General features: G+C 47.0%; 2 protein-coding genes and 2 non-coding genes across 7 annotated transcripts; 3 read left to right on the plus strand and 1 right to left on the minus strand.

Annotated features, from left to right (window-relative positions):
- Window positions 1-1,353: 1,353 nt before the first annotated feature.
- LOC122556475 (F-BAR and double SH3 domains protein 2-like) lies at window positions 1,354-76,484 on the minus strand. Of its 2 annotated transcripts, XM_043703139.2 has the most exons (20): window positions 75,786-76,482; window positions 75,598-75,695; window positions 60,648-60,693; window positions 52,581-52,654; window positions 48,732-48,876; window positions 45,025-45,161; window positions 42,756-42,819; window positions 41,855-41,983; window positions 34,213-34,335; window positions 31,928-32,023; window positions 30,424-30,543; window positions 29,712-29,816; window positions 26,578-26,736; window positions 22,958-23,092; window positions 19,282-19,365; window positions 16,615-16,801; window positions 14,498-14,715; window positions 12,958-13,072; window positions 11,105-11,178; window positions 1,354-8,751 (listed from the first exon to the last, which is right to left on the minus strand). In XM_043703139.2, exons 1-20 carry the CDS (start codon window positions 75,804-75,806, stop codon window positions 8,683-8,685), a joined length of 2,199 nt encoding a protein of 732 aa, XP_043559074.2. In that variant the 5' UTR covers window positions 75,807-76,482; the 3' UTR covers window positions 1,354-8,682. The 2 variants fall into 2 exon arrangements, with proteins under 2 accessions (XP_043559074.2, XP_043559075.2); XM_043703140.2 differs by lacking the exons at window positions 1,354-8,751; window positions 11,105-11,178; window positions 12,958-13,072 and adding an exon at window positions 13,081-14,408 and having other exon boundaries at window positions 75,786-76,484.
- An 18,330-nt stretch (window positions 76,485-94,814) lies between these two features.
- On the plus strand, window positions 94,815-94,896 carry trnas-uga (transfer RNA serine (anticodon UGA)). The gene has a single exon. It is a non-coding gene; the product is annotated as a tRNA-Ser (tRNA).
- A 3,770-nt stretch (window positions 94,897-98,666) lies between these two features.
- On the plus strand, window positions 98,667-98,748 carry trnas-uga (transfer RNA serine (anticodon UGA)). The gene has a single exon. It is a non-coding gene; the product is annotated as a tRNA-Ser (tRNA).
- A 3,341-nt stretch (window positions 98,749-102,089) lies between these two features.
- med7 (mediator complex subunit 7) lies at window positions 102,090-107,580 on the plus strand. Of its 3 annotated transcripts, none has more exons than XM_043703141.2 (2): window positions 102,090-102,181; window positions 105,717-107,580. In XM_043703141.2, the coding sequence occupies exon 2, from the start codon at window positions 105,737-105,739 to the stop codon at window positions 106,424-106,426; it is 690 nt and encodes a 229-aa protein (XP_043559076.1). In that variant the 5' UTR covers window positions 102,090-102,181; window positions 105,717-105,736; the 3' UTR covers window positions 106,427-107,580. The 3 variants fall into 3 exon arrangements, with proteins under 3 accessions (XP_043559076.1, XP_043559077.1, XP_087851268.1); XM_043703142.2 differs by lacking the exon at window positions 102,090-102,181 and adding an exon at window positions 102,281-102,299; XM_087995142.1 differs by lacking the exon at window positions 102,090-102,181 and adding an exon at window positions 105,360-105,378.
- The last annotated feature ends 11,799 nt before the right edge of the window (window positions 107,581-119,379 follow it).

Genomic DNA, 119,379 nt, shown 5'->3' on the forward strand with positions numbered 1-119,379 from the left:
GTACCCCCACACCTTCTCCCCCCCACACCTTCTCCCCTCCACCTTCCCGTACCCCCCACCAGTCTCCCCTCCACCTTCCTGTACCCCCACACCTTCTCCCCTCCACCTTCCCGTACCCCCACACCGTCTCCCCTCCACCTTCCCGTACCCCCACACCGTCTCCCCTCCACCTTCCCGTACCCCCACACCGTCTCCCCTCCACCTTCCCGTACCCCCACACCGTCTCCCCTCCACCTTCCCGTACCCCCACACCTTCTCCCCTCCACCTTCCTGTACCCCCCACCACAGTCTGCCCTCCACCTTCCCGTACCCCCACACCTTCTCCCGTCACCTTCTCCCCTCCACCTTCCCGTACCCCCCACCACAGTCTCCCCTCCACTTTCCCGTACCGCCACACCGTCTCCCCTCCCCTCCACCTTCCCGTACCCCCACACCTTCTCCCTTCCACCTTCCCGTACCCCCCACCACAGTCTCCCCGCCACCTTCCCGTACCCCCACACCTTCTCTCCTCCACCTTCATGTACCCCCCCACACCGTCTCTCCTACACCTTCATGTACCCCCCACACCGTCTCCCCTCCACCTTTCTGTATCCCCCACGCCGTCTCCCTTTCACCTTCCCGTACCCCCACACCTTCTCCCCTCCACCTTTCTGTACCCCCCCACGCCGTCTCCCTTTCACCTTCCCGTACCCCCACACCTTCTCCCCTCCACCTTTCTGTACTCCCCCACGCCTTCTCCCTTTCACCTTCCCGTACCCCCCACGCCGTCTCCCTTTCATCTTCTCTCCTCCACCTTCATGTATCCCCCACACCGTCTCTCCTACACCTTCATATACCCCCCCACGCCGTCTCCCTTTCACCTTCCCGTACCCCCACACCGTCTCTCCTCCAGCTTCATGTATTGCCCACACCTCTTGCGTTGTTTTCTGGGCAAGATGACTGTTGGCTGCAGGGCCTTAGCTCACACTTGGGATCTGTTCCATACCCGTCACACTTGGGATAGCTTGAAGAATTTCCAGCACAGAAACAAACCATTGGCCCAACCATTCCAGTGTTCTTTATGTTCCACACGGCCTCTGTATAGCACTCTCCACCATTGCTTCCCAGACACTGCAGCACCTCCTCAGTACTGTAACTCTGACAGCTGTACTTTAGCACTATCTTTCCTCAGTACTGCCCCTCCAACACTGCAGTGCACCCTCGGTACTGAAATGATTGTGCTGGCTTAGATTTTATTTTGCAAAACCTGGGAATGACCTCTGACTTGATCCCGAAGCAACTTTGTTGTCCCAACCCTCAATCCCTGCCTTTTTCCCAAATTTGGTCTTTGTCCCAAGTCATAGACTCAAAAGATTAGTTTAAAGTAGTGTTGTTGGTTTAATATTCCTGTACAATGTGCTTCCAGATTCAGACTTGATAAAAACAAACTCTCTGTCCACATTCTGAAGCTGAGAAAGAAAGACTTGCTTGTTCACAAGCATTGAACGTATTGTTCACAATGGCAGGATGATGCACAGTGCTTCATAGCCCAATGAGGAACTTTCTTCAGCCTGGTCACTGTTATAATACAGGAAACATGAAAGCCAATTCATATACAGCAGGATTCCACACAAAACTGTAAATAAATTATATCACCTTATGAATTGTTTAAGAGAGATACATATTGTCTAGGACAGTGGGAATGACTCCCCTTTCCAGCATGTTGTCGATAGCTCTGTCATAAACTCAGTGTTTTTTTTTCATACGTATGAATTCAGCTCAGCTGGCTATTCAGCCCCTCAAACCTTCTCCACTACTCAGTGAGATAGTAACTAATCCGATTATGGTCTTCACTGCCTAGTCCTATTAGCCTTTGTCTCCCTGTTTCCTGAGCCAGGAGTAAACCACCTGGAAAGACATGCTTCCCACACAGCCTCACTCTGAACCACCTTCAGTCAACCTTATTCCCTCCTGTTCCTGTCAGAAAGCCAACTTTTTCACGCAGAAGGTGGTTAGTGTATGGAATGGGCTGCCAGAGGAAGTGGTGGAGGCTGGTACAATTGCAACATTTAAGAGGCATCTGGATGGGTATATGAATAGGAAGGGTTTGGAGGGATATGGGCTGGGTGCTGGCAGGTGGGACTAGATTGGTTTGGGATATCTGGTCAGCATGGACAGGTTGGACCGAAGGGTCTGTTTCCATGTTGTACATCTCTATGACTCTTCTGATCCCCAATTCTTTCCCTATCCCCTTCTCTATTTTTCTTTTTCCAAATACTTATCTAATTACCTTTTGAAAGATACTATTTAATCTGCTTCTAGGCAGTTCAATTCAGTGGACTCTACAACTTGATGGCCTAATATATCCCTCACTTTATTTCTATCACATGGATCAATCCCAGTTCAATGGAAAGTGCAGGAGGACAGGCCAGGAGCAGCATCAGGCATACCTTAAAATGAGCTGTCAACCTAGTGAAGCGACCAAACAGGACTACTTGCATACCAAACAGCATAAACAGCAAACGACAGAGCTAAATTATTCTACACCAAAAGATCAGATATATACTCTGCCAAATTACAGTCATGAATGGTGGTGGACAATTAAACAGCTGACTGGAAGACGACACTCCACAAAAATCCCACATCAGTGCCAAAGGCTGAAGCATTTACAATAACCTATGATCTATCGCAGCTCCCATTGGAATTCCCCATCACCACAGATGCCAGTCTCCAGTCAATTCAAAGCACTGCATGTGATATCAGGAAAATAGGAACCGGAATAGACCATTCAGCCCTTTACCCTATTCTACCACTTAATGAGATCGTGGCTGATATGTAGCCTAATTCCATAGCCGATATCTTTTGATATATTTGCTTAACAAACCTTTATCTCAGATTTAAAATTAACAACTAATCCAGCATCCACTGCCTTTTGTAGAACAGAGTTCCAAACATCTCCCATCCTAGCGTACAGAAGTGCTTCCTAACATCTCACCTGGACAGTTTGGCCCTACATTTTAGATCATGACCTTCTAATTCTAGAATTCTCAATGCATGAATATAATTTATCTACAATTACCCTGTCTTTTCCCATTAATACCTTGAAGGCTTTGATCAGATCACCCTTTACCCTTCAAAATTCTAGAGAAAATGGGTCTAATTTGTATAATCTCTCCTGATAATGTAACCCTGAAGTCCATACTTGTAAAATCTATGTTGTTCTCCATCCTAGGCCAATATATCCTTCCTAAGGTGTGGTGCCCAGATGGGCTCACAGTACTCCAAGTGGGGTCCAACCAGGATTTCATATAACTGCAGCATAATATAGAATCATTGAGATGTACAGCACGGAAATAGACCCTTCGGTCCAACTCATCCATGCCAACCAGACATCCCAATCTAATCTAGTCCCACTAGCCAGCACCTGGCCAATTTCCCTCCAAACCCTGCTTATTCATATACCTATTCAGATGCCTTTTAAATGTTGTAATTGAACTAGCCTCCACCACTTCCTCTGACAGCTCATTCCATACACGTAACACCCTCTGCACGAAAATGTTGCCCCTTAGGTCCTTTTTTTATCTTTCCCCTCTCACCCTAAACCTATGCCCTCTAGTTCTGAACTCCCCCACCCCAGGAAAAAGACTTTGTCTATTTATCCTATCCATGATTTTATAAACCTCTATAAGGTCACCCCTCAGCCTCCGATGCTCCAAGGAAAACAACTCCAGCCTATTCAAACTCTCCCTGTAGCTCAAATCCTCCAACCCTGGCAAAGTTTTTCTGAACCCTTTCGAGTTTCACAACATTCTTCTGATAGGAAGGAGACTAGAATTGCATGCAATATTCCAACAGCAGCCTAACCAATGTCCTGTACAGCTGCAACATGACCTCCCAACTCCTGTACTCAATACTCTGACCAATAAAGGAAAGCACACCAAACGCCTTCTTCACTATCCTATCTACCTGTGACTCCACTTTCAAGGAGCTATGAACCTGCACTCCAAGGTCTCTTTGTTCAGCAACACTCCCTCGGACCTTACAATTAAATGTATAAGTCCTGCTAAGGTTTGCTTTCCAAAATGCAGGACTTTGCATTTATCTCCATCTGCCACTTCTCAGCCCATTGGCCCATCTGGTCCAAATCCTGTTGTAATCTGAGGTAACCCTCTTCGCTGTCCACTACACCTCCAATTTTGGTGTCATCTGCAAACTTACTAACTGTACCTCTTATGCTCGCATCCAAATCATTTATGTAAATGACAAAAGTAAAGGGCCCAGCACCGATCCTTGTGGCACTCCACTGGTCACAGGCCTCCAGTCTGAAAAACAACCTTCCACCACCACCCTCTGTCTTCTACCTTTGAGCCAGTTCTGTATCCAAATGGCTAGTTCTCCCTGTATTCCATGAGATCTAACCTTGCTAACCAGTCTCCCATGGGCAACCATGTCGAACGCCTTACTGAAGTCCATATAGATCACATCTACTGCTCTACCCTCATCAATCTTCTTTGTTACTTCTTCAAAAAACTCAATCAAGTTTGTGAGGCATGATTTCCCACGCACAAAGCCATGTTGACTATCCCTGATCATGCCTTTCCAAATACATGTACATCCTGTCCCTCAGGATTCTCTCCAACAACTTGTCCACTACCAACGTCAGGCTCACCGGTCTATAGTTCCCTCGCTTGTCCTTACAACCTTTCTTAAATAATGGTGCCACGTTAGCCAACCTCCAGTCTTCTGGACCCTCACCTATCTGAATCCTTGTACTCTAGTTCCTCTAGATATAAAAGCTTGCATTTCCATTAGCCTTCATAATTATTTTCTGCATCTGTTCATGGCATTTTAAAGATCTACGCAACTGAACCCCTGAGAAATGGCTGAAAGCATTGGATACTGCAAAAGCTATGGGCCCTGACATTTTGAATAATAATTCTGAAGACTTATTACCCTAATCAAGCCGTTCCAAAACAGCTCAAGACTGACCCCTCCTCTGCAATGCGGGAATTGTCCAGGTACATCCTGTATACAAAACGCAGGACAAATCTAAGCCAACCAATTACTGCCCCTCAGTCTAGACTTAATTGTCAGTAAAATGATGGATGGGGTTATCAACAAGTGCTATCAAGCATCACTTATGTAGCAATAACTTGGGTTCCATTAGGGCTGTTCAGTTCCTGATCTCATCACAGGCTTAGTTCAAACTTGACAGAAGCTCAACTCCAGAGGTGAGGTGAGAGAGTGACAGCCCTTGGCATCAATTCAGCATTTGACTAAACATGGCATTTAGGAGCCCTAATAAAACTGGAGTCAATGGGAGTCCACAGGTTCTAGTTATACCAGGCATATAGGAAGATGGTTGTGGTTGTTGGACATCAGTCATCTCAGCTCCAGGACATCTCTGCAGGAGTTCCTCAGGGTAGTGTCCTCGGACCAACTGTGTTCAGCTGCTTCTTCAATGACCTTGCCTCCACCATAAGGTCAGAAGACGTTTGCTGATGATGGTACAATGTTCAGCATCAATCACGACTCTTCAGAAACTGAAACAATCCATGTCAAAATGCAGCAGGATTTGGACAATATCCAGGTTTGGGCTGACAAATGACGAATAGCATGTTCATCATGCAAGTGTCAGACATGACCATCATATCTTAACTTCGAATGGCATTACAAGAGTGGTTCTAAAGATGAGAAACTTTAGTTACAAGTATTGATGGAGAAATTGGGACAATTTTGTATGGAGAGACGAAGCCTGAAAGAAGTATTGATATAAATTTTGAAAATTATGGAAGGACTGGACAGAGTAAATAAGGAAAATTGCCCCTGATCATAACAGGATTGTGAGCCAGATTACACAGTTTTTGTAATGAAAGAAGTGAGACAAACTTGTTCTATACAGTGAGCAGTCCAGGTTTGGAAAGCACTGCTTCGAATTGTGGGGGAGGCAGGTTCAATTGAGCCATTCAAGAGGAAATTGGATGATGACTATTCACATACAAACAATATACAGTGTTGAGGAAAAGGCAGGAGTTTGTCACTAGATAAAATGCTCAGAGAGCTGGTACAGACACAATGGCCTCCTGCACCATAACAATTCTATGGTGACCAGGGCTGGAAGCACTACTATCAACATCCTGAGGGTTATCACTGACCAGAAACTGAACTGGACCAGCCATGTAAATAATGTGGCTACAAGAGCAGGTCAGAGGCTAGGAATGTTGCAGTGAGAAACCCATTTGCCTGACTCGCCAAAACCCATCCACTATCTCTGTTAGGAACAAGTCCAGAGTGTGATGGAATACTCCTCACTTCCCTGAATGAATGCAGGGCTATCAACACTCAAGAAGCCTGACACCATTCAGGACAAAGCAACCTGCTTGATTGTTTAGATAGATATTGTACCATTCACTTCCTCCAACACTGTTGTAGCTGTGCAATTCATCAAAGCTCCTTAGGAATCCCCTTCCAAACCCACAACCAGTACTTTTTAATACAGTCAGTTGGCTCAGCTGGCTGGATGGCAGATTTGTGATGCAGAGTGAGTTCAATTCCCACAACAGCTGATGTTACCACAAATGGGGGACTCTTCTTCTCAATCTACCCCCTTACCTGAGATGTGGTGACCTTCATAAACTATGGCAACTTTACGTTTTTTTATTTACATTCTAGAAGGAACAAGGGGCTTGATGAATAGGAACACCACCACAGGCAAGTTCCCCACCAAGTTGTTTTCCATTTTGCAATGGAAAATATATCAGCTTCATTCGCTGTCACTGAATGATAATCCCAGAACCCGCTGGAACAGGATTGTGGATGTACTTGTACCAGATGTGGGCAGTGGTACAAGGAGGCAGCTCATCTCAAGGGGAACTAGGGATAGACAATAAATACCAGCCCAGTTAATGAAACCCGTATCCCTTGAGTGAATATTAGAAAAATACTGACTGCACAAAAATAATCCTCAACTCCTGTTTGGTTCTTTTGTCAAATAACTTAAAATCAGTGGCCCATGGTTGATGATCTTCCCAACACTGGAAATAAATCTCTTCAATTCACTCTGGTCAAAACTCTTCATCTCTATCAAAACCCCCATAATTTTCTCTGCTCTACAGGGACTGATCAGAGTATTTCCAGTCTTTTCACAATGCTGGCGTTCCCCACTCTTGGTAGGATTGTGACAAACCTGCTCTGCAAACGCTTCGAGATTTTGACATCCTTTCTAAAGGTGGTAGACAGTGAATGCGGAGCTCTTTAGAAACGATGGGCTCAAGGTTCTGCCAAACACACAGACTCATTCCATTGTCAGGTCCAATTCTAACACACTATACTCCAGCATCTCCACTGATTGGTTGAGTCTACATCTCCATCCTAGCCCCAATGTTTTCTTAGTCCAGAACCTGAGTCCACTCTGAGCAAGCATGTCCCTGTATATTAATTTTGTTAATTCCAGAATCATGGCCACTGGCAAGACCAGTATTGTGTTGTCTATTGCAATTTGTTCCCTCTAAGGGTGGGCATGGGCCATTGTCTTGAACCATTGGTGGACGTCTCACTCGATTAGTGCAATAAAGCTGCAGTCCTCATGCTCCTGGTGGGAGCTTTCAGAATTTGACGTGAGTCAGAAAGCAGTTGGAAATAAAATGTTGGCCTCAGTGAAAGTAACCATGAGGCTATCAGAAAAACACATTTGGCTCACCAATGTCCTTTAGGGAAGGGTATCTGTAATCCTTACGTGATTTGAATCGCTACATGACTCCTATTACACATCAATGTGATTTACCATAACTACCTTCCAAAGTAGTTTGAGAAGACACTCCATTTGTATTAATCCCATTGACTTCAGAAGGTACCCACTACCATCTTTCCAGAACAACTAAGGATGGTCAATAACTATTAGTATTTCCAGTACGTTCACACCCCCAGTAGGAAATGAAATCAATGAAACCTATGCCTTTGACGTGCGCCTCTAATTCACCTGAAATGCTCTCGAGATGTGCCATTTCATTACTGAGGACTCAGAGGTAATTTCCAATGATTGACACCTCAACGGGTTGACAATGCACAGGCTGCCAATAAAATCAAAGTAGTAATAAAGTTACCATCACTCATCCCATTCAGTCACAGATGCGCACTAACTGGGATATAGCTCGCCGAATGAGTCTGTCGCAGACAGATCAAAATGACAGAGACTCCAGGACACTGCCACAAAACAGTGCCCCTTTGTGAAACCCCATTTGTGCTCCTGACAGCAAACAGAGGACGAGGCTATCAGCTTGGCTTCAGAAAGGGTGAAAGGTCATTGGTTGGACCCAATTACAAGGGAATTCCAAATCCCATTGCACAATGTTCACTCCTTGAATGTGTCTTATATGCTCACGATTCCATGTTCAGGTCCCAGGAATGTCTCATCACGAGAGAGGCTTTGCACAAGTTTAAATTGTTGAGAATTAAAGGTTGGCGTTCTCAGAGAAAGCCCTCAATGAACACACCAAAGACCCATTCTCTATCTGGAAGCTGATGGTTCCTGGTTCTCCATCTGCGGAAATTCAAAGCCATGGTGAATTCTGACAAGGATTGCAGTCCAATCCCCCTCATATCTCCCATGTGAAGCACCAATCCTGGAACCAAAGACCCATCACCCATTCCTCCAGTTGGCTTTGGCTCCACGTGTAGGGTTGGTTGGAATTCAGGTGGGAATATTCAGACAAGGAGTTCCTCATCCTGTTGTGAAATCGGATTGGACGATGGTGGAGGAGGGGCAGCTCGAATCTGAAAAGTTGAACAGCAACAAAGGATCATGTGAGCCATTTGCTAAACACAAATTCAGGGCATTTAGGTTGAAATAATGTTCCCCTCACTCTATGATTGTGGCTCCTCCCCTACTCCCCCGGGTTCAACACAAACCAAAGGAATTCATAACCAAAAGGTAGCACTGGGCCATCACCTCAAACACTGAACAAAGATTGCAAACCACCACAGCAGAGGGCAGCAGATGCATGGGAAATCCAGCATCTCTATGTAACCTACAGCATCCTAATGTGCATGTACATTCGCTATTCAGACATTTGAAGGATCAAAATCCTGGAGCAGCAACACAGCATGGTGTAAGTACATTCACTTTATGGTCCACACCACCTTCTCAAGGACAATCAGGGATGGGCAAGGATTGCTGATCTTACAAGTGCAAACTTGAAGGATTCAGAAAAGGTTTACAAGGATGTTGCCAGGGTTGGAGCTATAGGGAGGGGCTGAACAGGCTGGGGTTGTTTTCCCAGGAGCATCAGAGGCTGAGGGGTGACCTTATAGAGGTTTATAAAATCACGAGGGGCATAGATATGATAAGTCGACAAGGTATTTTCCCTGGGGTGGGGAGTCCAAAACGAGAGGACATAGGTTTAGGGTGAGAGGGGAAAACTTTCAAGGGGACCTAAGGGGCAACTTTTTCACACAGAGGGTGGTGCATTCATGGAATGAGCTGCCAGAGGAAGTGGTGGAGGCTGGTACAATTACAACATTTAGATTAGATTAGATTACTTACAGTGTGGAAACAGGCCCTTCGGCCCAACAAGTCCACACCGACCCGCCGAAACGCAACCCACCCATACATTTACCCCTTTTACCTAACACTACAGGCAATTTAGCATGGCCAATTCACCTGACCTGCACATCTTTGGACTGTGGGAGGAAACCGGAGCACCCGGAGAAAACCCACGCAGACACAGGGAGAATGTGCAAACTCCACACAGTCAGTCGCCTGAGTCGGGAATTGAACCCGGGTCTCTGGTGCTGTGAGGCAGCAGTGCTAACCACTGTGCCACCGTGCCGCCCACAAAGGCATCTGGATGGGTACGTAAATAGGAAGGGTTTAAAGGGATATGGGCCAAGTGCTGGCAAATGGGACTAGATTGGGTTGGGATATCTGTTTGGCATGGACGAGTTGGACTGAAGGGTCTGTTTCCGTGCTGTACATCTCTATGCCTCTAAAGCCCCCATCTTCATAACAATAAAATATTTCATTCCATTCCTAAGGCACCAGTCAATTCCATCTCCAAGTTATTTCTACATTTATGCGCCAAAGACAGCAAGTGTCACCAGAGATCTGACATGCCCCACACTTTACGCACATACACCAGCCCACCCTGGGTCAACTGAGTAATAATACTGACCACCTTTCCATTCTGCACTCCCAGCTCAGGCTTACCGAAATAAACAAACTGCGGGCCCCTCTAATGTTCTCAACAAGAATAACTTATATTTATTTTGCACCTTTAATAGGTTTTCTGGTCCCACAAAGTTTATCAGGAGCGATTAACTAAGAGGATGTGACACTGAGTTACAGAGGGAGAGATTGTGTCGGTGAGCCAGCAACTTGGTTAAAGGTAGGTTTGAAGGAGCCTTTATCTACAGGAGAGAATTTCCAAACACGCGGCCAAGTGACCGAAGCCACGACCACCAATCGTGGGAGGAATTAAAGTTGGGGATGAGCACCAGCTCTGAAGTGGAGTAATGTACGGATCCTAGATCTTTGAGGAGCTGGAGGGAATGATGGAGATAAGAAGGTATGAGGCATTGGTGAGAGCTTTGAGAATACAGATGAGAATGTTAAACATGGAGCTGGTGTGGGTCTGGGAGCCCATGTAGATCAGTGAGCACAGGGGTAATCACAGAATCTCTACAGTGTGGAAGCAGGCCATTCAGCCCGTCAAACCCACACAAACCCTCTGAAAAGCATCCCACCCAGACCCACTCCTGCACTTCCCCTGGCCAATCCACCCTAACCTGTACATCTTTGGACTGTGGGAGGAAACCGTAGCACCCTGAGGTAGCCCACACAGACCCAGGGAGAATGTGCAAACTCCACGCAGACAGTCACCCGAGGCTGGGATTGAACTGGATCCCTGGCGCTGTGAGGAAGCAGTGCTAACCACTGAGCCACAGGTGATGGCTGAATGGGGGCTGGTGAAAGATAAGTTGTGGCCATCAGAGGTTTCAGAGGGAACAGATGAAGAGGCAAAAGCAGAGCTTTGTGGAATGTATTGCTCCCAGGATGATGCATTTCCCCAGAGGGAGCTCAATGATGGCAAGTTACACATTACTGTTTCTCAGATAAATCCTCTCTTACTGGTCTCAGTCGTCCCGCAGGCATTTCGGTAATCGGCTCCAGGATATGGGATTCCTCCTTGAGGACAGCAGAAACTGTAAGGGGAATAAAGTGGAATGAGTTCTGCATGTTCCAGAATCCCCGAGATGTATATACTCACAGTTAATGTTGTTAACTCTGGTTGGACATTAACCCTGAAGGTTGTGTAACAAAGTCTCCAACTACCCCACGTGAGCAAACAGCCTCTTCTCAACACAGCCAATGGTAAGTTATAATTATTGGGCTGGTTCCTTTTGCAGAATGACAAACGATTGAGAGAAGAACATTGAGGATGAGCAACAGATAAAATGCGCCCTTGAGCCTCCTCCCCCTCTATTCAATACAGATCTTCAGCTTCAAATCCACTTTCCTGCTCATTCCTCACATTGTGCGACTGTGTATTATTCTGTCCCAGTCCCTCAGAATGGGAACGCCAATGCTCAGAGCAAGAACCTGTACACGGAGTCTGTTACTGTGGGGAGCCTTTTGTGGCTAAATAGTTCTGCCCGACAAGGAATCTCTCGCTTAGTACCTACCATGGGGCTATCAGAAGGAGGTTTACATTTTGATGATCAACAAAAACCATTTAGCTGCATTATTATGCACGGCCATCAAGTACCGATGGGGTTTGATCCCAGAGCTCCTAGTTCAGAGATAGGTACACTACCACTACATCACCCAGACCTCCTACCCCTCCTTAATCCTCCCAAGAGACCAAAAAGCTGTCTGTTTCAGCCTTAAGTATGATGGAACATCTACAACCTTTCAAGATAAAGAATTCTAGACGATATTAGGAGGGACCCCTTTGGTTAAGGATATTGGCTTTGAGAAATGAATGGTGTTTCAAGAGATCAGTGTATACCTAAGGCCTGAGCAGCTAAAGCATGGTCACATGGTCGGATAAAGACACAGGAGGAGACTATTCAGCTCCTGGAACTTGTTCTGCTATTTTTCAAGATCATAGCAGTTCCACAGCTTCACTGCCGTCACCTGAACTAGCTGCATTCCCTTGAATACCTTTGGCTAGCAAAAATCTATCAATCTCAGATTATAATTGTGAAGTGAGTTAGCTCCTACTGTCCGTTCTGCGTTCTCATGAAGATGTGTTTCCGAACTTGCCTCTTGAATGGCCTGACACTGATTTGAAGATGATGTCATCTCATCTAAGATTCTCTCCATCAATTAGGAGGAAGTGAGGACTGCAGATGCTGGAGAAGGGCTTCCTGATGAAGGAGAAACGTCGATTCTCCTGCTCCTCAGATATTGCCTATCCTCCTGTGCTTTTCCACACTTTTCAACTCTCTCCATCAATGGAAAATAATTTATATCTACCCTGTCAATTCATTTTAGGATCTTAGAACCTCATGTTCTCTCCTTAACGTTCCAGAGTTCAGGGAACCCAAGACAATCTTCCCTCATACTATGACCCTTTCAGTACTGGACCTACACTTTATTGTTCCCAAGGCTAATGTATAGTGCTCCAGATGGACTCCAGTGTTGCTGAGCAAGGATGGATTGATGGAATTAAGATACAGGTTAACCAGGATCTCATCGAATGATGGAACAGGATCAAAAGGGAGAATGGCTTCCTCCAATTCCTCTGTAACTGAATGGATTCCTCCATGTTTTTTTTTCAGTAACGATGTGGAGTTGCCAGTTTTGGACTTGGTGAACAAAGTGAAAAATCACACAACACCAGGTTACAGTCCAACAATCCAACAGCTTGTACTTTCAAATAAACCTGGTGTTGTGTGATTTTTCACTTTTTCAGTAATTGGCTTGAGGGGCTGACTAGTGAGACCCAATGGGTGTAAGAACACATTCAATATAGTTACCACTGTTTCGAGGTGACACTTGGAGTCTCTCTTGCTGTGCGGATGCTACACTGTGAAATGCCACCGCACCGCAATCAGGAGCAGGAGGAGAGAACGGAGGTGGGGATGTCGGATCCTGGGAAATAAAACAAGGTGGTCAACAACAGTTCAGCAGCAGAGAGTCTGAGCATCAGAATGGCCTATATCCAGTCCTGTATATTTTCTACCTATTGAACCAACAGTGCAAAGTAAGTCCATGTGGTAAAAATGAGGGAACTGTAGACTCTCTACACTTATCAGATCTCAGTGGGTGAACATCCAACTTTTTCCTAAAGGCAGGAAGGAGCCTCACATTCTGGTGAAGCCTGGTTGAAAGGGTTACGGCAAACTACAAAGAGAAACACAGGTTAACTGAGCAACGGGGGTGGAGGAAGGAGAGAGCCAATGTGTCAGGAAGATATAGGGATATATTCAGCCGTGAAAGAGAAAGAGTGTGTGAAAAAGTGTACACGCACAGTAACGGAGGGGTACGTGCATCCTTGGACAAGATTACAGATGCTAAGAAGTCTGAATGAATGATGGGTTGCCCTGACGCTCTGACAGTCAGGTATTTAGCAAGGAGGCTAGTTGTTTGCCATTGTAGTTGATGTCATCCCATCCCTAATGTGAGACAAAACCTTGATTTGCCAATTTGATTACACATGAAATCATTGTAGGAGGGTTGGGGAAACACCTTGTTCTGCAGTCTGCTCACTTGGGCCTGTGGGCATTTGACTCTTGACCTCCTCTAATGTTGACACTGTTTGACCGTGTCGCCTCCATACGGATCTGCCCAAGGTTGGTGTCATCCTGCGTTGTGCTGTCCAACATACAGACTCATGAAAGGCCAAACTGGATTCTAATTTTTATATTAGAGGAACACTGAGCAGAGAATCTAAGGAGATGAGGATGAATCAGGGATATTGTTTGGATCATAGCTGGAGGGCTTTTCTGGGATATCCCCCTACAGGAAGATTATCGGAAACAAGGGCAGAGAGCAGTAATGATTGAAGAGCAGCAGGAACGGGAGGCAAGACGTTATGAAAATTTCACAAAATGGAGAAAGTTAAAAAATCACATAACACCAGGTTATAGTCCAACAGGTTTATTTGGAAGCCCTAGCTTTCGCAGCGACGCTCCTTCATCTGGTGGTTGTGAGAAAGCTAGTGCTCCCAATTAAACCTGAAGAAGGGCTAATGCCCGAAACGTCGATTCTCCTGTTCCCTAGATGCTGCCTGACTTGCTGCGCTTCTCCAGCAACACATTTCCATCTCTGATCTCCAGCATCTGCAGACCTCATTTTCTCTTCAAAGATATAACCTGGTGTTGTGTGATTTTTAACTTTGTCCACCCCAGTCCAACACTGCCTCCCCCACATCGAAAATGGAGAGTCCACAGTGGGAGGAAGGGGAAGTGAAGTCATTGTGCGGTGCCTGAACAGAGAGAAGATGATGAGAGGTTTAAATAAGCTCACAAAGCTGCACAGACTGATTAAAATCCACAAATTTCCTGTGTAGAGTACCAGCATCAGCTCCAGCTCCAGGTCTGTGCCTTCCCCAGACAGCAGCTCAACGAGCAAGGATGGAAACACACCAATACGGCCATTGAATTCTCCTTCCCAGAATCCATCGTCCACTCCGCGCTGATCAGTGTGAAGGACCTTGATCAGGCCACCTTCAGGGAAACACAGCTCCTCTGCGCTCTGTCCCTCATAATCGTACAACGCTCGGGCCAAGCAGACTGGGGAAACAATATCCACAACATCAGCATCTTCAACATCGCTCCCACCAGAGATGTGAGGATAAGCTGCAGACTGTGATCCAAGCTGTTACAGTGAGGTCAAGGTTCAGTCTACAGTATCTCCCAGACCAGCAACCTCACAAAAATATCAGAACCTCAAAACCCCCTTCCAGGTCACACCCAGAATCATAAGTTGGCCATATATTCATTTGTTACTCAATAATGCCTTCTTGGCAATGTAGCACACCCTCAGTACTCTCTTTGAAAAAACACTACTCAGAGAATGGAACAGTGTCAGAAGGGGATTGCTGAGGGAGTACTGCTCCAATAGTGGGTCAGTACTGAGGGAGTGCTGCACTGTCAAAGGGTCAGTACTGAGGGAGTGCTGCACTTACAGTCAGAGTCATAGAGATGTACAGCATGGAAATAGACCCTTCGGTCCAAACCGTCCATGCCGACCAGATATCCCAACCCAATCTAGTCCCACCTGCCAACACCCGGCCCATATCCCTCCAAACCCTTCCTATTCATATACCCATCCAAATGCCTTTCATATGTTGTAATTGTATCAGCCTCCACCACTTCCTCTGGCAGCCTATTCCATACACGTAGCACCCTCTGCGTGAGAAAGTTGTCCCTTAGGTCTCTTTTATATCTTTCCCCTCTCACCCTAAACCTATGCCCTGTAGTTCTGGACTCACCCGCTGCAGGGAAAATACTTTGTCTGTTTATCCTATCCATGCCCCTCATGATTTTATAAACCTCCGACACTCCAGGGAAAACAGTCCCAGCCTATTCGGCCTCTCCCTATAGCTCAAATCCTCCAACATTGGCAATATCCTTGTAAATCTTCTGTGAACCCTTTCAAGTTTCACAACATCTTTCCGATAGGAAGGAGACCAGAACTGCACAGAATATTCCAACAGTGGCCTAACCAATGTCCTGTACAGCCACAACATGACCTTCCAACTCCTGTACTCAATACTCTGACCAATAAAAGAAAGCATACCAAATGCCTTCTTCACTATCAGAGGGTCAATACTGAGGGAGCGCTGCATGTCAAATGCCCAGTACTGACGGAGTGCTGCACTGTCAGAGGGTCAGTACTGAGGGAGTGCTGCACTGTCAGAGGGTCAGTACTGAGGGAGTGCTGCACTGTCAGAGGGTCAGTACTGAGGGAGTGCTGCACTGTCAGAGGGTCAGTACTGAGGGAGTGCAGCACTGTCAGAGGGTCAGTACTGAGGGAGTGCAGCACTGTCAGAGGGTCAGTACTGAGAGAATGGTGCAGTGTCAGAGGGTCAGTACTGAGGGAATGGTGTAGTGTCAGAGGGTCAGTACTGAGGGAGCGCCGCACTGTCAGAGGGTCAGTACTGAGGAAGTGCTGCACTGTCAGAGGGTCAGTACTGAGGAAGTGCTGCACTGTCAGAGAGTCAGTGCTGAGGAAGTGCTGCACTGTCAGAGAGTCTGTGCTGAGGCGGTGCTGCACTGTCAGAGGGTCAGTGCTGAGGGGGTGCTGCACTGTCAGAGGGTCAGTACTGAGGGAATGCTGCACTGTCAGAGGGTCAGTGCTGAGAGAGCGCCGTACTGTCAGAGGGTCAGTACTCGGGCTGGATTTTGTGCTCACGTCCTTGGAATAAGAAATCTGGAACTTCTTGCTTCAGAGACAGGATGAAGGTTATTATGGCCCAAGCTCCAAATCAGGTCTCCCCTATATTTCCACAGTGTACAGATGTTTTCGCTGAAACTTTGTGCCTATTAAAGGACTCTTCCTGATTCACCTTCTCTCTCAGTATTTCACAGCGGGCAGTGGGATATGGTTCAGGGGTGGGTGGTAATAATCCCTGCACTGTGGCCCCAAAAGCACCTTCACAATGGGTTATAGATCAAGGTTTGACCTACCTCCATCTGCTGGCTGCTCTACGACACTGCAAGTCATCAGTTCCTGCTCAGCAGAGCTGTTTGATGAGGAATAAGACATAATGTCAGAGGATGTTACCATGGAGATCTTGCTGGATAGGCTGTTCCCACCTGGAAACTGGAGATACTTTTCAGGCACGTAACCTATTTGACCAGCTTTATTCCGGGCCTGAAGAAGGGATAGACAAAAGTAATTAAAAAACAAGACTGAGGATCATAAGCAAATTTCTCCAACAAGAGCTACAGGGCGAGGCTGACCAGGCTGGGGCTGTTTTCCCTGGAGCGTCAGAGGCTGAGGGGTGACCTTATAGAGGTTTATCAAATCATGAGGGGCATGGATAGGGTGAATAGGCAAGGTCTTTTCCCTGGGGTGCGGGAGTCCAGAACTACAGGCCATAGGTTTAGGGTGAGAGGGGTAAGATAATAAAAGAGGCCTAAGGGGCAACATTTTCACACAGAGGGTGGTACGTGTATGGAATGGGCTGCCAGAGGAAGTGGTGGAGGCTGGTACAATTACAACATTTAAAAGGCATATGAATAGGAAGGGTTTGGAGGGTGCTGGCAGGTGGGACTAGATTGGGTTGGGATATCTGGTCGGCATGGACAGGTTGGACTGAAGGGGCTGTTTCCATGCTGTATAACTCTATGACTCTATGACTCCAAGAGAAAATCTAACTATCTCCCCTTGACACTCAGCAGCACTACCATCACTGAGTTCCACCACTGCCAACATTCGTTGACCAGAAGCTGAATGCGACCAACCCCCACAAAACAAATACTGTGGCTGCAAAAACAAGACAAGGGCTGTGACAAGTAACCCACTCCCTGACCCCCGAAAACCTGTGGAATATCTACAAGGCACAAGTCTGGAGTTTGAAGGAATACTCCCCACTTGCCTGGGTGCAGCTCCAAAAATACCCAAGGAACTCGACACTGTCCAGGACAGAAAAGAGCACCTTAAACATTCACTCTGTCCACCGCAACGCACAGTAGTAGTAGTGTGCAGCACCTACAAGATGAATCACAGAAATTCACCAAGACTCCTTCTACTGCACCTTCCAAACTCACGACTCCACCTCCTAGATTGACAGGGAAGCAGGCACGGGGGTATACCAGCATCTAAAAGTTCCCCTCCAAGCCACTCACCATCCTGACATGGAAATATATACCAGCATTCCTTCAGTCAAAATTCTGGAACTGCCTCCCTCAGAGCATTGTGGGTCTACTTACACCAAGGGAGCTGCAGTGGTTCAAGAAGGCAGCTCACCATCACCCTCTCAGGGGCACCTAGGGTTGGACAATAAATGCTGGCCTAGCCACTGGTGACCACATCCCACAAACAAATTTAAAAATTGACCAAGATCTCAGCAAAGAGTTTTGTTGGGTTTGGTGATGAGACGAGTAGCACCTGGTGCATTTAGCAAAGGTGTGTCCATCCTTGGAAAGAACAGAGAGCATGGTCATACCGAATCAAGATTAGAGTGGTGCTGGAAAAGCACAGCAGGTCAGGCAGCATCCTAGGAGCTGGAGAATCAACATTTCGGACAGGAGCCCTTCATCAGGATCTCCCAGTCCTCACTTGGTCATACCGAATGTCAGGGCAGGAATGAATGGGCTGAATTATCTTCTCCTGCTCCTAGTTCTTATGTTCCAGATCTTCGAAACACAGAATCCCTCCAATGTGGAAGCAGGCCATTGGGTTCACACTGAACCCTACAAAGGATATCCCACCAGACCCACCTCCCTATCCCTGTAACCCTGCAGTTTCACATAGTTAATCCACCGAGCCTACACATCTCTGTGACATTTTGGGGCAATTTAACATGGCCAATCCACCCAACATACACAGCTCTGGACCATGGGAAGAAACCAGAGCATCCGGAGGAAGCCCACACAGACACTGGGAGAATGTGCAAACTCCACCCAGACAGTCACCCAAGGCTGGAATCGAACCTGGGTCCCTGATGCCATGAGGCAGCAGTGCTAACCACTGAACCACCGTCACAGATAGTGAGCCCTCCAGGGCTGTATCCAAACATGAACATCCAAAATCTTCACATGGGGCATAACTGACTCACAGCGGCCTCCCCATGGCCAATACTGTCTATGTCACTCATTTGGGATATTTTGTACACGGTGTATGGCTCTCCCAGTGCTCCCTTGTCCCTTGGAAGACTGCAGATCAGAAGCTTACATTTGGCTTAAACATCACATTAAATATAACTAACTTTGGATTTTTTTGGAGAGACAAATGTGCAGTTGGAATCGGAGGTTGTGTGTATTCAATGAACAGTCATTTGACATTTGTTGATTACTAAAAGAACCTTTCCAGAATTAAATCGGATTTATAAATTACTGTTCACAGCTTGTGGACAACACAAGATCCCAAATCCCAGCTCAGTCAGTGGGAGACCAGCCCTGAATCCCAGCTCAGTCAGTGGGAGACCAGCCCTGAATCCCAGCTCAGTCAGTGGGAGACCAGCCCTGAATCCCAGCTCAGTCAGTGGGAGACCAGCCCTGAATCCCAGCTCAGTCAGTGGGAGATTAGTCCTGAATTCAGCTCAGTCAATGAGTTGGGAATGGAGCCCTGGATTATTAGTCTGTTGGAAAATGAAGAGGTTCATGTTAGATCACCCTCATTGAACTCACCTTCACCCAATGCTCCATGTCACCATCTTCAATCACTTCCAGCTGCTCTTCTAGAGTGATGGTCAGTTCATCAGACTGTGTGGCCTGTACATAGGAAGATAGACACTGAGGAAATCACTCATTGACATTATAAACTGTGGTATAAAGTTAAAGAAATTATGTGCTAAACTACTAAAAAAAACACTGATGAGTCCCCACCTAGACTGTTGCATCCCATTCTTGACACGACAGTTTTATCTTTCTTTGTGTAAAAAAACTTCTGTTCTTTTGTTAGAAGTACACTGTCAGCCTCACATGAACATGTTCAGTGACTGACCACGATGGTAATCATATTGCAAACCAAAACCTATGATCCATCAAGCCTGGATTTATCAGGGATTTGACTTAATATTACCATCAGCTGGGATCATAAGAATAGAAGTTCCCTAAAGGGAAGTGGATTAATATGTGAAAAGGATATGTGCTGCAGTGTTAAGGGGAATGAGCAAGGCAGTGGGACTGACTGGATCATTCTTTCAAAACGCCAGCATTGTCATAATGGGCTGAATGGTCTCCTGAGTTTCAAGATTCAAAATCCTGCTCACTCAGCACATCCAACCACTTCCGGTGAAATCACACAGGCAGGGAGTAGATTTGGACTTTGTGGAGAGGTTCCTCATTATCAAAGTGCAAGTGTGAGCGATAGGTATGACATGATCAGGTTGGCAAAAAGCAATAAATACCTGCCGTAAAACAAATCAAAGTAGACAGGTACAGCAAATGTCATCGGTTGGGAAATCCTATCCCCTGCGACACTCTCACTTGGGTGACAGGGTGAATTTGCTTGCTGAAGATCAAGTGGGCATCACAATAGAGATCAATGTCATTCCTGTCCGTGAGAGCTGCTCACTAGAGATTCACTGAATTGGGGTCAGGCAGGAACTCCAGCTGATTGGCCAGCCTGTTCCTAACTCAGTGAAAGATCTTCCTTTAGTACAAACACTGACACAGACCCCAAACTGCAGCCCAGAGTGTTTCTGTCCAGGGGGCTCAGCTCTGCATTCACCTGGTTCATTAGGCACCATTTCTTTTCTTTTTTCAACCATGGGGTGTGGGCATCATTGGTTGGCCAGCATTTATTACCCGTCCCTAATTGCCCCCTTGAGAAGGTGGTGGTGAGCTGCATTTTGAAACCGCTGCAGTCCTATGTGCTGTAGGTTGACCCATAATGCCCTCAGGGAGGGAGTTCCAGGATTTTGACCTGGTGACACTGAAGGAATGGCAATATATTTCCAAGTCAGATGGTAAGAGGCTTGGAGGGGAATTTGCAGGGGGTGGTGTGCCCATGTAACTGCGACCCTTATACTTTGACATTGAATCATCAGTGGATTTCGAAGGTGGAGAGGAAGGAGCCTTGGTGAATTTCTGTGGTGCATCTCGAAGGTGGTACACACTGCTGTGACTGAGCATTAATGGTAAAGAGAGTGGATGTGGTGCCAATCAAGTGGCTGCTTTGTCCTGGATGGTATCAGCATTTTGAGTGTTGTTGGGGCTGCACCCATCCAGGCAAGTGGGAGAGTATCCCATCACACTCCTGACTTGTGCCATGTAGATGGTGGAAAGTGGTTGGAAGTCAGGAGTTGTGTTACTTGCTACAGAATCCCTACTCTCTGACCTGCTCTTGCAATCGTATTTATATGGCGAATCCAGTTCAGTTTCTAGTCAAAAGCAACCCCAAGATGTTGATAGCGGGAGATTCAGTGACATTAACACTATTTAGTGTCAAGGAACAATGGTTAGTTTCTCACTTATCCAAGATAATATTTTACTGGTACTTGCATGCCACAAATGTTACTTTTCAGCTCAAATCTGGATATTGTTGTATTTGGATGTGGGCTCCTTCTCTAATTGAGGAGGCACAAATGGTGCTGAACATTGTGCAATCATTGGCTAACTACCCGACTTCTGATCTTATGATAGGGGAATGTCATAGATGAAGCAGTTGAAGATGGTTGGGCCAAGGACACTACCCTGAGGAACCCCTGCAGAGATGTCCTGGAGCTGAGATCAGTGAAGCTCCAACAATCACAAGCATTTCTCTCTATGCCTTTGAGTTAGCAGTCTCCTGGCTCTCAGTCTGACACCTGTTGGTTCAAATTTGACTCCAGAGATAAAATCCATAATCCAGGCTGAAACTCAATTCGGTACTAAGTGAGTGTCACACCGTCCGAGGGTCAGCACTGGGGCAGAGTTGCACTGTCTGTGGGTCAGTATTGGGGCAGAGTTGCACTGTCTGTGGGTCAGTATTGGGGCAGAGTTGCACTGTCTGTGGGTCAGTATTGGGGCAGAGTTGCACTGTCTGTGGGTCAGTATTGGGGCAGAGTTGCACTGTCTGTGGGTCAGTATTGGGGCAGAGTTGCACTGTCTGTGGGTCAGTATTGGGGCAGAGTTGCACTGTCTGTGGGTCAGTATTGGGGCAGAGTTGCACTGTCTGTGGGTCAGTATTGGGGCAGAGTTGCACTGTCTGTGGGTCAGTATTGGGGCAGAGTTGCACTGTCTGTGGGTCAGTATTGGGGCAGAGTTGCACTGTCTGTGGGTCAGTATTGGGGCAGAGTTGCACTGTCTGTGGGTCAGTATTGGGGCAGAGTTGCACTGTCTGTGGGTCAGTATTGGGGCAGAGTTGCACTGTCTGTGGGTCAGTATTGGGGCAGAGTTGCACTGTCTGTGGGTCAGTATTGGGGCAGAGTTGCACTGTCTGTGGGTCAGTATTGGGGCAGAGTTGCACTGTCTGTGGGTCAGTATTGGGGCAGAGTTGCACTGTCTGTGGGTCAGTATTGGGGCAGAGTTGCACTGTCTGTGGGTCAGTATTGGGGCAGAGTTGCACTGTCTGTGGGTCAGTATTGGGGCAGAGTTGCACTGTCTGTGGGTCAGTATTGGGGCAGAGTTGCACTGTCTGTGGGTCAGTATTGGGGCAGAGTTGCACTGTCTGTGGGTCAGTATTGGGGCAGAGTTGCACTGTCTGTGGGTCAGTATTGGGGCAGAGTTGCACTGTCTGTGGGTCAGTATTGGGGCAGAGTTGCACTGTCTGTGGGTCAGTATTGGGGCAGAGTTGCACTGTCTGTGGGTCAGTATTGGGGCAGAGTTGCACTGTCTGTGGGTCAGTATTGGGGCAGAGTTGCACTGTCTGTGGGTCAGTATTGGGGCAGAGTTGCACTGTCTGTGGGTCAGTATTGGGGCAGAGTTGCACTGTCTGTGGGTCAGTATTGGGGCAGAGTTGCACTGTCTGTGGGTCAGTATTGGGGCAGAGTTGCACTGTCTGTGGGTCAGTATTGGGGCAGAGTTGCACTGTCTGTGGGTCAGTATTGGGGCAGAGTTGCATTGTCTGTGCGTCAGTTTTAGTGGAGCACTGCACTGTTAGAGAGGCTGTCATTTGAATGGTGTGTTAATTTGTGATCCCATCCACCCTCACAAGTATAAGTGAATATATAATAGATTCCCACATCGATAATTGAAAGAGCAGTGGGTAAAGTTCTTTCTAGTCCCTTGATCATCAGTGAGAGGATTATCTCAATTACTATCCCATTGCCTGAGGTATGAGCTGTCGTCTTTAACACAAGATTAAACTGACAATCTCTTAACTCAAAAGTAGTGGGTGACGCACAATGCAGTGGGGTTAGCTGGCCCCTGAACTCCTCACCTGGTAACTGTAGAGAACTTTACAGAGCACCGGGTACATTCGGGGGGAACTGCCAAGGGTTGCTTCACTGCTCTCATCAAAGATCTCATTGGTGTCATCAAATTCCTCAAAATCCGTGAAATCTAACTCGTCAAACTACGAGAAAAACAAATAAATTGAAAATTTAGGCAAACAACTGTAATGGGAAAATAGACAGAGAGAGGGGGAGAGGGGGAGAGAGAGAGAGAGAGGAGAGAGAGAGAGAGAGAGAGAGAGAGAGAGAGAGACAGAGAGAGAGAGGGGGGGAGAGACAGAGAGAGAGAGGGGGGGAGAGACAGAGAGAGAGGGGGGAGACAGAGAGAGAGAGGGGGGGAGACAGAGAGAGAGGGGGGAGACAGAGAGAGAGAGGGGGGAGACAGAGAGAGAGAGGGGGGGAGACAGAGAGAGAGAGGGGGGGGAGAGACAGAGAGAGAGGGGGGGAGAGAAGAGAGAGAGGGGGGGGAGACAGAGAGGGGGAGAGCGAGACAGAGAGGGAGGGAGAGCGAGACAGAGAGGGGAGAGCGAGAGAGAGGGGAGAGAGAGAGAGAGGGGGGAGCGAGAGAGAGGGGGAGAGCGAGAGAAGGGGAGAGCGAGAGAGAGGGGGAGAGCGAGAGAGAGGGGGAGAGCGAGAGAGAGGGGGAGAGCGAGAGAGAGGGGGAGAGCGAGAGGAGAGGGGAGAGCGAGAGAGAGGGGGAGAGCGAGAGAGAGGGGAGAGCGAGAGAGAGGGGGAGAGCGAGAGAGAGGGGAGAGCGAGAGAGAGGAGGGGAGAGAGCGAGAGAGAGGGGAGAGCGAGAGAGAGGGGGAGAGCGAGAGAGAGGGGGAGAGCGAGAGAGAGGGGAGAGCGAGAGAGAGGGGAGAGCGAGAGAGAGGGGGAGAGCGAGAGAGAGGGGGAGAGCGAGAGAGAGGGGGAGAGCGAGAGAGAGGGGGAGAGCGAGAGAGAGGGGGAGAGCGAGAGAGAGGGGGAGAGCGAGAGAGAGGGGGAGAGCGGAGAGAGGGGAGAGAGAGAGAGGGGGAGAGCGAGAGAGAGGGCGAGAGCGAGAGAGAGGCGGAGAGCGAGAGCGAGGGGGAGAGCGAGAGAGAGGGGGAGAGCGAGAGAGAGGGGGAGAGCGAGAGAGAGGGGGAGAGCGAGAGAGGGGGAGAGCGAGAGAGGGGGGAGAGCGAGAGAGAGGGCGAGAGCGAGAGAGAGGGCGAGAGCGAGAGCGAGGGGGAGAGCGAGAGAGAGGGGGAGAGCGAGAGAGAGGGGGAGAGCGAGAGAGAGGGGGAGGGGGGAGCGAGAGAGAGAGGGGGGAGCGAGAGAGAGGGGGGAGCGAGAGAGAGAGGGGGGGAGCGAGAGAGAGAGGGGGGAGCGAGAGAGAGAGGGGGGAGCGAGAGAGAGAGGGGGGGAGCGAGAGAGAGAGGGGGGAGCGAGAGAGAGAGGGGGAGCGAGAGAGAGAGGGGGGAGCGAGAGAGAGAGGGGGGAGCGAGAGAGAGAGGGGGGAGCGGAGAGAGTGAGAGGGGGGGAGCGAGAGAGTGAGAGGGGGGGAGCGAGAGAGTGAGAGGGGGGGGAGCGAGAAGAGAGAGGGGGAGCGAGAGAGAGAGGGGGGAGCGAGAGAGAGAGGGGGGGAGCGAGAGAGGGGGGGAGCGAGAGAGAGAGGGGGGAGCGGAGAGAGGAGAGGGGGGAGCAGAGAGAGAAGAGGGGGGGAGCGAGAGAGAAGGGGGAGCGAGAGAGAGAGGGGGGGAGCGAGAGAGAGAGGGGGGGAGCGAGAGAGAGAGGGGGGAGCGAGAGAGAGAGGGGGGAGCGAGAGAGAGAGGGGGGAGCGAGAGAGAGAGGGGGGGAGCGAGAGAGAGAGGGGGGGAGCGAGAGAGAGAGGGGGGGAGCGAGAGAGAGAGGGGGGAGCGAGAGAGAGGGGGGAGCGAGAGAGAGAGGGGGGAGCGAGAGAGAGAGGGGGGGAGCGAGAGAGAGAGGGGGGGAGCGAGAGAGAGAGGGGGGGAGGGGAGAGAGAGAGGGGGGAGCGAGAGAGAGAGGGGGGGAGCGAGAGAGAGAGGGGGGGAGAAGAGAGAGAGAGGGGGGAGCGAGAGAGAGAGGGGGGAGCGAGAGGAGAGAGGGGGGGAGCGAGAGAGAGAGGGGGGGAGCGAGAGAGAGAGGGGGGGAGCGAGAGAGAGAGGGGGGGAGCCGAGAGAGAGAAGGGGGGGAGCGAGAGAGAGAGGGGGGAGCGAGAGAGAGAGGGGGGGAGCGAGAGAGAGGGGGGGAGAGAGAGAGGGCGGACGGGAAGAGAGGGGGGGACGGGGAAGAGGGGGGGGGACGGGGAGAGAGGGGGGGACGGGGAGAGAGGGGGGGACGGGGAGAGAGGGGGGGACAGGGAGAGAGAGGGGGGACGGGGAGAGAGGGGGGACGGGGAGAGGCGGGGGGACGGGGAGAGAGGGGGGGACGGGAGAGAGGGGGGGGACGGGGAGAGAGGGGGGGGCGGGGAGAGGGGGGGGAGGGGGGGACGGGGAGAGAGGGGGGGACGGGGGAGAGAGGGGGGGACGGGGAGAGAGGGGGGGACGGGGAGAGAGGGGGGGACGGGGAGAGAGGGGGGGACGGGGAGAGAGGGGGGGAGGGACGGGGAGAGAGGGGGGGACGGGGAGAGAGGGGGGACGGGGAGAGGGGGGGGACGGGGAGAGGGGGGGGGAGCGGGAGAGAGGGGGGGGACGGGAGAGAGGGGGGGGACGGGGAGAGAGGGGGGGGACGGGGAGAGAGGGGGGGACGGGGAGAGAGGGGGGGACGGGGAGAGAGGGGGGGGACGGGGAGAGAGGGGGGGGACGGGGAGAGAGGGGGGGACGGGGAGAGAGGGGGGGACAGGGAGAGAGGGGGGGGACGGGGGAGAGAGCGACGGGGAGGGAGAGACAGAGAGGGAGAGAGAAACGGGGGCGAGAGAGACATGAAAAGAGAAGAGGGAGAGATGGAGAGACGGGCCAGAGACAGAGCGAGAGATGGAGAGAGAGAGAGAGACAGCAAAGAGAGAGAGAGAGAGAGAGAGAGAGAGAGAGATGGACAGAGAGAGGAAGAGAGGAAAGGACAGAGAGAGGGAGGGACAGAGAGAGGGAGGGATGCAGTAAATTGGAGAGGACAAGAAGGAAAAACAAATGAGATGGTGAGGGGAGTCAGAAAGGGACAGACAGAGGGAAGTGAAAGAGAAAGGTGAAAGTGAGAGATAGAATAGATAACAATCCATTTTCATTTGTATTTATGAAATACAATGAGATCTGTAGAAGTCACCACAATTGGGTGCCATTTTAATGATAGAAATTATAAAAAGAAATAATTGAGTGACTTAGGAGAAAGTTGGTCTTTTCCCTCCTTGGCTCCTGGCTTTCTGGGGTGGCTATGGGATGCCACGCCTCCAGAACATGGATTTCCGGATCAGACCCAGCATGTTGCTGCTGCTGAAGACATCTCAAGCCACTGTCCCACCGCCATAGCACGGACAGACAGAGCAGGACCAGCCCCTCGCTGATGCGGAGGCTGCTGCCGCGTCAGTTTGATGAGAGTGGATGTTGCTGTTGTTGTTGGAGACAGTGGTCCATTTCTGACACATTATAATAACAGGGCTTGACAGCACTACGGCCTGGAGCTCACTCACCTCTGGGAGGCCTCCATTCGACACTCGGGCCTCACTCAGCTTTCTCTCTCTCTCCAGCTCCTCACTAGCTTGGTTCATGGTGCTGACCAACCAGGTGTCCACCTCTAGGCCAGCCTCGCGTAGCAGGTTCAGGCGGGAATCCGCCTTCAACTTGCTTGTCTGAGGAAAAAACAGTAAGATGTCATTGTTCAGGACTGATCCAGGGAAAGGAGGCACTGCTAGACCTGGCCCTTGGATCTGAAGTGGGCCAAATGGATCTGGTATCAGGGGCAGCGCGGTGGCTCAGTGGTTAGCACTGCTGTCTCCCAGCACCAGGGTCCCATGTTCGATCCCAACCTCGGGCAACTGTCTGCGTGGAGTTTACACATTCTCCCCGTGTCTGCGTGGGTTTCCTCCGGGTGCTCCAGTTTCCTCCCACAGTCCAAAGATGTGCAGGTCAGGTGGATTGGCTGTGCTAAACTGCCCGTAATGTTCAGCTAAAGTGGTTTAGCCATAGGAAAAGAAAGGTGATAGGGTGGGTTTGGGTGGGATGCTCTTCGGAGGGTCATATGGACTCCATGGGCTGAATGGCCTGCTTCCACACAGTAGGGAATCGATCAGTCGGAGAGCATTGAGGAGACACTGATCCATCTACCATGGGTTTGCTCTGGGGAAGCACAGCTACGTATCCAGAGGAGGAATAATTAATTCTAACTTGACAGATTGGATCTGGCCCAGATAAACTAAATTGACAATTGTCAAGAAATCCAGTAGCAGAAGACTTGGATGATAATTCAGGTGCAGTCAAAGATTTATTCCCCTAAAATTCAAAAGGTAAGCTTGAAATTCCAGAGCTGTGAGGGGGTGTGGTGGTGGAGAGGGGGTGCAGAGGAAGAGGGGTTAAGGGGAGATGGGGGCAAAAGGAGAGGGGGCAGGGGAGCAACAAACAAAATTCATAATGTGGTGCCATGCAGTGGGTTGTAAAGGGAAGCTAGCCTGAAATCAGTACCCAGATTCCCATAGCTAATGAGCTGCAGGGGTTAAACAGCCAGCCTTTAACAGCTGCTGGAGCCTGGAGACCGGTTCCCCATCGCCATCCCATCCCCTGCTTGCTGTACACAGGGAGGACCACCACTTTATATGTCGGGCAATACCGCCCATTGTGGATCCCATCCCAGTGCAAAGGTGAGCACTGCCAAGAGCAAAGGTCATTCTATCCCATCACGAATGACAGCAGTGTACAGAGAGTAACAGTCACTTCCTGGGTCACAGGAATAAGTAGTGCACAGAGAGTAACATTCACTCCCTGGATCACAGAAATGAGTAGTGTACAGTGAGTAACAGTCACACCCTAGGTCACAGGAATGAGTAGTGTACACAGAGTAACGGTAACTCCCTGGGTCACAGGTGTGAGCAAGGTTCAGAGAGTAACAATCCCTCCCTGGATCACAGGAATGAGTAGTGCACAGCGAGTAACAGTCACGCCCTGGGTCACAGGAATGAGTAGTGCACAGAGGGTAACAGTCACTCCCTGGGTCACAGGAATGAGTAGTGTACAGAGAATAACAGTCCCTCCCTGGGTCACAGGAATGAGTAGTGTACAGAGAATAACAGTCCCTCCCTGGGTCACAGGAAGGAGTAGTGCAAAGTGAGTAACAGTAACACCCTGGGTCACAGGAAGGAGTAGTGTACAGTGAGTAACAGTCAGTCTCTGGGTCACAGGAATGAGTAGTGCACAGAGGGTAACAGTCACGCCCTGGGTCACAGGAATGAGTAGTGTACAGAGAGTAACAGTCCTTCCCTGGGTCACAGGAATGAGTAGTGTACAGTGAGTAACAGTAACACCCTGGGTCACAGGAATGAGTAGTGTACAGAGAATAACAGTCCCTCCCTGGGTCACAGGAATTAGCAGTGTACAGAGAGTAATAGTCACTCCCTGGGTCACAGGAATGAGTAGTGTACAGAGTAACAATTCCACCCTGGGTCACAGGAATTAGCAGTGTACAGAGAGTAATAGTCACTCCCTTGGTCACAGGGATGAGCAGTGTACAGAGAGTAACAGTCCCTCCCTGGACAGGGATGAGCAGTGTACAGAGAGTAACAGTCCCTCCCTGGGTCACAGGAATGAGCAATGTATAGAGAGTAACAGTCCCTCCCTGGGTCACAGGAGTGAGCAGTGTACAGAGAGTAATAGTCACTCCCTTGGTCACAAGAATGAGCAGTGTACAGAGTAAAAGTACCTCCCTGGGTCACAGGAATGAGCAGTGTACAGAGAGTAACAGTCCCTCCCTGGGTCACAGGAATGAGCAGTGTACAGAGAATAACAGTCTCTCCCTGGGTCACAGGAATGAGTAATGTTCAGAGAGTAACAGTCACTCCCTGGGTCACAGGAATGACAGCAGTGTACAGCGAGCAACAGTCCCTCTCTGGGTCACAGGAATGAGCAGTGTTCAGAGAGTAATAGTCACTCCCTTGGTCACAGGGATGAGCAGTGTACAGAGAATAACAGTCTCTCCCTGGGTCACAGGAATGAGTAATGTACAGAGAGTAACAGTCCCTCCCTGGGTCACAGGAATGAGCAGTGTACAGAGAGTAACAGTCCCTCCCTGGGTCACAGGAATGAGCAGTGTACAGAGAGTAACAGTCCCTCCCTGGGTCACAGGAATGAGTAGTGTACAGAGAGTAACAGTCACTCCCTGGGTCACAGGAATGAGTAGTGTACAGAGAGTAACAGTCCCTCCCTGGGTCACAGGAATGAGTAGTGTACAGAGAGTAACAGTCCCTCCCTGGGTCACAGGAATGAGTAGTGTACAGAGAGTAACAGTCCCTCCCTGGGTCACAGGAATGAGCAGTGTACAGAGAGTAACAGTCCCTCCCTGGGTCACAGGAATGAGTAGTGTACAGAGAGTAACAGTCACTCCCTGGGTCACAGGAATGAGTAGTGTACAGAGAGTAACAGTCCCTCCCTGGGTCACAGGAATGAGTAGTGTACAGAGAGTAACAGTCCCTCCCTGGGTCACAGGAATGAGTAGTGTACAGAGGGTAACAGTATCTCCACGAAGTCAGCTCTCTGCTGCCACATTATTTGGGCCAGTTCCATATTCACAAAACCTTCAGAGAAAGACCTTCTGGATTCATGACCTTCCTGGTATCACCTCTGCTTTCCTGATGCTCTCCTTAACCTCCTCCATCTTGGCCTCAACACCTGAAATCTCTTCCTCAGATGCGAGCTTCCTTCGCTGATCTAAATTGCGTAAAACCTGAAAGGAAGAGTAAAGTGCATCAGATAGTGTAAGGCCATTCCACAGCAGATCATACAGCCTGTGTAAGGCCATTCCACAGCAGATCATACAGCCTGTGTAAGGCCATTCCACAGCAGATCATACAGCCTGTGTAAGGTCATTCCACAGCAGATCATACAGCCTGTTGAGGACACAGTGCAAACTGTACTGGACAGAGGAATCATGTAATACATACAGCGGATCTTATAGCATGTGAAGATTATAGAGCGATCATATAACATATGGACATTGTAGAAAGGTCATATAGCATGTGGAGTGAACACCTCAGAGCAATGGTATAGCATGTGGAAGACATACAATAATCATATCGCATGTGTAGATGATTGAGTGGAGGTAATGGAGCGATAGTGTAACTTTTACAGACAGCAGAGTACATTGGAAATGGGTCGAGCTCACAAACTGTATTCCACACCTTGTGAAGATCATAAATCTTATCATATATCATGTGGAAATTGTAGATGAGATCAGATGGTGTGTGGAGATTGTAAAGAGAAGACATTTTCTTCCAGACAATGAACTTAGCAGCATCAGCAAACAGGAATGTTGTGTAGTCACTCTCACTGACCCGCTCGCCATGGGCGATGACTTTGTGGTTATTTGCCAGTTTAGTTGCCCACTTGCGTGCCTCCTTGTCAAGACTGGACTCTCTGTCTCTGTCACCGGGCTGTATTTCCAATCGGCAAACCTATGAAATACACAGGGAGTCAATTAGTAACTGGCTGTTGAGAACACGGCTGACCACAGGAAATCAGCTCCAGATCATCTTTGCTCCAGTGGATTTAATAATCTGTATATTGAGGATCAGCGATCATGTCTAACAGAATACAAAAAGAGGAAGGGGGGGGGGGGTTCAAAACAGCCTAGAGTTGGGAGTTCAAACCCCACCATTGGAACACATGACATTGGTCAGTCAACACACTGTTTCATAGTGTTGACCCTTCCTCCACTGCGAGGGTTGGACAGTCCAGCAGTGAGGGAGTTCTCACTTATCAACAGAGTGACCACCAGCACCATCTGAAGGATAACCAGATGAGGCAGAGGCCTGTACCAGACAGACAGAGCCTTGTTCAGAGCCCACCTGGAAGAACTGTTTTTCGTTGTGGACATCTCTCATTGCAAAGGACACAATAGCCTTGGACTGGATGCAGAGTAGAGTCATGGGGATCGAACAGTCAAACTCGGAGGAATAATTTCATGGGCTCGACTTGTGAAGAATACAGGGTGACCTGTCAGAGTATTTAGGATGTGTGAAGGAGGCGATAATGGGGTAGATAGAGAGAAACTGTTTCCTCTGGGCAAGTAGGGGGTGGCTGAACAAGAGGCAAGGTGTTGGGGGGGGGGGGGGAGGAGTTGTGGAGGGCATTACGCTAAAATTCAAGCAAATCCACTCGGGGGTAATATCAGCGAACACTTCCTCAGAGTGAGACTTACAACAGTTTGGCACAGTACAGGCCCTTCAGCCCTCAATATTGTGCTGATTTGTTATCCTATTCTAAGATCAAACTGGACGGAAGGAATCTGGAAATCCCCCCTCCCGAATTTACTCACGATGGGAGTCAACTGAAAACTGAATGGTAAGCTTTTGATGTGTAAGGATATGTAGAGCTATGGAACAAATGGTGGTTAAATGGAGCTAGAGTACAGGCCCCTGCCTACGTTCTAACCGATTGACGGAACAGGCTTGAGGATTCGAATGGCCTCCTCCTAATCCTGTGACCCCTGGAGGTTTGACAAGTGGCTCAGCTCATCAGGGGACCCCTCACAGCCTCACAATCCTCCTCCTGGATGCGGCTGGTGGAATATTCACTCACTCAGCTCCACAGTGCCATCCCGAAAGAGCAGGCCAGTGGGTTCAAGGTAGCAGCTCACCACACTGTCACAGGGAAACAAGGGACGGGCAAAGTACCCACCTTGCCAGTGAGGCGCCTACCCTGAGAACTTACTCCGGCCGATGAGCTACATGGAACTCAGTCACTCAAAGGGCTCACAGACTGCGGTTAGGATGCTGTGGGAGGTAAAGCAGCCTAAACTAGTGGGAACAAACTCTATCCCTTCATTGACTGGCTTACCTTGTCAGAACCAGCTGGCTGGAAGACAAACGCAGAGGGCTCCGTAAACACTGGGTTCTCTTGGAGGAATAACTGAAGGTCGTAGTCCCGGGAAATCTGCAGGGGGAGCACAGGAGGACCCTCATTTTGTGTACTCGTGATGTCAGCTGAAGGAACTGGACCTGCTCCCACACGGGGATTTGGATTTACACTGAGGCCTGATACATCTTGCAGACATCGTGGGGATGCATCACCCGCTGGCCTCCTGCCTTCCACCTACATATCCTTCGGCTGTCCCGAAGCCAACAACCATACTGCCCCGTCACTACATGAGGCAAGTCTCATTCATGCATCGCCCCTGTGCTCACTTTCACGCCTTCGCAATCTCGTGTTAGAATCCTCACAGAACCTCACCATTCTCCATCTTTGTCATCTCCTTTAGCCCTGCTCTCCTCTGAAACAATGGTGACCACCCACCCTCCCCAATTCTGGTCTCTCATAGACATTTCAGGCTTTAGTCAGTCCAACAATCCAAGGTCAGTGTCTCCAGTTGGCTACATCCTAAGCTCTGGAATTCTCTCCTTCAATCTCTCCTCCTCTCTGCCTCTCTTTCCTCCTTCAAGGCAATCCTTAAAACTGACCGTCTTTGACAATGTTTGATGACCTGATCTATGGCTCAGTGAGAAACCTTGTTTCAGATTGGCTCCAGTAAAACCTGAAAATAGTTTGCTGCTTTAAGGAGTTACACAAATGCAAGTTGTTGTTGCCAGAGCGCATTGCAATGTAACAACCATTGTTCCACTAACACAAATAAGGCGGCCATTTTCTACACAGCAAGATGCCACAGACAATGAGTGAGGACGTCAGCAGAACATCTGTTGAGGTACTGAGGGAGTGCTGCGCTGTCAGTCCTGGGCAGAGGGTGCTGCACTGTCCCTGGGCAGGGGGTGCTGCACGGTCTGTCCCCGGGCAGAGGGTGCTGCACTGAGTGTCCCTGGGCAGGGGGTGCTGCACTGTCCCTGGACAGGGGGAGCTGCACCATCTGCCCCTGGGCACGGGGTGCTGCACTGCCCCTGGGCACGGGGTGCTGCACCGTCAGTCCCTGGGCACGGGGTGCTGCACCGTCAGTCCCTGGGCACGGGGTGCTGCACTGTCAGTTGGATAGTACTGAAACATTGTTGATATAGCCCTTTCAGTATTCAGAGGTGGAGGTCACAGATCTTGTGACTGGTGTATGAATCTGAGCAGGAAAGTTCTCCCAGGTATCCGGAGCCAATGTATATTCCTTAACTAACATCTCCAACTGATTACCCGGTTATTATTATCACTTTTCATTGTGAACAATTTGGCTGTCTTTCCTACATGTACTTTTGAAAATTGTTTAGTACTTTGAGATATTTGGAAGTTGTGACAGGCGCAATGTAAATGCAATAAGCTCTGGAGTGCTGGAAATGGGGTTGAAACAGAGTGAGTGGTCTTAAAAATCGACCCCATTGCTTGGAGTCATGAGTAGACCAGACCAAATCAAGACTTCCTGAAATAATAGTTGTGAACCAATTTAATTTTTTAAAACAATCCAACAGCTTCATATTCCCATCTACCGACACAATTTTGTTTGTATTTCCACATTTAACGAGTTTTGAGAAGATTTATAGCTCAGGTTGATGTTTTGGATGTAGGATCGACTGGGACAACACATCCATCCTCGGATACAAACAACGATACGCACGTGAATTCCTAGAAGCGTGGCATTCTAACTGGAACTCTATCAACAAACACATCGAGTTAGACCCCATCCACCACCCCCTGAACAGGAAATGGAATCACCACCGGAAACGACATCACCAACCCAAAGAAACCCAAACATATAAATAGAAAGCAGGAATTTTCAGCATTGCTTCGCCTGAGGCCCACTGAAGACGTTACCTAGTAGGGTAACTAAATGTCTGGAAATGAACCTTCAGCCTCAGCGAGCAAACCTACATCAAATTCCACATTTAATTTTTCTTAATTTACACAATGAATTAAAATTCTCAAACTGCTGAGATGGGTTCTGAACTTAGAATCTGCAGATAATAGAAACATTGTGGTTCTGTCATTGCAATGGGTTGGCTATTAGACATGTATTTGTACAACACTGACGTGTGATTCAAAATTGGATCACACTTTGACAAGATCCAGAACAGGCCTGACAGGCCAAATGTTCTGTATGACTCTGCAAATAAGCATTGACCACAATGTGAGAGATTCACTTAAAGAAACTGCACACTTTTCAAAGACAGATGGAAAGTTTAAAAGCTTACTACCTTACTGGAGGATTCCAGAACACTCCGGAAACACTCCTGCCCCGACTGACAAGCGTCAATCTCAGTCTTGCTGACGAGGGTGAAGTATTCTTGTAGCCTCTCGTACACATCCCCATCCAGGTTCTGAAACATTGGACAACAAGGTGACAGAACTTTAACACTGGAGTTGGGACCATTCAGTGAGTGATTTTTCAGAAGCATTTCCTCACACAAAGGGTCATGGAAATCTGGACTTCTCTCCCGGATGAGCAGTGGATGTTGGAATTCCAGTCTGGGCCCAGGGTGTGGGGGAGGGGAGCGATGCAGTTCTGGGACCCAGAGGGTATTTGGAGGCGGGGTGTATTTTGGTAGAATGGATGTTAATTACATTTTCTGGGCCGAGCGGTGGCAGACTTGGAGATGGGAAGGGAACTATTTTTTGAGAAACGGTGGTGCACCAGAGCCTCATCACTAACTATCTGCCTTGGCACAAATTTAGTTCTGGGTGAGAAGGCCTAAGCTCCACATTCCTGGCCTGGAGCCTGGTGAGGCCTTCCAGTTGTTGATGAACGATTGCTTGAGCACACATCCCTGCCTGGACCACAATTACTTCAGGTTCTGGTAAGGTGGGAGAACGTTGTGCTACTTGGCTGCAAGAAGTTGCCATTTTGGATGGGGGGGGATGGTCTTGGGGGTTGGACGGAGGACAGTGTTGGGTTATCATTTTAGACAACCCTCACCCACTGCTTCCCCCTCACACCCCAACACTTGATTTGATTTATTACCGTCATGTGTACTGAGGTACAGGGAAAAGGGTTGTCTTACAGGCTTTATGGGCAGATCCTATCATACAAATACATCGCGGTAACAGAATAGAGTGAGAAAGAGATAAACATTGACATTAAACAGGTCCATTAAAAGTCTGCCAACAGCGGGGAAGAAGCTGTTCTTGAATCTGTTTGTATGTGTATACAAACGTTTTATATCTTCGGCCCGATGGACGAGGGTGGAAGAGAGAACAACTGGGTGGGCGGGAGGGGTCTTTAATTATGTTGACTGCTTTCCCAGTGGGAGGTGTAGGTGAAGTCAATGGATAGGAGATTGGTTTGTGTGATGGACTGGGCTGCGTTCACAGCTCTGGAGTTCCTTTCAGTCTTGGGAAGGGCACTTGCCATACCAAGGTGTAATGCATCCAGATAGAATACTTTCGATGAGGCATCCACATAAGTTTGTAAGACCTTAATGGACATTCCTAATTTACGTCACAAGTACTTACATTCCCTGTGTGATCATCCATTTTAGGAGTCCCCCATTTGTCTTTAGAAAACGAGAAGAGGCTGCTCCAGATGCGGCCATGAGGGAGAAGGGAGTGATGGGATACTGGAGGAATAGATCATCCACATGGGAAGAAGATCATGTGGAAGGTCATGGATCTACTTGGTCATTGACCACCCTGTTCCTGTCAAATCACATTTAACCCAAAGAGGTTTTTTGATGTTGCGAATCACGCATAAAGTCACATGGGGTTCTGGTCGAATTCATTTGGGCGAGGGCAGAGCTCCTGCGAGCTACTAATTTATGGCTTTGGCAATTCACCTCATACAGAATGCCAGCTGGCAAAGTCACATCTAACATCAAACCAAAGCTCAGAGCCTGCTTTGCGAACTCAGAATAATCGCACACAGGTCACAGTAACCAAACTAAACACCAGGACGACAGTCTGCAAATTCCCACAACAACCTGCAGCAGAATTCTTTGTTCATCCAAACAGGGCTTTGAACCTCAGACTCCACCCTCTGCATTCTTTTTCCCACACTGGGGGCAATAGACTGGCAGGGCAATGCGTTCCTCTGAAAAGTGGTTTGGATAAAAGTGTGAAACAAGACCAGAAAATGCCGGAAAAGCTCAGCAGGTCTGACGGCATCTGTGAAAGGAAATCGAAGTTAACGTTTCAGGTCCGTTGACCTGGAACCCGCATCCAGGACTCAGTTCTGAGGAAGGTCACTCAACTCTGATTTCTCTTTGCAGATGTTGCCAGACATGCTGAACTTTTCCAGCATTTTCTGCTTATATGCATTTCTGATCTACAGCATCCGCAGGTCTATCTGTTTTTATTTAGATAAATATAAATAAGGAATACCTGTTTCTCGTGGTCAAAGAGGAGAGAGATTTAAGGTGATTTACAAAAGAGCCAGAGACAAAATGAGAAAAAAAAGTTTCTACACAGCAAGTTGTTAGGATTTCCAGCCGAGGGCAGTGGAAATAGATTGAACAGAAGCATTTGAAAGGGGAACTGGATAAATACATGGCCAAGAAAAAAAGTTGCAGGACTACAGAATAGGCTGGGGCTGTTTTCCCTGGAACATCAGAGGCTGAGGAGTGACCTTAAAGAGGTTGATAAAATCACGAGGAGGCATGGATACAATAAATAGACAAGGCATTTTCCCTGGGGTAGAAAAATCCAGAACTAGAGAGAATAGGTTTAGGATGAGAGGGGAAAGATATAAAAGGGACCTAAGGGGCAGCTTTTTCACACAGAGGGTGGTGTGTGTATGGAATGAGCTGCCAGGGGATGTGGTGGTAGCTGGTACAATTGCAACATTTACAAGGCATTTGGATGGGTATATGAATAGGAAGGGTTTGGAGGGATATGGGCCAGGTGCTGGCAGGTGGGACTAGATTGGGTTGGGATATCTGGTCGGCATGGATGAGTTGGATCGAAGGGTCTGTTTCCATGCTGTACATCTCTATAACTATGGGAGAAAGTGGGCGAGTGGAGCCAACTGAATTGCTCTGTGGCCTCATGATGCGTTGCACTGTTCTGAAATTCTAATAGGATGAAGAGGTCTTTCAGCGAGGGTACAGGCAATATGCTGAATGCCCTCATTCTTTATTGTAAATCCTGCAGTTTTATATTGCTGAAGCACAGATACATTTTTATAAAGCATTTTATTGTTTGGAACTGAGCTCATCCTCATTCAGAAATGATACAAAGTGGAAGTACTAATCTGTTTCACACCTACTTCTGTAATGACCTGAGTTGCCTCATTGCCAAGTCCAACTTTTACCCTGTTCCTTCCTTAGGATTTCTCTCCCTTTGACAGTCAGGACCTAAACCAGGCCTTTCTCTCCCCAGCATCCTTAGAACTTAGAACAGCACAGGAACAGGCCCCTTGGCTCACAATACTGTGTCAAACATGGCACCAAGCTAAGCTAATCCCTTCTGCCTGGCCTTGGTCCATATCCATCCACTGATTGCTTCATGAGCTTACCTAAAAGCCTCCTAAATGCCCCTATTGTATCTGCCTTGCCCCCACATCTCTTTTGAACTTTCCCCCCTCACCTTAAATGCATGCCCACATAGTATTAGATATTTCAATTCTAGGAGAAAGATTTTAACTGTCAGCCCTATCTATACCTCTGGTAATTTTATGAACCTGTTTCCATGGCCTGTGTGTTTCTCTTATACCTTTATATCCACGACCAAGCAGAGATTCCCAAGATCCAGACAGCAAACCTAGTCCATGTCCTTCTGATCAAAGTCATACTGAGCAGGAACTACCCACACAAAGCAGCATGGTGGCTCAGCGGTTAGCACTGCTGCCTCACAGCACCAGGGTCCCGGGTTCGATTCCAACCTCGGGTGACTGTCTGTGTGGTGTTTGCACATTCGCCCCGTGTCTGCGTGGGTTTCCTCTGGGTGCTCCGGTTTCCTCACACAGTCCAAAGATGTGCAGGCCAGGTGAATTGGCCATGCTAAATTGCTCATAGTGTTAGCTGAAAATGTGCTGCTGGAACAGCGCAGCAGGTCAGGCAGCATCCAGGGAACAGGAGAATCGACGTTTCGGGCATAAGCCCTTCTTCAGGAATGAGGAAAGTGTGTCCAGCAGGCTAAGATAAAAGGTAGGGAGGAGGGACTTGGGGGGGGGGGGGTGCGTTGGAAATGCGATAGGTGGAAAGAGGTCAAGGTGAGGGTGATAGGTCAGAGTGGGGTGGGGGCGGAGAGGTCAGGAAGAAGATTGCAGGTCAGGAAGGCGGTGCTGAGTTCGAGGGATTTGACTGACACAAGGTGGGGTCTCATTCAAATCCCTCGAACTCAGCACCACCTTCCTGACCTGCAATCTTCTTCCTGACCTCTCCACCCCCACCCCACTCTGACCTATCACCCTCACCTTGACCTCTTTCCACCTATTGCATTTCCAACGCCCCTCCCCCAAGTCCCTCCTCCCTACCTTTTATCTTAGCCTGCTGGACACACTTTCCTCATTCCCGAAGAAGGGCTTATGCCCGCAACGTCGATTCTCCTGTTCCCTGGATGCTGCCTGACCTGCTGCGCTGTTCCAGCAACACATTTTCAGCTCTGATCTCCAGCATCTGCAGACCTCACTTTCTCCTGCTCATAGTGTCAGGTGCATTAGTCAGAGTGAAATGGGTCTGATTGGGTTACTCTTCGGAGGGTCGGTGTGGACTTGTTGGGCCAAAGGGTCTGTTTTCACACTGTAGGGAATCTAATCTAAAGCTGGAAAGGACATAGAAAAGTTTCCAGCAGGAGGTAAATCCCAAACTAAACAATATAGCTACCCTTTTGACAGTCATGGGTTTCTCATGAAATTTCAAATTGGAGCAAATGTGACAGTACCATCAAATAGAGAAACTTAAAAATTGCTTGCAGCCTATCAAGTGTACAGCTACATAATCCAGGAGGGATCACATTTAACATCATAAGGTGTGTGATAAGCATCACTGTAATTCAGGATCCACAATGTATTAGGAAACATAGAACGTTACAACGTTCTCGATGTTGCACTGACCTGTGAAACCAATCTGAAGCCTATCTAACCAACACTATTCCATTATCATCCATATGTTTATCCAATGACCACTTCAATGCCCTTAAAGTCGGAGAGTCTACTACTGTTGCAGGCAGTGCGTTCCATGCCCCCACTACTCTCTGAGCAAAGAACCTACCTCTGACATCTGTCCTATATCTATCACCCCTCAATTTAAAGCTATGTCCCCTCATGCTAGCCATCACCAACCGAGGAAAAAGACTCTCACTGTCCACTCTATCTAAATCTTAACAACCGAGAATTCTCAGAAAGAACCCGTACTGACCACAACCCCATTCAAAAAATGGAAGAGGTCGAGCAACAAAAGCTATGAAGTGTATTTGAAAATAAAAGCCCGTTTTGTTCAAATGGTTAGGAGGCTAAAATAATCAGAGAACAGAATCCTTATAGTGTGGAAACAGGCCCTTCGGCCCATCAGGTCCATACCAATTCGTCCAAAGAGTAAGCCACCGAAACCCATTCCCCTACACTTACCCCTTCTAATGCACCTAACCTACACTTCCTGAACACCGTGGGAATTTAGCATGGCCAATTCACCTAACCTGCACATTTTTGGACTGAGAGAGGAAACCGGAGCACCCGGAGAAAACCCACGCAGACACGGGGAGAATATGCAAACTCCACACAGACAGTCTCCCGAAACTGGAATCGAGCCCGGGTCCCTGGCGCTGTGAGGCAGCAGTGCTAACCACTGAGCCACCGTGTTCAAAATTCTAACACCACATCACTGAAGAAACACAATAAGCCCATATGCCTTTAAACACCCAGGTCCTTGGTCATGAGTCACTGACAGCTAACATGCAGGTGCAGCAAGTCGTTGGAACAATGGCCTTGATCACAAGAGGGCTCCAGTATAGAACTAAATAAAGACGTTTTGCTTCAATTGTGCTGAACCGTTGGTTAGGTTGCACCTGGCGAATTAAGAGCTGGTTTGGTTCCCCTTGCCTGATAAAGAGCGTAATAGTCATAGAGATAATGCATCAGAGGTTCACCATACTAACTTTCAAGAGAGCAGGATTCTCCTTTGTGGAGTGATTGAGGAGATTGGGCCTGTATTCTCTAGAATTCAGTAAAAAGATCAGAGGTGAATCTCATTGAAGTTTACAAGATTCTTAAGCCACTAGAATGGTGGATATAGGAGGGATGCTGCTGTTGGGTGGGTGTGTTGAAGGAATGTCTAAAACCAGGGGACACAGTCTCAGAATAAAAGACAAGGAATTTTGGACTGAAGTAAGGAGTTTCTTCACTCAAAGAGTGGTGAACCTTTGGAATTTTCTATTCCAGAGGGCTATGGGAACTCAGTCAATGTTGAAGATAGAGATTGTTGAATTTCTAGATACAAATGACATCAAAGGACAGGGAAATGGCATAGGAAGTCGTCTTTGAGGTATGTGATCAGCAATGTAGAATCACAAAACAGGCTCAAGGACCTGAATGGCCTACTCCTGCTTCTATTTTCCTATGTTCACCTGCTGCTACGACCTCACCCAGGTCTTTGTAAGCTCTGGACCCAATTATTTCAATGTCTTTCTTGTAAACCCCTTGACCTCCAAAATCCTTGAATTCAAATTCATCCAAGCCTCCACAAATCCAAATCATGCTGAGTCCTGTTCACCCCTGCACTGCTATGCTCACACTGACTCCCATCTGGCAACATCTCCATTTTGAAATTCTCATCCTAGTTTCCAAGTCTCTCCATGGTCTCACATCTCCCTATCTCTTGAACCTCCTCCCATCCCACAATCCTCCATGCTCTCTGCTCTCCTCCAACTCTTCCCTCCTCTGCATCACCAATTTTAATCATCCCACCATTGACAGCTGTTAGCAAGCTCTGGGATCTCTCCCTGAACTCACTCACTCCTTTTTTGACAATCCGTAATACTTAGTTAACCAAATTTATGACCGACTGTCCAAATATCTCCTGATGCTTTTGGTATTATACTTTGGTCTGTTAATCCTGCTATGAAAGGATGGTTACTATGGTTGTTTTAAGTTTTTTTTAAACTTGCAAGAGGTGTGGGCGCTGTCAAGGCCAACTTTGGTAATTATTTATAGGTATTTATTGCCCACCAGCTTTGAAAAGACCCCTGGATTTGTATCTGAAGCATTGTAACCTGCAAGGCCATGGACCAGGTGGGATTAGAAAATGGGATTAGAATAGGTGGATAGTCTTTACTCACAGAGTAATAAGGGCCTGGAATGCACTGCCTGCAACAGTAGTAGACTCGCCAACTTTAATAGCACTTAAAAGGCCATTGGATAGGCATATGGATGAGAATGGACTAATGTAGATTAAATGGGCTCCAGATTGATTCCACAGGTTGGTGCAACAGAGGGTTGAAGGGCCTGTACTGCGCTGTAATGTTCTATGTTTTATAGTGTATTCAACAGACCCAGAATGGCCTCCTTCTGTGCTAAAACATTCTATGATTCGAACGGTGAATCAAATTATTGTGGATCTGGAGTCACATGTAGGCCACGCAGATTTCCTTCCTCAAAGGAAGTTTGCAAATAACTGATGGTCCTTTCATGGTCACTATAACTGAGGCGAGCTTTCATTCCCAGATTTACGAAGTGAATTTGAATGTCACGTGTTACCATGGTAGGGTTTGAACCCATATCTCCAGAGAATTAAGCTGGCCATCTGGATTAACATCGCCTCCTCCAATTGAGATGACTTACAAGTTGCTTTGTGAGGGCGAAGGGAGGCTAGTGAGGAGAATAAGCAGCCATTAAGTCCTCTGTTAAGTGGCCTGTTTTATATCCACATAATCTTGTGATTATAAAGCATGTTCGACTGGTCAACCCCATACCTTCATGACAATGGGCAGGTCAGTCTGGAGGTAATGGTCCTGGTGTGCCGTGACAGCAGCAAGCGAGAGAAGGTATTCATTCCGAGCTTCTGTGACCCGATGGCTGCACTCGGACAATCTGGCAGCGAGCTTTAATGCAAAACATATATGGTCAGGCAGCAAGTGGACTCCTGTGATCTCATACCATAGCAAGGACGGCATGGGAGAGAGAGTGCAGAGCAGATTCACTGGGACGGATACAAGGCTGAGGGACTCCAGATACGTGGAATCTGTTAAAGCTGAGTTTGAACTCAGAGAGGGTAAACATAAGGTTTCATAGAGATGTTCGTAATTAGGAAGGGTTTTGATAGACCAAATGAGAAGCTAATGGCATGAGAATCATTAACTGGGATCCTGTTAAGAAACTGATTGGCCAAAGAAACAGAGGCAACTGAAGGGAGCTATTTATTATATAAATACAGCGAATTGTGATCTAGTAGGTTAAGGTGAGAGGGGAAAGATTTAAAAGGGGGAATTTTTTAATGTTGAGGGTGGTGCGTGTGTGAAATGAGTTGCCAGAGGAAGTGGTGGAGGTTGGTACAATTACAACATTGAAAAGGCAATATAATGGGTATATGAATAGGAAGGGTTTAGACGGATATGGGCCAAATGTTGGTGAATGCAACTCGATGAATTTGGAATATCTTGCTGAACATGGACAAGTTGGACCGAAGAGTCTGTTTCTGTGCTGCACATCTCTACGGCTCTGTGAAACGTGTTGGAGAAAAGGGACAGATTCAGTAGGAAATTTCCAAAAACAAATTGAATAAACATACAACGGGGAGAAAACTTTCATGGGAAAAGCGGTCAGAAGCAGTATTATAGCTGTGACCTCCTGTGATTTTATGCCTGGCAATCCTACCTTTGCAGTCAGCTTCTGTAGACTGGTTTTTGAATGAAATATTCCAAACTCACTCTTTTTCGACCTAAAAAGGGCAAGGTAAAAATACCCTGTCAATTTATTACTAGCCCAGTGAAACAGGCTTGCGATTCTGTTGCACAAACATGAGTCATTTTGTCTGTTGCACAACTCTAAAATTTCCTCTAGTAGTCAACTTGAAACCAGGCAAACTCAGATAGGAATCAATGCTGCTTACCCCCAAACCCCCAGAGCTGATGTAACTTGGTTCAGAACACAAAGTGAGATGTTCGTATCTTACATACAATCAGACTCCAAACATTGCTCAGAAAAATCCTTCAGGCCAAAGCCATTGTTTGAGAGACTGGAGCTGATCGCTTCCTGATGTGGCATTGCAAGATGAGTTTGCAGCAGTTCTCGGTCAAATTCCACCAAGTCACGATGTCATGCTGCACCACACTGATATCCCTGACAGCAGGGTAAATATGGAGACTGAGACAAGTGTTCGCAGGATGATTACAACATTAATTTTGTGTCTTTGCTGTGCTGTACTCAATACAGTGAGAGTCAGTGTCTGTGAAACACATATCTCAGTGAGGGTCAGTGTGAGTGTGTGAACCTTATGGGTCAGTGTGTGTGGGGGGGACCCTAAACCCCAGAGAGAGTCAGTGTGTGTGGGGGACCCCATTCCCCAGTGAGAGTCAGTGTGTGTGTGGGGGGGGGGACCCCATTGCCCAGTGAGAGTCAGTGTGTGTGTGGACGGGACCCTGAATCCCAGTGAGAGTCAGTGTGAGAGTGAGAGACCCTCTACCCCAGTGAGGGTCAGTGTGTGGGGGGGGACCCCGTACCCCAGAAAGAGTCAGTGTGTGTGTGTTGTACCCAGTTCCCCAGTGAGAGTCAGTGTGAGAGTGTGGGACCCTGTACCCCATTGAGAGTCAGTGGGTGTTTGGGGGACCCTGTTCCCCAGTGAGAGTCAGTGTGTGTGTGGGACCCCGTACCCCAGTCAGAGTCAGTGTGTGTGGGGGACCCCATACCCCAGTGAGAGTCAGTGTGTGTGTGAGACATCGTACCCCAGTGAGAGTCAGTGTGTGGGGGGGACCCCGTACCACAGTGAGAGTCAGTGTGTGTGTGTGGGGAAACCTCGTACCCCAGGGAGAGTCAGTTTGTGTGTGTGGGACCCTGTTCTCCAGTGAGAATCAGTGTGTTTGTGAGACCTCATACCCCAGCGAGAGTCAGTGTGCATGGGGGACCCCGTACCCCATTGAAGGTCAGTGTGTGAGAGAGACCCGGTACCCTAGTGAGAGTCAGTGTTTGTGTGTGGGGGACCCCATACCCCAGTGAGAGTCAGTGTGTGTGTGGGGGACCCCATACCCCAGTTAGAGTGTGTGTGTGTGTGTGTGTGTGTGGGACCCTGTTTCCCAGTGAGAGTCAGTATGTGTGTGTAGGACCCCGTACCCCAGTGAGAATCAGTGTGTATGTGGGGGACCCTGTTCCCCAGTGAGAATCAGTGTGTATGTGGGGGACCCTGTTCCCCAGTGAGAATCAGTGTGTATGTGGGGGACCCTGTTCCCCAGTGAGAATCAGTGTGTATGTGGGGGACCCTGTTCCCCAGTGAGAATCAGTGTGTATGTGGGGGACCCTGTTCCCCAGTGAGAATCAGTGTGTATGTGGGGGACCCTGTTCCCCAGTGAGAATCAGTGTGTATGTGGGGGACCCTGTTCCCCAGTGAGAGTCAGTGTCTGTGGGGGGGACCCTGTTCCCCAGTGGGAGTCAGTGTCTGTGTGGGGGACCCTGTTCCCCAGTGAGAGTCAGTGTCTGTGTGGGGGACCCTGTTCCCCAGTGGGAGTCAGTGTCTGTGTGGGGGACCCTGTTCCCCAGTGAGAGTCAGTGTCTGTGGGGGGGACCCTGTTCCCCAGTGGGGGTCAGTGTGTGTGGGGGGGACCCTGTTCCCCAGTGGGAGTCAGTGTCTGTGTGGGGGACCCCGTTCCCCAGTGAGAGTCAGTGTCTGTGTGTAGGACCCCGTACCTCAGTGAGAGTCAGTGTGTGTGGGGGGGGACCCCGTACCCCAGTGACAGCCAGTGTGTTTCGGACCTATATATAAGTGAGAAACAGTGATATTTGGAGGTTTGGATGTGGTGAACGAAATCTGGAGAAAATAAAATATGAGTGAAAGTGGAAATATTCTTCAGAACGCCCCGTCGCCCACCTCCCCCAGCCATGGGCATTTCCAACCTGCTCCAGTTCCTGTTTTACACCCCGCTGACTTCCTTACTTGGCTTCAGCCTCCGCTGCTTTCTCCCGGGCGATCTCAGCAATCCTCTGCATCTGCCAATACTTCTTCTTCGCTTTATTCACCTCTTTCACTGCCTCAAACAGCTCCGACTGGATTCTAACCAGCTGCTCCGAGCACTGCCAAACAAACACAGAAACAGCATGGGTCTCACCTACTCCACCCTGATGAGGATTACCGATTCGATATGATTGGGAGAAGTCATGGGTTTGTATCCTGTCAAGGTCTATGATTAGAAAAACAATCCACACACAGAGGGGAGAGGTGTGAGTGGGATTTCTAGATAGGAGGACAGTTGACTCATGATAGCATCCATAGCCTGAGTCTAATCTATGGAAATGAACATTAAACTGAAAAGAGAGATGGAAACAAATTATGTGGGGGTTCATTTAAAGCTCATGTAAGGAGAAACAAGCAAAGCCCTTCCTGAGGAGGTCACTTTCTGTTGGCAGTACAGAGAAAAAGGAAATCCCGTGGATCAATACACAATTGAAAAAAGGGACTGAAATCTAAAAGTGAATAGATGTGAGTAGCTCAGAGAAGCTGAGGAGATGAGTATTTGTTTCAGAAGGGTGTTGTTGGTTGGTCAGTTGAAAAGGAACCCTGTTGAGTTACACCATCGGGATTGGCTTGAGCCAAGTGAGCAAGGTGTTGGTGGATGTACACTTTGTCAGTGTTACCTCCACCCAGAGATCCTCAGGTACTAAACAAGTGCCAGTGAAAAGCAGCTTGAGGGATAAGCACATTCCTTTGGAAAAATAACAATCTTATGTACTAGTGACAGAGTTGTTAAGACACAATGCCATATCTGTGTGCCGACTGATGCAAATGCTTGTAATTTAATGCTGTGTGTGTGTGTGATCTTGACTATTTTAAGAAAAAAAATCACCTTGGAGTGAAGTAGAGGGCATAAGTTCAAGGTGAGATGGGAAAGATTTAAAAATGAGTAACTTTCAAAGGGATTTGAAAGGAGTGAGGATTTTAAGAATTTAGAGGGGCAACTTTTTCACACAGAGGGTGGTACGTGTTTGGAATAAGGAAGTGGTGGAGGCTGGTACAATTACAGCATTTAACAGGCATCTGGGTGGGTATATGAATAGAAAGGGTTTAGAGGGATATGGACCAAATGCTGGCAAATAGGACTAGATTAGGTTGGGATATCTGGTTGGTGAGGACAAATTGAATCAAAGGGTCTGTTTCTGTGCTGTATGACTCTATGGAAGTGTACAGTTACAATGTTTAAAAGACATTTGGATAAGTACATGAATAGGAAAGGCTTGAAGGGATATGGACCAGGAGCAGGCAGGTGGGACTAGTTTAGTTTGGGATTATGTTCGGCATGGACTGGTTGGACTGAACAGTCTGTTCCGTGCTGTATGATTCTATGACTCTATAAATACCATACGGATGGTAATACATGCTTCATTGTCCGTTGAGTTTGGGTCTTGCAGTTAGAATGAATCAGATTTAGTCTATTGCTTCCTTTCATCAGAATTTGGAGATTCCTTTCTCTTCAGGTTACTGGTCTCATGAGGATTACAATGTGCTCATCCTCCTTGTGTTTGAGTCAATGATAACCTGTTTGTTGGTAATCACACTCACTGTAGTTTGATGGCATAACGTGTGTATGTAAACAGAAATATGAAAATCACTCAACAGTAGAGAAGTACACTCCTAGCACAAGGTGATACAGTGTGATGAGTTTATGATTGATACACCTCTGTGGAGAGAGAGTGGGCAGTAAGATTAGTTTGACATTCATACAGGTCCGAAGGCAAAGACTGGGACAGTGGAATTGATGCAGAGAGTGTGGGGCAGTGGGATTAGTTTGATTAGATTAGATTAGATTAGATAGATTAGATTAGATTACTTACAGTGTGGAAACAGGCCCTTCGGCCCAACAAGTCCACACCGACCCGCCGAAGCGCAAACCACCCATACCCCTACATTTACCCCTTTTAACCTAACACTACGGGCAATTTAGCATGGCCAATTCACCTAACCCGCACATCTTTGTGACTGTGGGAGGAAACCGGAGCACCCGGAGGAAACCCACGCAGACACGGGGAGAATGTGCAAACTCCACACAGTCAGTCGCCTGAGTCGGGAATTGAACCCGGGTCTCTGGCGCTGTGAGGCAGCAGTGCTAACCACTGTGCCACCGTGCCGCCCACTAATTGGAATTGGTATTGGAATTGGAATTGGAATTGGTACAGGACTATGCAGAGAGTGTGGGGTGGTAGAATTAGTTTGAGATTGACATAGGGCTAAGAAGGGCTAGACTCGCTACCACAGCCACATCTCCTTCCTCAGCACCTGTCTACGGAACCGACTGACCCCGGACTACGTTCAGACCAACAAAATTTGGACCAAACCAGGACAACCAGTACCTACAACAAATCCGAAGCCTCCAGCAACAGAGCTCCCTCCGGATCCTCCGCTCCATGCTTGCAGCCATGCGCCACTGCCTACATTCCCTGCAGTCAGCCTTTCCTCAGCTCAGGACAACACTCTCAGACCTGCAAAGGACCTCTACTATTCTATCCAAACAGACCCCACCACCAAGGATACATTTCCTCCCCTCCCCTATCAGCGTTCCGGAAAGACCACTCCCTCCGCGACTCCCTCGTCAGGTCCACACCCCCCCACCAACTCAACCTCCACTCCCGGCACCTTCCCCTGCAACCGCAAGAAATGCAAAACCTGCGCCCACACCTTCCCCCTTACTTCCCTCCAAGGCCCCAAGGGATCCTTCCATATCTGCCACAAATTCACCTGCACCTGCACACACATCATTTACTGCATCCGCTGCACCCGATGTGGTCTCCTATACATTGGGGAGACAGGCCGCCTACTTGCGGAACGTTTCAGGAAACACCTCTGGGACACCCGCACCAACCAACCCAACCGCCCCGTGGCTGAACACTTTAACTCCCCCTCCTACTCCGCCAAGGACATGCAGGTCCTCGGCCTCCTCCATCGCCAGACCATGGCAACACGACGCCTGGAGGAAGAGCGCCTCATCTTCCGCCTAGGAATCCTCCAACCACAAGGGATGAATGCAGATTTCTCCAGCTTTCTCATTTCCCCTCCCCCCACCTTATCTCAGTCCCAACCCTCGGACTCAGCACCGCCTTCTTGACCTGCAATCTTCTTCCCGACCTCTCTGCCCCCACCCCCTCTCCGGCCTATCACCCTCATCTTAACCTTCTTCCACCTATCACATTCCCAACGCCCATCCCCCAAGTCCCTCCTCCCTACCTTTTATCTTAGCCTGCTTGGCACACCTTCCTCATTCCTGAAGAAGGGCTTATGCCCGAAACATCGATTCTCCTGCTCCTTGGATGCTGCCTGACCTGCTGCGCTTTTCCAGCAACACATTTTTCAGCATAGGGCTAAGACGACAGAGTGGGGCGTTAGGATTTGTTTGGGATTGATACATGGATATGGAGAGAGTGGGTCACTTCACGGGTTGCTCTTGCCAAGGATTGGCTCAGGTATGAGGGTCAATTGTGCTATAAATGGAAGTAGGTCAATGGTAATCACCAACCTCTGCCAGCTCTAGATTGGCATCAATAACACCTTGTCCTACTCACCCAAAAATACCTTCCCTGTGTCAGTAATGGCCATACACAGCTCAGAGCAAAATGAGACAGAAACCTCGGCAAAGCCGGGGAGCAGTGTCTCACCTTCTTCAATCTCAGCTCCTTGGCCGAGCGCACAGTCTTCGCTGCCTCCACATTGACCATCCGGTAATTCTCCGCTGCCGCAACACGTGCCAGGCCGAGCTGGACCGTCGCTTCGATGGTGGAACGCCAGACCACTGAGGCCATCCTAGAACACAGCAACAGGCCGTTCAGCCCCTCGAGTACAGCAGCAGGTGGAGCCCATTCAGCCCCTACCATTCTTGAATCAGATCACAGGCATTTCCTCCTATATTTCACTCGTTTCCCTCTGCAGCGCCCACTTCCCCCAGCAGGGTGTGGTACAAGTGACTAGGAATCTGCTGCCCTGTACAATTTCCAGTCAGATTGCTAAACTGGCCCACTGTCCAGCAAGCAGGGACCCCGACACCGAGATACTGAAGGCAGCAGCAAATCTCAGCCTGACCATTCCCCCTTTGAAGAGACAACCAAAGCAGGTCATTACAGATATTAGATCGCCATTCATAAATCCACGAGAAAATTCATGAGGAACATCTTTTCACAGACGGATAACTGAACTTGTTCCAACAGGGTGTGTTTGAGGAGAGTAGGTGCAGTTACAGATAACTTAGATGAGTAAAGAAGGATTGGGAGAACACAATGATGAGGGAGTCACATGTGAAGGCTACCCAACAGCATGGACCAAATGCCCTGTTTCTGGGGCTGCAGGCATTACAGAAAAAGACGTACACATGCTGGAAGCAATGTTGAACACTAAGCCTGGGGTCGGAGATCGGGCAGGGTCATGTGTGGTTGAAGAGAGTGTGTGTGTGTGTGTGTGTGTGTGTGTGTGTGTGTGTGTGTGTGGACAGAGAGAGAAACACAGAGATAGAGATAGAGAGAGATAGAGAGAGAGAGAGAGAGAGACATCAGCATGATAACAGCTTCAGGGGAACAGGGGGATGGAACGGTTAGTGTAACAGAGCAACTGCTCTAGTTAATCCAATAGCCCAGGACCCTCAGATTCATCTCAGAAAGGAAACAAACAAAAGGTAGGGGTTTAGAGAAAGCCACTCCTGGATCACTCTCTCATACTCTCCACTGGAGAGTTTGGAATTAGTCATCAGGAACATTTTGACCCTCACACCTGGTCACTGAACCAGCCCACCTCAGCGGGTCCCTGTATGTGATTGGTGTAAGACAGCTAATGGTTTATCATTGAGGGTTAGAAAATGTTATGGTGACACCATTTCATGAACACAAATGTGGCACTGAATACACACTCAAGGAATTCTTTCTCTCCCTGGTAACGGATTCAGGCTGTAACCAATCTGGCCACAAAAAGGCAGCGAGCACAATAACCTCATCCCACTGTGGGTCACCCCCTATCGCCCTGACCCAAACCACCACATATAGGTCCGTGGGAGTCGGGACATGGGGAGGACGTGGGATTGAGGGACCTGGGGAGGGGTTGAGAGGGAGTGGGATTGGGGGACATGGGAGGGAGTGGAATTGAGGGGCATAGGAGAGTAGGATTGAGGGACATGGAAGGGTGGGATTGAGGGACATGGAAGGGTGAGATTAAGGGACCTGGGGAGGGATTGGGAGGGAGTGAGATTGGGGGACATGGGAGGGAGTGGGATTGAGGGGCATGTGGAGAGTAGAATTGAGGGACATGGAAGGGTGGGATTGAGGGACGTGGGGAGGGGTTGGGAGGGAGTGGGATTGAGAGACATGGGAGGGTGGGATTGAGGGGCATGGGGAGAGAGTGGATGAGAGGGATATCAGGGTGAGTCTGGGTGTCAGGGAGATGGTAGGTAAAAGTAGATGATTGTGAAACAAGTTCTTTGCTAATTTTGTTGGTGTCCAAGAAATGGCGTACTCTCCAGTACAAGACAGAACATGTAATAGTCATGAGGCCAGAATTGCAAAAATATTGAAGGGAAATCGATTAAATACAGAAGTATTGTTCAAAAACAGAATACACATTTAGGAAGGAAACATTTGATCATGAAGAGAGTTGATATATTTCAGGAAGTACTGGTAAGTACAAACACACTGGGGTTCGAGAGTCGTGCGGAGTTAATTCAGGGCAGCATTGAGATGTTAGATCTTTAGTGACCATTGCCTTTTATCCAAATTCACTGTGTGCTACTGTTAAAAAAAACATGCTTCCTAGTCTCAGCTGCAGTGTAGCATAACTGTGTCACCCACTCTCTATCGGTGCAAGAACTGTAGAGTCTGGTTAGCCACAGAGACTGGAGACAGGATTTGAGAGTATGTCACAGTTGATGTCTTATATTATGTTTTGTACCTTCACACATAGAGACACACACAGTCTTTCCTCTTTCAGCAGGTGTAAGGAGGCTTTGCAGGCAGTGTGTCAATCTGTTGAACCACATCAAGAAGACTCAGTCCATAACCAGCAGACCCAGATTGGGATTTCTTATTATTCATTCCTGGGATGGCAGTGTCAAAGGTCAGATGATTTCAGCACCAGTCCCTCACTGGTTTGAGAATGCACGGCTTCTGATTCAGAGACAGGAATGCTCCCCACTGAGTCACGAGATCACCTCACAGTCTGAGCTTACTAACCCAGTCCATCACAAAGACTGTGGTCAGAAAATATCCTACACTGCAGCCAAACATCTGCCGAATCTGATTCACAAAAAATAACAGCCGATTCAAACTGCTCCATGGGATATTGAGCAGCACACCCAGGTGGACACTCCAAATGCAGGACCAAGGGAGTGCCACACTGTCAGAGAGTCAGTACTGAGGGAGTGCCGCACTGTCAGCGGGTCAGTACTGAGGGAGTGCCGCACCGTCAGCGGGTCAGTACTGAGGGAGTGCCGCACCGTCAGCGGGTCAGTACTGAGGGAGTGCCGCACCGTCAGCGGGTCAGTACTGAGGGAGTGCCGCACCGTCAGCGGGTCAGTACTGAGGGAGTGCCGCACCGTCAGCGGGTCAGTACTGAGGGAGTGCCGCACCGTCAGCGGGTCAGTACTGAGGGAGTGCCGCACCGTCAGCGGGTCAGTACTGAGGGAGTGCCGCACCGTCAGCGGGTCAGTACTGAGGGAGTGCCGCACCGTCAGCGGGTCAGTACTGAGGGAGTGCCGCACCGTCAGCGGGTCAGTACTGAGGGAGTGCCGCACCGTCAGCGGGTCAGTACTGAGGGAGTGCCGCACCGTCAGCGGGTCAGTACTGAGGGAGTGCCGCACCGTCAGCGGGTCAGTACTGAGGGAGTGCCGCACCGTCAGCGGGTCAGTACTGAGGGAGTGCCGCACCGTCAGCGGGTCAGTACTGAGGGAGTGCCGTACCGTCAGCGGGTCAGTACTGAGGGAGTGCCGCACCGTCAGCGGGTCAGTACTGAGGGAGTGCCGCACCGTCAGCGGGTCAGTACTGAGGGAGTGCCGCACCGTCAGCGGGTCAGTACTGAGGGAGTGCCGCACCGTCAGCGGGTCAGTACTGAGGGAGTGCCGCACCGTCAGCAGGTCAGTACTGAGGGAGTGCCGCACCGTCAGCGGGTCAGTACTGAGGGAGTGCCGCACCGTCAGCGGGTCAGTACTGAGGGAGTGCCGCACCGTCAGAGGGTCAGCACTGAGGGAGTGCCGCACCGTCAGAGGGTCAGTACTGAGGGAGTGCCGCACCGTCAGAGGGTCAGTACTGAGGGAGTGCCGCACCGTCAGAGGGTCAGTACTGAGGGAGTGCCGCACCGTCAGAGGGTCAGTACTGAGGGAGTGCCGCACTGTCAGAGGGTCAGTACTGAGGGAGTGCCGCACTGTCAGAGGGTCAGTACAGAGGGAGTGCCGCACTGTCAGAGGGTCAGTACAGAGGGAGTGCTGCACTGTCAGAGAAGTATTAGATTGAAGGAGAACTGACTGAAGCCATTACCTATTGTCACTTGTATCCGGTTTTCCACGATTCCAGTCTTTCTTCAAGAACTGTCCGGCCAACCTCTGCAATGCCTGAAAGAAAAAGCTTTGCATCAAAAGCAGGGTCAGAGAGGTCTGACCAGTGATTGAGCTCTGTCCTGGGTTTTACACATGTCCCAGGGTGAAGTTAGAGAACAATCAAGAAAACTTAACTCTCAAGTATGAGAATTTGAAGACACCATTTCCCAGACTAACTGCTCCTGGAATCCACTGATAACTGAACCAGAGGTTCATCTCCCCACTGCACCACCTCACAGACTCCATCCTTACTTCATCACCTCGGGCAAGTTTAATCAAAACACAATGTCAGCTTGCATCTACACTGTCCAAACCTCTCTGCTCTGTGACGTAACTTACATCGAGTCCAACTCAATCATCACCCCTGTGTTCATGGACTTACGCTGGCTTCTGGTTTGGTAACCCCTCAATGTCAAAATTTGACCCGTTATCCAATTCCTCCAAACCCACCCCTCGCTATCACAGTACTTCCTTCCAGTCCTCCAACTCTCTGCAAGAACTACACTCCTCGAATTCTGGAGCCTTAAGCCTCCTCATTTTAACACCCGCTCCACTATTGGTGATGAAAGGTTATGCCCGAAACGTCGACTCTGTTGCTCCTCAGATGCTGCCTGATCTGCTGTGCCTTTTCCAGTGCCACACTTTATCACCCCCCCCCCCCCCCCCTCCACGACTGCTGGCTGTGCTTACAGCTCCTTCCAGATGCTGGGTTACCGACCACTAGCAGCTTGTGGGTCAGGTGGAGTGGAGCCTCCAATCCACCTTTTTATGTTGGGTCTGAGGACCTGTTTGCTTACCAATGAATCACTTGGCAATCTTGACCAACTTGTCTTAACGACAAGTTTTCCTTTATAAAAACTTTAATCGACCCATTCTGATATGTTATGACATCGCTCTGTAGCGCATGGGAATTCTAGCTCAGAGATAGGAACACTGCTACCGTGCTGAGAGCCCAAGATGTAGTTTGTAGCATGATTACATTGGTAAAAATTACATCGACTACTTTGACGCGATTACAAAGACGGTCAGCAGCCAGGGATGGCACCTCAGTCTCTACCAGGATCTTGGTTTCTCTTGCCAAAGACTGTGTGACATTGTCAGATTGGAGGGAAGTTGGTACAACTTCAATATTAACTCTTTCAGAGCCACTACTTTGTACATTGCTGTCCAGGGACCTCAGCCCTGGAATTCCCTTCCTCAACATTTTCCCCTCCTTTGCTACTTTAAGAAACACCTAGATTTTTATCCAAAGTCCATTATTGAACCTAAAACTTCTTTAAGTGGCTCGATGTCATTTTTTTCTGGCTTGGTTATGCTCCTGTGTAGCACTTCATCGTGTCATGCAAATCCTGCTGATGGGCAGTGTTTCCACAGTCAGAGAGACTGTTGAACAACTTTCTTGAATTTCAGCGTCAAAGCAAGATGAGGTCAGCGCAGACAGTAGTGAAGCCACTTCCTCCTGTCGAGTTGACAGACAACCTGTAGGAAGTGGTATGCTTAGTCACTCAGTAACAGCTGGTTGTGATATTGAGCTGCTTCATGGAGGTTGATGCAGGAGCAGGTGTGTATTTCAGCTGGCTGACAAAACCCAGATGTGGACAACTCTGGGGAAATGAGAAGAGCTCATTTTGAACTGAAATGAAAGGGGGTGACAGTGACAGAGTGTTAATGTCACAGGGCTACTGTCCCGAGGCAAATACAAGTGCTCTGGGAGTTTAAATCCCACACACCTCATCTGGTGGAATTTAAGTTCAATTGATAAAATCTGAAATTGAACACGGCCTTGGTATTGGTGACCATGAAATGATCACTGTTGGTTGCAAAAGTCCACGTGACTGCATATCCTCAGTAGCGTGGTTGATGCCAAACAATTTGTTCACTCCAAGGGCAATTAGTGATGAATAACAAATACTAGCATTGCACGCAATGTCTACATCCCCTGAAAGAACAAATAAAACATTCAAAAAGGAAAATAAATACAGAAAGGTGAAAAGTATGCAAAGAGCTGACGGGCTGATTTGTCGCCTATAGTGCTGTGAAAGTCAACTTGATCGCACAGGGGGATGAAATAAGTCTTGCATTTGAATTCAGTTCCCTCAAAAACCAGGGAAATAGTTGGAGAGAGTGTGAGATCCTGCACAGTGTTGCTAACCCTGCAAAAACCTTTAGAAATGAATCTCCAGCATGCTGCAGTAATCAAAGATTCAGAAGGAAAATCATAGAGGCTTTTAAACAAGTTTATTATTTCCATTGATCTGTTTTGCTTATTAATTTTTAAGAAGGTTGGAGATCTGGGGAAAAACATTTTGACTGAGAGGGGCATTTAGAGGTAAAATAATGGGACCCCCAGCAATGTGTCTGACTGAGGTTGGTGGCCTAGCTCTATGTTTCTGTCCAGTCAGAGACCCACCTAAACAAACCTCAAACTTCTCTAAGACACAATTAGAGTCAGTGCCGAAGACAGCAAGGCAACAATGGCAGATGACCCTCAAAAGGTTTGTATTATTATAGGACAATAACACATACCATCTTGCCCCACTGCTGGTTTTTATTTTTGCCTCGACGCAACCCCACTAACAGTTCCTGGACAGCCCCGCATCTTGTAAACTGTTGTGGTGCAAGAAAGTACCTTAAGCCAGGATCAATAGTGAAAGATTTGTGAGCACAGCTGGTTGAATAGTCCCACTCTCCATTACAGCAAAGAGGGGAGTGGCCACTCAGCCATCATCACCATGCCAGCTTTCTCCACACGGCTAGTCTCACTTCCCCACTTGATCTTCCTGTTGGCATGGAAACAATTTCTCTTCAAATAACTATCAAACATTCTTTTGAAGACCTTCATTGTATATTTCCACATACTAATCTTAAGCAGTGTATTCCAACATTTTCGCTATTCCTTTCACCCTCATATTTATTTCATTTCCCCTTCCATGCATCGATACTATTTGCCTCAAGCGCTCCTTGTGGTAGTGACTATCACATTCTCACCACACTCTGGTCAAAGAGGTCACTTCCGAGTTCCCTATTTGATTTATTAGTGACTGATTTTTTATTTATATATGGCGCAGCAGTGTTGTCACTGAAAGAGTAATCTAAAGGTCCGGCCTAACACTCCGGGTGTCCCTGGGTTCAAAAAACACCACAGCAACTGGTGGAATTTAAATTCAATTAATAAGTACAGAAGATAAAACTAGTAATGGTGACCATGAAGCTATTGTTTGATTGGCATAAAAACCCATCTGGCTCAGTGATACCCTTCAGGGAAGGAAATCTGCCATCCTTACCCAGTCTGGTCTACATGTGTCTTCATACCCACAGCAACATGGCTGACTCTGAGCTTCTCCCTAAAATGGCCTAGCAAGCCACCTCAGTCCAAGGGCAATAAGAGCTCGATAATAAATTCTGCCCTTGACAGTGACACCCATAAACTACAAAAGAGTCAATAAATATTAATAATTTATGCCCCTCAGTTTTGATCTCTCCCACAAATTGAAAAGTCTTCCCTGCTTATTACCCTCTCCCCCTCCACATACACACACACACTTCAGAATTTTAAAGCAGCTCATTATTATTATTATTAACTACTGACTCAGAAAGCCAAACCGTGGAGACTGGTCAAGGAGCCATTGCCTGATTACTCAGTTTCTGGCCTTTTGCCACAGGACAAAAGTCTGATTACTCAACAACTTCCTTAAAACTGGGCAGCATGACTGAATAACAAGGTGACATCACCCCTACTCAACATCAGCAGAGCTTATTGAATTTTTTTTTCTTGCAAACATGCTGGAGAGACTCTTAATGAAATGTAGCTCATGTAGTGACGATGTCCCAAGTTTAAAAATACATTAGGCAGACACGCAAATTTTCCAGGGAAGTCACTGGGCAATGATCAGGAGCTGACCTTTCCCCTCATCAACTATTAGGAGGTTCCATTTAGATTCAGACGGCGCCCGTAATTTACATGGTGACTGTGGCTTATGTCCAGCTCCCCATCAGTGTCCATTACCGAATCCAGGCCTTAAAACTGAAGTAAAGCCAAGACCCTTTTATAGATCTCTCCAGCCAAGAATTCTCGGGAATGAAATTCCTGTTCGGACCAAAAGTAAACAGGAACAAATGGTGCAAGAGTTGCAAGAGGCAGGAAAGCAGAGGCCTAGTTCTGGCCTGAGAAGACCTTCCAATGTCCTCCCCACCCCCGAATCTGAGTCCAAGTGACCATCCTCCATCTCCCTATCCCAACCACACTTCCCATTCCCTCCCTCACTCCAAACCACTTCTCTGTCCCCACCCTATTCCAAAGCTTATGACCTTCCAATTGTGCTCTGCCACTCGAAAAGTTTTGTGCCCACCCTAAATATCCTTTGCTTTCATTGTCAGTCAAGAATCTGGCACTCATGTCCTTAAATAGATTCAAATCAACCTGCCTCCGCTGCTCTCTAGGGAAAGAAACACTGAGAAGGAAAAGAAAACTTTCCATTTGTTCCTCCATTCACAGCTTCACTCCCATGCCCTGCCTGACTCGGAACCCTTTTCCAATGCAGTTGTCAGTGTCTGAGTGACCTACTGCTGTTGCTGTGTTCCATAGCCAGTTGTAGACAATGCAGCCAAATGGCATCAGCGATTAGGGCATTTCAGTCACACAGGTCGTGACACGCCTTCTTTGCTGTAAGGGGAAATCAGGAGGACTTTATTAATGCAGAGAGGTATAATGATAAAACCATAAGGAATAGGAACAGTAGGCGGCCGTTTGGCCCCTCAAGCCTGCTCCACCATTCAATAGGCTCATGCCTGATACAACCTTCCTCACGTCCACTTTCCGGCCCTATCCCCATAACCATTGATTTCTCTACTGAACAAGGATTTATCTCAACCTTAAATATACACAAGGAGCTCTAACCCTCAGAGAGAATAAAATTCCTTCTCGTCTCTGTCTTAAATTGGCATTCCTTTATTCTGAGACTATACCGTGTGGGCGGCACGGTGGCACAGTGGTTAGCACTGCTGCCTCACAGCGCCAGAGACCCGGGTTCAATTCCCGCCTCAGGCGACTGACTGTGTGGAGTTTGCACGTTCTCCCCGTGTCTGCGTGGGTTTCCTCCGGGTGCTCCGGTTTCCTCCCACAGTCCAAAGATGTGCAGGTCAGGTGAATTGGCCATGCTAAATTGCCCGTAGTGTTAGGTGAAGGGGTAAATGTAGGGGTATGGGTGGATTGCGCTTCGGCGGGTCGGTGTGGACTTGTTGGGCCGAAGGGCCTGTTTCCACACTAAGTAATCTAATCTAATCATACCTTCTGGTCCCAGACTGTCCCATGAGGGGAAACATCCTCTCACCATTGACCCTGTCAAGCACCTTCAAAATCCGATCTGTTTCAATGAGGATCACCTCTCATTCCTCTCAACTCCAGGGAACAGAGTGCCAACCTGTTTAACCTTTGCTCATATGACAAGCCCTCCAAACCACGGACCATTCTAATGAACACTCTCGGAACTGCCTCTGGTGAGGTCCTTAAACAAAAAGGACCTAAACTGCTTGCAGTTCTCTGGATGTGGTCTCACCAACATCTTGTACAGGTGACTGGTCCCGTGCTATATATTCTGCGATATAAAACCTGGGACCACATGAAGCAGCACAACATTATCACCTGAGCCGATAACCTCTCACATCCTTCAGCAAAATTCTTGTCGCAGACAGGAGAGATGTGATGAAACTTTTATAGAGGGGAAGGAGCACTTGCTCCTTCTGTTAGCTTCCATTTAAATTCATCTAGAACCTCACTGAGTGCATCGTAAACTTGAGATTCTGGTTCAGAGTTGGGTTTAAGGAAGGGGGTGAAAACTTGTTTCAACCGAAGTGACAAACAAAAGGCCCAAGGAAGACATTGAGCACAAATGAGGGAGCAAGCACGAAAGGCCGAGGGGCTGGTGGATGAAATGGAAGGCAGACTATTATAGAGGATTGAGTGAGTGCAATGCGAAGGCTAATGCAGTATGTGAGGATACGGGTTACTGAGTATCTCGCTGGGAGACAGTGGATCTCAATATTCTCCAATTTCCCTCGAGTGCTGTTCCCAGGCTGGGGAGTACCAGGTAATGCCAGAAGTGGAGCAGTGTGGTGATGGCAGCCAGGAGTGGGGGTGTGGTTTAGTGTTGGACGTGGAATCAGAGAGCACATCATCAGCCAGAGGTTCTATCCAGGACATTCTGCCGGAGAGATTAGGACAACAAGAGGATGTAAATGGATTTGGCAGACACCTAGATCTGTGGAGGATACTCTTGCAAATGGGCTTGGAGGCTAAGACTAAACACCAGGGTTGTCAACGCACCGTGTAAACAGTTTCCTCAAGTGAAGGGAACAGGAGGTGGCCATTCAGTGTCAAGCATTCGATGAGATCCTAGCTGATCTCTGTTCATCCATTGTCTCGGATTCCATATCCCTGAATAACCTGAGTCAACAGACGTCTATTGATCCTTGGATTTACGTTTATTACTCAAGATGGCAGTTTTGCGGAGGGAGATCCACACATCATCACTTCATTTGACGTAATGTTTCCACAACGCACTTAGACATAAATTAACAATGAGGGAGTTATAATCAAGAATAGAATACGCTAAGGGAAGCACATTGAAGTGGACCGTGTAAGTGGAGTAAAGGGGCAATTGCAAAGGCAATTAGTTGCTTGGTCGTACATAATCAAAATCTTGCTAAAAAGAGAGATGAGGGGCTGAACTTTACCAGAAGATGGCAAAGTGTCAATTTTGGCAAGCTTCATGGAGCCTTAAAGAGTTTTCACTTCCCACATTCAACTCATTACCCATGGACCATGCCCCTGTGGTATCCCATTCCTGCTCACCATGGTGGAAGTACTCACCAGGATTCCTGGCACTGGTACATCTTCAAAGCCCAGCCCCGCACCTGGTCAAGTGCTTGCATACTGCTCCTGTCAGCTAACACATGACATACATGTCTGACAGATTGGCACCCCAGCTATGTCGACAGGGAAGTGGAGGTCCTGGTGTGTAGTGGGATGGGAGGGGTTGGCGTTGCACATACTCATTGTCTGTGGAATGTGCCCCACAATATTGGTGTCCAACATGGAGGTCCGGATGAGCTACAGGTGAGCTTGAGTCACCATTTGGACCTGCCCATGAGGAACTGTCACCATGTTGTTTCTATCCAGCAAGGAGGAGATTGGGAGGGTGCATGTTAATGAGGTGAGATGGCATGATAATGTTGGCCTACACTGGTGAATGCAAATAGGCTTCTTTCACCAGCATGAACCTTGACTCACCATTCAGTGCTGGTTGGAAAAGGAGACTTTATGCTCTGGCCATTGAGAAGCCCCTTGTTAGCCACCTCATGTGATTTTGCCAACTTTCTTGCCACAACCCATGTTGTTCAGGGACTGGGGAGATTCCACTGACATTATCCGAACTTTCAGTCCTGGCACTCACCGGGATAAACACGAGAGCGTCAAATTCCAAACAATCACAACAGTTTGCACTGAAGGTGAAAAAGGTGCCAACTGATTGTCAAGTTAACCCGCGAGGTCAATCAAAGTCAATCTGGGATGGATAACTGAGAGATGGGGATTTCTAAACAAAAAGGGGTCAAGAATTATCAGGGTGGTATGGTGGCTCATGGTTAGTGCTGCTGCCTCACGGCACCAGGAACTCAGGTTTGATTCCAGCCTTGGGTGACTGTGTGGAGTTTGCACATTCTCCACATGTCTGCTCTGGTTCCCTCCGACTGTCCAAAGATATGTGGGTTAAGTGGATTTGCCATTCTGAATTGCCCATAGTGTCCAGGGATGTGCAGGTTAGGTGGGTTGGCCATGGGAAATGCAGTGATAGGGTGTGTCTGGGTGAGATGCTCTTTGGAGGATTGGTATAGACTGTTTCCACACTGTAGGGGTCCTAAAAATATCTTTCCCATTTTAAAATCCAAATTGCCTCATAATTCATATGGCTCTTGTGAACTTTACTGGTTTAGCACTGGTACAGCTCCTTACCTGACCATATTCCTTCTCAATTGCAGCTCTCTGTTTGCTAAACGACCTGAAACAAAATATAAAAACATAATGATGTCAGAGAGGTGAAGCCTAACATCCTGGAGATTACAATCTGGTTACAGTTTAAACAAAAAGAGTTGCAGAGAGGTTCAACAGAATTTTCTTCACAAGAATTTAGCCCTGCCTATAATCAGAAGGCAGGAGCAAGGGAGTGCTGGGGGTAACACTGAGAAAGCATTGCATTGTTGGAGAGGCAGTACTGAGAGAGAGGGGCTGCATTATTGGAGGAATGATACTGAGGGAGTACTCCACTGTTGGAAGGACGGTAGAAAGAAAGCATTGTACTATGAGAGAGGCATTAATGAGACAGCATAGCATTGTTCACGGGACAGTACTGAGGAGTGCTGCTTAAACTGATTGCATGTCGGAATCACACTCCATCCTGCCTCCAACCACTTGAAGCATGACATGTCACTTGAAGCATATTGTTCAAATGTAAACCTATCACAGCCCAGCCACTTGTGTACCTTTGAATGTAGCGTTTGTACATCATAGTTAGCTGCAATAAATTCTTCAATACAATAATATCCACACAAGATTCTTATGTTTTGAGGGATAGCAGAAGCATTTTCACATCAGTTATTACTGGAAAACATACCCTCAGGGATCAGGATTTATTCCTTTATAATACAGGCCCAACCAACTCTCACTAAGTCTTGTTCATCAACAGCAACAAGTTTGTCATTCTGTGTCACGTATCCACTGATCACCAATGCCGCTGCATTTTCTTGAAACTTCCTCCTACCTTGTAACCCTCCAATATCTGTACAGCTTCTCTCTCAACTACTTCTCTGATAGACCTGCTGTGAGCTCTATTGTCTGTCAGCTTCTCCCTACCAGGCATCTTGCAAGATGTTCTTTAAAATGCCCTTGGATCAAGCTTTGGATCACCTGTGTTTATTTCTTCTGTCGCTTCATGCTGTGTTGTGTTTGATAACACTTTTGGGAAATGGTTAGTGATGTTTCAGTATCCCAAATATGGTGCAGAAATTCAAAATATTGGCAAATCTGTCCAAAAACATGGAACTGTAATGGAAGTTGATCTGTGATTGGTTGCTATTCTGCCCACAATGGAAGCACTTCCTCAGCATTTGAAAACTCAAAATTTGTGCACAGTTTAAAGCAATAATTTTGTATAAAGTTGCAAAAAATAGTGGGCATGAGTTCTCCATTTTCTTTTACGGGATGTGAACATTGCTAGAAAAGCTAACATTTGTCATCCATCACTAAATTTCTTCTGAACTAAATGCCTTACTCAGCCAGCTCAAAGAGTGGCTACGTGTTGACCACATTGCTGTGTCCCTGGATTCACCGGCTAGATCAGTGCAGAAACAAACTCTGAAAATGCTGGAGAAACTCAGTAGGTCTGGCAGCAGCTGTGGAGAGAGATTAAGTTAGTATTTCAAGTCTGACATGACTCTTGTTTCAAACTGAAAGTGATTGGAAAATGTTTTTTTTATCCTTTTGACAAAGGTGGAGAAGGAGAAGGGGACGAACAGATGGTGTGGAGGCTCAGTGAAGTAGCCAAAGTAGATTTCCTTCCCTAAGGGGCTTTTGTGAACATAGTGGGCTTTTATAATAAATCGATAATATGTGCTATGATCACCATTACTGAAATTAGCTTGCTATTAATTGAATTTAAATCCAACCAGTTGCCAATGTTGGGATTTGAATCTAAATTTCCAGAATATTAACCTGGGCCTCTGGATCAGTAATCCAGTGACATTGCCACTATAATCAGTCTCGCCCTTAAATTAATTATTAATGTCCAACTTTGCTCACATTTATCAGCACAAATATCAATAGTAAAACACCTACAATTCAATTAACTTGTGCGTATAATCAAATGGCCTCCAAAGGTAATTATACGTGAACATAAAACACCCGCAGAAGTGCATCACTTTCATTTTGTTTGCACCAGCGCACAGCAGCTTAACACCATCCAGGACAAAGCAACCCTGTTGGCTGGTGAAGTGATTGTAATGAGGTCAGCGAGATAGACCCCATAGAATGTGAGTTCCCTGATTTGGGCTGTTAACCTGGTCCAATCAGGGAGCCCTGGCTGACAGATATAAACAGGAGTGTAGATTCGTGCACTTTGTGTCTTTCACTGTGTCTCACACCTGCACGCACACACACCATGGGTGCTGGGGAAAAAAAATAAAAGAAAAAATAAATAAATAAACAGGAGTGTCAGAGGTTCTGTTCACTCTGAGAGCTGGCTCTGAGCAAGCCGAACTCAGCGTTGAGTACTGTACATGTGTAAATAAATGGTGTCGAGATACCGGCCTCTGTGCAGTTACCCCATTCACTCCCTCCACCCTTAATGCTCAGACTGTACCATGTACAAGATACACAGCAACGACTCTTAGACAGAACCTCCCAAACCCACAATCTCAACCAACTAAAAAGGACAAGGGTGGTAAGTGCATGGGAACACCACCACTCTTGCAAGCTCCCCCTCCAAGCCACTCTCAGTTTCTGACTTGGAAATATATCCCTATTCCTCACTGTCACTAGAGTCAAAACTCTGGAACTTCTTTCCTAACAGTTCTATGGGGTGCACCTACACCAGATGGACCGCTATTTTTCAAATGGATGGTTCACTTAGAACAAAGAAAGTTTACAGCCCAGGAACAGGCCATTCGGCCCTCCAAGCCTGAGCCGATCCAAATCCACTGTCTAAATCTGTCGGTCAATTCTGAAGCATTTGTATCCCTCTGCTCCCCACCTACTCATGCATCTGTCCAGACGCATCTTAAATGAATCTGCTGTGCCTGCCTCTACCATCTCTGCTGGCAACACGTTCCAAACGCCCACCACCCTCTGTGTGAAGTATTTACCACGTGTATCCCCCTCAAACTTTCCACCTCTCACCTTGAAAGCATGACCTCTGGTTATTGAATCCTTCACCCTGGGAAAAAGCTGGTCTCTATCCACCCTGTCCATACCCTTCATGATTTTGTAAATCTCAATCAGGTCCCCCCTCAATCTCCTTTTTTCTCGTGAAAATAAACCTAACCTACTCAACCTCTCTTCATAGCTAGCACCTTCCATACCAGGCAACATCCTCATAAACCTTCTCTGCACCCTTTCCAAAGCGTCCACATCCTTTTGGTAATGTGGCGACCAGAACTGTACACAGTATTCGAAATGCGGCCGAACTTGATCCCGACAACATGGGTTCAATTCCCACATTGGCTGGGGACAGCATGATGGACTCTCCTCTGCAACCTCTCCCTTTGCCTGACATACAGTGACCCTCATGTTAAATCATCACCACTCACCTCTCTCTAATGAGAAAGCAGTCCTATGGTCTGGTAAGACTATGACAGCACAACAACTCAAGGGTAACTAAGGATGGGCAATAAATGTTGATCTTGACAACTAAACTTACACCCTAACAGAAAAAGTAGGAAACGTCCCTGTGAAGATAGATTTTTAAAAATGCCTAATGCATTTCCACACTTGCAGAGACCCAACCTGATTTAATTGCCTCTGAATATCTTACCCTTTCAGGAGGTTTATTTAAACCTTGAGAAGATTCATATCAAGGGTGTAATTGGAACAAATCCTATGCTTTTGAATGAAACTGACTGCCAAAGTTTAACTCAAGTAACCTCCCCTAATTACAGGTTCAGTTCCAGCTTACATTCAAACTGAAGACACAGAGGAAAGCTTGGTCTTTATTTTAACAAATCCAGAGGCCAACAGATTGAATACACTTGGTTCACAAAATCTTGTTTTATTTGCAGTCTCGGCTTTCTGGTAAAGATTGAAAATAAATCAACTGTTAAAGTTTACCTTGGAGCCACCCAAGAATCACAGGCTCAATGTGTTCAGCTCCCTTCACACAAGAATTATTCCTCACTGTTCAAACTTTACACCGGACATGCAATCTCCTCTGTGAGTCTGCTCCAACTTTGGACTCTGCCAGCAAGCTGTAGTCTGCCCAATGTTTTCCCTGATTGAGCTTTACTTAGGTCGGGTGTAGACTTCCCAGTGCATACTTTAGCAATGTGAAGACAGCACTGGGACTCCAATTGAAAACACCAGCAAGGGCATATTGCACCATTGGAACTGAATGGGGACAATGGACTGAAATGGAAATTCCAAAGAATCACTCCAACACTGGGTTCTTGTATATTTAAAGCTTGACCTTCAATGTATGTGTCTCCTAATTGGTAGGAGGACAATATTGGGGGAACCAGGTCGTGTATGGGATGGGGAGCAGAGTTGGGGGAGCATGCTGTAAACGCCATAACCAAAACAATTTGCATCACTCCTCAGGATGTGTCAAAGTAGCTACAGCCATTAAATACTTTCTCTTAGGAAGAAAGATTGAGCCATTGGAGTTCAGAAGATGATCTCTTTGAAACATGGAAGTTTCTGAGGGGCTTAACAGAGTAGACAATCAGGGGATGTTTCCCTTTATAAGAAGAATCTGGAACTGCAATTCTGAAGTAAATGGTGAACCATTAAGATGGAGGTGAGGAGCAGTTTCTTCTCTTGGAGGGACATTAATGTTTGGACTTCTCTTCCCCAAAGAGCAACAAGCATTGAATATGGGTGGCATGGTAGCTCACTGGTTAGCACTGCTGCCTCACGGTGCCAGGGACCTAGGTTCAATTCCTGCCTTGGGCAACTGTCTGTGTGGAGTTTGCACGTTCTCACCGTGCCTGTATGGGTTTCCTCCCACAATCCAAAGATGTACAGGTTAGGTGAATTGGCCACACTAAGCTGCCCATAGTATTATGTGCATTAGTCAGGGGTGGATATAGGATAGGAGAATGGGTCTGGGTGGGTTACTCTTCGGAAGGCCGATGTGGACTTGTTGGGCCGAAGGGCCTGATTCCACACTGTAGGAAATCTAATCAATATTTCAAAGTTGAGTGAGATGGATTTTTTATTGACAAGAGAGAAAAGGATTATCGGGGACAGACAGGAAAACTGGCCCCAGTCAGATCAACCATGATCTTATAGAATGAGAGAGCCAGATAAGACGGTCCGAACTGCCTTCTCCTCCCTATTGTAATATAGGAAACACAACAGCTAATAACACGCAGCCAGGTCCTGACACTGTATAACTATAAGGAACTGTTACTCCTCCATGGCTGGAGTATATTTGGGTAAGGGACTGAGTCTCAAAGTGATGCAACTGCATTACCTAAGTGTGGTGAGCCAATGGAATTCTCTACCAGAACAAACAATTCAAAACATCGATGTCTTCAAAAAGGGGTTCTTATGGCCAAAAGGATCAAAGGGGTAGAGGAAGAAAGTGGGAACAGAGGACTGAGCTGGATGATTAGCTGTGATCATACTGAATGGTGGAACAGGTTCGAAGGGCTGAATGGCCTAATCCTTCTGTTTTTTCTATGTAAGAGAGTCACATTTGCTGATCATCCTCTGATCCACAATTCACTGCTCACCCTAGACTAAACCGTGGGCTCCATGAGTTGTTGGTCTGCCTCTGGTTCAGGAGATTGAGCCTCAGCCCTGTGGCTTGACTACCTGAACCAGGCTGACTTGCAAAAGCAGGGCGAGATGAAAACACAAGCATGCATCTATAGAGTGTCTTTCACAACCAAAGCGTCTCCATAAGTACATTTATAGTCATTGAGTCAGAAACTAAACGAGTCCAACCTGCCTGTGGTTGGCTCATGTCCCTCCAAACACGTCTTTTTTCATGTACTTATCCAAATGCCTTTTAAACACAGTAACTGTACCCGCACCCACCACTTCCTTTGGCAGTTCATTCCACACATGAACCACTCTGCGTAAAAACAAAAAGTCCCTCATCTCCTTTTTAAATCTTTTTCCTCTCACCTTAAAAATATGCCCCCTAGTCTTGAAATCTCCAACCCTAGGGAAAATATACCTGCCATTCACCTTATGTATACCCCTCATGATTTTGTAAACCTCTGTACGGTCACCCCTCAACCTCCTACACTCCAGTGAAAAATGTCCCAGCCTATCTAGCATCTCCTTATAAAATCAAACCCTCCATTCCTAGAAACATCCTGGTAAATCTTTTCCGAACCCTCTCCAGCTTAATAATATCCTTCCTATAACAGGGTGATCAGAACTGGGCACAGTACTGCAGTAGAGGCCTCACCAACGTCCTGTGCAAGCTCAGCATGACGTGCCAACTCCTATACTCAAAGGCCTGAGCAATGAAGGCAAGTGTGCTAAATACCTTTTTTAACTACCCTGTGGTGCAAACTTTAAAGAATTTTGGGCTTGAACCTCTAGGTCTCTCTGTTTTATAGCACTACACAAGGCCCTATTTTTAATTGTACGAGTCCTGCTCATTTGTTTTACCAAAATCCAAACCTCACATTTATTCAAATTAACTCCACTGGGAGGGTTAACTGATTATCTCAACATTGGGATCAATAGGCTTCTATTGGGCCCGGGAATTAAAAGACTTTGGAATGAAGGAAAGCAAACAGGTTTTTGTGTTGCTTGTGTCAACCGTTGTCCATCTGAATAGCAGCAGAATAGGCTCAAGAGACTAAATTAACCTCCCTGTATTCCTACAAATCCAGACCTTGTCATGTTAATGATTATGATCAACTAATCATTCCCTGTCAGCTCTGCTGCCTCACAGCACTAGGGACCCGGATTCAATTCCCACCTCAGGCAACCGTCTGTGTGGAGTTTGCACGTTCTCCCCGTGTCTGCGTGGGTTTCCTCTGAGTGCTCCGGTTTCCTCCCACAGTCCAAAGATGTGCAGGTTAGGTGAATTGGCCACGCTAAATTGCCCATAGTGTTAGGTGCATTAGCCAGAGGTGAATGTAGGGGAATGGGGCTGGTTGGGTTGCTCTGAGGGTTGGAGTGGACATGTTGGGTCAAAAGGCCTGTTTCCACACTGTAGGGAATCTAACCCAATCTAACTGATTGTTAGACCATTAGCATTATCACTACTTGGTGAGCAGCAAGTGGAAACAGCATGCTGATGAAGTTTATTGAGCTGGAACCGTCAACTAACAAGCTAATCTACAGATGAAACACGTGGTTGACATTATTAAAGCACACTGGAGTGAAGGGCTTTATGCTCAGTGGTAATGACCCTATCTCTGGTCCTGATGGCGTGGGTTCAAGCCCAACCTGCTCCAGAGCCGTGCACATCTCAACAAGTTGGTTCAAAATATCAATCAATGCATGAGACAAGCCTCAATATTTTTGATCATTATAGTATCAAAGAGTGTTGAAACCAGAGTTTATTGGTGGGCAGGCAAACTTGGGTGAGGTGCCAGTTTAACTCACTTGAGAAAGGCAAAAGATCAGGATGCATGTTGGATCAATTGAAAGCAAGGAAACTCAAAGACATATTGTCAGGATGTCCACAAAATTCCTACGTTAAAATAGGGACACAGTAGACCTCCTAACAGATCCCAAATGTTTAAGCAGCATGCAAAACTATGATTTCTCAATGTAGATGAGTCCAATTCAGTAACACAGGCCATTACGATTTCCTTAGCAATTGGGAATCAAATCCTACACAGATGTACCGTGTCAGGATTAACAGGTGAAAAGCTTAATCATTCTCAAATGATACGGGCTATATTAGACCATTCAGAGTCAGATTAAACCTGCATTGACCAATTAGAATCCATGTTATAGTAGGCAGAAGCCTGCAGAATCCATAAACCACTCATGAACAGATGGAGAGACAAGGACTCAAGTGTAAGTGTGGAGCTAGCAAAGAAAAGTGTGGAGTTGGTAATCACGTCTAACACGTGAAAGCTTTTCAGAAACTGAAACCAGCTACAGAAACTGAAAACTGATGAATCCTCTTAAATGAAAGAGGTACAACAGGCTTTGGGTTTAAAAGTATGGCACTGGAAAAGCATAGCAGGTCAGGCAGCATCCAAGGAGCAGGAGGGCAATTAGGGCTGGGTAACAAACGCCCTTGTCCAGTGAAAGCATAAAATAAATACAATCCATCACTGGTGGCACAGTGGTTAGCACTGCTGCTTCATAGTCCTAAGGACCTAGGTTTAATTCCAGCCTCAGGTGACTTGCCTGTTCCTTGGACGGTGCCTGACCTGGCTGTACTTTTCCAGCACCACATTTTTCAACCCTGATCTCCAGCAACTGCAGTCCTCATTTTCTCTCAGTACAACAGCCTTCAGCAATTCAATCGAGCATCTCAGCTTTCAAAGTCAAAGTAGGAATCATAGAAGGCACAGCATGGAGCGTGGCCATTCGGGGGTAGGGGAGGCGAACAGGGAAATGAAGAGACGCAGTTACATAATGCATTGTCATTGGGCTTCATAATCCAAAGACCTAGGTTAATACTTTGGAGGCACAGGTTCAAATCCCGGCATGTCGGATGGTTGAATCAAAATTAAATTAATGGCAAATATGAAATTAAAAACTAATCTCAGTAATGGTAACCATGGAACAATCAAGTATTGTTGTCACAACTCTTTCTGATTCATTAATACTCTTTGGGGAAGGAATTCTGCTGCCCCTACTGGGTCTGGCCTACATTTTACTCTGGACCCATAGTAATGTAATTGACTCTTGAGTACATTGTGAAGTTTCCAAGCAATCCACTCAGTGCAAAGGGAGTTAGGGCTGGGCAACAAATATCCATGTCTCATGAAAGAATAAACTAAATTCAGTTCATCACAGATGGCACGGTAGCTCTCAGTCCCAAGGACCCAGGTTCAATTCCAGCCTCAGGTGACTGTCTGTGTGGAGTTTGCACATTCTCCCCGTGTCTGTGCAGTTTCCCTCCATTTACCTCCCATGTCCAAACATGTGTGGGTTAGATAGATCAGCCATGGAAGATACAAGGGAGTTGGGTCTGGGTGGGTTGTTTTTCGGTGGGCTGGTATGCTCCCAAGCTGTGGGGATTCTATGATCAGGCCTGTACCAATTCTTTCAAAGAGCTATCTAATTCACAGATATGGTACAATTTGTTTTTTTTTAATTATTCATTCACAGGACAAGGATGTTGCTGGCTAGGCCAGCATTTATACCCATCCCTAATTGCCCAGAGGACAGTTATGTGTCAACCATACTGCTGTGGGTCTGGAGTCACGTGTAGGCCAGTCCAGGTAAGGATGGCAAATTTCCTTTCCGAAAAGAGCATTAGTGAACCAGATGGATTTTTCTCAACAATGGTTTCACGGTCATCATTAGACTCTTAATTTCAGATTTTTATTGAATTTAAAATCCACCATCTGCCTTGGCGAGATTTGAACCCAGGTCCCCAGAATGTTCTGGCTCTCTGGATGAGCATTTCATTTCATATGATTTTCTTTCAGTTTCATTTCCCAGCTCTTTCTCAAAAATCTTTATATTAATTCCTTTCAAGTATTTGTCAGATGTTAAGAATTGTCTACTGCAATTCATAATTTCTTCCATTTTTACACTTGCGGCTGTGTTTAATTGTCCTGACCCTGACTCAGAGAGTGATCCTCCCTGGTTTTGTTTTCATTCCCCTGCACCCACCCCCCCCCCACCACCTCTTTCTAACAGCTTGATTGCAGAGATTAATAGCTTCCAGGCTCTAACAATTATCACACTTCATTGCCACAATTCTCACAGCTAAGATGAGGAGCATGACCTTTCCTTTTGGCCTGCAAACCCTAGAGAGAGTCCCGACCCACAAGGAAAGACAGTCATTTCAAATGTTGACACCTTTCACCAACTTGGGGCTATGAAGTGGAACTTTCCTGCAGCATTGACACCCTAGCTTGTAATGACCCACTGTTATTTCCAACCACATGATTTTTAAGAGACATCTAAGGGAGAGGCAGGAGGTGGAAACTAATAAATAACTTCCAGAAAACAGACTGGAGCAGACTCAAAAGAAGAACATTTTCAGGGCTAAGGTGAAACAGCAGTGAAGTGAAACAAGTTGGATGCTGTATCAAAGAGATGCCACTGGAATGACTGGCTGAATGGCCTTTTTGTATGCCAGTATTATTCTGTATCCTAATTTTCCACATCGTTTTTTGATAAAAAGCCCTGTTTTCCCTTCCTTCACCACACCGTACCCCCCCAAACACCCCCACCCACTGTTTTCCCTGAAAGTGCTGATTCTCATTCAGTCCCAAAGACCCAGACGGCCTCTTTCCCTGGAGTAACTCTGGCTGCCATTACATCTACATGTTTTGAGAAGATTTGTAGCTCAGGTTGAGGTTCAGGATGTAGGTTTGCTCGCTGTGCTGGAAGGTTCATTTCCAGACTTTTTGTCACACTACTAGGTAACATCTTCAATGGGCCTCAGGTGAAGCACTGCTGATAATTCCTGCTTTCTATTTATATGCTTGGGTTTCTTTGGGTTGGTGATGTCATTTCCTGTTCTATTTCTCAGGGGGTGGTAGATGGGGTCTAACTTGATGTGTTTTGTTGATATCAAGTTAGACCCCATCTACCACCCCCTGAGAAATAGAACAGGAAATGACATCACAGGAAATTACATCACCAACCCAAAGAAAGCCAAGCATATAAATAGAAAGCATGAATTATCAGCATTGTTTCGCCCGGAGGCCCATTGAAGATGTTACCCTGTAGGGTGTCAAATAATCTGGAAATGAACCTTCCAGCTCAGCGAGCAAACCTACATCCATTACATCTACATACTACATAACCTCCAGCCTTTTTCTGATGGCTCAGCATTAATTGGCAGGGGGGCTCTCCAGAGTCTGGTCCAACATATGCTGCCTGTGGAAAGTGAGATTGCATTTCCACCCCTATTAGCTTTCACCGTGGCTACAACAAGACCACACAAAATTTGAAGTGAGTTATGCAGGGATAAAGCGAGGACTGCAGATGCTGGAGATCAGAGTCAAAAAGTGTGGTGCTGGAAAAGCACAGCCGGTCAGGCAGCATCAGGAATGTGATGAAGAGCTTATGCTCGAAACGTCGACTCTCCTGCTCCTCGGATGCTGCCTGACCGGCTGTGCTATTCCAGCGCCACACTTTTTGACAGTAAGCTATGCAATTCTGTACAGTTGAGACACGCAGAGGTATACTTAGCATTTTCTCCCAGCTGCTAATAGTGAAAAACATCACCAAGCACAAGTACTTCTCATTCAGAAGAAATTAGAACAGGGTCCAGTCCATTCAGCCTGTAACTATATTAAATAAGGTTTCCCTCATTATTCACCTCATCCTCTCAGCAGTATTCTGTGTGTACTTGCCCCATACAGACTGCAATGGCACTAAAAAAACCAGCTGACCACCATCTTCTCAAGGGCAATGAGGGATTGGCAATTAATACTGCCCCGCGACAATGATGCTCACATCCTTTGAAAGAATAAATAAAGCTTCACTTTTCCATCCGATTCCCTTGATTTCCAGAGTGTCCAACAAAACTATCAATCAGTGTTTAATACACTCAAGAAATTATCATCCCCAAGCCTTTTTCCATGTATGCATCCCTGAGGAAAGAAATCTCTCCTTATCTCAGTCCTAAACAGCTGAACCTTAATGTGAGAGTATTAGCCCCTAGTTCTAGAACCTGTGTCAAAGTGGGATGAGGGGGGGGGGGCTGAACAACTCCTCTAGAGCTACCATGTCTCAGAATTTAAAATGCTTCATTGAGACCAGCTCTCATTCTGCTCAACTCTAACAAGCATAAACAACTATACAAATTAGGAATTGGAATGGACCATTCAGCTCCTTGTACTGGGTCTCCAACTCACTAAGAACATGGATGATCTTCTACCTCAATCCTTCCCAGCAACACTAAGTCTACCTACATCACATGGACTGCAGAGGCAGAAGATCAGGCCTCCCCACTGATTGTGGTCCCAACTCCACCTTGCTGTCAATATCTTATATCTCCACCTTCCTTGATGATCTATTAATTATAGTCTCCACTGTGCTCTGGGAAGAAAATTTCACCCCTCAATGATCCTCAGAGAGAGAAAAAAACTCTTTATCTAGGCCTTAAATAGGTCACCCTTTGTCTTTAAATTCTGTCTCCTAGTTTGAGTCTCTCCCACAAGAAGAAACATCATCTCAGTACCCACCCTAACAAGACCATTTGGGATTTCATTGAAAGATACCAGATCCCCTCTCATTCGAAACTGCAATGGATACAGGTCCAAACTTTCTTTGCAAGAGAACTCTTTTCATTCCAGGAATCAGTTGAGTGAACCTCCTCTGAATGGTTACTCATGTAATTATGTCCTTCCTCAATTATAGAGACCAAAACTATACACACAGTGTCTTCCTTATTTATTTAACACATACTCTCAAAACGTCACCTACATGTTACCTTTCATTCATTTCCTGTCCAGAAGGATTTCATAAAACTTCACTATGGACAATCGAAGCTTGGAGCAGGTTGTTAGATCTGTAGCAGATTCAAATTACCATGTCTCTCGGACTGGAAGATTCACCTCTGGGTCACTCAGACCATTAAACCATAGCAGTTTCCTATTTCTTAATATTTTCTCCTTAACAGGTATAGAAGCTACTGGACAAGATACACATTTTGTTGAATTTTTTATCTTGCACTGACTAGGACAATTAGCAAGAAATTTAAGGGGATAAACCAATATCCATCTCAATTTCTCCTTAAAGTGGTATTTCTTGTGAATTGAATACAAGATGAAAAGCTTTAATTAAATGCATACTTTTTCCAATGATTCATTACAAAAACAAATTCAGACACTGGACGGAAAATGGGCTATTTGAGGGTAGGAATTTATTTGATCTTATCCTTAATTCAAGTCATCGTTAATTTTCACCAAATTAGTCTATGCCTTTTGCAGCCTTGTGCTCTTTCTGTTATAAAACTCCAATATCAAATCCCACTTAATCCTCCTTCACCACCCATACCCCGGATCTCTGGCTTCTTCAACATCTCAAATTCTATCTTCAAATCTCCCCATCTCTTCCTCTCTGATCTCTGTCATATCCAAAACCACAGCCAACACTCTAATCCAACCCTGACCTCTTGTTGGGGCCCCTCCAATCCAGCTCTGCCTTCCATTTTGTCCCTTCACTCTAGGTCCGCAGCACGGTGGCTCAGTGGTTAGCACTGCTGCTTCACAGTGCCAGGGACCAGGTTCGATTCCAGCCTTGGACGACTGTCTGTGCAGAGTTTTCACATTCTCCCTGTGTCTGTGTGGGTTTCCTCCCACAGTCCAAAGATGTGTAGGTTCGGTGAATTGGCCATGCTAAATTGCCCATAGTGTTCAGGGATGTGTAGGTTAGGCGCATTAGTCAGGAGTAAGTAGAGAGATTGGGTCTGGGCAGGTTACATTTTGGAGAGTTGGTGTGGACTTGTTGGGCTGAAGGGCCTGTTTCCACACTGTAGGGATTCTATGATAACATAATTCATTAGTTCATAAGATATATGGGCACAATTAGGCCATTTGGCCCATCGAATCTGGTCCGCCATTTGATCATGGCTGATATGCTCCTCATCCCCATTTTCTTGCCTTCTCTCCATAACCCTTCAACCCATTAGCAATTAAAAATCTGTCCAACTCCTCCTTAAATTGACTCACTGTCCCAGCATCCACCGCACTTTGGGGTGGCAGATTCACAACCCTTTGGGAGAAATAGTTTCTCCTCAACTCAGTTTTAAATTTGCTCCCCCTTACCCTAAGACTGTGACCTCTCATCTCAGAATGCCCCACAAGAGAAAGCAACAATTTCACTTGTATTTTATCCCCACCTTTATCATCCTGAACACCTCAATTTGATCTCCCCTCATTCTTCTAAATTCCAGAGAGTATAGACCTAAACTCTTCAATCTCTCTTCACATGACAAACCCCTGGGATCAATCTAGTGAACCTCCTCTGAACTGCTCCTGACCTTCAAAACTTTTATTAAAGACCAATTGCTTTTTTGTGTTGCAAGATTGGAACTCGCAGACATTTACTGGTTTCCATTCAGGAAGTTGAAGGGAACTAGCCATTCCCCAATATTATGCAGCAAAAGGTCAAACTCAGGTCAGTCAGTCTAATATTTAATTCACGCTTCCCATCCAAGCCTCCAGTTCCATCTTTTCTTATAGAAACTTTTACAATCATATCACGACGAGACAGGTTAGATACAGGAAAAACATTCCTAATGATGGGGACTCCAGAACTCGGGGTCACATTACAAGGATACATTTAGGATTGTAACAAGGAGAAATGTCTTCACCCAGAGAGAGTGGCGAGCCTGTGGAACTCTCTGCTACAGAAAGCACTTGGGGGCCAAAGCATTCATTTTCAAGAAATGGACTGAGATGTAGCTCTTGGGTCTAAAGGGATCGAAGGTTATAGGGAAAAGCAGAAACAGGTGATTGAGTTAGATGATCAGCCATGATCATAATGAATGGCAGATACCTTTTATATTCAAGTTTCTAAGGATTTGGCACCTGAAAGGGATAAGTAGAGAGCATATAGCATGATGCAGATTAAGGAACAGGGAAAAGGTGAGCAAGGAAGGAGACCTGAGTGAAGATAATAATATGGAACGAAAGAGGAGGAAGTATGTATGACAAGGGAATACTGGGGAAGACTAAGGAGGGGTGAGGCACAGAGAGCGGGGTGAGGCACAGAGAGAGGGGTGAGGAGGTACAGAGTGTAGGGGCAAAGGGGCAGGTACAGAATTGGGGGGGTGTCACGTACAGTGTGGGGACAGTTGCCTGTGGGCAGGGAGGGGGACAGGTACAGAGTGGGGGAAAGGGGAGAGGGGACAGGTACAGAGTGGGGGAAAGGGGAGAGGGGATAGGCACAGAGTGGGGGTGGGAGAGAGGGAAGGTACAGAGGAGGGATGGGGGACAGGTACAGAGTGGAGGTGCCTGGGGCAGGTGTGGGGGCGTAAGTACAGTCTGTTTAAAGGGGGGGGGGAGGAGTGAGGGATTCACACAGCCCATCACTGCCCCAGGTCACAGCCCAGGGACTGGGACCCATTTACCTGATGTCCTCCAGTAGTTCGGCTTCCTGCTGCTGCTTGTTCTGTATTTTACACAACTGCTCCGAGAAACTGATCTTCACCTCCTGGCTCACTCGACCCTGGAGGGTGGGGGAAAGAAGAGGTGATTATTCCAACTTTATACCCCGCTGTGTTCTCCCCTCCCCTCCCCAGGATCGGTCTCGGCTCACCTTCCTGGGGGGAGGCTGCATGTTGCGACCCCGCGCTCTCTGTCTGTATCCTGGTGTCTGTCACTAACTGAATGGCTATCTCTGTCTGCTCTCTCTACCTCTAACTCTCTGTTTGTCACCGTCTCTCTCTCTCCGTTAATATTTCTGTGTGTGTCTGTCTCCCCGTTTCTCAGTGTAGGACTCTCTTTTTTTGTGTCTCTATCACCCTGTTTCTCTCTTCCTCTGTCCGTGTCTGTCTCTATCTCAGTCTGTATCTCGATCTCTCTGTCTCTACTTGTGTCTGTCCCTCTGAAACCCTGTTGTGTGTGTATCTCTCTCTGTGTGTCCCTGAACTCTGCAATCATCAGGCACCTCCCACCGCGGAAGCAGCTGCTGTTAAAGGGCCAGAGACGGTGGAGGGGAGGGACAGGGGAATAAAGATAAACTAAAATCCCCTCTTACCCACCCCCCCATCCCAGACAGCAATAATTACAGCAAAACAACTAAGTTTACACTAATGACAGCTAAACAAAGGGATGGAGGGAGAGACAGAAAAGTGGGGAGAGGAAGAGAGAGAGTGGGAATGGGGAGGAAGGGAAGGATGGAGGGAGAGAGAGAACTGGAGGTAGAGAAGGACAGGGGGGAGAGAGAGAGAGATAAGGGGAAAGGAATGGAGGGAGAGAGAGATCAGGGGAAAGAGTGAAGAAGTTGGGACAGAAAGAAGGCGAGAAGAAGAAGAGATGGACAGAAGTTTGCATGTTCCCTGTTTCTGTTATTTCTGCTCGTCCCTCATTATCGGCAAAGCCATAAGGGGAGAGAGGGAAGGGACAAAAATGTGAATTGGGGGCGGAATTAGACCACGTGATCCCTTGCGTTTACTTTACTATTTAATAAGAAACCATCCGCCCACCAGTTTCTGTTTTGTAATTCTAACATCAATTTGTTAAGTAAGTTCAGACATCCACTGTATAATTGCAGGGCTCCATATTTTTATTTCTGTTTTCAGTGAGCTCTGTTAAGGGGCAAATATTGGCCCAGAGCAAGAGACATTTTCTTTTAAAAAATTGTTCATTCTTCAAAACAGAAGCCATGGAATCTTTGACATCCACCTGGCAGGGTAAATATTGCCTTTGTCAATGTTTTTGCATCCCCCCTCCCCCCCCCCAACAGCTTTCCTTCAGTCCTGCCCCTCTGATAGTGAAGCACTTTTGTAGAATTTCCCTACCAATACATCAGCACTCACTTAGTACCACCTGTCTGACTGTGCAGCACTCCCTCAGGACTGACCCTCTGACAGTGCAGCACTCCCTCAGGATTGACCCTCTGACAGTGTGGCACTCCCTCAGTACTGACCCTCTGACAGTGCGGAACTCCCTCAGTACTGACCCTCTGACAGTGCGGAACTCCCTCAGTACTGACCCTCTGACAGTGTGGCACTCCCTCAGTACTGACCCTCTGACAGTGCGGAACTCCCTCAGTACTGACCCTCTGACAGTGCAGCACTCCCTCAGTACTGACCCTCTGACAGTGCAGTACTCCCTCAGTACTGACCCTCTGACAGTGTGGTACTCCCTCAGTCCTGACCCTCTGACAGTGCGGCACTCCCTCAGTACTGACCCTCTGACAGTGCGGCACTCCCTCAGTACTGAACCTCTGACAATGCAGTGCTCCCTCAGTACCACATTGGGTATTAGTCAATCTAGACTTTGTGCTCAATTTCCAGAATGGGCTTCAGAGTGAAATTGGAACCATAGAGGCACCAATACTGGGTAGAAGTTGGTTCACATAATCAGAAAAGATGAAGTACAATTTATTCAAAGCTTATTCAATACATCGTCTGTTTAGTCTCTCCTGATGTAACATTTTTTTCTTTTTCATTCATCCATTCCATGTTTTAAAAATAAACATTAGAACTTTTCTTTGAAAATGGCCGTATTTGTATTGTAATTGCATTTCAGTTCAGTATTTTTCCTGTTTCATTTCTTTTATTTTTCATTTTTTCCTGTATTGAGCTTTTTCATTTATCACTGCACTAACTGCCCTTTCTCAGTCCCCTTTTGTCTGTGTTACTGTCAGCTGCCAATTTAAATTTGATAGTCACTCTTTAGCCGGTAGCTGACTGCCAGGCCGTGAATCCAACTCTCAAAGACTGGAACAAGTCCTGTGAAGGATTGCAAACACAGATTGTTACTGCCATGGAGACCCCCCTGTCACTTTTCAACCACAGTGCACTCTAATGTGCTGTGTGTTTATATCCTGTAGTTGAACAAACACAAAGTCAGGGCTCAAGTGAGTGTTGAGAATGCTCTGAGTGTTCTGGAGCTATGGGTTTGTTCAGACAATGTGAACAGATCACTATCACAGGGGAACACATAACACATTGAGCAGACACCCTAATCACACAACTCTGTGCTCTTGTTAGCAGCTCATCAAGTTGTGCAATTTTCTGCTTTCCTTTCACTTACTCTAAGCTCCCCGATTGTTTTCTAATTCTCTCAGCTGTATCTTCCCTCTGTTTCCATCCCTCTCAACCCCCACCCCACCCTCCCCACAGTTATATTGTCACGTTAGTGACTGTAAAGTGACGGGGAGTAATCTATGACAATGTAACTCTGGGCCAGTTCTTTTCTCCTTGACTTGCCCATTCCCTCTGTATTTTTCTCCTTCTGTCTCACCCAATGGATTTGAGGAAGAGTCAAATTGGATTCAGAAAATTAACTCCATTTCCATCTCCACGGATGTTGCCAGACCCATCCCTGCTGCGTTTCGCTAACTCTTTCTGTTTTTATTTCACTAAAATAGATTCTGGTTTCTCTTCTTTCATGGGTGTTGGTGGTTTGGACAGCATTTATTGAGCACCCTCTAACTGACCTTGCAAAGCTGGTCATGAGCTGGAACTGGTGAACTCCAGTCTTTGGGAGGGATGGACATCCACAGTGCTGTTAGTGAGCGAGTTCCAGAGTACTGACCTCATCCGGGGGTCATTTTAACTCAGATGGCTGGTTCCTGAAGCAGAGAGATGCCAACATTGTAGGTTTAATCCCCACATCAGCTGAGGTTACCATGAAGGACTTACCTTCTCAACCTCTCCCCTTGCCTGAGGTATGGTGGTCCTCTTGTTAAATCACCACCAGTTGTGTCTCTCTCGAATGAGAGAGCAGCCCTATGGTCTATGGTGACTTGACTGACCTAGTGACTGTGAAGGAATAGCAATATTTTTCCGAGTTAGGATGGTTTGCGGCTTGAGGGTGATGCTGTTATGCATCTGCTGCCCCAGTCCTTTTACGGTTGTAACATTCATGGGTTTATAGTAGCTGATAAAGGAGCCTGGACGTCTCATGAAGATAAGTTGGACAGGCTGGGCTTGTTTGAACTGGAGTTAAGAAGTTTGACAATGACCTGACTGATGTATCTCAAAAAAAAAGGAAGCTCCAAGCTCAGTTTCCCTTATTCTGTGTCTGAAATTAATTGTCACTCCAGCTGATGAGAAGAAAATGCAGCAAATTTCGAGGAAGTGTGTAAATAAAAGCGTAAGGAAGACATCAGTGAAGAGCAGCAGGAAGAGGAGAAAGCCCAGGAAAGCAAGGAATAAGATCCGGAATAGTCCTGGCAAGGTGAATGTGGGAAGGATGTTTCTTCCTCTTCCTCTAGTCAAGAACTAGGGAGCGCTTGAAATGTCATAACATTCTGGCCAAGTGCTGGAAAAGTGGGACTGATGTAGATGGGTTAATGCAGACTCAACGGGCTGAAAGGCCTCGTGTGTGCTGGATAACTCTATGATTTTACAACCTCAAGATGTACCAAAGAATTTTACAACGGAAGTTTCAAAGTTAGGGGCTACCCTTTCAGCACAGAAAGGAGGATAATTTTTTTTCTCTCAGAGGGTTGAGCCTCTGGAACTCTGTCACAGAAGGCAGTGGAGGCAGGGTCATTGGATATTTTTAAGGTGAGGGTGGACAGATTCTTCATGGGCTGGGGAATCAAGGGTTATCTGGGGTTAGAGAGGAACGTGATGAAGATCTAGACCCCTGGGAAGGGCCTCTCAGTTCTGTGATCGGTCAAATAAACACTAGCAGCTCGGTCTGGTTTTAGCAAGAGTTAACAATTTATTACGATGTTGGGCATAGTTTATCCAGCAACGTAAGGGTTAAGCACCACTGTGTCCATTGGAAAAGCTGTGCACAATCTTAAAATACAAGCAACTTTTATAGGTCTCTTAACAAACAGAACAGCCTTAATTGTAAAATTAATCCAATAAAATGACAAATAGGCATAAAATTAAGCCAATGATTTTTCCTGGGAACTGACTTGTTTGCACATTTTTGTCTCTCTCCACCTGCTTCTACAAGGCCAGCTCAGATACTTTAATAATGTCATATCTTGCTTAGTTAGTTCATACAATGAACAGGGCATTGAGGGGAACGTGGTACTCAACACATAAGCAGATCAGCCACCCATCCTTTTAAATGGCAGAGCAAGCTCAAGGGGCTGAATAGCTGCCTCTGCTCCTATATTTGCATGCTTCTTTGTGAGTGACTGTAGTGCACCTTGTAGATGGGCAGTATGCCATGTTGCTATCTGGGGGTTTCTGCTGTGTGTTTCTTCCAGTACAATGATGATTAAACTTCAAAGGCACTTTGTCCCTTTTCCCTTTCCACCCTACCTCAGACCTTCCCTCCTGACCAACTGCCTACTCTCCCTTTTCTCAGTTTCTTAAAACTGATTTCACTTTTCTCCAATTTGGCCAAAAGACCAGCCAGCTGAAACGTCAACTCTGTTTCTCTCTCCAGAGTATTCCCCGCAATAGTTATTTTGATTTTGTTTTCAGCATCCTTTACTTTCTCCTTCATTGAAGCAATGTTGTAAAGTGCTTTGGTACATCTGGAAGTCATAAAATCATTGAGGCACTTCTTCCATTGAGTCTGTGTTGACCTACAGGTCATTCTATTATAATGCATGTTTTGTTAATGTGAATTCACTGTAACGCGATGGACAAATTGAGAACACTGTTTCTCTCGCGTGAACCTTTAAAGCATGTATTGGTTATAATGCGGTTGGTTTAAATGGTGCTGCTATTACGTGATTTTCTTATAATACGGGATTACATGAGAACGTAACTACCGTGTTATAGCAGAACTAACTGTATCTGCAATAATCCCGCTTTGGCCCATAGCCTTGAATGTTATGACATTTCAAGTCTCACCCATGTATTTTTTTTAAAGGTTTCCAGTCTCAACTGCCCTCTCAGGCAGTGCATTCCAGATTCCTGCCAATCTCTGAGTCAAAAGACTTTTCCTCAATTCCCCAGCAAACCTTCTACTTTCACTTTAAAATTATGCCCCCTTGTTACTGACCCTTCAACTAAGGGCAACACTGGCTTTCTATCCACTCTGTCTATGTCCCTCATAATCTTATACACCTCCATCAGGTCCCCCCTCAGCCTCCTCTGCTCTACAGAAAACAACCTGAGCTTATCCAGTCTCTCTTCATCGCTAAACTGCCCCATCCCAGGAAACATCCTGGTGAATCTCCTCTGCACCCCCTCCAGTGCAATCACATCCTACCTATAGTGCGGTGACCAGGACTGCACAGTGTACTCCAGGTGTTGCTTAACTGAAGTTCTGTGCAGCTCCAGCATAACCTCTCTGCTCTTATAATCTATGCCATGATTGATAAGGGCAAGTGTCTCATAGGACTTCTTAACTACCCTATTAACCTGTTCTGTCAACTTCAGGCACCTCTAGACACACAGCCCAAGTTTATAAAAGGCACTGTAGGAATATTAGTTCATTTAACCGCAGTTGTTCTTTTGAGGTGATGGATTCGATCAACAGTACCTTGTCCTCAACAACTACTGTCAAGCAGATCCCAGGCTTGACATTAAAGAAACACTCATCTACACTGTTTAATCAAAGGATATTTGTCCTTTTCTGTTTTACATACAGAATGAGGCATTTCTCGAGTGCCCTGCACTGGGTATGTTCGAATATGTTTTAGTCACTTCGGGAAAGGCTGAATATTTGTGAAGTTCACTTCTTAATTACGCAAGTTATTGGCTTTATGGTATGCTGAGATCATTCTCCTCCCTGGGATATTTTGAAAGCTTCTCGGAGAAAGTGAGGACTGCAGGTGCTGGAGATCAGAGCTGAAAATGTGTTGCTGGAAAAGCGCAGCAGGTCAGGCAGCATCCAAGGAGCAGGAGAATCGACGTTTCGGGCATGAGCCCTTCTTCAGGAAGCTTTCAAACATTATTGCATGCAGAAAGGAACAACACTTCCAGAAATGAAATGAACTAAGTCAGGATGCAACATTTAATTCCAAGAATCACATTCCCAGCATGGATTTGATGGGCCAAATGGTTTCTTTCTGCACCCTAATGGTGTTATGAACTGAATCTTACCTTTCATGGCTAAGTGGAAATTGCACCTTTTTGGAGGGTTTTTCACCATAAGAGCTAATGGGATGGGGGAAGTGATGGTCTAGTGGTATTATCGCTGGACTGTTAATCCAGAAACCCAGACAACGTTCTGGGGACCTGTGTTCAAAACCTGCCACAGCAGATGGTAGAATTTGAATTCAACAAAAAATAATTCTGGAATTAGTGGGGTCTAATGATGACCATCAATTATCAGGGGAAATCCCTACCTGATTCACCAATGCCCTTTAGGGAAGTAACATCTTTACCTAGTGTGTGACTCCAGACCCAAAGCAATGTGGTTGACTCTTAACTGCCCTCTGGGCAAATTAGGCATGGGCAATAATTGCTGCCTAGCCAGCAACACCCACAGCCTGTGAACAAACAGAGAAACAAAAAAGTTTTCTTGTCATATCAAACTCACCTCATTAATTACCGACTCCATCCTGAAGGCTCCAGCTCTATCTTATCATGTGTTATTTCCAGAGCAACTGGTCACTGAATTGCAGAGTCACAGAACTGAGGTAATGCAGGAGGAGGTAACTCAGCCCATCGGACCTGCATTGGGTGCATTACCAAGTGCCAATCGCCTGTCTTTTCCCCAGACCCCTGCACATTGTGTCTATCCAAAAAATCACCAGTACCCATTTTGAACACCTCAGTTGAACCTACCATTCCTAGGCAGCGTGTTCCAGACTCTAACTACTAACTGTGTCAAAACGTTTTCTCTCGCCTCACTCCTGTATCTTTTGAACATTGCTCTTTTATGAGTGGGAACAGCTTCTCCCCGAGTGACTCTACCCAGCCACTCCTGATTTTGAAAACCTCTCTATCAGATCACCTCTCCGCCTTCTCCCCATGAAAACAATCCCAACTTCTTCAATCTGTTACTGACGTTCCTCATTCCTGGAAACACTCTTGCAAATCGAGGACTGCTGGGATATCCTGGAATTGAGGAGCCTCCTTGGCACGGATGCCATCTTTAAAAGGCCTCTATGGATACGGATGAGGGCTGCCAGTCTAGTGTTCCTGATGTTTGCCCAGGACAAGACAGACAGGGCGGAACAGGCAGAGTCCTGCTGGATGGGATGGTTCAGAGGCCCTTCTTCCCCCAGGGCCAACAGTTTGTTACCAGTCTTGCCCCAGACCTGTGAGATCGGCTTTATGTTAAAACATCTCAGTTGAAACAAACAACTGTGGATGCTGGAGATCTGAAATGAAAACAGAAATTGCTGCAGAAGCTCAGCAGGTCTGGCAGAGTCTGCAAAGAGAAAGCAGAGTTAACGGTGCGAGTTTTCAGTCACCCCTAAAGAAAGGTGACTGGACTGGAAACATTAACTCCACAGACTCTGCAGGATTTGCCGAGTTTCTTCAGCAATTTCTGTTTTTGTTTTAAAGTACCTTCCTCATGTGTGGGTGCCACCTGTAAGTTTGGTATTTATTGCCTGTCCTTGCACACCTGAAGTGGCAGTGATGAGCCATTTCCTTGAACCACTCACTGCCAATGGATTTAAAAATAAAGGATATTGCTGCCATGTTCCAGAGGCAGTCCAGAGTAGGTGTGCATTTGGAGTTTCATCTGGACCTAGATTAGATTGAGCTGGAAAATTTCCTTCTCTGACAGGCTTTAGTGAGTGAGTGGTTTGAGTTTTCCTACTATCTGAAACTTCATTGTCACTTTCACCAGGACCAGGCTTTTCGCTTGAGTTACAAACTGCTGTTGTGTGGATTATTAGTCAGTGTTCTGGATTACTGATCCCTTAAGGTAAATACTATCCTCCATGAGGGAGACATCATAGACTCTGGTGCTCCCCATCCCCCCATTCTGGTACAGTGCACACCCCCTCCCCACACACTATTACTGGGCCCTGATGACCCACTTCCCAGTCCCAGGCCCTGCCGTAGGGCAGTAAATACAGAATACAATCTGGGAAGACCGATCTATCATAGACAATAGACAATAGACAATAGGTGCAGGAGTAGGCCATTCTGCCCTTCGAGCCTGCACCACCATTCAATATGGTCATGGCTGATCATCCTTAATCAGTATCCTGTTCCTGCCTTAAGGAGAGTCGACATTTTCGGCATAAGCCCTTCATCTTTTGATTTTGAAACTTCCAACTTCAGATCTTCAAATACTCCTAGTTTGCAGAGTCTCGTCCCTCCCTGGATTCACTCCAGTTGCTACAAGAGAACAGATTTCCCCCCTCCCCTCTCCCTCCCAGGGTGAAGAGCTGCCCAGAGGGAGGGAGTTCCACTCAAACCTGACAGGGACACTTCCCCATCATGACGTTAAAGGACCAGGTCATGTCGAGCTGAATGACCTATTCCTGTGCTGTGTATATGATGCATTGAAATCTTAGATGCTGCTGGTGAATCTGATCCCTGGCTCAACCCTGGTACTGGAGTAGGAGCCCAGAGGTTGTGAGTTTGATTCCTCACACCACAGCACTGCGAAATGAGATTTGATTTTAGGACTGGACGCTGAAAATTGGAGCGGACATATTGAATGGCTCTTTCAAAGAGCTAGCAGGGGCCTTGATGGACTGCTTGGCCTTCCTCTGTTCTGTACCATTGTATCATTTTAGGAAGGGCAAAAGTGCTCTCCTTGAAACCCAACCAGTTCCCACGCGAGGAGCAGAACCTTTGCTTACTCTACATTTGTGTTGTCCAACAGACATTGTTGACTCATCACATGTGTTGCTATGGCAACACTGTGTTAACCACAAGCATTAATTTTGGTTGGAAACCACATACATACAACACAGTCCAATCTACTTCGCATGCGTATCTTTAGCCAAGAACAAATATCTCTCAACATTCAGTTACTAAGGAAGTTAACAATTCACAATGTTCAGAAAGCATTGGACACTATGCTTTTTATTTCAGCATCATAGTACGAAAACACTGGAACCTTAAACAAATACCATGCAAATATGAGGATTGATATCACACGTCTAATGTCAGAGTCTATCACTCTCTCCTTTTTCAGTAATCTGTAGTGCAATTGGATAAATCTGAAATCCAAAGCATTTTCAGTTCGCCATATGTGGCTGGTGACTATTAAGACTGGAAAGCACAGAATTATCGTGACTCTATTGCACGGTTGAGTTGCACTGCCCTCTGGGCAGTTAGATTGGAGAGGCATAGTGGCCTCACAGTGCCAGGAACCCGGGTTCAATTCCAGCCTCGGGTGATGACACATTCTCCCTGTGTCTGAATGGGTTTCTGCTTATTTCCTCCCACAGTCCAAAGATATGCAGGTTACCCACGGGAAATACAGGGTTACTGGCACAGGGGAGGAGAGAAGCAAGATATGGGTTGGATCCTACACAGAGGGCCGGTGCAGACTTGATGGGCTGAATGGCCTCTGTAGGGCTTCTATTAATAAATCTCCCCATGCTCACATAGAATCCCTGCAATGGGGAAACAGGCCATTTTGCCCAACAGGTCCACGCCAGCCCTCTGAAGAGTATCCCACTCAGACCCATTCCCCTACCCCATTACTTTATATTTCACTTATGAATGCACCTAACTTACACATCCCTGAACACTATGGGGCAACTTAGTATGGCTAATTCACTGAACCTGCACATCTTTGTACTGTGGGAGGAAACCGGAGCAAACCCACGCAGACTATCCATAAACCATCCATTGCCTGACAAGACCGACGCTGGCAATGAGCAAGAGAGAGAGGAGGAACACTATCTTTCTATCACACACTCTTTCCCAGCACCTGGTGCCAACTTTCACCCCAAGACTTCCTACCAGCCTCACAGAGCAATTGTCCCGATCCTACTCATTAAGTGGTTACCCATTTAAGGCGAAAAACCTGACATTGTGTGATGCACGCTACAGTCAAATAGTCTGCCGAGATTTGGCTGTCTTGGCCAAAGAACAAAGCAGGTGTACAAGGGGTGAGGGACTGCAGTGCATCCTGTTGCAATCACACCAACCATGACACGACCCTCCCTCACATGGAATTAGCAGAAGAGTAGGGAAAATAGTACAGTGCATAGGTGTCACAGGCAACAGTTACAATGGTTCAGGGTCATGACTGCTTTCATAGATTAATATTGCAGTGCAAGTTAAATGGCTCTGTACTGGTCAAGCCTTGCAAACACATGAACACGTTGACGGACCCTATATATCAGATTTACACTGTCAGTTGAAGCTGAGTGGAGAGCTCCCATATCTTTCTGTCAGAAAACTGACATTCCAGTGAAGTACTGAGGGAGTGCTGCACTGTCAGAGGGTCAGTACTGAGGGAATGCTGCACTGTCAGAGGGTCAGTACTGAGGGAATGCTGCACAGTCAGAGGGTCAGTATTGAGGGAGTGCTGCACTGTCAGAGGGTCAGTACAGAAGGAGTGCTGCACTGTCAGAGGGTCAGTACTGAGGGAGTGCCACACTGTCAGAGGGTCAGTATTGAGGGAGTGCTGCACTGTCAGAGGGTCAGTACTGAGGGAGTGCTGCACTGTCAGAGGGTCAGTACTGAGGGTGTGCTGCACTGTCAAGGGAGCAGTACTGAGGGAGTGCTGCACTCTCAGAGGGTCAGTACTGAGGGGGTGCCACACTGTCAGAGGGTCAGTATTGAGGGAGTGCTGCACTGTCAGAGGGTCAGTACAGAAGGAGTGCTGCACTGTCAGAGGGTCAGTACTGAGGGAGTGCTGCACTGTCAGAGGGTCAGTACTGAGGGTGTGCTGCACTGTCAAGGGAGCAGTACTGAGGGAGTGCTGCATTGTCAGAGGGTCAGGATTGAGGGAGTGCTGCACTGTCAGAGGGTCAGTACTGAGGGAGTGCTGCATTGTCCGAGGGTCAGTATTGAGGGAGTGCTGCACTGTCAGAGGGTCAGTACAGAAGGAGTGCTGCACTGTCAGAGGGTCAGTACTGAGGGAGTGCCACACTGTCAGAGGGTCAGTATTGAGGGAGTGCTGCACTGTCAGAGGGTCAGTACTGAGGGGGTGCCACACTGTCAGAGGGTCAGTATTGAGGGAGTGCTGCACTGTCAGAGGGTCAGTACAGAAGGAGTGCTGCACTGTCAGAGGGTCAGTACTGAGGGAGTGCTGCACTGTCAGAGGGTCAGTACTGAGGGTGTGCTGCACTGTCAAGGGAGCAGTACTGAGGGAGTGCTGCATTGTCAGAGGGTCAGGATTGAGGGAGTGCTGCACTGTCAGAGGGTCAGTACTGAGGGAGTGCTGCATTGTCCGAGGGTCAGTACTGAGGGAGTGCTGCACTCTCAGAGGGTCAGTACTGAGGGGGTGCCACACTCTCAGTGGAGCAGTATTGAGGGGGCACTGGACTACTGGAATATTCCCCTTTTTAAGGAGATTTTTAAATCAATGACCAATCGACCTTTGCGAGTGAAGGAAAAGTTCTGATGTCCTGGGCCAACAATTATCCCTCAGTCAATAGCAAAAGACAGATTATCTGATCATTATTGCATTGCTGTTGTGGGATCCCTCTGTGCCCAAATTGGCTGCTGCATTCCCTAAATTACAACAGTGACTATTGAGATTTTGAAAGACACTTTTGAAATGTAAAAATGCTTTGCTTTTCTGGAATTTAAAAATACAGACTGACCCGAATTTGTGATTTATTGCTGCAGAATTTCATGTTAGGGAATTAGCCGCGGCTCTCGCGCTCTCTCTCTCGCTCTCTCTCTCCCTCTTCAGATGAAACCGCTGTTGGTTCAGTTCCAGGAGCTGCACTAAGTGATGGCAGGGATTAAAGTCAATTATTTATGAGCATGTCTTTTTAAACCAATCAGTCTCAGCACTTTGGCACAGGACGGACAATAACCCAGATCATGTTAAGAATTAAATATCGGTAACTTCTTTGTCCAAGGTTTGCTTCATTGTCCTCTGTTCTCCAGGATGGCCCATGGAAGGACATGTTGTTTGTGGTATAACAGGATTCACCTCATCTGTCCCTGGTACCATTATATCACATGGGGCTGTAATTGTGCATCTTGTACGCTATCATCCAGTCATTAAGGTTCCCTCACATAAATCCTTCTGCTAACTGTGCTCCAAATCCCGTTCACTCATCACCTCTGTATTCACTGATGCCTCCAGGCCCTGAAATGCCTCAATTTTAAAATTCACACCTTGTGTTCAAATCCCTCCTCACCTGCTTCCCTATCTCTGTGAGCTCCTCCAGCCCCCTGAGATCTCTGTGCTCGTCCAATCCCCTGAATTTCGGTGTCTCCCTGATCTCCATCCCTCTCCATTGGCAGCTGTACCTTCAGCTCCATGGGGCCTGAGTGCCCAAAATGTCTCCCCCTTTAAAACACTCCTTTCAACCTGACTCTTGGATGAAGCACTTGGTCATCAGTCCTAATAGCTCTGAAAGTGGCCCAGTGTCAAACATTGTTTGGCAATACTCATGGAAAGCATCACGGGATGTTATATTGTGTTAACGGTGCTATATAAATGCAAGTTGCATCACTCATTCTTTCTGAGCAGTTTCAGCAGATTATAACCAATACAGTCATATAACGCGCATTGGATAGTGATAGATAATCCAAATACTTACAGAGGAGTTCAAGGATTCCTGATTTCAAGGTCCATGCAGGTGGAATCAGAAATCAGGAAGAGGGATATCCTGATTTTTTTTGAGCAGAGTTTTGGATTCTTATCAGTGAGGGTGGTATCTCCTCCCCCATGCCTCACAAGGGATCCCAGGGACGCAATCGATTCTCTCATACCCTGAGCTGGAAAGAGTGACCATTGGCTCAGGGCTAGGCCAGGACAGTGAGATTTGGAATCCCATTATACACAGTAATGCGACCAGCCTGAATACTCTGGTCCAGGGACCTGCAACAGAGCAGTGTGAGCTGTTTTCCCCATTACAATGTTCACCAACTCAGTATGTTTGAGTCCTAACATTGTGAGTTCAAGTTCCAGTGCAAGATCCTGCTTGATTCTCCCGTGCAATACTGAGGGGCTGTTGAAGCAGTCTTTTGGATAAAACATTAAACTGAAAGACCGTCTGTCCTCTCAGCCCCATGGCAGTACTTTGTAAAAGAACCCAGTCCCAATTGTCATGGCCAATAGTCATCTCTCAATCGACACCTGAGAAACAAATTATCTGGTCATAGAGTCATAGAGATGTACAGCACAGAAACAGACCCTTCAGTCCAACTCATCCATGCTGACCAGATATCCCAACCCAATCTAATCCCACATGTCAGCACCAGACCCATATCCCTCCAAACCCTTCCTATTCATATACCTATCCAAATGCCTTTTCAATGTTGCAATTGTACCAGCCTCCACCACTTCCTCTGGCAGCTCATTCCATACACTAACCACCCTCTGCGTGAAAAAGTTGCCCCTCAGGTCTCTTTTATATCTTTCCCCTCTCACCCTAAACCTATGCCCTCTAGTTTTTGACTCCTCCACCCAAAGAAAAGACTTTGTCTATTAACTCTATCCATGCCCCTCATGATTTTATAAACCTCTATATGGTCACCCCTCAGCCTCCGATGCTCCAGGGAGACCAGCCCCAGCCTGTTCAGCCTCTCCCTATATCTGACATTCTCCAACCCTGGCAACACCCAACATCAGCTTACAGATTTCAAGATCATATTGAGTAAATATTTGGTTTTATGTTTGCTACATTACAACAGTGACAGTATCACAAATGAGGCTGCATTTGACCACAAGACCATAAGATACAGGAAGAGAATCAGGCCATTCGGCCAGTCTAGTCTGTTCCATCACTTGATCATGGCAGATATGTTTCTCAACCCCAGCCATAGAGTCATAGATCTTACAGCATATAAACAGACCCTTCAGTCTGACTTGTCTGTGCTGACCAGACATCCCAATCTGACCTCGTCCCATTTGCCAGCAATCCTATCACACACCATCCAGATGCCCTTTAAATCTTGTAACTGTAACCAAGGCCACCACTCCCTCTGGCTGCTCATTCCATCCACTGCGTGAAAAAGTTACCCCTCAGGTCCTTCTTAAGTCTTTCCCCTCCTAAACCTACAGCCTCTAGTTTTGGAATTCGTCCATAACCCGTATGATTTGGAGATGCCAGTGTTGGACCGGGAGGTACAAAGTTAGAAATCACACTACACCAGGTTATAGTCCAACAGGTTTGTTTGGAAGCACTAGCTTTCAGAGTGCTGCTCCTTCATCAGGTGGTTGTGGAGAATAAGATTGTAAGACACAGAATTTATGCAAAAGTTTACAGTGTGATGTAACTGAAATTATACATTGAAAAATGCCTTGTTTGTTAACCAACAATTTATAATTTCAGTTACATCACACTGTAAACTTTTGCATAAATTCTGTGTCTTACAATCTTACACTCCACAACCACCCGATGAAGGAGCAGCACTCTGAAAGCTAGTGCTTCCAAACAAACCTGTTTGACTATAACCTGGTGTTGTGTGATTTTTAACTCCATAACTCTTGACCCCCTCACTCATTTAGTACCAATCTCTCTCTGTTTTAACAGACGCTCCATGACTTGGCCTCCATGGCCTTTTGTGGCAATGCGTTCCACAGATTGACCACCCTCTGGCTGAAGACATTCCTCCTCATCTCATTTCTAAAGGGTTGTCCCTTCAAGCTGAGACAGGGCCCTTGGGTCCTAGTTTCCCTAACGAGTAGAAACATCTTCTCCATGTCCAATCTATTCCAGGCCCCACAATATTCTATTTGTCGTGAAGTGGTTAGCTCTGCTGCCTCACAGCACCAGGGACCCCAGTTCGATTCCAGCCTCGGGTGACTGTCTGGGTGGAATTTGCACATTCTCCCTGTGTCTGCCTTAGTTTCCTCCGGGTGCTCTGGTTTCCAGGATCATAATAGTTTACCTGAGAGAGCTCAAAATCATGGGTTTCCTGTGAAGACTGTAAGTGCTTAGGGTCCAAGACAATTGAACAATTGTGAAATATTAGATTCATTTCATCAGTGCATTAACTATCAGGGGATAGTGCACTCATGTCCGAGTCATAAGGTTGTGGGTTCAAATCCCTCTCCAGAGGCTTCAGTAAATATTCCATGATTCACTGCACTGACAGAGAGGAAATGCACCATCAAAAAGACTATATAGAGGGAGTGCTGCACTGTCAGAGGGTCAGTACTAAGGGAGTACCACACTGTCAGAGGGGCAGGACTGAGGGAGTGCTGCACTGTCGGAGGGTCAGTACTGAGGTAGTGCTGCACTGTCAGAAGGTCAGTACTGAGGGAGTGCTGCACTGTCAGAGGGTCAGTACTGAGGGAGGGCTGCACTGTCAGAGGGTCAGTACTGAGGGAGTGCTGCACTGTCAGAGGGTCAGTACTGAGGGAGTGCTGCACTGTCAGAGGGTCAGTACTGAGGGAGTGCTGCACTGTCAGAGGGGCAGGACTGAGGGAGTGCCGCACTGTCGAAGGGTCAGTACTGAGGGAGTGTTGCACTGTCAGAGGGTCAGTATTGAGGGAGCGCTGCACTGTCAGAGGGGCAGTACTGAGGGAGTGCCGCACTGTCAGAGGGGCAGTACTGAAGGAGCACTGCACTGTTGGAGTGATGTCTTTGTGGATCAGATGTTATTCTGAGGCCCAATATGATTGGTCAGGTAGATATAAAGGATCACATGGGAATATTTTGACGAAGAGCAGGGGGTTGTTCCTGTAAGTCCTTGTCAATGTTTACCCCTCATCCAATGTCACTGCATTAGATTATCTTGTCCAAATCAGAGCCCCCTTTGTGGGATCTTGCAGTGCATTATTTGGTTGTCCACACTGTAACAGTGACTATACTTCCAATGTACGACATTGGCAGTGAAGTGTTTAGGGTCCTAATATCTTGAAAGCTGCTATAAAAATGCAAGGCTTTCTCTCAAGCTCTCCTCCATTGCATTCTATTCTGCTGACCTGTGCAAGAAGCAAAATGTAATATTAACCTTATCAGCAATCAGTAGAGAATTTGATATGAATTTGGCCGTTTGCCGATGAGGAATAAAACCACAATGAGGACGGTTAGCTGGAAAACCAACAGGACAGAATGGCAACTCTGAGTCAGTCAATAAACCTTTACAACGGAAAGCGGACAATGAAAATTAATCAGGTAAAAGAAAGAGGAGTTCTCAGTTTCATGTTATCGATTTTTACTCTCATTTGCTGAAAGACAGTCACTTGAATTTGTTGAAATATAGAATTCTGAAGGGGCTTAACAGGATAGATGTTGAGAGGATGTTTCCCCACGAGTGAATTTGTAACTAGGGGTTACATTTTGAAATAAGAGGCTCTCCCATTAAACATGGAAATAAAGCTGAATTGTTGGGTTGGTTAACTTGAATGGCTGGTTATGTGATGTATAATAACAGCAAGAGCATGGGTTCAATTCCTGCACCAGCTGAGGTTACCATGAAGAACTCACCTTCTCAATCTCTTCCTTTCCTAAAGCATGGTGACCCTCAGATTAAACCACCACCAGTTGTCTCTCTAATGAGACAGGAGGACTTTACCTTTAATCTTAATGGATAAACTGCTCCTGCTTCTAATTTTTATGTTTACCATTAAATAATTTGGATTACTGTGTATCCACAGGGTGATAGTCCCTGACATCTTCTCAGATACCATTGTCTTTTTCTGATTTCAGTAGTTGCTACCACTAATCCTCCTTTCTCTATGTGAGCTTAGGGCCTCTCAAATTATCTAAAGATCTAGATAGGATAGTGAAGAAGGAGCTTGTATGCTTTCCTTTGCTGGTCAGAGCACCGAGTATTGGAGTTGGGAGGTCAAGTTGTGGCTGCACAGGACGTTGGTTAGGCCACTTTTGGAATATTATGTACAATTCTGGTCTCTCTCCAATGGGAAGGATGTTGTGAAATTTGAAAGGGTTCAGAAAAGATTTACAGTGATGTTGCCAGAGTTAGAGGGCTTTAGCTATAGGGAGAGGCTGAATAGTCTGGGACTGTTTTCCCTAGAGTTTCAGAGGCTGATTTATAAAATCATGAAGGGCATGGATAGGATAAATAGACAATGTGTTTTCCCTGGGGTGGGGGAGTCCACAACTAGAGGGCATAGGTTTAGAGTGAGAGGGGAAAAATTTAAAAGGGACCTAAGGGGCAACTTTTCCACGCAGAGAGTGGTGCGTGTATGGAATGAACTGCCAGAGGAAGTGGTGGAGGCTGGTACAATTGCAACATTTAAAAGGCATTAGAATGAATATATGATTAGGAAGGATTTAGAGGGATATGGGCCAAATGCTGGCAAATGGGACTGGATTAATTTAGGATATTTGGTTGGCATGGATGAGTTGGACCGAGGGATCTGGTTCCGGGTTGTACATCTCTAGGACTCGTGGCTCTATGGTAGACCACTGATGTATCTAAACAGAAAAGGCACCTTTCTTACATAGTAAGGTAGCTTAACACATTATCAATCATTATTGCTCGTCATAATGACTGAGGACTATCAGGAGCTGTACAGAATACATCTGCTCCCTTCTGTGCCAGGAGATTTCATATCTCACCTGCTCCAGGGATCTGTCATGATATTGCAGAGCAGAGAAAGATGCCAGTTATGCTAATTACACATAGTTAAAGCAAGTGGGATTTGAACCCAGACCTTTTTAATCCCAGAGGTAGGAATGCTACTACCGCACCACAAGAGACCCTTTGTGACCTGCTTGAAGATATCTCCCATCAACATGTTCAGGTATGTTATGCTCCATCCCTCTCGAGCACGTGGGACTTGCACCCTGGTTTGACTGAATTTTATTTGCATTTAATCTACTTCCTAATAGAAATGGAGCAGGTGGAACTTGAACCCAGGCCTCCCAGTCCAGGGGTAGGGACACCACCACTGAACCACAAGAGGGTTGATGGCCTGACTGAAGAGGTTGATTAGAAACCATCCACATCTGCTCCCTTTGGATACTCATGGCAGAGCGCAACAGAGTCAACCCCAAGACCGTTTGATATCTTCTGATTAGACAGAGCTCGACACAGCTCAACACTGAGCTACAGGGAGAGGCTGAATAAGCTGGGGCTGTTTTCCCTGGAGAGTCAGAGGCTGAGGGGTGATCTTATAGAGGTTTATAAAATCATAAGGGGCATGGACAGGGTAAATAGACAAGGTCTTTTCCCTGGGGTGAGGAGGTCCAGAACTAGAGGGCATAGGTTTAGGGTTAAAAATCACACAACACCAGGTTATGGTCCAACAGGTTTATTTGGAAGCACTAGCTTTCACAGCACTGCTCCTTCATCAGGTGGTTGTGGGGCAGAATCAAAAGACATAGAATTTATAGCAAAAGGTTTGCAGTGTCATGGAATGTTATATTAAACACATTTAGCTTAAGTCTTTCATCTTTTAGAATGATTTGGAGATGCCGGTGTTGGACTGGGGTGGACAAAGTTAAAATTCACACAACACCAGGTTATAGTCCAACAAGTTTAATTGGAAGCACTAGCTTTCGGAGCGACACTCTTTCATCAGGTGGCGCACCAAAAGCTAGTGCTTCCAATTAAACCTGTTGGACTATAACCTGGTGTTGTGTGAATTTTAATCTTTGAGAATGATCAATCTTTGGTTCCTTCATATGTAAATCCAAGAACTTCTTTAAAGTTACATTCTCAAGACAACTTTTAACAATAGGTGCCATCCCAGCTCAGATAACACCTTGGTGGTGGGTGCTGTGATGGCCGAGTGGTTAAGGCGTTGGACTTGAAATCCAATGGAGTATCCCCATGCAGGTTCAAACCCCGCTCATAGCGATATCTGTGAGGTTAAAGTCTGTCTGTGTCGCAATGTTTGGTCAGACTGATTCTATTTCTGAAGTGGGAGTTACAGAATCCTGCATGAATTTATGCAGCTTTTGATCAAAGTAAAATGTACTTCTCCACGTACAAATTCACCCCACAAACTTATATGTGTGTGTGCAAGGGAGACCGAGCGATTGTGTTTATGTTGGGGTGAGAGTGTGTGTCTGTGTGTGAGTATAATGGGGTATACATCTGTGAGAGGTTACAGGTGTGGGTGTGACTGTGGAGAATGTGTGTGTGCATATGAAAGAGAGCTTGTGTATGACAGAGGGTCTGTGTGAGTGGGCTTGTGTGTGTGTGAGAGAGAGTGTATAGTGTAGTGGGGTCATCTGTAGTGTGACATGAACCCCAAGTCCTGGTTGAGGCCATCTCCATGGGTACTGAACTTGGCTATCAGCCTCTGCTCGGCCACTTTGCGCTGTTGCCTGTCCCGAAGTCTGCCTTGGAGGTTGGTCACCTGAAGTTCTGAGGCTGAATGTCCTGGACCACTGAAGTATACCCTGACCAAGAGGGAACACTCCTGGCTGATGATTGTTGTGCAGTGTCCATTCATCTGTTGCTGTAGCCTCTGATCAGTCTCGCCAATGTATCATGCCTAAAGGGTATCCTTGCCTGCAGCGTATGAGATAGACAACATTAGCCAAGTTACATAAGTGAGTACCTGCTGTGTATATGGTGGGTGGTCTCACCACGTGTAATGGTGATATCCGTGTCAACACTCTGCCACGTCTTGCAGTGTCTACCATTATAGGTTTATTTGGTATTGTCCTGAAGGCCAGGCAGTTTGCTGCAAACAATGATCTGTTTAAGGTTTGGTGGCTGTTTAAAGGCGAGAAGTGGAGGCGTGGGGAAGGTCTTGGCGAGGTGCTCATCGAGGTTTAGGGTGTACAAAGTTAAAAATCACACAACACCAGGTTATAGTCCAACAGGTTTCAGAAATGACAGCCAGACTACTAAGACCCCTCGGAATCCTAGTAGCACACAAACCCACCAACACTCTCAAACAAAAACTAACAAACTTAAAAGACCCAGTACAACCCATGGACAAAGCCAACATCATCTAAAAATTCCATGCAAGGATTGCCACAAACACTACGTAGGACAAACAGGAAGAAAGTTAGCCACCAGGATACACGAACACCAGCTAGTCACAAAAAGACACGACCCTCTCTCCCTCGTAGCCCTACACACGGTGGAAAAAAACCACCATTTCGACTGGGACAACACATCTACCCTGGGAAAGGCTAAGCAAAGACATGCCAGAGAATTCCTAGAGGCCTAACACTCCAACCACAACGCCATAAACAAACACATAGATCTAGATACCATCTATCAATCCCTCAGAAAACGAACAGGAAATGACATCACCACAAACCCCAGGAACCCCATCCAGGACAAACGTATAAATAGAAAGCAGGAGACAACAGCTTCGCTTCACTTGGAGGTCGCCACTGATGATGTTACCTAGCCACGTAATGAAACGTCTGGATATCAAACCTACAGCTCAGGGAGCAAACCTACACCCTAAACCGCAACCTGAGCTACAAACCTTCACAAACCTTGCAGGTTTAGTGTGAGAGGGGAAAGATTTAAAAGGGACTTAAGGGGCAACATTTTCACGCAGAGGGTGGTGTGTGTATGGAATTTGCTGCCAGAGAAAGTGTGAAGGCTGGTACAGTTACAACATTTCAAAGGCATCTGGATGGGTACATGAATAGGAAGGAATTTGAGGGATATGGGCCAAGTGCTGGCAAATGGGACTAGATTAATTTAAGACATCTGGTTGGCATGGACGAGTTGGACCAAGGAGTCTGTTTCCATGCTGAACATCTCTATGACTCTGACCCTATATGGTTCCCTATTGTAGACTAATGGAGAAAGTGAAGTCACAGGTTTGCAGGGTGTTCCAGCAAGGTGGATAAAGAACTAGTTGAGCAACAGGAGACAGAGAGTAATAATTGAAGGGAGTTTCTCGAAATGGGGAAAGGTGACCAGTGGTGTTCCACAGGGATCAGTGCTAGGGCCACTATTATTTGTAATGTACATAAATGATCTAGAAGAGGGCACTGTTGGTATGATCAGCAAGTTTGCAGATGACACAAAGATTGGTGGAGTGGCAAAAAGCATAAGGACTGTCAGAGAATACAGAAGGATATACATAGACGGGAGAGTTGGGCGGAAAAGTGACAGATGGCTTTCAATCCAGAAAAATGTGAGGTGATGCATTTAGGCAAGTCTAATTCTAGAACGAATTATATAATGAATGGAAGAGCCTTGGGAAAAGTTGATGGGCAGAGAGATCTGGGAGTGCAGGTCCATTGTACCCTGAAGGTTGCTGCATAGGTAGATAGAGTGGTCAAGAAGGCGTAAAGTATGCTTGCCTTCATTGGACGGGGTATTGAGTATAAGGGCTGGCAAGTCGTGTTAAAATTGGACAAGACATTGGTTCAGCCGCATTTAGAATACTGTGTACAGTTCTACTTGCCACATTACCAAAAGGATGTGGATGTTTTGGAGAGGGTGCAGAGAAGGTTTACAAGGATGTTGCCTGGTATGGAAGGTGCTAGCTATGAAGAGAGGTTGAGTAGGTTAGGTTTATTTTCACGAGAAAAGAGAAGATTGAGGGGGGACCTGATTGAGGTTTACAAAATCATGAAGGGTATAGACAGGGTGGATAGAGACAAGCTTTCTCCCAGGGTGAAGGATTCAATAACGAGAGGTAATGCTTTCAAGGTGAGAGGTGAAAAGTTTATGGGGGATACATGCAGCTACTTCACACAGAAGGTGGTGGGCGTTTGGAACGCATTGCCAGAAGAGGTGGTAGAGGCAGGCACGGTAGATTCATTTAAGATGTATCTGGACAGATGCATGAGTAGGTGGGGAGCAGAGAGATACAGATGCTTAGGAATTGACCGACAGTTTTAGACAGTACATTTGGATCGGCTCAGGCTTGGAGGGCCGAATGGCCTGTTCCTGGGCTGTAAATTTTCTTTGTTCTTTATAACTCTTCCAGAACTACTCCCTTATGCATCAGTTCCCTACCCAAACAAACCTTCTGCAGCCCAATTCTCTGAGCACCTTCAACTCCAGTCTCATGAGCCTCCTTGATATACCATTGCCAGTGCAATAGTTTTTTTTAGCTAACCTGGTCACAAGCTCTGAAATTCCATCGCTAAACATCTCCAGTTGCCTCAGTGGGTCCTGTGTTAAATTTTGTTGAAATTAAATGTTGCCTCTGTTAAATTTTGCATCTGACCCACGCTCTCGAAAAACATCTTGAGAGATTTAATGAAATTAAAGGCTCTATAATAATTGCATGTCTTAGTAATGTTGTCTCTATCGTGCAAATGGGACTGCTACTACAACAACTGACCTGTACTAACTCAAGACGATATTGAGAAAAAGGCCCCAAACGTCACAGAGGCCGTGCAAAACAAACTATGATCAAGTATACGTCAAAATGAGATGACTTTCTTGACTGTAAAACACATTCAAATGTTCTAGGAGCAATGGCAGGCGCTATACAAATGCAAGTCTGCTCCCCCGCCCCCATGATGCTGTTTCTGTTCTCTGTTACGTAACCGGCTGGCCCCGCCCTCACGACGTGCCCCGCCCTCTCCGTCCGGGGCCTGTCACTCACATCAACCAACTCCACCTCGAGAGTCGAGACACCGCCCACCGCTGTGACTCAGTTTAGCGACGGCGCCGCCAGTCGCTGCTGTGCTGTGATGGCCGAGTGGTTAAGGCGTTGGACTTGAAATCCAATGGGGTCTCCCCGCGCAGGTTCGAACCCTGCTCGCAGCGATATTCGTTTTGTGCTGAATTACATAAACTCACCAGAAAATACTTTCTCCTTTCCTGTTTAAGTTAAACTTCAGTCAGTGCGATTCAAATCATTCTTCGGTGCTGGAAGTGTTGGGTTTCGTAGGACACATTATAGCAATTGTGCGTTTTTTAAAAACTGATATTGTTTTTTATGTTGATTTTTATATTGTCACCTGATATTAATTATGTACGTTTTAATAACTATTTGCTATTACGTTGATATTTTATTATTGATACATTATTTTGGTGTTATCACCTAATATTAACTGTGCAATTTTTATACAGATATTTCTTTTTCCATCGATGTTTGAAAATGATTTAAAATTAACATTTGGGAACAGGCACTAATGATTAAGATAAAAGTTTGGTTTGTCTTTGTATAAATTTTTAAACTATATATTGAGCCTCCTCTCAGATGGATGTAAATAGATTTAGCAACACCATTTAAAAGAGCAAGAGGAGTCCTCAGCAGTGAACTGAGGCTGGCATTTAGGTCCCAATCAACATCAGTAAAAAAAAATTTTAAAGAAATCTTATGGGATCTTGCTGTGCACATGTTGGCTGATACATTTCCTCCATTACAACAACTTCAAATATACATAGGTCATCGGCTGTAAAGCCATGATGATGGAGTGACCTGAAATGGTGCTAGACAAATGCAACTTCGCCAATTGTGGTGTGATCTTTTAGGCAGGAATTTTGACTCATTACTTAATCACAGCCAGTCTGATCCCTGAGTTTATGATGGAATGCACAAGTCAAAGTGAAGATCCTGAACTCATTTGCGCAAATTTGATAAAATTACGCCCCCATTATAAATGTATACTGAATGAAAGAGTTTATGCCCCCTCTACTGGGCACTTTCCTATAGTGCTAGACTCTGCCGAAGTGGGGAAAATGTGTTAAAAACGATACCAATTACAATACAAATTCCCAGCTTGGCGAACAGAACCACAACACCAATTATTGAATTGAATTAAATTTATTGTCACGTGTACCGAGGCTTTGTCTTGCGAGCAATACAGACAGATCACAGTTAAGTTGCATACATAAGTAAATAATAGGTAAACAACAGCATCCACAACAAGCTTCCTTGGACTCTTCATGTGGACACACTGTTTACAAAGGCCCAACAATATCCTTCTTCATTAGGCAGCTGAGGAAATTTGGCATGACGGTGAATATCCTTGCCAACTTTTATAGGTGCGCCATCGAGAGCATTCTGTCTGGGTGTATCACTACCTGGTATGGCATTCAAAGGTCAGAGACGGTTACAGAGAGTGGTGAACTTGGACCGGACAATCACAAAGGCCAACCTCCCACGATGGAGGAGGCCAAGGACCTGCATGTCCTTGGCAGAGTGGGAGGGGGAGTTAAAGTGTTCAGCCACGGGGCGGTTGGGTTGGTTGGTGCGGGTGTCCCAGAGGTGTTCCCTGAAATGTTCCGCAAGTAGGTGGCCTGTCTCCCCAGTATAGAGGAGACCACATCGGGTGCACCAACCAACCCAACATCCCCGTGGCTGAACACTTTTACTCCCCCTCCCACTCCGCCAAGGACATGCAGGTCCTTGGCCTCCTCCATTACCAGATCCTGGCCACACGACACCTGGAGGAAGAGCGCCTCATCTTCCGCCTGGGAACCCTCCAACCACATGGGATGAATGTAGATTTCTCCAGCTTCCTCATTTCCCCTCCCCCCACCTTATCTCAGTCCCAACCTCCGGATTCAGCACTGCCCTCTTGACCTGCAATCTTCTTCCTGACCTCTCCGCCCCCACCCCCTCTCCGGCCTATCACCCTCACCCTCACCTCCTTCCACCTATCGTATTCCCAGCGCCCCTCCTCCAAATTTTACCCCCTCCCACCATTTATCTCAGCCCACTTGGCACACTAGCCTCATTCCTGAAGAAGGGCTTATGCCTGAAACGTCGATTCTCCTGCTCCTCGGATGCTGCCTGGCCTGCTGCGCTTTTCCAGCAACACACTTTTCAACTCTGGACTCCAGCACCTGCAGTCCTCACTTTCTCCTAGTTGATCTCTACCTCTGAGCCAGGTTCCAGTCCCACCTGCTCCAAAGGTGTACAATAACGTCTCTGAATAGGTTGATGAGAAAACAGCTTTTAATTAAAAAAAACACGATTACAAAACAGTTGGAAAGCTTTAACAGGATTTGACAAAGCAGCCTGGGTTGATAAAAAGCTAATCATGCTAGACAAATTTATTGGAGATTTTCTGAAGATGTATCTGATAGAGTAAATAAGGGAGAACCAGTGGATGTGTTTTTTTTTGGATTTTCAGAAGGGTTTTGATACGGTGCCCTCCTCCATAAGAGGTTAGAGGTCAAAGTTAAAGCACATGGGGTGGAGAATTGTCATGGATTGGGAATTGAGAAGAAGTGGGTACTACAGATGCAGGAGATCAGAGTCAAGATGAGAGTTGTTCTGGAAAAGCACAACAGGTCAGGCAGCATCGAGAAGCAGGAAAATCGACGTCTCAGCAAAAGCCCTTCATCAAGAATGAGGAGTAGAGGGCCCAGCACCGATCCTTGTGGCACTCCACTGGTCACAGGCCTCCAGTCTGGAAAACAACCCTCCACCACCACCCTCTGTCTTCTACCTTTGAGCCAGTTCTGTATCCAAATGATTAGTTCTCCCTGTATTCCATGAGATCTAACCTTGCTAATCAGTCTCCCATGGGGAACCTTGTCGAACACCTTACTGAAGTTCATATAGATCACATGTATGTGTGTATATGTATGTATGTGTGTATATGAATGTTGGTGTGTATTTGTATGTATGTGTATGAATGTGTGTTTGTATATGTATGTATGTGTGTATATGTATGTATGTGTGTATATGAATGTATGTGTATGTATGTGTGTATATGTATGTCTGTGTGTATATGAATGTGTGTGTGCATGTATGTGCATATGTATGTATGTGTGTATATGTATGTATATGAATGTATGTGTGTATATGTATGTATGTATGTGTATATGTATGTATGTGTGTATATGTATGTGTATATGTATGTATGTGTGTATATGAATTATGTGTATATGTATGTCTGTGTATATGAATATGTGTATGTATGTATGTGTGTATATGTATGTGTGTACATGTATGTGTGAGTGTATGTATGTGTGTATATGTATGTGTGTGTATGCATTTGTGTATATGTATATATGTGTGTATATGAATGTATGTGTGTGTATGCATTTGCAAGGAGGTCCCTGGGAAGTGTAAAGATGGGGAAGTGCGCATGCTCGGATGTAATAACCACGCCCACTGCCCGCATCATGTGCCCCATCCGTCACTGTGACTGACATCTCATCTATCCAATGGGAAGCTGTCCATTGCAGGTGTTTTAACCAATCGGAGCGGCCCGGCGCCTGGAGACGCTGCTCGGCGGCGGTAAGTACGTGAGGCCGGGGATTGGGGCCTGAGCCTCCCTCAGGCCCAGGGTTGTACCCCTCTGTGCCTTTTCCCCCCCTCCCCGCAGTTAAGGATCACACCAACGGGAACTCCGCGGGTATTTAACCCCAAATCGTTGGGAGTGAGCAGTTCAGCCCCTTCACCACCCCTTGTGTCAGTGAGGAGTGGGAGGGGTTATTCTCACCCCCCCCCCCTGTCTGGATGGGGATGGGCAGTGGGGGTTATTCCCTCCCCCCCCCCGCGGTGGGGATGGGGAGTGGGGGTTATTCCCCCCTGTCTGGGTGGGGACAGGGAGTGAGGATTGGGAATTGGAGTTATTGCCCCCCGTCAAGATGGGGAATGGGGGTTCCCACCCCCCGGTCAGGGTGGGGGAGGGAGTAGGGGTTATTCCCCCACCTGAAGAAGGGCTTATGCCCGAAACGTCGATTCTCTTGTTCCTTGGATGCTGCCTGACCTGCTGCGCTTTTCCAGCAACACTTTTTCAGCTTATTCCCCCACCTGTCTGGGTGGGGGTGGGAAGTAGGGGTTATTCCCCACCCTGCCTGGGTGGGGATGGTGAATCGGGGTTATTTCCCCCCCCCCCCCACACACCCCGGTCTGGGTGGGGATGGTGAGTCAGGGTTATTCCCCTCCCTGTCTGAGTGGGAACAGGGAGTAGGGGTTATTACTCCCCTGTCTGTGTCAGTGATGGGGCGTTGGGGTATTCCACCCCCTGTCTGAGTGGGGATGGGGAGTGGGGGTTATTTCCCCCTCCTGTCTGATCGAGGACGGGGAGTGGGGGTTATTCCCCCCCTGTCTGGTTAGGGATGGGGAGTGGGGGTTATTCCCCCCCACCCCGTCTGGATGGGGATGGGGAGTGGGGGTTATTCCCCCCCCCCCCCCCCGTCTGGATGGGGATGGGCAGTGGGGGTTATTCCCCCCCCCCCGTCTGGGTGGGGACAGGGAGTGGGGGTTATTCCCCCACCTGTCTGGGTTTGGGTGGGGATGGGATTGGGGAGTGGGGGTTATTCCCCACCCTGTTTGGGTGGGGATGGGGATGGGGATGGGGAATATGGGTTATTCCCCCCAGGGATGGGGGTGGGGATGCGGAGTGGGGGTTATTCCCCCCTGTCAGGGTGGGCATGGGGAGTGGGAGTTATTCCCCCCCTGTCTGAGTGGGAACAGGGAGTAGGGGTTATTACCCCCCTGTCTGGGTCAGTGATGAGGAGTGGCGGTATTCCACCCCGCCATATGGGTCAGTGAAGGGGAGTGGGGGTTATGCCCCCCTGTCAGGGTGTGGATGGGGAGTGGTGGTTATTCCCCCCCTCCCCCCCCCCCCCCCGTCTAGGTGGGGATGGAGAGTGGGGGTTATTCCCTTGAACCCCGCCCCTCCAACCGCCACCAGGACAGAACCCCACTGGTCCTCACCTACCACCCCACTAACCTCCATGTACAGCGCATCATCCGCCGCCATTTCCGCCACCTCCAAACGGACCCCACCACCAAGGATATATTTCCCTCCCCTCCCCTATCAGCATTCCGTAAAGACCACTCCCTCCGTGACTCCCTCGTCAGATCCACACCCCCCACCAACCCAACCTCCACTCCCGGCACCTTCCCCTGCAACCGCAGGAGGTGCAAGACTTGCGCCCACACCTCCCCCCTCACCTCCCTCCAAGGCCCCAAAGGAAACTTCCATATCCGCCACAGATTCACCTGTACCTCCACACATATCATCTATTGCATCCTTTGCACCCGATGTGGCTTCCTCTATATTGGGGAGACGGGCCGCCTACTTGCGGAGCGTTTCAGGGAACACCTCTGGGACACCCGGACCAACCAACCCAACCACCCTGTAGCTCAAGATTTCAATTCCCCCTCCCACTCCACCAAGGATATGCAGGTCTTTGGACTCCTCCATCGTCAGACCACAGCGAAACGACGGTTGGAGGAAGAACGCCTCATCTTCCGGCTAGGAACCCTCCAACCACAAGGGATGAACTCGGATTTCACCAGTTTCCTCATTTCCCCTCCCCCCAGCCTGTCTCAGTCAAATCCATCAAATTCAGCACCGCCTTCCTAACCTGCAATCTTCTTCCTGACCTCTCCGCCCCCACCCCAGTCTGACCTATCACCCTCACCTTGACCTCTTTCCACCTATCACATTTCTGATGCCCCTCCCCCAAGTTCCTCCTCCCTATCTTTTATCTTAGCCTGCTGGACCAACTTTCCTCATTCCTGAAGAAGGGCTAATGCCCGAAACGTCGATTCTCCTGTTCCCTGGATGCTGCCTGACCTGCTGCGCTTTTCCAGCAACACATTTCCATCGTTATTCCCACCCCTGTCTGGTTGGGGACGGGGACGGGGTGTGTGGGTTATTCCCCCCCTGTCTGGGTGGGGATGGGCAGTGGGGGTTATTCTCCCCCCCCCCCCCCCCCCCATCTGGGTGGGGATGGGCAGTGGGGGTTATTCCCCCCCCCCCCCCCCCCCCCCCCCCCGTCTGGGTGGGGACAGGGAATGGGGGTTATTCCCCACTCTGTTTGGGTGGGGATGGGGAATGTGGGTTATTCCCCCCAGGGATGGGGGTGGGGAGTGGGGGTTATTCCCCCCTGTCAGGGTGGGCATGGGGAGTGGGGGTTATTCCCCCCCTGTCTGGGTGGGGACAGGGAGTGGAGGTTATTCCCCCACCTGTCTGGGTGGGGATGGGGACAGGGTGGGGAGTGGGGGTTATTCCCCCCCTGTCTGTGTGGGGATGGTGAGTCGGCGTTATTTTTCCCCCCCCTGTCTGGGTGGGGATGGTGAGTCAGGGTTATTCTCCTCCCTGTCTGAGTGGGAACAGGGAGTAGGGGTTATTACCCCCCTGTCTGGGTCAGTGATGGGGAGCGGGGGTATTCCACCCCCTGTCTGAGTGGGGATGGGGAGTGGGGGTTATTCCACACCCCCCCCCCCCACACCCCATCTGGCTGGGGACGGGGAGTGGGGGTTATTCCCCACCCTGTGTGGGTGGGGATGGTGAGTCGGGTTTATTCTCCCTCTGTCTGGGTCTGTGACGGGGAGTGGGGGTTAATCTCCCCCCTGTCTGGGTGGGGACAGGGCGTGGGGGTTATTCCCCCCACCCCCAGTCTGGGTTGACACAATGCGCTGACTGACAACCTTCTGCACTGTAATACTACTGTCAGACAGATGAGGAGATATTGGTAAGTGGATTTTAAGTGAAGTCTTACGGGCGGTAACAGAGCTAGTGAGGTTTCGGAAGGGACTACTGGTAATCAGGGTCTAGCAGCTGGAGCTCCTGTTGTCAGTGAAAATTGGAGGCCAGGGTTGAAGGGGTTCAGAGATCTTTTAGGCCTGGAGTGGTTACAGAAATAGGCAAGGGTGATGCTGTAGAGGAATTTTCAAAACAAGGATGAGAATTTTAAAATTGACACATTCATTACCACCTGTAGCAGGGGATAGGCTTTGAGTGGCAGCTTTGTTGATAGTGAAGACGAAAGCCACAGATTTGAGCTCATTCCTTATTTTTTGTCCTTTGCAGTTCCAGTTCCGTTGAATGCAATGGGTGAGCCACAGCAGGTGAGTGCATTGCCTCTGCCTCCTGCACAGTACTACAAGGAGTACACAGATGACAATGTCCGCAAAGGCTTTGCTCCGAAGCCACCGCCTCCCATCAGGGACAGCTACACCATGTTTGGTAACCAGTTCCAGTGCGATGACTTGATCATTCGCCCGTTGGAGGGCCAGGGCATCGAGAGGCTCCACCCCTCACAGTTCGACCACAAGAAAGAGCTCAAGAAACTCAACATGTCCATTCTGGTGAACTTCCTGGACCTGTTGGACATCCTGATCAAAAGCCCCGGGAGCATCAAACGGGAGGAGAAACTGGAGGACCTGAAGCTCCTGTTTGTTCACATGCATCACCTGATCAACGAGTACCGCCCCCACCAGGCCCGGGAGACACTGCGCGTGATGATGGAGGTGCAGAAGAGGCAGCGCCTGGAGACGGCCGAACGCTTCCAAAAGCATCTGGACCGGGTGATGGAGCTGATCCAGAGCAGCCTCTCCTCGCTTCCCGACGACCTGCCTGAGGCTGGGGACCTCATGGCCAAGGTGAAGGTTGAACCCCTCGACACGGACGAGTGCATTGGCTGCGGTCAAGCAGAAACCCAGATAGACTCCTCATCCAAGAGTGAGGAAGTTAGTGATAAAGACGCAGCCATGTGTGCCATCATTGATGATATGACATAGACACTTCAGCTGTGAATACAGCCAGACCGCTTCAGAGGAGACTGGTGTTAATATGATTTTTGTATCGTGCAAGTGGGTGTGATAAATTATCAATCTAGATCCTCCCCTTCAACTATAGTAGGCAGAGAGACTGAGGACTGTGCCTGGAGAGGCCTTGATAAGTTGCAGCTATTAGTGCTGGCAATTTCCATTTGTGCATTGACAAAGGAGTTTGCATGAATGTGGTTTCCTTTACAATCTGGGTACCCAGCTCTGCTTTGCCATCCGTGAACTCTTTGTGAAGTGTAACACAGTTAATCCCACATCTTTCCCTATTCCCCTGCCTTTGGAGATATCCCTCACTCTCCATTCCTGACTCTGAGTCCACTCATGGCAAGTGCTGAGAAGCCACGTCAAGGGATCATCTTCTGTGGTTTTTATTTTTGTCCAGAGATGGTTCCAGAATACGACACGTTGTGCCCCCAGCAGTTCGGTATCCTGTGGAGTGAACACACTGGCTGACGGTACTTTGGATTTGAGAGTTAAAATTCACTTATCTTCATTCATTTCTCCCTCTTATCCATTTAACTTGCCTCAGCACCACTGACCCAAGTCTAACCCCCTTCCCTTCTCCCAAGAAAGCATATTTCTTGTTTTAGAACGTACAGTAGTAACTACTTCAGTGATCTCCCGTTCAAAGATAACTCAGCAGTGATTAATGGGAATGGAGACTGGACTGAACAACTGAAGGAAGTGGTCAGCGTGCTCCAGATGTCTTCAGGCAATTGAGGTGACATTTATAACCTGAAATAAGTTCCCTGCACCTTCACATTGACAGAAATTGTACAGGTTTCCCCAGTATCCTGAATTGTAATGTTTGTCCATTGTCTTTAAAGTCTTGCTGCACCAGCACAGACACTGAATCCTGGAGTCGGATTCACATTCTGTTCTTGAGGTGCAGAATTGAAGGTTTCTATTGACTAACTGAATGGGGCATTCGGTTTGAAATTAAACTGGAACAGATCGAGACAAAAGGTACATATGTTGGCCTGGAGAATGTCTCCGAGATTTATGCTGATAGTAATAGAAAAACTATCAAATGGCAGAAGTTGATACTTTATTGTATTCTTAAGTGAAACATTTCTGTCTCAAAATAAAGACTTTGTTGCCCATTATTCTCTGAAATCCAATTTGTTTCCACAAACAGTATCTGTTCCAACTCCTGGCAAAATATGTTGCAACTTGCAGAATAGGTTATATTTAAGTTCCACTGTGGTTCTCGAGTGAATGTAAATCCATCAGTAGAAATGTGACTATTCTGCAGACAAAGTGCAGCTTGTCAATGCTGAATTGAGCTGATTGTGTGCACACCATGGGTTCTGATTACACTGCCCGTGGAGGAGTGATTCACTTAACAGAAATACCAAGTGATTCTGAGGGACAGTTATTCCACTGACAGGAGCACTGCACTCTGAAGTTAGTACTGAGGGAGCCCTGCACTGTCGGCAGGGTCAGTACTGAGGGAGCCCTGCACTGTCGGCAGGGTCAGCACTGAGAGAGCCCTGCACTGTCGGCAGGGTCATGACTGAGGGAGCCCTGCACTGTCGAGAGGGTCAGTACTGAGGGAGCCCTGCACTGTCGAGAGGGTCAGTACTGAGGGAGCCCTGCACTGTCGAGAGGGTCAGTACTGAGGGAGCCCTGCACTGTCGGCAGGATCAGTACTGAGAGAGCCCTGCACTGTCGGCAGGGTCATGACTGAGGGAGCCCTGCACTGTCGTTGGTCAATATCAAAAGAGCGGGGTGCTATTGGGAGGTTCAGTACTAAGAAAATACTGCATCATCGAATCTTCCCTAGAAATGCTGTTTTAAGGGATAAAATTGACCAGAATGTTGGTTAGAACTGCCTTGTTCATACCTGAAACAGCACGTTTGATATTTTACATCCACCTTAGAGATTGTATCTTCTGGTCTTGTCGTCACATTGCAGTTTGAGGAAGCTTGCAGTATGCAAATGGGCAACCAAGCTTTCTGAATAAGGACAGTGACAGCATTAATGAAGCAGGACATTAGCTGTGGTAGGTCTTAGGGATGGCCTGAGGTTACGAATTAGATTACTTACAGTGTGGAAACAGGCCCTTCAGCCCAACAAGTCCACACCTCTGAAGAGCAACCCACCCCCCTCTGACTAATGCACCTAACAATATGGGCAATTTAGCATAGCCAATTCACTTAACCTGCACATCTTTGGACTGTGGGAGGAACCCAGAGGAAACCCACCCAGACACTGGGAGATGTGCAAACTCCACGCAGACAATTGCCTGAGGTGAGAATTGAACCCAGGTCTCTGGCGCAGTGAGGCAGCAGTGCTAACCACCGTGCCACCCACGTGCTTTGACAAATGCACCTGTTTGTTTCCAGAATCACTGGGACTTGGATGTGGGAGATTGGAAATTGCTAAGGAAATCACCCTGGATTCTTGTAACCTACCTAGTTACTCCTGTTGAGCGTTACATGTGAAGGGACAGCAGATAAAGACAGAGTTAGCATTGGTCACTCAACAGCTGAATGACCTGAAGTTGGGATAGTGGATAGAGGAAGCTGGTGAATGACCATCCGAACCAGGGCCCACAGTTGAGTAGCATATCTCTTAAAATCATGGAGAGGTGCAGTATCCTACAGGTCACCTGTCTGATTTCTAACACATATTGGAATCATCAAAATCATATTCATTCCATGGATGCAAAGAAATAGGCCATTTGGACCCTTGCGGCTGTTCCTCCATTTCAGATCGTGGCTGATCATCTACCTCAATGCAGTTTTCTTGTGGGAGCCCCGTATGCTACAGAAGGATACCATTCTTTGTAGTGGACGCAACAAGGATTCATCAGATGGAAGGCTATGCTGTGACAAGAGACAGTAGAATGAATCAATAATTCCTATTAGTTTAGAAGAATCAGATTTCAGGTAAGAACCACCATTAGCACTTCCCTGAAAGGCCCACTGTTTTATGTGCCACTCAGAGACTTATTGGATCTGGCCTTCCCCTGGGACCAAGGAATCCACTTCTCCAAACCTGTATCACCCCTTCCATATTCCCCCTTCTGTCGCCCCTCCCTTTTTCTCCCACTCAGTTCCCACTATCTGTTTCTCCCACCCTGTTTTACAATTCTCATTTTCTCCCACTCTGCTTCTCCCCCTCTCTCTCTCTCCATCTCAGTTTCTGCCCCTTTGTTTCTCCTAATCACTTTCTCACCCTCTAATTTCCCAATCTGCTTATTCCCCCTTTGTTTCTCTACTTCTTTCTCCTATCCCATTTCACCCTCTCTGTTCCTCTCCCTCTGTTTCCCAACTCTGGTTCTCCCTGCTTACCACTCTCCCTCTGTGTTTCTCTCTCTTTCCACCCCCCTCTGTCTGTCCCACTCACTTTGTCCTCCTGTTTCTCCCTCCTGTTTCTTCCATTCTCTTTCTCCTCCTGTGTTTCTGTACCCCCCAGGCTATTTCTCCCTCTCTGCTTATCCCTCATTATTCCCATTGCTCTATATTTCCTTATCTGCTCATCCCCTCCGTTTACCCCAAATCCTTGTGTTCTGTAGCTTTTTGCAGCATTTGTCCATTTAAGGAATAATCGGCCCCTTTATTCTCCCTGCAAAAGTGCATTACCTCACATTTCCCCACGTTATATTACACTTGCCAAGCTTTTGGCCCACTCACTTAACCTGTCTATATCTTCCTGCAAAATCTGTGTCCTTACTGATTGCCTTCCCATTTAGAACATAGAACATTACAGCGCAGTACAGGCCCTTCGGCCCTCGATGTTGCGCCGACTGTGGAACCCATCTGAAGCCTATCTATCCTATACTATTCCATTATCAACTATATGTTTATCCAATGACCATTTAAATGCCCTTAACGTTGGCAAGTCCACTACTGTTGCAGGCAGGGCTTTCCGCGCCCCTATTACTCTTGGAGTACAGAAACTACCTCTGACACCCTGTCCTATATCTTATCACCCCTCAATTTAAAGCTATGTCCCCTTGTGTTAGCCATCACCATCCGAGGAAAAAGGCTCTCTCTCACTGTCATCCTACCTAACCTTCTGATTATATATCTCAATTAAGTCACCTCTCAACCTTCTCTCTAATGAAAACAGCCTCAAGTCCCTCAGCCTTTCCTCATGAGACCTTCCCTCCAAACCAGACAACATACTAGTTTAGAGAGAAAATGAGGTCTGCAGATGCTGGAGATCAGAGATGGAAATGTGTTGCTGGAGAAGCGCAGCTCATTCCTGAAGAAGGGCTAATGCCCGAAACGTCGATTCTCCTGTTCCCTAGATGCTGCCTGACCTGCTGCGCTTCTCCAGCAACACATTTCCATATCCAACATACTAGTTTATTTTTGTGTCATCCACAAATTTGACTGTGGTACATTGATATATACTGTATGTAATTGTGACCCCAGCACTGATCCCTGTGGCTCACCACTAGTTACAAGTTGCCAATTCTGAAAATGCCCCTTTATGTTAATTCTGTTTTCTATTAATTAATAATTCTATTAATTAGTCAACCCTCTGTCAACTGCTAGTATACTACCTCTAACACCTTGGGCTCTTATCACTATCCCAATGCATGGTGTCTTATGAAATGCTTTCTGAAAATCCAAACATATTTCATCTACTGCTTCCCTTGTTTTTTTTTTAATCTTGCTGTTAATCCTCAAAACATTCTGATGAATTTGTCATGCTGACTCTGCTTGATCATATAATGCATTTCTAAATGCTCTGCTATTTTATCCTTTATATAACAGACTCTAATGTTTTCCCAGTAACGGATATTAAACTAGATCTAGATCATTTATATATAACAGAAAAAACTAGGCTACCAATACTGACCCACAGGAAACTACGACAACGTTTCCTCCAGCCCTGAAAAATATTCATTCACGATAAAGATGAGAGTGACAGCCCTTGACATCAGTGCCTCATTCGACTGAATGTAGCATGAAGGAATCCTGGAAAGATTGGAATCAATGGCTATCAGAGAGCCACACTGCCTGCTGGTTGGAGTCATACCTGGCACAAAGGTGGTTGTGATTGTTGGTGGTCAGTTACTTCAGCCTCAGGACATCTCTGCAGGAGTTCCTCGTGGTAATGCCCTCAGCCAGCCATCTTCAGCTACAAGATGAATGGCCTTCCCTCCATCATAAGGTCAGAAGTGGGATGTTCGTTGATGATTGCACAATATTCGGCACCATTTGTGACTCCTGAGAAATTGATGCCGTGTTCAAATGCAACAAGATTTGGACAACGCCCAAGCTTGGGCTGACAAGTGACAAGTAACATTAGCAGTACACAAATGCCAGATAATGACTTTCTCCAATAAGGGCTAACCATCGGCACTTGACATTCAATGGTGTTACCATCACTGAACCACCCACTATCAACATCCTGGGGGGTTACCATTGACCAGGAACTCAGCTGGACTAGCGACATAAACACAATGGTTACAAGAACAGGTCAAAAGCTAGGAATACTATGATGAGTAACTCACCTGACTCCTCAAAGCCTGTCCACCATCTACAAGACACGAATCAGGAGTGTGATTGATACGCCCCACTTGCCTGAATGGATGCAGCTCCAACAAGGAGTTTGACATCACCCAGGACAAAGCAGTCTGTTTGGTAACACATCTACAAACATCCACTCCCTCCACCAACAATGCTTAGTAGCAGCAGTGTGTACCATCTATAAGATGCACTGCAGCAATTCACCAAAGATCCATAGACAGCACCTTTCAAATCCACTATTACATCCATCTAGAAGGACAAGGGCAGCAGACACATAAGAACACCCCCATCTGCAAGTTCCTCTCCAATCCACTTACCTTCCTGACTTGGAAATATATTGCCGTTCCTTCACTGTTGCTGCAACAAAATCCTGAAGTTCCCTCCCTAAAGGAATGGACTGCCATGGTTCAAGAAGACAGATCATCCCCACCTTCTCAAGGGAACTAGGAATGGACAATAAACACTAGCCAGCCAGGAATGCCAATGGCCTATGTTCCATGTCCCACGAATGAATTAATAGGATTCTCTATTTCCTACCAATCAGCCAACTTAGAGGACACGCCACCATGGAGGAGCTACAGAAGAGGTACTTAGATAACAAGAAGGTTAATTGCATGTTAGCAAGAAATACAATTACAGTTGGTCAGGAACAATTACTAAGACCTTAGGGAGCTAGTACAGGTGCACCTCCCCCCACACCCCATCCCCACTAAAAAGCTAGAGTAGTGCACCTGCAGATTGTGTGTGACATCAATAGAATGGGTGGATCCAATGGAACTTGAACATTAACATTAACAGAACTATTGTAAAGTCTGCCTGCCTAACGAAGAACAGGGGGCCCAAGCAGTCATTTGGGCTCTGCTGATGCCTCAGCTAATTATATGGGCTTATGATTGAAAAATGTACAGACCTGTATAAAAATGATAAATTCTGATCTCTGTATGTACATGTTTACATATGTATGGCATGATCAACTGTACAGACCATCAAATTATTTTATGAATAAAGTATATTTTTGAAATAAAAATAAAGAACTATTACTTCTACAACAAGTTTAGTCATTTGAGAGTATGCAATGTGAATATTGCCACAAAAAGGCACATTTTGATAAAGCCATTTATCTCAAACTCATCAGGACAATTTGCAAGAATAACAATTCAAGGAGAAAACTGACACTTTTACTGCATGAGCAGAGAGCACTGATTAATTAGCAAATTGACACAGATTAGTAGAAGTGTTGCCTTAGAGAATGTACCAAGTAATGATGAGTTAACAAGCAGGCTTTGTTTAAATTTTAAACCAGATAGGTGACTTTATTGTTCAATGAAATAGATGACATACAGTCACAGGGTGGTTATGTTAGCTCAGTTGGCTGGATAGTTGATTTGCAAGGCAGAGTGACACCAAGAGCATAGATTCAGTTCCTGTACTGGCTGAGGTCACCATAAATCATAGAATACCTATAGTGTGGCAAGCGGCCATTTGGCCCATCAAGTCTGCACAGATCCTCTGAAGACCATCCCACCCACACTCATCCCCCCACCCTATCCCTGTAATTCCACATTACTATGGCTGATCTACCTAAACTGCACATCCCAAGTCACTACGGAGCAATTTATCATGGTCAATCCATCTAACCTGCACATCTTTGGACTCTGGGAGGAAACCAGAGCACCTGGCAGAAACTCATGTGGACATGGAGAGAATGTGCAACCTTCACACAGACGGTTGCCCGAGGCTAGGATCGAACCCAGGTCCCTGGTACTGGTGCTAGCCATTGAATCATTGTGCCCACCCTCTTTCTGAGTGTCCATCTTTCTGAACTTCTGCTCTCACCTGAGGTGTGGTGACCCTCAGGTTAACCACCACCTAATGAGGGAGCATCCCTAATATATCCTAGGACTTTAGTGACTTTACTTACTCACAGGGCAATGCTCTGACCATCTGAGTCAACCAATCAGCACTGTCATGCAGTATAAATATTGATTTGCCCTTGAATTGGTATTCTTGCGAATTATCCTGATGAGTGCATTGCAAAAAACTTCAACAAAATGTATCTTTTATCTGCAATCAATTGGTTTCTTGGTGTTACAGAGAGGAGAGAAAGCTGTCATAACAGTGAAGCCAGTTCAATAACAATTAACAATAGTGAGAGTAAATGCTAATCCAAATGAATTAACATCATACAGTTTTATCTCCAACAATGGTGACACAGTTTTGGTTGTGTATCAATGCAAAGTTATGAACAAATACGCAATGTAGGGGCAGGCATCGACTTGGTGCAACTAATGAATGAGGATTAACACACCTTAATTCATTAGAACAATGCATGTTCTTAATACATACTTCTGCTGTCAGAATAGTCAGCCCTATGAATGGACTTCACCTGATAAATGTTACAGGAACATTAATTAAACTGCAGTCAGAGGAAGAAATAGGACAGAAGGGCTAGTTTCCGAAACCTTGCCTCATGCTGATTGTGGTTCTGAACATCGACTGGTACAGACAAAGATGAAAGGAAAATGTTGGTGGCATAAGCTAAAGATAGGAAGTCATTTAAAAACAACATCCTGAAGAAACCCGACAGAATCTGAAAGAAAAACAAAAGTACACACAGAGTAAAGAGCCATTGTCAATAGCATTATTAACTGCATTGGATAAACCAGGCTCAAAATTACAAAAGGCATAACAGTCACCTATGACAATTGATTGCTTAAATCTTAATAGGGAAGAGGCATAATGAGACTAGAGCAGGGAATACCTCAGGTGGTGTGCTTATGTGAATAAAGACCAAAACCAAATGAAATAAAAGCAGAAAGTGCTGGAGGAACTCAATCGGTCTGACAGCATCTGTATTCAAAGAAATGTTAAATGCTTGGAGTCCGGTATAATTCTTCAGTTGAACTGGTTAAGCCAAAGAGCTGTTGGAAGCTTTCGCAAACGGCAACAAGAAGAAAATATATTCACTCTTTAAAGTCATAGCTGGAAAGGTATATGTAAATACAGAGTAGTATCAAGAACATAAATGGAGACGTGCCATTTAAGAAGAAGATCAGGTTGAGTTAGGAAAATTAATGCAGGGCACCAAAGAAGAGTCAGAACTTTTGGAGATCAAGCGTCAATTTTGAGCATTCTCGGGGCAACATCTTCCTGACTGTATCCCACTGTGCCATCACCTCTGCTGGGCCTGTCCTGTTCCTGGGACTGGACATATCCAGGGATGGTGATGGTGATGTCTGGGGCAATGTGTGTAAGATATGGGTAAGACAATGACCCGGGTCACCACAAAGTCTCAAAGAAATGAAACTGATCATTGACCTTGATACTAGAAAAGACAATTTACCAGTTGACCCTGCAAAGTCCTCCTCACTAACATCTGGGGGCTAGTGTCAACATTGGGAGAGCTGTCTCACAGGAATGTTCACAGAGTTATATCCTATACACCACATCCCAGACATCACCATCATCATCCCTGGATATGTCCTGCCCAGGAGCAGGACAGACACAGCAGAGGTGATGGCACAGTGGGATACAGTCGGGAGGATGTTGCTATGACAATTCTCAACATTAATGCTAGATCTAGTGAGGCAAGGAATAGGGAGAGAGAGGAGTTGAACATGTGGCTACAGGGATGGTGCAGGAGGGAGCATTTTGGATTCTTGGATAATTGGGGCTCTTTCTGGGATCGGTGGGACCTCTACAAGCAGGTCTTCATCTGAACCAGATGGGTACCAATATCCTGGGAGGGATATTCGCTAAGGCTATAGGGGTGGTTTTAAACTAATCCAGCAGGGGGATGGGAACCAAAATTGTAGTTCGAGTAAAGAAAAGGTTGAGAGTAGGGAGGTCCGAAATCAAGTTTCAGGAACACCAGATGGTGCCGGCAAGCAAGACGTTGATTTGAAGTGTGTCTACTTCAACGCCAGGAGCATCCGGAATAATGTGGGTGAACTTGCAGCATGGGTTGGTACCTGGGACTTCGATGTTATGGCCATTTCGGAGACATGGATAGAGCAGGGACAGGAATGGTTGTTGCAGGTTCCAGGATTTAGATGTTTCAGTAAGAACAGAGAAGATGGTAGAAGAGGGGGAGGTGTGGCATTGTTGGTCAAGGACAATATTACAGTTGCAGAAAGGATATTTGGGGACTCATCAACTGAGGTAGTATGGGCTGAGGTTAGAAATAGGAAAGGAGAGGTCACCCTGTTGGGAGTTTTCTATAGGCCTCCGAATAGTTCCAGAGATGTAGAGGAAAGGATAGCAAAGGTGATTCTCGATAGGAGCGAGAGAGACATGGTAGTTTTCATGGGGGACTTCAACTTTCCAAATATTGACTGGGAACACTATAGTACGAGTACTATAGATGGGTCAGTTTTTGTCCAGTGTGTGCAGGATGGCTTCCTGACACAGTATGTAGACAGGCCAACAAGGGGCAAAGCCACATTAGATTTGGTACTGGGTAATGAGCCTAGCCAGGTGTTAGACTTGGAAGTAGGTGAGCACTTTGGTGATAGCGATCACAATTCTGTCATGTTTACTTTAGTGATAGAAAGGGATAGGGGTATACCACTGGGCAAGAGTTACAGCTGGGGAAAGGCAATTATGATGCGATTAGGCAAGATTTAGGAAGCATAGGATGGAGAAGGAAACTGCAGGGGATGGGCACATTAGAAATGTGGAGCTTATCCAAGGAAAAGCTCCTGTGTGTCCTAGATAAGTATGTACCTGTCAGGCAGGGGGGAAGCTGTAGAGCGCGGGAGCCGTGGTTTACGAAGGAAGTGGAATCTCTGGTCAAGAGGAAGAAGAAGGCTTATGTTAGGATGAGATGTGAAGGCTCAGTTAGGGCGCTTGAGGGTGACAAGGTAGCCAGGAAAGACCTAAAGAGAGAGCTCAGAAGAGCCAGGAGGAGACATGAGAAGTTGTTGGCGGATAGGATCAGGGTAAACCCTAAGGCTTTCTATAGGTATTTAAGGAATAAAAGAATGATGAGAGTAAGATTAGGGCCAATCAAGGATAGTAGTGGGAAGTTGTGTGTGGAGTTAGAGGAGATAGGGGAAGCACTAAATGAATATTTTTCGACAGTATTCACTCTAGAAAATGACAATGTTGTTGAGGAGAATACTGAGGTACAGGCTACTAGACTAGGTGGGATTGAGGTTCACAAGGAAGAGGTATTAGAAATCCTGCAGAGTGTGAAAATAGATAAGTCCCCTGGGCCGGATGGGATTTATCCTCGGATCCTCTGGGAAGCCAGGGAGGAGATTGCCGAGCCTTTGGCATTGATCTTTAAATTGTCATTGTCTACAGGAATAGTGCCAAAAGACTGGAGGATAGCAAATGTGGTTCCCCTGTTCAAGAAGGGGAGTAGAGACAACCCAGGTAATTATAGACCAGTGAGCCTTACTTCAGTTGTTGGTAAAGTGTTGGAAAAGGTTATAAGAGATAGGATTTATAATCATCTAGAAAAGAATAATTTGATTAGGGATAGTCAGCACGGTTTTGTGAAGGATAGGTTATGCCTCACAAACCTTATTGAGTTCTTTGAGAAGGTGATCAAGCAGGTAGCTGAGAGTAAACCAGTTGATGTGGTGTATATAGATTTCAGCAAGGCGTTCAATAAGGTTCCCCACAGTAGGCTATTGTACAAAATGCAAGAGGAATGGGATTGTGGGAGATATAGCAGTTTGGTTCAGTAATTGGCTTGCTGAAAGAAGACAGAGGGTGGTGGTTGATGGGAAATATTCATCCTGGAGTCCAGTTACCAGTGGTGTACCGCAAGGGTCGGTGTTGGGTCCACTGCTGTTCGTCATTTTTATAAGTGACCTGGATGAGGGCATAGAAGGGTGGGTTAGTAAATTTGCAGATGACACTAAGGTCAGTGGAGTTGTGGACAGTGACAAAGGATGTTGTAGGTTACAGAGAGACATAGATAAGCTGCAGAGCTGGGCTGAGAGGTGGCAAATGGAGTTTAATGCGGACAAGAGTGAGGTGATTCACTTTGGTCAGAGTAGCCGGAATGCAAAGTACTGGGCTAATGGTAAGATTCTTGGTAGTGTAGATGAGCAGAGAGATCTCGGTGTCCAGGTACACAGATCCTTGAAAGTTGCCACCCAGGTTGACAGGGTTGTTAAGAAGGCATACAGTGTTTTAGCTTTTATTAATAGAGGGATCGAGTTCCGGAACCATGAGGTTATGCTACAGCTGTACAAAACTCTGGTGCGGCCGCACTTGGAGTATTGTGTACAGTTCTGGTCACCGCATTATAGGAAGGATGTGGAAGCTTTGGAAAGGGTGCAGAGAAGATTTGCTAGGATGTTGTCTGGTATGGAGGGAAGGTCTTACGAAGAAAGGCTGAGGGACTTGAGGCTATTTTCGTTAGAGAGAAGAAGGTTGAGAGGTGACTTAATAGAGATATATAAGATATTCAGAGGGTTAGATAGGGTGGACAGGGAGAGCCTTTTTCCAAGTATGGTGACGGCGAGCACGAGGGGGCATAGCTTTAAATTGAGGGGTGATAGATATAGGACAGATGTCAGAGGTAGTTTCTTTGCTCAGAGAGTAGTAAGGGTATGGAATGCTTTGCCTGCAACGGTAGTAGATTCGCCAACTTTAAGTACATTTAAGTCGTCATTGGACAAACATATGGACGTACATGGAATAGTGTAGGTTAGATGGGTTTCAGATTGGTATGACAGGTCGGTGCAACATCGAGGGCCGAAGGGCCTGTACTGCGCTGTAATGTTTTATGTTCTATGTTCTATCTCATCAAATCTCAGAGCTGCAGGTTAAACCTCCTACTGATTACCACGTACCGTCCTCCCACAGCTGATGAATCAGTACTCCTCCATGTTGAACATCACTTGGAGGAAGTGCTGAGGATGGCAAGGGTACAAAATGTCCTCTGGGTGGGGGATTTTGGTGTCCATCAACAAGAATGGCTCAGCAGCAATACTGCTGATCAAGCTGATCAGGTACTAAACGGCATAGCTATTAGACTGGTCTGCTGTAGGTGGTGAGGGAACCAACAAGAGGAATACACATACTCAATCTCATCCTTACTAAATACTTCCCTATTACTAATCTGCTGTCTGCATTGGTCAGAATGAATACCACAGTCCATGTGGAGATGTTGACCAGCCTTCACATCGAGAATACCCTCCATCGTATTGTGTGGCACTTGCTGTTGCAGGAGGTGTAAAACCTGCGCCCACACCTCCCCCCTCACCTCCATCCAAGGCCCCAAAAGGATCCTTCCACATCCAGCAGAGATTTTCCTGCACTCCCTGCCGTGTCCATTGCTCTCGATGTGGTCTCCTCTACATCTGGGAGACAGGACGCAAAGTCACATAACGTTTCAGGGAAAGTCTCTGAGACACATGCACCAAACAACCTCACTGCCCTGTGGCCAACCA

The sequence above is a fragment of the Chiloscyllium plagiosum genome, unplaced genomic scaffold, assembly GCF_037043375.1.
Source record: "Chiloscyllium plagiosum isolate Xiang-an unplaced genomic scaffold, Cpla_swu_hap1 HiC_scaffold_16, whole genome shotgun sequence".
Lineage (NCBI taxonomy): Eukaryota > Metazoa > Chordata > Chondrichthyes > Orectolobiformes > Hemiscylliidae > Chiloscyllium > Chiloscyllium plagiosum.

Coding starts and splice junctions, on each gene's coding strand:
- med7 (XM_043703141.2), top strand. CDS start 105,737: ATGGGTGAGCCACAGCAGGTGAGTGCATTGCCTCTGCCTCCTGCACAG.
- LOC122556475 (XM_043703139.2), bottom strand. CDS start 75,806: ATGCAGCCTCCCCCCAGGAAG. Junction 48,877..52,580: donor CCGGATACAAGTGACAATAG/GTAATGGCTTCA, acceptor GCTGTGTTCTAG/GATGGCCTCAGTGGTCTGGC. Junction 13,073..14,497: donor TGGAGCTGGAGCTGATGCTG/GTACTCTACACA, acceptor TTTATTTCCCAG/GATCCGACATCCCCACCTCC.